Here is a 105,286-nt window from a genome sequence, read left to right on the forward strand (position 1 = left end):
TTTTACCTGACCATCTTTTGCACAGTTAGTAGAAAATTACCTGCAAGACTCTTGCCTTTGTCAGATTTGGACAAAATAAGCATGGAGCTCTGAAGCTGTCAGGGAAGTGTAGTGGTATGATGATGTTCCTCTTGTCTCCATGGGAAACCATGTCCATAAATTCCACATAAGAGCAGACTAAATGACACAACAATGTATGAACCAACCCACCAGCTGTTTTTGAATTTTTAGCAGCTACAGACATTAATTCTGAGTGAGTAACATTCTTGAATTACAGCTATGCTTTCACACAACAGTTATTTCTAGCTTGATTATAATTGCTTATGAGGACCATGAATGTCTCAAAAATGGTCTTTTAAATGATGTGAGAGGAACCATGGTAAAAGGGAAGCAGGAGGGGAAGGGAGGGGCAAGGCTACCATGTAGCCACAACCTCACTCCCTTAAATTCAAAGTTCAGTCTTAGGTAACACTGAAGATCCCCACTTTGTTCTCCCAGATGTACACACTCTGACCCAGTTTTGTCTATTTGTGGAAATACAGGCCACTCATTTTTAACCATTTATTGCTACTTGTCTTCATTGATTCACAGGCTTGCTGTTTTCAAATAGTTGTACTAGTTGCAAAAAACCGTTTGATACACAAAGAAATCACTATTTCACTAATTAATGATCGTCTATCTAATGCAGTCTCCCCCTTCCTCACTGAGTCAGAATTGCTGATAACTGTAAGGAAACAATTATCCTTTTATTTTAAGGCATTATACTGGCAGCTACATTCTTCTCCACAAACACGATGCCTGAAAAAGCAAACAATATTTGCTCCAAATACAGTTTAATGTTGCAAAGTATTACATGTTTTCCACAAACATTTAGTATACAGACTTAAATGGAGAAGGAAGAAACTCCCAATCCTACACCAGTCCTTACACAGTACTTCTTGAGTTGTTAATGACTGCAAATTGGGTGTTTGCTACCACTGAAAACTAACCATCCTTTTGTAAAAAAACCTAAGTTCAACATTCAAGGAATGATGGATATCACATGTCAATATTTACAATACTGTGTTGAGTGTATTACATCCCACAAAACAGACTAAAATACCACCTGAAGCTAAACACCAGGAACTACTCACCTCCTGCTGGCAGGGGAAGAAAACATTCTGGGCATTTAAAACCTGCAGGTGCATATAAATCACTTTATACTGCAATGTAATACAGCTCCTTGTGCACTCTCTATCAATCTGTACAATCCAGTGCACAAACCCTTCTGTATGTCAACCATATACTTGAGTACTAATATTATTGTGTAGGTGCAATCTGTAAAATTGTGAATCTTGTAAAAATTGTATGTTTTTTATTTTTTGAAATAAGTGTAGTTATGTAGTTTCAGTTATATACGCTAATACTAATTAAATGTAAAGTGTGATAGCTAAATAGATGATAGCTAAATCGGAAAGTGGTGAGCTGCTGCTACAGAAAAATACTCCAACCAATTCTACAGTTAAACTTTGAACAACACATAGTGGCCTTTGTTCACAAAATCTCCCATAAAGGATAAAAAGGCTAGATAATAAAAATACAGAAGGTTATTCTTGGCCTGTTATCTGATTTATTTACTTCTTCAATAGCTGAATGCCCTACAGAGATTTTTTTTAAATTACAAAATTACTTCTTTGTGAGTAGTCAGACCCTGCAGAGTAGAAGACAGCAACTGACAGCAGATTAACTAGAGCCCTTTGAGTCAGAGGTTGCTTTCAAGCAAAATATTAAGTAGAAAGGCTCAAATTTTTTGAATAGTACGCTATGTCTGCAGTTATTAGGTTCTCAAGCAATACTGAAAAAACAACTCACTTACCATAACATAATAATTTAGCAAACACTATCAAAAAGTCTTACTCAAAGTAGGACCATGTTAGGCATCAGAAAACTTAGCTGGGTTCCAGCCAGCACCCTACCTGTATAAGGATCTAATAATAGAACTTTTAATACCTGAGAAGTGTTTGAAGCTGAGCATTTTGTAATTGGGGGAGAGGAAGGAAAAGGAAAAAATAGCTGTGTTTGAAAGAGTAACAAACATCACTACATACATTTTTATAAATAGGTTTCATACAAAAATTGTATCACCTTGTGTCAAAAAAAAGATATTTCAAATCTACTACCAAGTGGTATAAATATGAACTGTTCCATTAGAAAAATTTTATGGTGCTTTTATGATTTTGCAGTCATCTACTGCAGTAGTCTACTCATCTATTTTGAAGGTCTCATGAAAAAAAACGTCTTATCTCCCACTAACAATTTGCTTCAAGAGTAAGCATACACCTTACTTCTTGCTTTCTAAGCATAAATTTTAATACAAAAGTTTTAAAGGTTTCAAAATGCTTGAAAATTAATTCAGCCCAAAGTTCTTGCTAAAAGTAACTTTCATAAAGATGACACAGCATAGAATACATTTTTGCATTGATAAAAAACAAAACATAAGACGTGTAAACAAAAGAGAAAACCATATTTCATGGTCTAATGCTAAAAAAGGAAATAACACATTAATAGAAGTGTACATTCAAAGCCTTAACCCACTTAGAGTTTTGATATCGGAGTTCTGAGGAATGTGAATAGACCCTTTTTTCTCCAAAACTGCAGGTATTAGCAGCTACAATTGCTCATACTTGAAAAACATGCCTAACTTTGCACCATTTTTTTAAATAGGCCTTGTATTAATTGCTTGCAAGAACTATAGCCATTCCTGAACCTCAACACTAATAATCTTAAAACTAAATGGACCTAGATACCCCTTATCTTTACAAAATGGACTGAAAAAACCTGGAAAATCCCAATCTTTTGCAAGAATGCAAGATTCAATATTACATCTCACAGCTCACTGAAATGTAGGTCTTCAGCTTGGTTTTTAAGCAGTTATCTACTTTTTTCCTAAGTATAACTAGCAGAGCTCTGGACTATTTTTGACATCACTTGGAATGCATTGGTGAGAAGTCAGCTCTTAAATTAGATGTGCAGCTAGGCATCTAGGAGTCTTTATAGTTTAATCACACTGTCAGTCAATGCTGACCTGAGATCATACTGAAGGTAATTTTCACACTTCAATGTGAGAACTTCAATGCCAAATTCAAGACCAAACATGTCTCAAGAGGTAGAGAGGGATTCTGTGACATTTCTGCAAGAAAATATGCAGCATACAAGTATTCACAGGACAGTGGAAATACAATAAAATCCTCAAACTACTACATAGTTTTAGGGACTTCTGTTAGCTCCCTCTGCATTTACACTGCCTAATTGCACTTACATAGAAATCCAGCTGCAAACACTCATCTCCTGCTGTACTTGAGGAAGCAACCATGCATTCTGTGATCCAAAGTGATGCACAGCCTGGCTTCCACACAGCCTGGGTACACCAGGCTGGGAATAGCATGGGCTTCGAGCACACTCTTGTGGCCATGTGTAAGTGCAGCAAAATCAGAGCTAAGAAGGACACAGGATGGCACGTAGGCATCTTGGACTGCCTTCTTTCGCAAAGGAAGTTACAAAAGAAGTGGATCAAGCACCAAAGGTGACCTACTACAAAAAGATCATTCTTTGACCCTGGTATTTGAAAAGAGCTTTTATCAAGAGAAATGCTACATCAAAAACACAGTGCAAAAAACAAAGAAGCCATTTTGTTACTTTAGTGTTCAAGTGCCCCCATGTTCCTGCTTCCTCTCTTTTCTTCAGAGAGGAATGAACACACTTCCCTCCTCTTCCTATGACACTTGAAGTACTGCCTATCTTAGGAAGAAAAGAAAATACAACACTAGTAATTTATCATTATATAAATATTCTCTGTGCTGGAATATAAGTTGAAAATCCATCCCCATTCCATGGCCTCCAACTTCATGCAATCTTCACAGATGTTCTTTTGTGTGCGCAGAGGAGCGTGACGTAGGGAACTCCAATGAACGCCCACCTTTCACTGGGCCAGAACTTTATGACAGGGCCCTGCTCAGGGATCTCGGAGGCAGCATCAAAGTAAGCAAAGCAGACACATCCTAGATATGCCGCAAGGCAAATCAAAATGTGCCTGAGAACAGCCACCCACACACCAAGATAGGACAAAAAAAAGGAAAGAAAAAAATAATCAGTAACATAAATTCAGTAAAGTAATCAACTGTATCACCATACTTTAAAATCAGTCAGTCCTTCAGCATCTTCTCACAAGCCCCACACAGGATTGCTGTCTGTCCTTTGCATGGAGGCAAATAATATTTGGAAAGGAAAACCACAAAACTGTAGTTTATCCCTGGTCTAAACGGGCTCACTTTTTTGGCTTCTCTTCACCTGTCATATTTGTGCAGAAATGCTGAGATATGGCACCTCAAGTAAGTAACCATGATTTGCTGGGTGGTAAAAGAGAAAGGGCATCAATGCCCTTTACTGCTTCTCCACTTCACCATCATTAATTAATCACTAATCCTCATTCATCATGAGGATTACCATCATCATCTATGGCAGTTTAAGTTTTCATAGTCACAGCTATGGTTTTTAGTAACCAGTATGGCATGGAATTCAGTTACAATTAATGAACGTAGTGGCTTAAGAATACAACCAGGCCTAAATCTGCCACTCTGAATAGCACAAGACTTGTTCTGGGCTTATAAAATCTTACTATATATTCTGTCTAGAGCTAACCAGAAATAGCCACAAGCAGCACAGAAGGGTAATGTGGTGAGAATGGATCATATTTGAATCAAATTCTGGACTTTATACACACCACTTACCATACACAGTGCAAATAGGGAAAGTTAAATGAGGACCAGATCTCACAAAACGCTTTGTCACTGATCCAGCAGAAAAGAGCTAGCATCCACCAAAGACCTGAAAAGAGACCCAGTTTGTATACACGCAGGTTTTCACACCTAAGGAGAAAAACATATATAAATATTTATAAAACAATGTCAGACATGCATCATTAAAATGATTCCACCATAAATGTACTTAAAATTTATCTCCATTTACAGTCTGGCTCTGATGCAAGGCAGAGATGAGGTAACAAAACAAGCCTTTTTATCAGTAGCTGTGTTTTAAGACACGTTATTGTCTTAAATACCAGTGTATCAATAGTCAGCAAACATCAAATTATTCCTATACCTAGGAAGGGGTGTAACTAGTGATTAGTTACATATGCTGTTCATTAACCACCAGCCATGCAGCAAATGCTCAGATTTGCTCGTATTTGTTAGTGTAAAAAGACTTCTGTTAATGCTAAGGCATTTATATTCTTCAGTGAGAGGTACTACTGTTCCTAACAGCATTAAACCATGAACCTAAGCAGATAGGCACATGAATCAATTTTGTTTTTCTGATGGATAAAACCAGACTACTGAGATGGAGTACTTGTGTGCTCTGACAAAGGAAAGGGTGTGTGTATTGAGAATGAGGGTTTCCTGGACATATCTGAAGGAGATAAACACATGCAACTGCATCCCTTTTAAGAGGGTTTGAGGGTTAAGAGGGATAAGAGGTTTGGCCTCACACTTAAGGTCTTTTAGTCAGGACCTGACTACCTGAATTCCAAGAGGAAAAGGCAATTAATCTGTGTGGTTCAAAGAATTCAAGGCTGCAAAGGAAAACTGGAGACTTACTTACCCAGTACGAGATCAGCCATAGCAAAGGTACAGACTGTAAAGACAGGTTTGCTCAGTGCCACTATCACATACTACTATAAAAATTACTTTTATAAACTTAAGACAATATTGTAGAGTGCTCTGCAAAGGACTACCTTAAGGTGGAAAGATCACAATGAGAAGAGCACAGCCTGCTGATCTCTGTAATACCCCTGGGTTTTCTGAGATCAGCCATCATGGAGTTTTCAGTTTCTGCAGTAACTGTGCTTCAGATGGGTGAGGACATGCTTGCTGACGAAGCAGGAGACTGCTTCTACTACAATGAAGAGACGTAATGCAAATACCACCTGGACATGTAGCCTTTCTTTTATTTCTCAACAGACATGGATACTGATAAGAACTAAAATAGGACTTGTTAGCTGAGGGTCTAAAAGACATATTCATGCTGCCCTTATCCTATCCTACTCTATTCTGAAAGATAATGGATCCCACAAATCTTCTGCTTCCATTTCCCTTTCATCTACACTGCACAATGTTCTCTGCTTAACAAAACAGTTATTCAAATTTCAGTATTTCTGCAAACATTTGTGAGATCCAGTAATTTGCTATTTATTTAAATACATACTTCCAGCAGCATTATCTTCTGATATCTTGAAACCCACAAAAAAGCATTACAGCTTTTCTTCAAACCAGTGCAATGTTGATTAATTGAATTTCACACAGATATCTCCCTTTCTATCCTAAGGAATATTTAAACTTTTAACTAGCTTAACCTTTTAGTCAAGGGAATAAAGAAACCAGTAGTAATGAAGCAAGGCTCCCCCCAGAGTCAGATTTCTAGTAGAAGAATCAAATAATAATGGTCAGACCAGAAGCTACGGTAAACTTCACTACTCAAGGCTCAGAAGTCAGCTGAGCAACAATATTCTAGCAACCATCTGCACATGGAGGACATTATCTCCCTAAACAGTTACTAATTTGATGACATTATAATCTCAATGGCTCGGACTAGGAAAATCAAAGGATATACATCCACCTTTCCACTGATTTCACCTTCTAGTGCAGCTTTTTCTTTTTAGATACACAGGAAAGAACTTGTTGTGACAGAAATGAGAATAAAGTTTAACAATTTCTTTGTCTTTCAAGGACACTTGACTACCTTTCACCCTTTTGATCACCTCCTACCCACAATACTTCCCAGCCATACACTCGACCTTACCAGGTCGACATCTAAGACCTTCATGCTCTTTTGCGACAATATTATCTTCTCACCAAAGACAAACATAAAGCAAAAAAAAATTCGTTTGGAAACTCAGTAGTTTTGATTCCCCAGAATTCTGTACAAAATTGACACAGCCTAGAATAGGAATAACAACAAGGAGTTGTGGCCTAAAATACCAAAAACTTCAGCATGGAACAGAAGCAATTTTTCTTCCCCAAATATCTATTTTACAGAAAAATTTCCACTGCAGCCTGCCAGACTTGGATGTGAAGTTCCCTCCTGGCTATGGTAGCACAGAATAGAAAAATAGCAAATCTTTTCAATAATGGTTAGATTAATTTTCCTCCTGCAGAAGGGGATGAGATGACTCCTGACCTCCCAGTTTACAAGAATGTAACCCTTTAAATTTCAAAAGGATCAGCACAGCTTAAAAGAAAAGTTTTATTTGTCTTTTGCACTTAAAAATTCATCCACAAATATCAGTAGTATTAAACCATTCCAATGCACAGCCAGAGAAGGTCCTATGTCACTTCTAGCCCCTTTTTATCCACCAATTGGAAAATAAGGTCAATCTCTGTCCTTAATTTTCTCCCTGAAAAAAGCATGACCAGGAAACTCCAGACATTTTAGTAATATATGACTGTCTTGGGGTGGCTTTGTGATGCTAGATTTCCTCCCAAACCCAAAGGATAATGACCCTGCAGAAAGAGTTTTAAAAAAACAAATACTTATAGGCATACCAATTCCTAGATGTGAAACAACAGTACTCAAACTTAGGAGACACTAACTTGTCCTTTCAAGTTTCTCAGGAGCTCATGCCTGGAAAACGGATACGGAACTGACAGAGAATTCACAGATTATCCCATGCCACAACCAGATGTCCCTCTGCCCTGTCAGTAGTTCTTTGTGCCATAATCAAAATGAGACACCACCAATATTGTTCCACTACTGACCTTGTCCACAACTAACTTGTGCGCTGTTTCCAAGTGTCTTTTACCAAAGAAATACACAGAAGGATGCCTCAAGAGAAACGACTCATGAACACCTTTACAAAACATTGTTTGGAGAGGCTTCCATTCTATAGCAGTGGCAGATCATTACAGGGTAATGTAGCAAACAGAAAAGTCTCTATTCTAACAGACACAATTAGAATGAAGACATCTTGTTCTAACTCATTTTGATGGACATATGCAACATATAAGAACAAGTGTAAGTTGTAAAATTTTTCTCAGACAATGGAGCAGAGGTGAAAAAAAAAGTTCAAATGCTAGTACTCCTCTGGTCCTTTTTGCAGTGGGTGAAGAGATGGAAAAAAGGTCTCTGGACAGCTGCTGGTATCACTATAACAGAACAACTCTCTAAAATGTGGAAATCAGTCTCAGGTTCTTCTCTATTTGCATTCTGGTTTTATGATTTCTACAGCCTTGACTGACACCTATCCTCCAAAATGTAGTGATTAACCTTCTCTTTGTAACTCTGACTCCATCACATTATTCATATCAGATGAGACTCACAGTACAACTTTGGGAGCTGGAAAAACTTCCACATGTGCTTGGGCCTTTCTCCCACTAGCATCCAAACTGCAACCATGCCACCACCTCACCCTTATGCACATTATATAGTAAAAATGCTGTTCATAAAACAAAACCCAGGCCCTAATTTCACAATGAATAAACAAATTTGAGTTAAATCAGGTTGCAGCAAGAGCTATGTTGCAAGAACACACAGAAAATATCTGACCGACTACGAAGTCCTAGGGAAAAGAAATCCTTGTCAAAAAATGTCTGAACTGCCAAGAAAATTTATACTAGATTTGCTCTTGCTTGTGGTAGAAGCATTTCTGATCTGCTGTGACATGCACTGAAGCCAGATATAGTGTATCACCTCACAGTGTCCTAAGGATCTGAGAAGGCAATGCTGCCTGCATTCTGGAGAACTGCACTTACCTCTTCAACTCAGCAATGAGCAAAGCTGTGCAGGGAACTCCCAGCGTCATTAGCGAGATGTTGTTAATGGCAGGCTTAATGAAAGCCAGGCAGGTGGTAACTCCAGACAGGACACCCACAGCAGCTTTAAATCGGCTCCTGAGTAGAATTTATATGAGCAGAAAAACTTCTTTTAATTCAAAACTTTAAATTACTAAACTCAGAAATTTCAACATTATTAAAATAAGGTAACAAAACTGAGGTCTACCCCTGTACAGAGCACTGTACTTCTTTGAAAATGTTCTGTCTCATCATTCCTCAGGCTCTTAACATGGATTTTTAGGGTATTTTCTTATTGTTAATGCCTCAACTTCTACAGCTATGTCACAGCACTCTGAACATTCCTTTATCTCTTTAGAGCCTTCAAAGATACTGAAACTTACATGCTAAATTGGAACACTTCCTTAATCAAATTCAACAGTAGGTGAGAAATTCCCAGAATTTTTTATAAAACCAAGATTTGGTATATTCTTAGCAAACATGAAATCACTATTGCACCCTATGTAGACAGCCCGACAACTTTGAAATTAAATATATGTTAACTGTTGTTTAAACTCCAGATCTGCATTTCAAACAACCCATTCCAGTCTATGGCTGAAAAAGAGGCCTTTTAACTATTGGCCCATAGCTTTTTAAAATTGCTGTCCAAGAATGGCCTTCTATGTTTGAAGTAGGGTCTCAATATACTGGTACGGTACCATTCCATGGCCACAAGTGCTAGGCTCATTTCATTTGCCTTTTGCTTTAAAGGTTTTCATTCTGCTGGACAGCAACAAGTTATTTAAGTAGGAAGTTCTGATATGACATGAATGTCTCAATGAATAAATACATCACAAATTGATCATGACAGATAATAACATTTTCAGCAGTGAAAATTCAAAGTGTGATGAGGATGATCAAAGTGAACAGTACAGCGGTGAGCACATGATACACATAATACTAGAGGATTAGTCAGGCAAAGCAAAAAATTCGAAAGTATTGACCAAACCTGTTCTAGGTTAGGGCTTTGTCTTGGGTTACAATGTAAGGTGGGCATTCTATCACCACCAATAGAACCTTCTGATGAGCTGTTAATGGTCAGTTGTTTCCAACAGCTGCTCAATGCACACTCAGCCGAAAGCAGAGTCATCTCCGCTCATGGGCCATCAAGGACTCCCCAGAATGTGCCACAGAATTACATCATCCCACTGTGAGATATCCACCCTGGGGGGAGGTACCTAACATTCTTACCTGTATGTAATCTGGGACCTGGGCACCATGATACCACCAGAGGATTCCCAGTGGACAAGAGCTCTCAATGACCACCACTGGACCTCCAAAGAAGAACAAGACCTTTCTACAGGATCACCGCTTCGACAAGATCACATCCCTCACTCCAATGGGACAGCTGTCACCACCCTGACCAACGGGGTCATATTCTGACTTTGTCCGTTTAAGCCAGTGCTTCTGTACTATTGCCTTTATCGCACATTTTTCCTATTAAATTGTAATTCTTACTTGGAATCCCTCACAACATGTTTGTGTAGAGTTAATTCCTTTGGCTGGTTTGCCTTCAAACTAGCACAGGTTTGTTGCCCAGAGTGTCTGCATACTTCAGAAAGGATTCAAGACCTTCCCTAAAAAGTAACTGTTTTGACACATTCTCTGAGAAGTGAAAGGATATGATAGGATCTTTCATATCAGTATTTACAGTTTTAACACAAAGTTAAACAGAAACAGTATTTAACCCCAGAAGTGTTGTAATTCCTTTACAAACCAATAGTTTACCATACTTGTCCATACTGTGAACCTACCCTGCAATATCAGAAGACACTAATTGGCAAAATGTAACCTCTAGGAATCTGAGAGCTCATTTACAGAGTTTACATAAATTACACATAAATTTAGGACTCTGAATTCTTCACTTGAACTGAACATCTAAGAGTCACACCATAAACAAAGACACCAGTAAAGCTTGTTAAGTTGATGATGTTCTCTAACAACATTATACTGTAATATGCAGAAGGACTAAATTTACACCAATGCAAAAAAGCCATACAGAATCATAGAAGATGCTGAGCTGGAAGGGACCCAGCAGGATAACACCCCCAGTTCCTAGCCCTGCACAGCACCATCCCCAAGAGTCCCCCATATGCCTGAGAGCACTGTCCAAACGCTTCTTGAACTGTCAGGCTGGTGCTGTGACCACTTCCCTGGGGAACTGTTCCAGTGCCCAACCACACTCTTGGGTGACAAACCTTTTCCTGATATTCCACCTAAACCTCCCCTGACTCAGCTTCAGGACATTCCCTCAGGTCCTGTCACTGGTCACCACAGAAGGGAGACTGGCTCTTGCCCTCACTAAGGTGTTGAAGACTACAGTGAAGTCTCCCCTCAATCTTGTCTTCATCAAACTGAGCAGACCAAGTGACCTCAGCCACTTCTCACACAGCTTCCCCTCAAGGCCCTCCACCATCCTTGTTACCTCCTTTGGATGCTCTCTAATATTTTAATGTTTTTCTTATATTGCAGGTGCCCAAACCAGCCCCCAGCACGGGAGGTGAGGCTGCCCCAGCTCAGAGCAGAGCAGGACAATCCCCTCCCTTGCCCAGCTGTGATGCTGTGCCTGATGCACCCCAGGACAGGGTTGGACCTCCTGGCTGCCAGGGCACTGCTGACCCATGTTCAACTTGCCAGGACCCCCAGGTCCCTTTCCATGGCACTGCTTACAGCGTCTCATTCTCATACATTCAGCATTGCTCCATCCCAGAATCCAGCAATTTCTCTTGCTGAACTTCACCTGGTTGGTGATTGCTGTCATTTGTTGAGGCCTCTCTGCCCTCAGGGAATTTAACAGCTCCTCCCAATTTGGTGTGGTCATGAAACTTACTTAGTATTCCTTCCAGTCTTGTGTCAAAGTCCAAGTCATTTATGATGATGCTGAAGAGAAGTGGGCCACGCACACAGGCTGTATACAGTAATTATAGGTACACTGTACCCAGTGCAAGCTATTTTGAGGTATGGTCAGTCTAGGCACCAAACTTCTCTCCATACATTAGCAACTTCTAATCTGGCATATTGTCAAGAATAAACCAACCAACCAAAACCCCCAACAATCAAACAAACAAATAAAAAATTCATGCAGAGAGTAACACTGTATGAATGCAAAAGGCAACAGTCTTAGCAATCTTCAGAGAGAACAACACTGATGCTGCAAATCAAGCCTCTCCATTACCTCAACTTCTTTACTGCATAAAAGAGCAACACAATGGTTTTATTGTGGAGGGGGGCAAACCACAATCAAATGGTTTAAACTGGCTATAAAGTATTTTTTTATACCTGCAAGAAAAAAAAAAAAAACAACCCTTTACAACAATAGATTTCTAAAGAAACACTTAGCCTTTGAATACCGAAACACCATTTTTAATCACCATTTTAAAAATTCACATGAACATTAAGCCGACTTCCATAGGTTCACTTGTATATATCCTTCAGGACATACAAAAGGAAGAGTAAAGGATGGCTTCTCCTACATTAGCTGTAAGTTATATAAACTACCCATCATAAAAGTCTCCCTAGAATCAACAAGAAGAGACATTTCCAGAGGCAAGTCATCTAATCTAACCTGAAGTTACAGGACACAAATCCCACTACCAGCAACTGCTGACTCAGGAATTTTGAACAAAATGGGCTGAATAAGATATAAGCAACTGCAAGACAATGGAGAGAGAAAAATAGCAGTGACAGTGGTAAGATTGATAACTTGGTGCAATTATGTGCAGATTTAAGTGTTAGCACAGGAAGTTTCAAAAAACATGAAAGTGCATATGTACCATTGTATGATTACCTGTCATTGCGAAAAACTCTGGGCAGGTATCTCCTAGGGAACCACATGGCAAGAGCACACATCAGAACCCAGAGAATAGCCAGCTCATCCAGCATCTGGCCCAAGAAACTGAGGGTAGCATGAAAATAAACAGATCCAATTCCTGGACGAATGAATCAAGAGACAGTATTATCAACAGCTGCAGTACTGGAATAGACTGAAACACCCTGCTCACGCTCAGAATGTCACAGGAAATGGTAGCTACAGGAAATGGTCTACAAAAGGTTACAAAAAACACCAACTTTACTAAGAGGCAATCCAAGCTATCATACTCTTGCTAATCATGAAGAAAAAGTACATTACAAAAGTAGATTACAAAAGTAGCAGCTAAAAATGTAAGCTCCTACTAGAAAAGATGTGCCTGAAGAAACACCATGTGGAAAAGTATAAAGCAAAACCAATTAAAAAATAAATGCCAAATGCTGCTTTGGAATTTTCTCAATAGCACAAGAATGGGTAAGAAAAGAGAAAAAGCAGTAGTATCATGGATACTCTCTACCCATGATACTGATTTACATACAGGTGGAAAGTGTCACACTACCCCAGAGGGCTCAGATTATCCCCTTGAAGTGCCTCCAGGAATGAACAAAATTCAGAATCTCACATCTACATCTCTGGGCCTTCTCAGTACAAACCCTATTCCTCTCCTAAGTTGCACTGGCACTTCAGCTTTTATTTAAGCAATGAAAACCCAAACACAAGAAAAAAAAAGTATTCAAGGAAGGACTGGAAGGGAACAAAACTATTGTCAAATTTCCCATCAACCTCAGTTTGCAGAAGGCATTTTCCCTCCAGAAATTATGGCTGCTTTGGTTTTAAACAAATACAAGCAAATTCTTCCATAGATATCAGGACTGCTTTGTTTTAAAAAACAGTCAAGTACAAGCAGGAAAAACTGATGTCCTCTCTCAGCTCACACAGGAGTTGGCAAATACAGAGTAATCAACTTACCAACCACAACTAGCAGAATCCATATTAAATATATTCCACTGTTGAAGCAGATTGCGTATTGACGGAACAAGCACATACAAATGGGTGGTAAAATGAAAAACAAGATGTTGCTTATCTAGGAAAAAAAAACAAACAGTCTCACAAAGACAGAAAATAAAGAAATCTTAAATATCTTTAGGCGTTCTATAATACCATTTTGTCATTCAGTGAAGCCCCAGTTCAACAAATTATGACCCACTCTTTCTGCCTAAGCTGAGCTGTTTTTGCAAAAGCATTGATTTGTTTTGTTTAACATCATTAAATTAGTAGCAGTATAAAAACTTTCAACAATGTAAGATGTGGCTCTTCAAGTCACAACTCAAGTCAATTCCCAAAGGAGTTTCACTGAGAATATACATTCAAGACTGTGTACAAGATCAAGCTATTGAGGACCAGTGACCTGTCCTCTCACTGGCTATCAAGCCTACCATGGAAAAAGCACTAGAAGTACTGACACAAGACAGAGCTAGACAAGCTTTGTGGAAGTCAAATTATTGAGCAATAGTTATTGTCTGGGAAGGTCTGAAATACAATGCTAGGCTAAGAGTTAGAACCCTTTTTGTACAGGGTAAAGAATGCCTGGACCTTTAAGTCCTTTTACACTTCAATTTTTTTCCCCTTGGTTCTACACTACAGAACATGACTGAAAACTAGTTATAGGAAGGTGGAAAGGCTATAATTAGGACGACTGCAAGGTGGTCTAATTTTTTAATTCAATATGCTTGATTTGAATAGAGACATGTTTTCTGTTTTTTCTTGCTTACAAACAATCTAAAGCATGATTCTGTAAATACTGGATACAGTTTACTATCAATTAGCAGGAACTGTCATTGTAGTAGTGATCACTTGGTTCTTCCCGGGAGCTGCCAGTGCCGAGAGCCAGCGACGGCACAGTAATTGAGCAGTTATGAAAAGACTCTATTGCTGCTTCACAATGGGCCAAAGGACAGGAGGAGTCTCCAGCCTCAGTTTTCTCATGTTTGCCTGCTGAGCCCAAGCACAACAGAATATCACCTGTGACAAAACTGCTCTGAAGCTGATGTAGAAAATAACTCTCGGTCAAAAAAATCCTTTGGGACAGATTGCCTCTTCACAGGTTACAAACTTGTACCAACAATAATGAAAATTTAGTGGAGAACTAGTTAAAGAATAACATCAGAATTTTTTCATTCACCTACTGTTGTCAACCTCTTAACACAGTCTGAGAAAAGATTTTAAGAGGCAGATCAAGTTGTTTAAACTCATGTAAAGCAACCTACACATTCAACAAAACATGTTCACGTGAGAAACTTTCATACACAAAACACCCCACTCGGTCTCCATGCAGCAGAGACTGCCAGCAAAGTTGAGAATACCATCATGGACCAGGATCCCAGTGCATGATGTCCTGGCACATACACAGAACAGGAAGACTTCCCTCACTCCAAAGCAGGTAGAAAGCATATACAGTGACAGCAGGGATGATGGAATATGAATGAGTCCTCTGGGCGCCTGGGAGTGCCCTATGCTTTTTAGGCTTTTACACACAGTTAGGCTGAAGGGAGGTGTCAAGGGGCAAAAATAGGTGGTTATAAACCAAGTGGTTTGGAAGAAAACTTTTCCATCTCTACAGTTGAAACTGACCACCGTCTATCAAAATTTGGCTAGAAAGTCCTTATTCCAACTAGGAACAAGATGATAAAGGACACACTAGATATACTCACCACAAGCGTAGCAATGTAGATTTATGCAAGTGATTAGCCAACAAGGGAGCAGTTATGTGTTATGGTAGTGCTCCTCTGGGAATGAACTCCCACTCATGCTAAGGTCCTGCCTGCAAATGCAAGAAATCCCTTGCAAACTGGAGCCTGAGCATGACTTGTACTCTTTGCAGTGGTCATCAGGAGGATTTCCTAACATCTCAGAAGCTGATATAATTGTAGTACTAAAAAATATTAAAGTATGGCTTCAGAAAGTATGAGCATTTTTTAATATTAATACATAATATTATTATTAATGGCCTTCATGATTTGGTAACGTACAATTCAAATACTTTGATAATTAAAATAAGTGCAAATATTTACATCAGTAGTCCAGAAGATTTCCTTTGGCATCTGCAAAAGGCAATGATTAGATGTTACAGTTATGAAAAACAGGCAAGCAGTCCTGCAGTAACAGTGCATTCTTTTGGCTTCATACAATTCTGGACCTTTAGTATTAACTTTCAGCTAATTAATTATATAATCGAAATTCAGGACATAAGCCTATAGGACAGAGAGAATAGGCTTGCTTAGATCATGATCATACATCTTCACTCACATCTGGCCACTGTCTTGGCACAGATGCTTCCTGCAGTCCTCATGTATTTGTCACTACTGATTACATCTCCCAGAGAGTAGCTGCAGAATTCAACTACCACAGAAAAACCTACTGCACCATGTCCTTCTGAGCAGAAAGTAAGACTGGACTAAAGTAGCTGCCAGTAACATCAGAGGGTGTGTATTCTCCACATTCTGGTACCTAAACATGACATTCACATACACTATAACTCTTCTGTGGTAAAAAAGGATGTGGTGGGGAGAGTACAAATACTCTCTCACACTCTTAAGACTACCTCATAACTTTTTATAACTTTTATTTCCATGCCACCGGGGAGCAAAAGAAGAAGAATAAAATCCTCGCAATTCCCTCAGTAAATGGAAATTACAAGTACAACTAAATGCAACATATTGAATTGCTAGATACGGACTCTCCCAGGAAAAAATACTGTTTTCAGGTATTTAAAACATAAATTTTATTTTGTAAATACCTCTTCACAGGAAAAATTGTTTTGATCATTTGGAGACTTTTGTTATGGTGTGGAGTAGGGTTACACTGCATCAGAACACATTACTTTATTAATTTCAGAAAGAAAAAAATAGAAAAAAATGTACTGTTTTTATAACTATTCTTTCAATTTGAGCTACAGAGTGTTTTGTGGCCTCACTTCAGCTAGACAAAAATCATGTTAAGTCTAGCTTGTGTATGTTTTAAAAAATTAGTTTGATCAACTTTTACAAAACTTCCAAACAGTTTTCTCCTACAGATTTAATTCTCTTGAACGCTTTTTGTTTTCTGTTTAAGCCCCACCAGAGCACATAATTAATTTTTTAAAAAATACATAAGCAGCAGATAAGCTGTTCCAGTTTGTGCTTACATGAATATTGCATGAGACCTCAACCACAACTCTGACCTCAGCCATGGCAATTTAAAATGCGGATTAGCAAGGTTTTAATCTAAAGCTTAATGACCCAGATGCCAGAGTCAGGTCTGCTGAAGAGAGCTTCCTGGAACTTCAAGGGAGTTTGAATCAGTCAGAACAAACCCACCCTAGAAGGAATATAACTTAGGTGCTACCTAAGGTACTTTTTAGAGTAGGGCCAAAACTTCGTAACTGTCCTGTAAGCATCTGGTTTTTTGAGGACACAGTTGCACAATCCCATCAATCCACTGCAACACACTGTTTTAATTAACAGAAGTTGCTAACAGAGAAATCAAGCCATAACAATAACTTGGTATTGCTGAAGAGAGCCTAAACATGACTAGGCTCAACACTGCCTCTTGTTCTCCTCCTCTTTCAGCAAACAGCTTACTGATTTGTATACAGCTGCCACAACACAGCAGGCTCCAGGGCAAACTTTCTTCTGTGTCTGTCCACCTGTCTGACACAAGTGCAGCTTCTAGCATTTTGGTAAGCTTCTATACTACTGCTAGTCAGCTCAGTACAGTGTTGTGATTTAATCCCCCAGCAACTACACACTGCCCAGCTGCTTGTTCACTCTCTTCAGAGCAGGATGGAGAAAATCAGAAGGGTAAATATGAAAAAACTTGTGGGGGTTGAGATAAGAACAGTCCAATAGGGAAAATATAAGCTCCTCACACAAACAAAGTGAAATAAGGAATTCATCCAGCACTCCCCATGTATAGGCAGGTGTTCTCCATCCCCAGCAAAGCAGGGCCCCTATCACACATAACAGTGATTTGGGAAGAGAAATGGCCTAAAGGCACAAACTGCTTCCTTCTCCTTCTTCCAGCTCTACACGCTGATCATGATGCCATATGGCCTGAAAAATCCACCGAGTCAGTTGGAATCAGCTGTCCCAGCTGTGTCCCCTCCAAATGCTTTCTGCACCCCCAGCCCACTCACTTGCTGGTTGGGTGAGATGAGGAGCAGAAAAGGCCTGAGTAAGCCCTGCTCAGAAGTAATGAAAACATGCCTGAGTTACCAACCCTGTTTCCAGCAGAAAACATACCCCCATACCAGGGCCTATAGCGAAAATTCACTCTACCCCAGACTGAAGCAGCGCATACAGTAGAAGGAAACCCATCCCCCTGCATAGCTGGCTACAAAACACATTTGCTGTCTTCAATATCTTGTTTATCCTGACCTTTTCCTCCCTTTGTTTTTGGTTCTTGCACAGTGACATCAGACACACAAAAAAAGCCGACAGTTTCCCTCACACACCCTCAAAATTCTTCAGTGGCATGGACCAGCCACCGTCTTTGGGACTTTGGCAGCTAAGAACAAGAAGAAAACAAGTTAGCAATGTACACAGTGCACCATGGAATTAATTACTTGCTCTGCATGTACAGTCTCCCGGGATACACACTCCATCCGGGGAAGTCAGACACCGATTTCTTCCACTATGTTCTGGCAGTCAAAGAGATGTGGCTTGAAAGGGGAACAGAGTTCAGACAAGGATGGAATTTGGGAAAAAAAAACCAAAAAAAAACCAAAAACCTGCTCACTTTAAAGTACAAGAGACAAAGGCAGTAGCTCCAGCTCCTCATTTGTGCACACACTGCCTCCTATAGAACAGAAAACAAACAGCATTTGCATGTTTGCCCCTGGACAGGTGATTCTCATGGAAGGGCAAACCACCCAAAAGCCCAATGGATTATCTTATTCTAGTGGATCTTTCACTGCCATTCTTTACATCAACAGGATGTCAGGAGCACTTCTCTCTTTCCAAGGTATGTGGTAAAAGGCAATCTGGCTCTGCTGCTCTGGCTGCTTTTATAAGTTCTCTCCAGCAGCTGAGAGGTATTGGGAATGTGTGAGAGGACTCAGGGGTAAACTATGACTAACTGGAAAGAAGCAACAATGACATTATTCCTCTTTCCTCTCTTCCATACTCCAGCTGCTCTCTGAAACAGGTATCTCTGTTGCTTCCAGAAATCCCCTCCTGACTTCATCCTGCAACCTAAAGGCAAACTCTCCATGAAACCTTTGCCTTCTTGGAGTCAAACAAGTCTAGGAGAAACCTAGTTTTGCCTCCAAACACCAAGGTACATTTTAATCTTGACCCATCACTGCTGTGCATGCCCATCAAGGTGCTGACACCTGTTTGCGTGAACGGGTGATAGACCAGGGCAATCTAGCACCAAAAACTTGGTGCTTGGCCACCACAAGTCTCAACAGAGACGAGGACAGGCCTGCTACACACTACTTACCGGCAGCAGCATGACTAGAAAATCTCCCTGTTTTATACCTGAGAAACTAGGAAAAATTTCCTTAATTTTAGGCGTGCCAGCGACCGGAGAAGAAAAAGAAGTCGAAAGGCATAGAAAGGCATGCTACAATCCCAGGAAAACTCCGCAGGAGACGAAGCTGGCAGGCAGCAGGAGCGCCCCGGGCTGCAGCGGGTCCTGCACGCCGCCGCACGCTCGCCCACCCGCAGCCGCCGCCGCCGAGGCGGCCGCCGCTCCCGCTCCGCCGGGCACCGCCGCCGCCACCCACCGTGTTGTAGAACTCGGCGATGGCAGGCACGATGGTGTAGTTGTCCTCACACCAGTCCACCTCCGAGCTGCCGGCCCGCAGCGGGTCCCACCACAGCAGCGCGCCCATCGCGCCCGCCCGACGGCCGCTCCGGCCCTGCCCTGCCGCGCCGTGCCCGGCAGCGCCGCGGGGCGGGGACCGCGCTGCCGCCCGCGCCTCTCTCCGCCGCCCGCGAAAAGGGCGGAGCGGGGCGGGGCGGGGCGGGCCCGGGCCGGCCCTCCGCGGGCAGAGGCGGCGGGGCCCCGTTCCGGTTGGGTTTCCCGAGCCTGTGCCGAAGGTGCCGGCCGGTGCGAGCGGTGGTTCCTCGCTCCCCGGCGGCTTTGAGCAGCCAGCTGCTCCACATGAGCATGCCCGCTGCCCTTGCACGCCTAGAGATATCTCACACAGAATCACAAAATTGTTACGTGTGGAATGGATCCCTGGAGAGGATCCAGTCCAACCTCTCTCCCAAGGGAGGGTCACCGAAAGTAGGTGACACAGGAAAACGTCCAGGTGGGTTTTGAGTGTCTCCAAACAGGGAGACTCCACAACCTCCCCAGGGAGCTGTTCCAGTGCTCTGCCAGCCTCAGTGTAAAGAAATTCTTCAGGTTAACGTGAAACTTCCCGTGTTTTAGTTTAGGGACATTATGCAGCGCCACGGGGCACTACTGCAATTTGTCTGGCGCCATCTTCTGGCACCCACATTTGAGATTTTCCTATGTATTGATGAGATCCTCTGTCTTCTCCACACCAACCAGTCCCAGCTCCCAGAGTCTCTCCAACTAAGAGAGATGCTCCAGACCCCTGATCATCCTTGTGGCCCTCCGCAGTAGCTCCTTGTCTCTTTGGTGCTGCGGAGGCCAGAACGGGACAAAGGGCACCGTGTCAGTTCCAGGCGTGTGATGGAGAGGAGCGGCCGCTCCCCGCACGCCCCTGCTCCCGTGCGCAGCAAGTGCGGGACACGGCCGGCAGGGAACCGGGAAGCCCATCTGGGCGGGAGGCGCTAATACCGCGCAAAAAACGCGCCTTCCTCGAAAGCCGGTGAGTCGCGTATCGATGGAGCTTCTTTTTACAGGTGCCAGTGCTCCCAGCCCCGGAGCGCCTGCCTGCTGTCCCCCTGGCCGCTCCTAGGGAACGCTTTCTCCCTGGCGAGCGGCGCCTCACGAAGCCGGTGCCAGGCCCGGGCCTGGCCCAGGCAGGAGCCAATTGCCCGAAGTCGGGCGCGCGGCAGCGCCGGGGCCTGGCCACGCACCGGGACCACGCCCCCGCCCGCTCCTCTTGGCCCCGCCCCTCGTCGTAAAAGCCTCGCTCGGCATTGGTCAGCTCCGGTCACGTGGGGCGCGGGCAGGACTGCTCTCGCGAGAGTTTCTGGGTGTATGTAAGAAGTGCGGGCGGAAGTGCGGCCTTTTCCCGCGGCGTCGAGACGTGAGCAGGATGAAGGTGAGGCCGCACCGGGCCGGGGCCTCGGTCGGGCAGGGGGGCTTGGGCTCCCCCGCCGTAAATGGTAGCGGCTCTGCCCGCAGAGCCGCTCTCGGTGGCCGATGGTCCCTGGCGGCGGGGCTGGAGTGCAGCTGCAGGGCGGATGGGAGTGGATTGCTTGCGGGCCCCGTTTCCTCGGCCGGGGCTCTGCTGCCGCGGGGTTGCGGAGCGCCGGGCTTCCGGAGCAGCCGCTTGGCTCGGAAGGGGTTTTGCGGGTGAAAGGCTTGTGCAGGCGACTGCAGGGCCCGGTAGGGAGGTGCCGTGCGCGCTGTGCCCGCGGCAGTGGCGGCTGGCGGCCGTGCAGCGCTGCGCTCTGCGGCGGCCCCCGGGAGGTACGAGGTACAAGGGACCAGGTGCTGCTGGTCCCTTGCAGTGACTTGCGGTTGTGTCTTAATGCGGCGTGTGCTGTGAGGGAATTGTAGGAAGAAGGGAACACAGGTTTCTGCTGCTCGCATTCTCTGATCCACCTCTAGCTGAAAGAAAATCAGTTGCGACTGAAGGGGTTGTATATAGCCCTGTGCGGCCGAACCTGGACCTCTTTGCCTTGGCTCTCCCAAGTGTGGTGGTGACAGGTTTTTCTGATGAGCATTTGTGTAAGCAGCTGGGGAATCTCAGCTTTTGAATGCCAAGCTCTAACCATCAGGTGAATTATAATTTTTGTTGAAAATTTTCTGAGAAGTTTCAACCAGATTTTTTTTGGTTTTTTTTTCATTTGTTAGCTCAACATCTCTTTTCCGGCTACTGGCTGCCAAAAGCTCATTGAAGTAGATGATGAGCGTAAGCTCAGGACATTTTATGAAAAACGAATGGCCACGGAGGTGCTGGCTGATTCCCTTGGTGAGGAGTGGAAGGTAAGTAGTGCAGAAGAATGTGTAAGAGTTGTATTTGAGGAGCTTGAAATACAAAATTTCTCGAGTATGCACTTGTCAGCTATAGTATGTGTATGGTGTGCATTTGGTGGTCAAGTTGACAGGTTCTCTTGCTGTGTGTGTACTGACCTTGCTGCTTAGGCTAGTCTCTTCCGGTATTTAACTTAATTGGGGGGGGGGGGGGTTTGTTTTTAAAACCTTGTGGTTAGTTTCTTCTCTCTCACAGCTCCCCTTCACAGTAGCTTATTGCTCTTCATTGGAGTGCTGTCTCTTGGTATTCAGGACAGGTTAAATCTGCAGTATAAAACTGCTGGTTGTTAAGAATTGATTTGGTTTAAACTGCTGCTGATGTGTGAGAAAAAACATGTTTGGCCTGGTGGACGGGCTTGGTCCATATTAGTGCTAATATGGACTGCGCAGCTGAACTTAAAGGATGTGATCTTTTCTGCTGCCATCTTCACAAGGAAAGTGGTCAGACTTTTTTCCTGTATATCACTACTCTAGACACTGCTGTGTTTTCAGTTTGTGACGATAACTGGCTTTATTTAAGCCTACAGTTGCAGAAAAGCTAAATAATGGTAAGAGGTTTTGTGCTACTACTTTCCAACAAAACTTCAAAGTGATATAAATCACACTAACTGTAAGTTCTGGTATGCAGAGGTACTTTTTTACATTTTTAGAGTGAAATTGCTGAGCTGTTCCAGAGGTGTTGGTTAAAGTTGCATGCACTACTGGTAGCAGTGACTCCAGCTGTATCATGGACATGCTGCTCCCTTGTTCCGTGCGGTGTCCTGTGGTATCTGCTGCTTGAGGGAATAAGGGCGTGAGTAACTCAGAAGCGTTCCTGTTGCAGGGGTACGTTGTCCGGATAAGCGGTGGCAATGACAAGCAAGGCTTCCCCATGAAGCAGGGTGTCCTGACCCACGGGCGTGTCCGCCTCCTGCTCAGCAAGGGCCACTCCTGCTACCGCCCCCGGAGAACCGGCGAGAGGAAGCGCAAGTCTGTCCGTGGCTGCATCGTTGATGCGAACCTGAGTGTCCTGAACTTGGTTATAGTGAAAAAGGGTAAGAGTCTGAGTGGAACAGCCAGTACGGAGGTAGACATAGACACCTGGAAGGAGCCTGCTTGATAGTGGTTGGTAAGCTGTGTGGAGTGGAAATGGCAGTCCCAGTTTCAGAGCACAAATGCATCTTAGCAGTCCCGAGAGCATTGCATTCTTGTAAGGCTAAAACTGGTTACTGAAGCACTTCTTGTTGCTGTAGAAAGCTGATCATGTCAAAGGAGCTAAGAGTGGCTGGGGTGGTGCTATTGACAGCTGAACCCCAAAGATTACCTTGCATTACCTTGAATTCTTGCGTATTTTAAACACAGGGTTTTGCTTCTGAACCTGGTGCTCAGTAGTGTAGTAATTGGCGTGTTTAAACTTACATTCCCGAAGGTGAAAAGGACATTCCTGGGCTGACTGACACAACTGTGCCCCGTCGTCTTGGTCCCAAGAGGGCCAGCAGGATCCGCAAGCTGTTCAACCTCTCTAAGGAAGATGATGTTCGCCAGTATGTTGTGAGGAAGCCTCTGAACAAAGAGGGTAAGAGCTCCCACTGGTACAGCTCCTCGGGTTTCTGTGATTCCTGCCGAGCCGGCCAGCCCACTGCACTGGACAAAGCTCAGACAGTAGTGCATCTGGGAAGTGACACTCACTATATTTTAACTTTGTCAGCCATAACTTGTGGAAAAAAACCAGTTTCTTGGTTGCCTCATTTCCTTCACCCTTCTGCTATGTTTTGTCATGCTTCTCTAAAGTTTGATAGACCTTTCGCTAGTGTTTCTAATTATAACCCAAAAGTAGTTGCTAATGAAAGTTTAATACAAGGTGGAATGTTATTAAAACTTCTATAGTGGGGGGGAAAGGCAGTGTAGTGCTAAGATTTTTTTTCCCCCTCTGCTCATTCCAGGCAGTCTGAAATGAGGTCTTATTGGCAGGGCCCTGCTTTCCTTACTGCCTCTGTATTGCAGTGTAAGATTTTTAATTTGGGGTTTTTGCTTTTGATTGGGGGGGAGGAAAGTGGATTTTTAGAAGAATATGATAAGACTTGTGTACTGTGAAAGTTTGGGGGGGAAAGGAAAACATCATAGGAAATGGTTTTATCCGTTAAAGAATACAGTCCTGGTGGGCATCACACTGTGGTGTATGACTTAGTCTGTCAGGATGGCTTAGTAAAATTTTATTTAAAGATATGTGTGGTAGTGTGTTTGCCCGTTGTGGGCAGGTAATGTAATCTGTTTTCTGGGGTAAACAATGTCAAACCCCTAAGTAAAATTGTAGATGTCTTTTTAGTGCTGGAAACAAGGCTTGTTCTGAAAGCTGTATAATGGACTCCTTTATTATTAACAAATCTAGGTCTAGGGGGGAGTTAAAGGACACAGGTCTGTTGAGAAGCTAGGAATTCTCACTTCATTTCTAATAACAAGTCCACGAGCATTAAGACAGTATATTGTTAATGCTGTGTCTGGTGATAATTGATAATTTTTCTTGTAAAATTTGTGAAGGTGCTGAACTCTGTATAGTTGCTGTCATGTGTAGTACTCTAAATCATGTTATTGTAATAGTAAATCAGAGTTACTCTGAAGTTGTCTGGATGAGGCCTGTGGCCCCTTTGGAAGGTTCTGTGCCGCTTTGGCTGATTCCCGGTGGTTTTTAGGCAAGAAGCCCCGAACGAAGGCTCCCAAGATCCAGCGGCTGGTGACTCCCCGGGTGCTGCAGCACAAGCGCCGGCGTATCGCCCTGAAGAAGCAGCGCACTCAGAAGAACAAGGAGGAAGCTGCTGAGTACGCGAAGCTGTTGGCCAAGAGGATGAAGGTAGGTTTGCCATTCTAGCTCAGCTGTGTGGAATATAGCTCCAGAATCAAGGGATTTACTAAATTGGACTGTATGGCAAAGTAGCCCTATGCCTATGGCTGCTCTGCACCTGCTCATTTTGAATATAAGTGCCCAAATATGAGTATAAACATAGCTGGTCAGTTGAGGTTTTGGAATATTTCTTCTGTTTCTGTCATAGAGAATAGAAATTACCAAGCTCACTAATTTGAGAGCCTTTTTTGAAGAAAATTAACAGTTAGGGCCTCTGAGGATATTTTTTCCATAGTTAATTTAGTTAAAATTAATTCAGGTCTAACCTCAAGATGCCCAAGCATTTGAGGGGTAGTGTGGAGAAATGAGACTCAGTGCTTGATCTTGATGGAGGATAAGTTGGCAAGAAAGTATTTGTTAGTGTGTTTGCCCTTGCTCCTAAAACTGCAGTGACTGCTGAAGCAATACTGAAAGCAGTACAGTTGAAATATTTGGCACAGTGCTTCCTGAATTTCATTACTTCCAGATAGAAACAGAGAGCTGCACCTTTGATGTGTTGGAAACTCTACATCAGTTTCTTAACTAAAATTTTGGGTGTCCACAGTGACATATTTTGGTGTGCAGTGTAACATAGTTTTGGGTGTTTGCATACAGTGCAAAGACACAGGTCTGTGCTGGTTTGGATACTTGGCAGAATTCTGAGCTGTAGAAGGGAAATTATTTAGCACTGTTCAGTTATAGAATTCATTCCTTCAAGCTGCATTTTCCCTGGTTTGTTCCTTGGTATATGTTTTGAAGTGCTTGATGTGTAACATCTCTGTACTTCATGCCTTTCAGGAAGCCAAGGAGAAACGCCAGGAGCAGATTGCCAAGAGGCGCCGGCTTTCTTCTTTGAGAGCTTCTACATCCAAGTCTGAATCAAGTCAGAAGTAAAGATGTTGTGCACAATACAAAAAAGACTTACATTTAATAACCAATAAACTCCTTTGGTGGTAAACTTTCTGTATGAGACTTTGTAGTACATGTTGTTACTGGCAGTTTCTTGAACAGTTCAGACTACTGCATCATGCGCAGCAAACTAGAACCACAAACCATGGTCTTGATGCAGTTCTCTTATGAAAAGATTGTGTCACTCACTTTGATACTGAGTATAACATTGGTAAAACTTTACACCTTCAGCTGATTCTTGGCAGAATTAAGTGCAGTTCAGATGCTCACTGGAACTGGTTCCCCAGGAAATGGCCATAAGCCTCTGCCAGAGTTCTGGGCATGTCTGGATGATGCTTAGTCAAAAGCTTTAGTGGTGGGTAGTCCTTTAAAGACCCCTGGTGTTCCTCTCTGATCCTTTTGGGTTACTGCAAACATGAGATGCTTGTGATTCTGTATGTATTGGAGCATTGTTCTTGAAATTGGTACTGAGCATGAGAAGGCACCTTTTAAAGGTTTGACTTGAAAATTTGACTTGGGGATTAGAAACTGCAGTGGCCTTTATTTACTGGGTGAGGATAGTGGGAATTTGACTCAAAAATTCATGTGTTGGATGCTAAAGTGGTCTGCAGCTAAATCAATTGTCTTTGTTCTTAAAATAGTAATTTGAGTCCACTTCTGGTTTTGTTGAGTGTTTCTGTTTCTAGTAAATCAGGCTTCATTGCATCCTAAGAAGTTGGGACGATTTTTATTCCTGTGTGGCAAGGCTTTTCTGAGTTAGGGCCTCGCCAGGCTAGAAGCAGATTTTAAAGCATCAGATGAAAAATCTGGACTAACAAATCAAAAGTTGCAGAAGACAAGATCTGCTGCTCATGCATGAGGGGCATGGAAGGATCAAACCTGCGGTCCTTGAAATTTAATGTAGGATACTGGGATACCCATCTCTGACAAGGGCAGAATTTGCCATGAAGCACTTAGGTACAGTGGAACCTTGGACCAAGAGACTTTGCCAAAGCAGTTACAAGCTTTATGCCATCTTTCACAGCTGAACTGAGACTGTTACTGAAGGACAACTAATCAGAAAAGTTAAAGAGGGATGGTAATTGTGGTTATGCATGAGTTAAATAATGCTGGCTAGGTCAATAAAATTTTAAAAGGGTACCATTTTACAATGTAATTTTTTTATGGAGACGATGTTCATTGCCCACAGTTTAATAGTGAAGATCCATAGACCCTGTTAAACCTGAGCTTCACTAAATGAAAAGGTCGCCTTTTGCTCCATGTCACTCAGCTGCAAAAATTAATACGGAGAAAATGCGGGGAAGAGAGTAACACTCAACAAATTCACAATGCTAAGAATTTTACAGTCTGCAGAAGGGAAATAACACTGCCTAGCTTCTTAATGCTAGTAAAATATACTTGCACACAGTTAAGAGGTGCTCTGGACAGGGTGTACAAGCACTGAGGCGTGTCCTGGACAAGAACAAGAACATTTTGAACAGGCTACTACTAAGTAGAGTAGTACAGGCTATTCTGTATGACCTGTCCTGCTATATAGGCTGTGATTGCATCTTCCTCTAAAGCACTGCAACTAATACCCAGTTGTATGATTGTGTGGAAAAGGTCAGTGGAGTCCTGGTTGTTTTTATCAAGCTTTGAGGATTAGTGGCCTTGTTACACAGGGAATACATGGCCTTATCACTAGTAGCAAAAAAATCCTTTCTGCACTCTTCTCCCTCACTTGTTTCCGGGAACTGCCTTAGTACATCATCTGTTGCTTTCTTCTGCAGTTTTAGGCTTTCAGGTCCAAATTAGGCATGACTTGTAGACTCAAAGAACAATCCTGGCTTGAAGGGACCTTGAAAGATCATCTCGTCTGGCCTGTTCAGGTCTGTGAAAGGTGGTTCTCCTTGCCCCCATGTCCTCAACTGACATCAGTTAGTGACACAGCAAACATGGCGAGGGTGCTTTTGCTCCCATCATCCAGATAATTCATGGAGATACAACTTGGAGCCCGGTACTGATCCTTAGGGGGCCCCACTTGGGACAGGCTGCCAGCCTCAGTACAACAAGCTGATCACCTATGAGATGATTCCTGCTTATCTCACGGATCAGCCCCATCCCGTGTATACTTGACATTTATATAGGAGGTGGCTATGGGAACCAGTGTCAAATGCTTTGCCAACATCCAGCTGAACAATACTGCTCTCTCTTGACATGCTATTTTTCTGTAGCACTTACCAATTGAGCCTGGCATGATTTGCCTTTGATAAACTCACATTGAGTTTTCCCAGTCACCTGCTTTGACCATGGCTTTAGGTCATGGATGACTCAAATGGCCAATCCGAAAGAGGCTAATGAAGAAGGAGCACGTTTTCTCTGCCCTCATGCAGTAGGAACTGCAGTAAAACCACAAGGCCAGCAGCTGCAATAGTCCCTTAACTGCTTAACAGCAGTTCAAAACCTGTGATACTAAACACAATGCCGAGTGCTATCTGGGAATTGCAGCTTTTCCTTGCACGTCTTAGCAGTTTCAACAGGATTTCTGTTCTTTAACGGCAGATTTTCTGCAAGTCTGAAGCTCGGCTGCAAACTCAGACACACCTTAAGTTTCAGGGCAAGTAATGCACCCTGGTCAGAACCTGACCGGTTGCCATTTCACCTCTTTGCAACCAAAGGAACAGAATACACACACCATTGAATTATTTTTAACCAGCAAGGTCTGAATTTCTGTGTCACAGCGTGACACAGAAAACAAATGAGGAAAAAATGGCAAAGGAAAGCATCTTGAAGAAACCTAAACAAAATGTTGGACCATCCTTCTGAGCTACTCTCGTAACTAGGTGAAGTGAGCCCCTGTTCTTCCCAGCAGTTTCTGTCTGCCACCCAACTCCATGGAACCACTGAGTCTCCTCCAGGCAACTCTGGAAAACAGTAATGTGCAAACACCTGCTGAAGCAGGACAGGGACTGGTCAAGTCAGCACTTTTTAGAGCTGTCTCAGGGTAAGATTGATGCCCACCAGGAACACAAGGCCTTTCCTGCTCAGCTGCTCTGGCATATGCTATTATTCCTACACAGAGGCAAAACCTTTCAGATTATTTCTGGACTCTATCAGTTTTCCAGCCTGGCAAGTTGGCTCTTCCTTTTCTTTGCAGACAATAGAAGTTTGTCTTTACAGAGATGGAAGTAACTATTATTATTAGCAGGGAACTTGCACTCAAGGTTGTTCTGAACACATGAAGCATCAGAGCTTCCTGAAGCAAGCACCTTCTGCTATTTTACCATCACATTCCCTCAAATTTCCCACCAGATTCTGACAGAGGAAGTAGCAGTTCCTTTCTCTCTACAGCTTCAAACTCTGTGTTCATGCTTCTTTGGGGATTCCTCAAATGGAAGCATTTGTTCCTGTACAGCATTCTTCCTCTTCTGTCTCCTCCCTCAACGGGCCACATGAAGGGTAGGAAATGCTAAGACAGGGTAACATTCTTAGCAAAGAGCAATATTGAACAGTCAGCAGTGACAAAAGCAGAGGAAAACAAGGAAAACCAGTGTGATGCTTGCAAGATACACAAATCCAAAAGACTAACTGTTCCTCAGCTCTCTGTCTAAAAATAGGACTAGAAATATGGGCTTATTATGAATCTGCTCCACGAGCTATCAATCTGTGCTATGCACAGCACTCTCATCAGCCAAGAAAGGCTTTTAGGGTCTTGTATTATTGTTTCTGTCAGATTAATGAACTCACTGCCGTACATGAGGGGATTTGAAAGTTGTGAAGGTGAAGGCCTGAGGCACTGGCAATTTCTACTACTTAAATTTCATCTCAGCCTCACTCCTATCCTTGCCCCATAAAAAACCAAACCAAAACAAACTCAAAAGAAAACCCCTGGAAACTACATGTAATCCTCAACTATGTTATGAGTCAAGAGGTCGACCAATGTTTTGAACAAGCTAGGATGCATCAGGTGAAAGCATCACTCTGTGATCCCATTACGGAGCCACTGAGAAACCAGAACTCCTGGGAAGTGTTCTCCCAAGTAAAGCCACAAATACGCTGCAGAGAGCGCCAGCTATTCTCAGGAAGCCAGAGGCCATGCTTTTCCTACAAACAAGAGTTCACAGATTGTCTGAGCCTGTTTTTCACCTGTTCTTACCTCTACTGCTGCCCAGTGCTTGCTGAAGGAGCCACAGAGCCATCCATACTCTCTAGAAGCCACATCTCCACAGGTGAGTCCCATTTTTTATTTCCCTCTCCCCTGCCTCTGCTCTTTCCCATCATTCAGAAGCCACTGATGTACTGTGAAATAATTACCCAAAAAGAGAGTCAAAAGTCTTTTGCTGAACGATAGGCTGAATTTACACTTAAAGATTAAATTCTGTCAGTCATTTGAACTCCAGAGGTGAAAAAAGCTGAACAATGGCACATTTTTTACACAGGATGCATATATACTTTATTTTGGGAACATCATTAAAAATTGTTTCTTAGTCTAGAATATCTATACAGAATTTAGGATATAGAGTGCCCTTTTAAACTCATTTTTTGTCAAATGTACAAAAATATTACAGAGAAACAACTGTTAATCAAAGCACAGTAAATGGATGCCATTTTTCAACAGTTCAAAACAGTCTCTAAAACCAGTGCAAATTTTATTGCATTAAGCTTCCCAGCTCACTTAAGAGATTCATAATTTATTCACGCTACATCATTTCATCCTTGTTACAATATAGTTTATTTTAAGCTCCTAATAGGAGTTTAATGTGCTTCTAAACAACAGCAAACTATCCCTTTTATTTGCACCATTGGTTGATGCAGACTGAAAGAACAAGTAAAAACGCCATCTGATCCTCTCATGTATGCATCACAATATACAGCACAGGAGACTACAGAACTGGAATCCAATTCGACCTTTCAGTTTCAACTCTTACAAGTTAAAAGGGTGTTTGTTTTTAAAATGATACATAGTGAAAAGTGGATATACAGAATGCATTTTAAGATTTTTATTAGTTGAAAGAAAAAAAGAACCCTTTTGTTGAAAATATACAATTATGTGAATAAGATTACCTGCTTACTGTAAATAAAATAGGAGTTATCTGCATTGAAATAATTGCTGAATTAAGAAGAAAAAACTACTGAGTGGATTCTTCAGTTCCTTACATTTTAACAATTTGTTTTAAAAATATAATTTCTATTATCTAATTTAATATACATTTTGAAAATATCCCCTATGTTGCAGTTATTCAAGGAAAGCAGTAAACTCAATGGAAGGTATATTCTTTTAGCTGCAGCAATACAAAAAGCCATTAATTCACAGTTAAAATAGAATATTACTCATTCACAAGTGCAATGTAGCTTGAGCTTAACCAATGTGAAATTCCACCAGGAACAAGACTAAGTTACTTGCAAAATTGATTTAGCTGGAAACCCATATAGTAAATAAAGTATTTCTATTACAACTGTATTGTCTAAACTTGTATTGTCTAAATTTAAGTTACATAAAATTTGAAGACAGGATATGATTATAAGTAACATACAGATGCTTCTAGTAACATCTAAAAGCTGTTACCAATTACTGCCCCAACACTGAAGCCACATCAGTCTCCTAGGCCTAAAAGGTTTTCAAAGTTGTCAGGTTTTGGTGATGTGCCAGAATGTAATTGATAAAGAAAATCTTTTTAACTTAAGAATCCTGATTTTAAACTTTTAAGACCTCATTTGTTGTTTTAATTCCACAAAAAACCCAGCTCTTCGCCTGTGAGTTCACAAGCTGTATATGTAACTGATTTAAAGCTGGGGGAAAGGTGCAAGATAGTATCTTAGCACAACTGGCTGCAGTTCAACATCCTTATGGAAACAATTCAAGGAAGCTTCTCTGATAATTGTTCTTCCAGTACAAACTTTCTAAGTTCTTGGGTATACCTGAAATTCATTGTTTGCACCCACTTCTGTTATCAGGTTGCTCTACACCCTCATTTTGTCCACACATTGCATGTTTTGAAGTTAGTGCTGACTGATCTGCAAATGTTTTCCTCAGGCTGTATGTGGCAATTACAAAATATATAGACAGAAGACTCATCTCCTGAACACTGGCTGTTGAGGTACTAGAAAGAGTATGTGGTGGCAAGCGTTTCACAAGTGAGAAAAATGCTACTTTTTCTGTTTATATTGACAGAAAAACAGAACCAAAATCTAGCTTATCCTCATCTGTCCTCCACAACACTTTGCTCAGATCAGTAATGTATAACGGATTCAGATAAATTTCGATTCCTAGGAGTTGGGTGTCAAACAAGTTAGAAGCATTTGTACGTTACTAAGTCATCCCCATGTAGTTCAAGAAGTTCATCCTGTCAACTAAATTGCAGAAGTGTGCCTTTAGTGCCTAATTTTCAGAAGAACAAAAGTTTGCAATACACTCACAAAAATCTTTTGAAATTTTTCCCTGGTTATTTTTGGCCAGATTTTGTGAAACTTACTTTTCCCCCCCCTTCCAATAAAAGCATCCTAGATGAAAACAAATTGTTTTCAGGTATCTCCCTTTTCATCTGAGCTATGGATTATATTAAAAAACAAACTGATTAACTAGCTACTCTAGAACCTAAGCATTAAGAACTCACTATAGAAAGGAGAAGGTTTTCCTTTTTTTTATTCTATATTAAAGAATCAATTCCAATAGGCAGATTCAAGATTTCAAGTAGCTACATGCAGGACTTCTACCACTCTGAAATCCAGGTGCCTACACCAGGAATAGCAGTTAATTTGTAGTGTACAAAAATGCCAATATGCAAGAAGCAAATCAAAGCGAGTCCAATTCTGCAGCTGATTTTTTCTCCTCTGGCTTTACTTTTGTCGGGTTTTTTTTGTTTGTTTAGTGTATATAGCTGGGAAAGGTTGGACAATTAACACTAGACGTTGTGACACAATCTGCTTTGCTGTCTTTACAACACTACTCCCTTATTAGTCTATATTTTCAGCAACAGATGAGAAAGTTGTTTGGAAATGAAGATTACGTGTTTCCAGAAACTAGTTCATAACAATATTATTTACTATGTTTTAAAACTGTTTGGATGTCACGTATCTAAAACAGCACTCACTACACAGATTTTCCTTGTCATTTAATGAGTTGTGAGAATTTTAAAATTACTAAAGTGACTAAAACTTGATTACTTGCAAGTTGCATCACATAATCACATGGTTTGTCAATTTAATACTCAAAAATAATGGTCTTTGTGTAGCTGTCTGTTGAAAAATAATGCATAGAGTTACACAGAAAAATTTGCTGGCTTTGATTTGTAGAAATATCAATTTTTTTGGATCAATGCTTTAGATAGACTTGTACTTTAGAAGGATGGAACCATGTCAATTATGTAACTGGAGAAGAGAGGAAAAGATGAAGAATCAAGGGCTGTTCTTTAATTGTGATGTAGGTCAGACATCAGCAAGCAACTGTGCATAAACCCAAAGAATAAAAAAAAAATAATTATTGCGTGCTTTCTTGCCTTTAGTTGTTGAGAAAGCACAACAGTTTTATCAGGAGAGAATCTGTCCAGGTAATATCCCCATATTAACTTAGGATCAGCACTTTAGACAAAATACCAGGCATCAGTCTATGATGTAAATATATTTTGTCATGTATAGTGCAACTCCCTTGTTTTCACCTCATGAAAAAAAAGTTGGTTTTATTGTTTCATATAAAAAATTGTTCCAGACAGATCTTCATCCCTCATCATTTTGAAGAATGAAAAGTTTTAAAAGTAGTATCAAGTAAATACATTCATACCTAGATGCAATTAGTATTTTAAGCTATGCTCCTTTTACATGCTACAAATATATTTTTTTCTCTATGAATTATTCCATTGTCACGGCCATACCACTACCTTTCAGCAAAAACCTGGAATAAATCTTATCATATTCTTCAAGTAACAGAAACACTTACACTGTTGACCAGTATCCAGGCTTCCCTTGCCAAGACTACTACTACTGTAGTCTATTAAATATGTGAGGTGAGGAAGTGTCTTATCTACTAGAAGCAATACAAAAGATGGATACATCTTTTCAGATCATACACATAAGCACTTCATTTCTGCTAATATACACCTTGAAGACCACATTTATAAATACATCTTAATTGAAATATTGAATCTGGACTATCAGTGCAAAATAATTAACCCACAGGCTAGTACAAAACCAAGGGAGAGGGTGATAAAGAATTCAAGGAGGACACCTCTTAAACACACATGCAAATAGTATAAAGCATAATTTTTTTTTTCAGGCAGTATCTGTTGACAACTCTTGTGTGTATTCTAATACCATTTGAGCTTCCTACATAATTCTTAGAATGCCATCCATTTCTTGAGCTGCTTTGTGTAGAAAAGCTTATCCTCCTTTGGAGAAAGCAGCCAGTACATTTACAGAACCTTATAGTTTATCAGACAGAGAATACAGGAAAGTTGAGTGTAAGTCTCTGTTTTCTCACAGCTGTAGTTACACACTTTGAATAGGTCAGCAAAGGTAATTCAGAATACTGACTGGGACAAGAGTCAGGAGAAGGGTAGCAATTTAATGTACTGTCTGATAAAATTTAATGTGCTATCTGATGAAAGCAACTGCATTGCAGCTTCCAATCCAAGTTTTCAAATATTTACATTCATATAACCATACTACACATTAATAAAAGGACTCTTCTCTAGGTAAAGGTCATTTTAAAGAAGCATTGAGGAATCTGAGCCCTGGAAAAGTACTTCATTAAAATACACCAATATTGGTGGCCCTTAAGAAAGTCACCAACTATAGATTGCTGTTTCATCATCAGCCTTTTGAACAACTTGATAATATGGAGGAAAACTTTGAGGAAATTAAAGAATATATATAGGAGAAAAGTATATCAACCACTGAAATAAACCCATAATTTTAAAACATTTTGACAAATTTTACAATGTGCCCATGAGATGAATGAGAAGAATAAATGTTGCAGTTCAATGAAACTAATTTGACAAATTGCTCAATTAATATCTTTTGAGACTCAAAAGTGTATATGAGAGAGACTCAAAAGTGTCTATGTCACCATGCTCTTCGGTTTGTTCAGCTCTGCTTTTGTCTCTCCAAAGTACGGTGTGCGTCTTCCTTGTTTTTATATTAAAGGTGCTCCAAACCACTTCCTGCAACACTCAACCCTGCTGCTTGGTGGAGCATCTATTCTCTGCATCTTTTCAAGAATTTCCTCTGGTAGTTTTTTAAGTGCAAGTCTGTATTCACTATCAAAGACCTCTGAAATAGCAAAAGCACAATTGAGATTATTTAAGAAACACTGTACAAGGCACACTACTATTCCTATAAAATGCTTTTGGTGATTTTTATATAGTAACAAAATTATCTTCATTAACTAGATGCTGATTTTCTTTTTTTTTTTTTTTTTCAAAATGCACCTTCTCAGAAGACCTGAAAAGCATCCCCATAAGATGGCGTGGCACCACAACACACCACAGTGGATGCCCATTGCTTCTTTCCTGAAGTTCCATTTGCCTGTTCCCAGTGTAGTTCCCCTATCACATTCCATAAGGGAGTCACTTTGATTGTGTAGTACCAAATAGAAGACAGGATAGAAGAGATGAGTAGAGGGTGGGAAATCAGGTGTTTAGATAACAGGTCTTAGGTCTGCTTTCAGGCGCTAGGTCTGATATCAGGTTGCTAGGTCTGATATCAGGTGCTAGGTCTGATATGTGGGTCAGAGAAAAATGGACAAGACTGGAAACAAGCTTTCAGATATGAAGAATTACAATTTCAAGCTCTTCAAATACTCTTTGTTTAAAATAACTCATTACTGGTTTCAAACAAAGTCAAAATTAATGGTTCCATCTGAATTATATTTACATAAGAGCAACACCTAAAGACTGACAGTGCAGTTTTTCACTAAAACACAATTGAATCTTATACACACAATTGAATTTTATACACTAGCTTTCACATAAAATATCCACAGGGACTATGCATTTCACAGTATTTTTTACTTACCAATGTCAATGTTTTCTCTTCCAAGAGACACCAGAGACAGGAAAAGAATTTCCCTGTAAAAACTCCTAGGGGAATATTTTGAAGGCTGAGTTAATGAAAGCTTCAACTATCCTGTTTCCAAAGTCAATATTGAAGACTTCCATTATGTAGCTTCTACAACTGTTCTGTTAACCTTGCTTGTGAAAAAAGTGACCAATCTACATGACTACTAGCTTAAGGTTTTTTAATGCTTGAATTCTTTTACTTGATGCAGAAAGCCACATTACTCCCAAATCCTAGTAGTTACATTTTCTACAAAAAATTCCTTTGCCATAGAAATGCCTAATAAACAAAAAATATTAAATTAACCACTTTTTTATTATTAATTAATTTCTGCCTGACCATGAAGCAATGTGTGGGTATGGATTTCTTTCAGATCATCCATACTTTTGTTTTTTGTTTCAGAATGTCATAGTCAATCTCAGACACAGGTATCATTAAAAAATCAGATATTATTTTTTCCCCTTGTCAAAGTTATAAAGATGCTTCTCTGAGCAGAGCATTTTCTGTTTCTTTTTAGTAACTACAAAACACAGAAACAAAGATGACTTAGTATGACAAACTTCAAACACATCTTGTATTGACTGTAATTTACTTCAGAGTCTCTTCTTTTGTACAAAGCCTTCCTTGAACTGCAGCGCAGGTTACAAAATACAAGAATTATTTACACATCTCCCTCTCTTTGAGACTCACACTGCATCCACTTTTCATAGCCAATACTCCAGATTGCTAGAATTTCAGAAGATATAACTAGGGAGAATGTTCCACACACTGCAACAGGACACTTGTATTTATCAATTTGCTAGATCTGGAGCAACATCAAAATCTGTGTAATTCATACCTGCATTTTTCTCACTCATTGCAAAATGTCCATTTTTATTAAAGTATCACATTCATCCATTTGATCTGGATGAACTATGCATCTGCATATAGAGTGCATCTGTTCATAAAACAAAGGTGTAAAAAAAAAATACACATAGTTTTTGGTGGGCACAAATGAAACGGAATCTTCCCCAGAGGTCTTTATAAAATTATCACTATGAAATGTACACAGTCTGATCTTATTTAATTTTTAGTGGGGAAAAACTAAGAAGAGATTATACCCTCACCTCTGTCGTTTCACATCTGGCTTAACTTTCTGTAGGAGGAGGTTGATTGGCTTCATAACATCATTGTGTTGAATACTTAGTTTGATGCTCTCTAACAATGTGTTTGTTGCCCGCTGATCTTCTGCCAGTGTGGAGGGTTTCTTTTCAGAAGAATCTGCGAAGTGGAAATGTACAGACTATTACAGTAGTAAAGATTTTTTTTTTCCCTTTAATAAGCAGAAGTATTTCCAAAGGTGAGATACACATGGGGAACCTCTACTCAATCTAGAGAAATTTGTTATAATGGAAGGACCTTGTCTGCCTATAGTCTTCACTCTGAAGTAACTTTATCCAGAAGTTACAGGATGCATCAAGTATCCATGTGCAAGAGGTCCAACATGACAGAGAAATACATGAGACTGAAGAGTACCCAGCATCAGATGTTGCCTTGATGGTTTATTAGCTCTTTTATTTCTGTACTTAAAAATCAGGTTCACTGCAAGAAGATTATTGTTACACAAGGAAAAGAAACAGAAGCATCACTTTTCTTAGCAAGGAAACTTTTCTTATCAAAGCCCTTCCTGAAAGCCACCTACAATTAACTGATAACTTTGGGATATATATTGAAATAGAAAATGCACAGTCGAATCAAACAGGAAAGAAAATGACCAAGACATTTACCATCATGATTTGTCACTTAAAATGCCACATTCAGAATAACACTGAACTATTATTTTCTAGAAGACAGTGACTCATGAAGGAATAGTAAGTCCATGTACTGGCAAAGAAGTAAATTTACAGATTAGGCAGTGAGTACATGGTGTGTAAATGAATTGCAGACCAAGTCTAGTAATTTTCACTACATTGACATGATGTTTGCATCAAATTGACATATATGATACTTTACAAATGTAATTTTGTGTTTTCAGAATATTTTCTGACACTGCTGTATGGCCTGTCTATTTTTCTTCCACATCTCAAACAGGCCCTTTGCTCCTTTGTTTACATATATATACACATACATATACATATAAGCAATATAATACATATTTATATATGTAAACAATATATACATATTTGAAAACAATATATATACATATTTATGCATCTTCATTCATGGCTAGATGATTTGGGGATGCTTTTCATCTACTGTGGTTACACCAATATGCTTTGTAGAATCTGAGGGAAATAACAAATGTTGTTCTGTGCTCTTAACTGTAATTTTCTGATCAGTCTCTTTATTTTAAGGACATTTTTCAATAAACACCTTTTAATTCCTTAGAACCAAAATTAGCACATGACATAGTTTTTAGCATAGTTTTTAAAAGTTAAAAGATGGAATTAGAAGGTTTTCTGATTATCAGAAGTAAGGAAGTCCTTAAGTTCTTATAAACAGTCTGCCTGGTTTTATGCTAGATGAGGCTTTCTTCTATTTTACTTTTTGACAGTCAGGAGGGCTGCCAAATGTACCTTTAAAGGGACTGGTAATGTTTCATTCATTTACAGCAGCAAAAGATACTTTTTTGTAACTCAGCCTTCTTGTACATGCCTGCATAGCTATTACCAGATAATGCAGTGAAACTGAAGTGGAACTTAAGGCATTCAAATCAAGTGAGAGTTATTTAGCACCACGTCTACAACAATCAGCAATTCCTCTCCTCTTGTAAGTGTATGACAGGTAATGAGCAGATCAAACTTATTTTCACAACTAATTTGATACCCAGGCTATGTGAAGTACCTAAGGGATTGCATATGCTTCACATACTAAAAAAGATACTGCAGATTGATGGGTTGTATATGCTTCAGCCACTATAAACCAATCGTTTCTTTCCATAGTCTCTTCTTCCTCTGTTTTCTGTAGCATTTGTTTTACTTACTGAGATTTCTCCAAGATATATATAGGGGCTCCCCCGGCTCTTGGTGGAGGTTGATATTGTCCCACAGAAGATGGATGTATACAAGCTTGCTATCTTGAGCAAGAGATGTCAAAGGAAGCTAAAAACACATGAGGAAAGGGAATACATTTTAAAAACACCAGTACAGTGTTACGTTATTTAAAACTCCTGCCCTTTTACTATTTTTGTGAACAAAGCAGGTTAACTTTATTTAACTTGAATCTAACAAACAGGAGCAGATGTTGTCCTCTACAGTAAACTGCACTCAACCAGAGTAGTTATAAGTACTTCAGTATTTAATTATCTTTTATAGTTTATCCTAATGTATGAAGAGCATTTAGTTTTCTACAGGCATCTGAAGAAAATATTTTTCAGAATGTATCTGGAAATATCTTTTGTGCATCAGACACAGTACTTGATCTGTACTACTAATCAAACCATATTGCAATATTTTCTGACCTGATGAACATTTTGGTATGCATGTCTACGTATTGGCCTTCCCAAAAAGCAGAAAGAATCTTCATATGAATACAAATATGAACTATTTATTTCCATTAAAAATATATGGTGCTCAAAACAACACACATAATTATTTTATAAAATTAAGTGCCTCTGGAATTACTAATACAATAAGAATTATGAGGCAAGAAAAACTTCTCACTTAGTGTGTCTATTTACATAATAATTACATGATATTATGTCCCATCTTGCTGTTTTCCCTGTTAATGCATTGCAGTTTTCCAGGATGCTTTAGATTTCCTTAGTATTGTCTTCGACTTCTTTTCTTGGAAAATTTTTCTCAGTTCTAGGTGGGCGTTTTTTTGAAAATCAAGGGAAAGAATTTAAAGTTGAAATGTGTACAAGTATATAGGAAAATACTAATTTTTGGCATGCACCAGATACAAACACATATTTAATTTCAATTTGTACCTACTCATAAAAATGATATAGGTTTCAATCTACTCCTTTAAATTAGAAAGGCAAAATACTCAAAAGATATATCTATTCTACATTCTTTTGTTCTAGTCATGTAATAACGAAACTCGGAGTTTGAATAGCAGAACCTATTCTTGGAAGAGAAAAAAAAATACTGTCCAGTAACTTTAAAGATTATAAACTCAAGTGTGTAACTCACTCTGTGTACTGCAATATATTACAGTTTTTGAGGTCTTTGCAGACACATCTTGTTTCCTATTCTTCAATGAATCTCACTCTCTGGCTTTTCAGTAAAGACCATCTTGACTAGAATTTGAAGACTGTTTCACACATCTCACTTCAAGAATCCTTGTGGGAAACAAACTTATCTATTTGTATGATAAAAACCCAAGAACTCATATTCAGCTGTTCAGGAATTATTTAGGCAATTGTTTGGAACCCAGCTCCCAGTGTTGCTCACGGTAATACCCGTTGATCTAACACGAGGATGCCATTTACCTGCACTCCCTCATTGCAGTGCTCAGATGTCAGAATGAGTCCAGGTAAGTTGCTGGGCAGATCCAACCGTTGGAAATACCAGACTAGGTTCCAGAAGATTATGGGGTGTTGATTGATGAATTTAGATGTATGAATTACTTGCTCTCCCTCATTCTCCAAGAGTGATTCAAGCTCCTTACGCAGTACCAAAGGGCTCAAGTAGGGTACAGATACAGGGGCAGGGTTCTGTTGTTTTATTAAAGGATCCTAAAAACAGATTATGCACAAAAAAAATTTGGTTTGTTTTTTTGGTTTCATTTGTTTTGGGGTGGATTTTTGTTTGGTTGTTTATTGGGGGGGGGGGGTTGTTTGTTTTTGCTTTTGACTTTGTTTTTTACGAAACCAAAGAAGATTTTTCTTCCAGAAATACTTTCCAGGATTACTTGCCCTGAAAACTTCCATTGCAGAGCTTCTTTTGACATTTGGAAGAAGCTCTGGAGCTACTGAATGCACAATAACTCTAACAGCATCACCAGTTTTTACCGTTGGAGAGTTCTTAATTTTAAAGAACAATCACCTATGCTTTTCCTATTATGTGAGCAAGAAAAAAAAATGCTAATTTGTTAGAACTTTTTCCCAATTGTGCAGTTTTAAGCTATCTAAGCTGGTAGCCAGTACCAAGCCTGCAGCAGTGGAAAGTGAAGAGAAATGTCAGTAATTACATGAGCTGTGGAACTGAATCGTGACTTCACATGTTAAGGCAGTCTCTGGAAAATAACAAGTATCAAGAGAGAGGAGAAACACTTTTTTTCACAAGAAAGGCAGGAGTCTCAATACTGCCTCTCACCTTCTCCCATCCACTCCACAGGTAAGCCTAACAGAATATACAGTAGTATAAGTAAATGCACAGAAACAGAACCAACGTTCCATCTTGTCATGTGTTGCACTATTGTGTTTAGTCAGCTGTTGGCATTGCTTTACTACTGAACTTCCAGTTTTAGAAAGACAAAGACTAGCTTCATTCTGTTAGAGAGACCATTTCAAATCAAGTAGAACTGTTTGTTTGACAAAGTATTGGAAAGCAATTTTAGATTAACTGAATTAAGACTTTTTTCAGTTGTTAGAAGGTGAAAATATGCTTGGTCATTCCCATTCTGCAAATGGACAAGAATGCTACTAGTAGAATATTATTAAATTCATTGTTTTCAATATTCTTCTCTCAACTGCATATGCAGCTTCTAGACTTACCACAGCTTCCTGCAAACTGTTGGGAAGACTAACTGTTGAAATGCCATGAGACGGTCTCTGGGAGAGATCAATGTTTTGCAGAGGACCTCCCACACTGTGGCTCCGCGTCAAGGACACACCCCTTTTTGGAGGATTACTGGCATGTGTGGTAATGGTGGTGGGATCTGTAGTCTGTTCTTCTGCCAAATCACTGTGTGAATTTTAGAAGAAAATATGCTAATAGTTCAGCATTTCTATGGCAACAGGAAGGAAGCAGAGGAAGGCTGCCAAGATCCCAAACCAATTTTCTCTATTAATATGAAACTGTATTTTCCCAGTTAGTTCCATTGTTTAGGGAACACAGAACAAAATGCACCTCAGACCAGTATAAACATCCCTCCTGAAAAGCAGCTAGGTATAACTTGAGATATGCATTTGAAAGTACTGCAGTTCTGTACAGAAACTGTTGCTCTTGTATAACTTTACCTTGCTTAAAAAAAAAAACAAAACAAAAAAAGCAGTCCACAGTTTTGCCAATCTGTGAAGATTACCTCCTTTTGACTACACTCACCTTTACTTCCTCTCCCCTTTATGTCCTAAGTGTCATAAACAGAACAACAGTATAGCAGAAAGTAATTTAAAAATTGCGTGCCAAAGTAATAATAAAAAAATTGTGTCAAACTCATTGAGCAAGCTAATTTAAGTAAAGTCAGACTTTTAATATTTAATGCCGGCAATCAAGACATTTGCAGATCTGGGAATATTCGTTCGGTGCTCCTTTTAATTATAATGGATAAAATTACAGCTTCAACTACACTGCAGAGGAACAAAGTGAAACAGAAAGTGTCTGCTTCCAGATAATCTGTAGAGAGCAAAGAGATTATTTAGCGGTGACTTTTGGTTCTAAATTTCACTGTAGTTAAAAATACATTGTCACAATATAAAGATGTTAACATAAGCAGTACCACCTCGAATGTTTAGTGTATTAAGATTAACTACTATTGCATTGATTAAAGTTTTAGTTGTCTGACACAGGCATTAGCTCATTACTCTGAGGCACTAATACTCCAGAATTTCAAATTTGATGATTTAAAAAACACCCAAACAATTACAACAAAAGGTAACCATCCCAGCAAAAAGGTCACAATTCATTGCAGAATTATTTTAGTTCTTCCCTCATCCAACATGACACCTTCCCCTTAATGCTTTTTTTCATCAAACTGTTTCAAAAATGATATTATTTTTCAGAGTTTCAGTTTTACACAGGTTTTGTTTGACATAGAACACTCAGCACAAGTCTTGAGTGCTCCCAGAAATTTCTCTCAAGCAAAGTATTCCAGCAAATGGACTTATTTTTTCCCATAGTGCCTTATTGTTAAATCATACATACAAGGAAAGGAGGAGCAATGCTTGAATTTCTGTGTGAGTTTACAGGGTGATTGGGTTTTAACCACACTGAGCAGAGGTTTTACCTATTGATCAATAGCCCGTGGACATGAAGATTGTATCTCTAGAAGCTACTCACTTGATGGAATGAGCTTACTTCAAACTGATAAAAGCATGCTTTAAACATGCAGAAAGTGAGAAAGGAAAGAGATGATCATCAAGTTACAACTGTACTTCACCACATTTGGTATAAAAGCCAACCTTACCCCTATAAGTGTGGAAGTACTGATGCATTTCTGACAGAACTAACAATCTTGTTTTACCTACCCCTGCTCAGCTGCAGAGCTGGTTTCTTCAGCTATGGTGTGGCTGGACTGCAGGTGATCTGAAAAACTGATCAAGTCAGCAACAGCTGGACTGCTCAACAGTTTCTGCTCCAGAGGATCTGTGGTTAATGGAAGGGTGCCACTCTGTAAACTATCTCCTGAGGTACTTTGCTTCAGGAAAAAGCTGAAGTTACAACATGAATGGGAGGGAGAAAAATACAAAGGTAAAGATATAAGCATAAAATCATAAACTTATTATTTTCTACATTCACTTTTCAGAAGCAGCAAAAGAAGGAAGCACAACATTAAAAAGCTTGACAACACACCATAAATTTCATCCTGTTCCCAGCCCTGCAACTTATACAGTCAGAGTAAATTAACATATACAGAGATTTGATTTGCAAAAGAAGACATCCTACACTGGACATAAACCATTACAAGTGAACTTAGTTTGTCATGGCTTCAAATCAGCAATAGTGTATTAATAGGTGACACATCACTGAAAATGGTTGCTTACTGTAACATTACAGACTACATGATCATACACCGTTCTAAGCACATGACAACACAAATGTGTCTTGCTTTGCTAAGTCTCTGAAGTACATACTCTACAGTTAATACATATGTTCAATTTCTGCATTAGAGAACTAGTGGAACTTCTGTTTCATAGCAGACCAACCACTACAGTGAGAACTGGAACTTAATTTTAAGTTCCATTTTTCATAGTGCAACTAAAAGAGGTTAAAAACAGCAAGCAGAGAAGCTTGAACTGCAGAAACAATAAGGTAGAGCATCGGGAACCAAGTGTTCGTAACAAATTTGGTCTGGGAAAAATTCTTTGCTGACAGATTTAAAAACCTCTTCCTATGCTTTTATAAAGTCCATAGGCTTTGTTTTAACATCAAAACAAAATGAAAACTGACTTAAAGCTTCCATACAGTTACGCTTAAAAAGAAAATATGAAACAAAAAAGTAATAAAAAGGCAACCAGTTCTTTGGGTTTTAGCTGTTTAACAATGCAGCTCAATAGTTTACACTATTTATAATTTCATTCAGTGCAATCATGACCATCGAATAGGCAGTAACATTCTTGCTAACATCTAGATGGGGAAAGATATCAAAGATCCTCTTGTGAAAAAAATACAACCATGCACAGGTACAAAGACAGAAATTGAGTATTAGTAAAATGCACTGACCTTGCAGAGCCACGAAGGTCTTTAAATTCAACATTAAGCAAAGGTAGGAAGGTACTTTTACAAAAAGGGCAGGTAGTGTTCAGGTTTGAGTCATCTGCTGTCCACCCAGCCATGATTTCTTCATCATAAACCAAAGCATCACAAGCTCTACATTGAGAGCAGCTTGACATCAGGACCTAGAACAGCAAAGAATTAATATTATCAGGGCTCTTTTACAATTTTTATAGGCTTAGTACCCATGGAAGTTTAACAGGTACCAGAAGGCCAGTGGGGAGAAATGAGTTCATCACTTCTTTCCCACCATACTCAGAATTATCTCATCCACATTAACTTTTACCTATGAAATAAAGATATAAGTAATTTATTTCTGACATGGAAAAAGCATCACCCCAAAAGGCCACTAATTTAGCATTTGCAATTGCTTGCTTCTATGAAGACTTCAGCATATACAAATTGTTTTGAATTGTATAAGTAAATGCATGTTTACTTATCCAAAACAGCAAAGAAATCCCACAAAACCAATCAAACACAGAAGAAACCTTTATAATAGTGTGGTGTGTCGACCCTGGCTGGATGCCAGGCACTCACCAAAGCCACTCTAGCAATCTACCTATTTAAGTGAACAGGAGAAGAAAAATATGACAAAAGGCTTGTGAGTCACAATAGGGACAAGGAGATCATTCATCAATTACTGTCACAATAAGGAAAACTAGGGGAAATGAATTTAATTTTCTACCAATTAAAAGTTCAAGTAGGTTAATGAGAAATTATCTCAAATTTTAAAACACGTTCCTGCTACCCCTCCCTTCTTCCCAGGCTTCACTTTAATTTCTGACTTCTCCACCTTCTTCTTTGAAATGGCACATGGAAATGGAGAAAGGGGATTGTAGTCAATTCATCCCCTGTTTTTCTGACACTCCTCACATTCTTTCCCTGCTCCAGCATGGGGTTCCTCCCACAGGACATAGTCCTAACACAAACTTCTCCAGGGTAAGCCCTTCCCATGGGCTTCAGCTCCTTACTAGTTGCTCCAGCATGGATCTCCTGCAGGGTCACAAGCCCTGCTCCAGCCTGGGCTCCTCTCCCCACGAGGTCAAGGTGCTGCCAGGAGCACTGGCTCCTGTCTATAGGGTTAGCTTCCTTTGGGCACCCACCTGCTCCAGCACGGCGCAGACGGCTGCAGGCGCACAGCTGTCTCGCTGTGGTCTGCACCACAGGCTGCAGGGAATCTCTGCCCTGGGCTTGGAGCACCTCCTATTCCTCCTTCTGCACTGACCTGGGTATCTGCAGAGGGATTTCCTGTCTCGTGTTTTCACTCCTCTCCTGCAGTTGCTGTTACACAGCATTCTTTTCCCCTTCTCAAACACAATATGCCAGCGTTGCTGCCACTGTCACTGCCTTGGCCAGTGGGGAGTCCAGTCTGGAGCTGGCTGGCATTGGCTCTGTCAGACACGGGGGAAAGTTCTGGCAGCTCTTCTGCTACCCAATCCTTGCCATGCAAACCCAGCACAAGTGGAAAATCAGAATGTTGTGTCCTTACCTAATAGAAGTCTCACCACTAAGGTAGACGGATAACTGGAGAAAAATGGTAAAATTAATCCTGGACTAACTGGAGAATGGACTATATACCTTACTCTATCCTTTTACTACATTGTTTCAGTCAGAGGGCCCCCAAAAACCAGCCTCAAACACAGCTTCCAATAAATTTTACAGCTAATAGATATTCATTTTAATGAATTTTTTTACTTTGCTATACCCTTTATATAACACAGTGCAGAAGCTTGACAAGCCTAGATGTCCAGAACACTGAACATAAATGAAAATGACACAGGATCTAGCAAAATAACTGCAGCTGAAAGAAAAGCAACCAAGGTAAATGCAGTGATCATTGCCTATGTATCTGAAATCTGAATGTATCTACAGGTAATAACTGAAATAGAGAACCATACTAAAACACAATTTAATTTGGCTGGGATAGAGTTAATTTTCTTGTGAGAATTCTCTGTAGTCCAGTGTTTCAGTCTTGTAACCAGCTCCATGTTAATTGACAACACTCCAATACTTTAGTTATTGCTGCATAGGGCTTTGTAGATCATCATGGACTTTTTTCATTATGTGCACAACTCAGCCAGCAGGCTGTGACAGGACACAGACAGGACACCTGGCCTCAGCTGACCAAATGACACTGTGTAACATCAAGTTCAGAGATAAAACCCTGTGTTTTCCAAGGTAGCTCTTCCTTGAGGTGTCAGGGTGCTGACTGATCTCTGCATTATTATTTTCTTTTGATTGTGTCTCCCTGTTTTTTATTTTTCCCCCATAATTCATGTATTACATTGTCTTTATCTCAACTCTCAAGCTTTTTTCTTTTGCCCTTTCAATTCTGTCCTCCATTTAAAGGGGATTAAGCAAATACGTGTGTGAGGGCTGCTGTCAACTCATCACAATTATTTAGTAACACAGTTTTCATAAGTAAAATAAAATCTAAAAGACCACAAAAACTCCTGTTTCACCTCTAACTTCTCATTCATTTCAAGTTTTGACCCTTCTCTCAACAACTTTTTCTCTATATATATGATGGACGCATAGAAGTATTTCAGACACTCTTCTTTTTTAAAGCTGCTGTCACACTGCAAGCTACAAGTATTAAGCATTTCTGCAGTAGAAACCAGGAAAAAAATGTTTTGAAAAAAACCAACCACAATGCAACTAAATAGGTAGTCAATGCATACAGTACCATTCTCTAATTATAGCTTTCATCTATGAGTTTATTAATCTTACCTCCATTGCATAGTTCTGGAAAATGCTGGATAAACTAGTATTATGTGAAGAGCTGTGCTCTGATTTCTCAGAATCTAGAAGTTTCATACTTTTTGGGAATGAAACTTCACCTGTACAAAAAGAGTAATTTGAGTTTTGTTTTCAAGCAAAGAAAAATTAATCCATTCCCAAAAAAAATAACTTCTGTTAAACCAAGGCAAGAAAATTGTTCCAAAAGATCTCCAAAGATATGAGTATCTCACTGACATTACAATTACAATATAGATAATGTTCACGATTAACATTTCTATGTTATTATTCTAATAATAGTATCACATTAATAATTAATATATCACAGATTAGTAAAAGAAAAACACAAAGAAAAAATAGACTGGTAAAGAGCAGTAAGATTGCTCAATGTATATTGACCAACTATAAAAAGTTGACTAGCCATGATTTCTTGAATAATACATCCATATGCAAACAGTAAATGTAAGGACAGCACCAGGTGAGGCGTATGATACCAAAAATGCCATTACTACACATAGATTTTCCACTTTTAACACTGCACTAAACCAAATATTTTTTTATTGGTAATGCTAGATTTTATGATTATGAACCTTGTCCAGGACAAGGGGAAAAGGAGTTGGAATACATTCACTAGAAGGAAATGGATGGGATCACTCCTAGAAGGCAAAATTATCAGAATTATTTTTTTACAAGCCCAAATTTTTCTCAAGAAAAGAAATCACCGCCAGTATCCTCTCATCATAAAGAAGTCTCCTGTGTTTTTACAGCTCAAGATTATGTTTGTGAACAAATTTTGCATATCCTGTTGACTGCCACTCTTTATAGTTAGCTCTAATAACCCTCCTAACTAACTGGAACTAGAAGACATCTTGTCAAGATTTTGTGATATGGGGGCACTTTATCTCCACTATGCAAGACAGTTCTTCCTCTCTTGATATTTCTCTCTCTCTGTAAAGCAGACAGCTTTACCATATTTGCATCACTGAAGTATTGTATTACAAAGAGACCTAAACCAACCCCACAGCAGGTTCAGAAACACATCTTTTTTCTCAAAATAAGAATCAAATCTACCTGTATTAAATCTGAACTGAAAATTACTAGATTTATTTTTCCAGTTTTACATCTGGCAGAGAGGAGGGAAGGGAGGTTTGCAACAGGCTCACAGTCATGAACTATTTACCTACATAAGTTCAAATCAAGTATGTATCCAACAGTTCCTATTCCATGGTAAAGATGGATAATTTTAGCATGTATTGCTTTAGGTTTTTTTGTGGGCCTGAACTACAGGGTTGTTTTGTTGATTTGGTTTTGGTGGGTTTGCTTCTTTCCTCCCTCAAATGATCTGTCTCTGGTTAGTTATGAAACTATTTGCAGTTGCCAAACTGCTCAGCTTTTCTGTACTAATATTTCACTATTAATACTTTCATGAGTTTACATGAATGAGCAGGTGTTTCTTGCTATAACTAGCTAGTAATCTTCCTATCACATACACAGGAAGTATTTTATGGTTAAACTCCTGCATATTGTATCAGCTTTTTATACATTCAACAAAGAGAGAAGCATTAGCTACTTGCTACTGCAAGAGAATAGTATAGAATGGAAGTAAAAACTTGCTTGTAATATTCTAAAGGGCTTGAAATATTTTCACATTAACATAGCTTCCATTGTTTTGAGTGATTTCATACACAACAGTTTTCCCTGATTGTTGTATTATAATCAAATTATCAGAGGAAAATACAACCAAATAATCTCACCTGCACTGTAATGCTGTCTTCCTACATCTCCACCACTGCTGCTACTACCAAGACTAGTAGTGCTTTGTGCAAGCTCATTTGTAAGTAGGCCTGAGACTCCAGTTCTTGATGACAGATTGTCTCCTAAAATACTATCTTCAAAGCCCACAGGGAAGTTATAGTCTGGTCGATGGCTTTCTTCCTTTAATGCAAGAAGAAAAAGTAGCATTTTTGAGTACCTCCACTTCCATTTTTATCCTAAAGAATAAATAATTAAACTAGCAGATTAAGATAAATCTCATTGTAACAAAAATTACCAGATGTAAGATTAAACTTTGTAGCCTCAAAAAGATACTGGACAAAGCAGGAGGATATTGAAAAACTGACAAACTGAGTGACAAAACAATAGTGATATAAATTTATTCATTACAGACAGGAAAAATGATGCAGACACATCATTTGAAGGCACAATAACAAGACATCACAAAAAAAAGAGGAAGTTACAATATTAATCTCTCTATATGTTCTTTCATTCTTGTCATTAGTATGTGAAATGTTTTACTCTGAAAAACACTCTGTTAGTCACAGAAGACCCATAACACTTAGTTTCCAAATTCCTGATAAGTAAATTTACTAGATCTCAGGCTGTACCTTATTACTTTCAACTTTGACCCTCACCAATCTGACTTCTTTGGTTTGTAATTTATTTTCACAACCTAGTTTTCTAAAGTAAGACAGGGCAATATGGCATCGTTTAAGGTGACATAAATTTGTACTTTCCAGGGTTTCTTGGTTTGGTTTCTTTACATATAAATAAAAAGATTAATAAAGAAATGGGAGATTTTTGTTGAGAACAAAAAGCTAAAACTTACTGCATTGAGACCATCTAATTTCCTTTTGTCTGAAAGGTGAGAGTTTTTTAATGGCAAGGAAAAACACCATAGATAAAGTGTAGTTTTATTAACTAATAAAAGTCAATACTTAATTAAAAAGTAAAAAACACCTAGAGAAGCAATCTTCTGGACATAGAAGTTAGCCCTCTAACTTTGCGTCCCCGAACTTTTCATACTGAAAAACACTTACCTCATCATCTGAGTAACTATACGCTGATGTTACCACTCCCCACATCTTACTGGCCACATTGGCAGCCTGCTTCATGCCTGATTTCAAAACATCAATTTTTGGTCCAGACAGTATATTGTCTAACTTCAGACTGGATAAAGTTGTTACGACAGTTCCCAGTGAGCCATGCGGGGAAGAACGAGCCAGTCCTGTCAAAGATGATGACCGCTCCTTTTGAACTTGTGGGTGAGTTTGTTGCTTTGATCGTACAGTGAATGTTTTGGATCTGCAGACAGAAGGACTTCTTCGACTTTCATAACACTTGGAGGACGGCAGGATGGGATCCAAGGGCAGGCTTGACCTTCGTTCTTGGGAGTGACCAAGTGTACCAGAAGCTTCTGCTTCCTTATCTGGCTTGTGCAGTTCCATGCTGGGAAACTTACTACCCAAGGGGTTCTTCAAATTCATATAGCTCTCTATTTCATCTGCCAAATTACGTGCTGCAACTGGTGACATCAACTTTTCCCCAGATTCTGGATAACCTGGTTGTATGCTGTCAGTAGCTAGCAAAGACAGAGGGTCCAAGCCTACTTCAACATCTTCCCTTTCAATAGGCTTAACCACTCCATAAAAGCTATTTCTTTTAGCAGTTGCATCTTTGGATTCAGGTTTCTGGTCTTTAAACTCAGCTGATTGCTCAAGATTTATGTCTTCCACTGTAGTCATGTTTCCATCTCGTCCATTCTCAAGATCCTCCTGTTCTTCCCCAGGTTCTTCCAGCACTGGTGAAGACTTATGTTCTAGGTCCCAATCACTCTGAGTCACATCACTCCAAGTGCCACTCATGTCAGAAACCTGCTGGTCAGTGATATTTTCAAAGCTGTGGAATTTAGGTGAAGTTTTGGTCCCAGATAAAGCTGCTGTTAAGATCTTGGCATCTGCTCCCATCATTATTGCTATTTCTTTAGAATGCAAGTCCAAGCTGCCTTTTTTCAGCAGCATTCCAGCTCTGCTTTCACTACTGAAACTGCAGCTTCTCTCTGAAAACAGCTTTTGTCTCTTCTGTCTTTTTTCACTTGTCTTCTTAGGAGAAACATCACCAAAGACTGAATCTTCAACTAAATCCTGAGTTATGAACAGTGGGCTAGAAACTGTTTCTGAAAGAGAAAATGCATTAATAATATGGTATCCATAGCCACCAAAAATGCTTATTTCCTGAAACCATGTGAAATCTCCTTAATCTCCTTACAAAGAGAAGACTGGGAGTACTACATTTCCAATATATCCATTCAGAAGTTACACTAGCATGAACACGTTATTTCACTGCAAAGACATCCTGCATATCAAAAGCCACCTACTCTTTGGAATCAAAGCTGCTTATGGCTTCTACGTTCTTTCCCTGTGCCAACACCCAGAGAGTAAGTACTACATCCATGAACTAAAGGAAACTACAATTTTAAATAAAAGTTACTCTGGTTGGTTTTGGTTCCCCCCCCACAAGAGCTACATTCAAGATTTAAACACCAAACACCATAGTTCATTCTGGTTCTGAAAAAAACTATAATGTGTGTCTGGTCAATACAGATGCATTATTTGATTTATGACACAGATGTATATTTAGAAAATACTAATTAAGTTTAGCATGTCGAAGCCATAAACAAATCTTATAAATGTTCCTATTTCCTATGGATAATTTGGAATATTTGCTACCTAGATAGTTGTGTTAGCAAAGTAAAAATCTTCATAAGTATGGAAATTCTACTATATTAGGACCTCAAGAGAAGACGTGTTGCACCACATCCACCTGCTGGAGAATGTTTGAGTCTCACATAAATGCTGCTTCTTAGCTAGACATGTGTTCTCATAATTGCCAAAATGTTCCAACAAACTTCTTACCTGCAACTCTATTCTGTGCTATCAAGCTACACTGAAGCTGGACTACCTTATCTTAGTAAAAAACGGACAGAAAGGCAGAAAAAAAAAATTGATCCCCAAGATTTGGCTTTTATATATCCATAAATCTTCTTCATCACAAATCTTGAGATAAGTAAATAAATTTTGTATTGCACAAAGACAACATACATTGTTCCTGCATTACAGAATGGCAATGTAAGCTGCAGGAATACAGACAGACTTGTCCAAGATCAGCAAGGTTTAGATGACAAAATCAAGACTGGACACACTATTTCTCTTTGTTTCCTACTGTATTACTGAAACACTCTCAGTGCAAGGCAGGTAAAATCTTGATTTCAGTCTACAGAACAGTGATTTTCAACCTTAGAATCTAGAGGTTCCTTCTATGTTACCTGCACAGGGTAATGGTGGAAAGCAAACATTGTGCAAGACATCTGCACCTTGAAAGAAGTTCTATTTATTTTCATAATATGAAACAGATTGCAAAACACTACAGCACAACAAGATCAGGACTTTAGCAAGCTCTGTTTCACCCAGTGACTTACCATCACTGCCCTTCCTTCCATTGCTATCAAAAATGCCTGATGGAACTTTCACAATACTGTTACCCCAAGCAGGTGGATCCGCTGGACTCGGAGTTTCTATATTCAGCTGTTGCTTTTCATAAGATTTTTCTGTACAAATCTCTGCAAGAAAGAGAATGTGAACATTAGGAGATAGATAGATAGATAGATAGATAGATAGATAGATAGATAGATAGATAGATAGATAGATATGGATATATAAAGTTAAGATTTAACTTAGTAATTATTTGCACTGGTACATAAAATATAAACTCCAACTGTCATCTTATGTAATAACAAACTAAAGGATCAGTCCTACTAGGTACTGAGCATTTCCTGGAAGCAATACTCAGAAAGGTTGCCAGCATTATGCAGAGAGTGCTTAGCTGTTCACAAGGTTATAGCATTTGCCAATTTCTCCCCATGGTATTTTTTCAACTAACCAAAGCATAATAAGAACAGCAGTTCACAGATTTTCATGCAGGGCAATTTGTTTAATGAGAGCTTTAAAAGCCCTAACTCACATAATGGATCTCAGAACTCAGATATGAAACAAATTCAGTAAGGAAAACAACAAAATACAGAAAAACTAAGGGCAAAATTTGAACAGAAGACAGGAGATGACCCTAAGGCTGTCTATAGCTGGGAAGAGTTTGTGAGAAAAAGTAGCACCTTTTATTAGGTCAACAGGTACAGCTAAAAAAATTATCAAGATTTCAAATAGATAAAAGAGGGAAATTGAATGTAAATTACTGCATACCCCAACATTTGTCCATTTTTTCCATCTATATTAAGTTGATCTAATAAAAGGCTATTTCTACCTATACACATTCCACTCCTATAATTTAGGACATAGAAGTAAAATAACTATATGAAATCTACCATATTCTGAGCACTGGAATACTATTAATTCAATACGCTGAGCATCTGTGGTATTCTAATGCATGAAACACATTTATTACCAAAAGCCTTCACCAACATAAACATGCATACTTAACCTCCTATTAAGTCTTCAAGGTTAGAAGAAATATCTTTCTCTACGTGTGTTTCAGTTGCAGGAAGACTATCCTCACCATCTCTCAAGAGTTCATCCTTGGATCTGTAACCCTGGTCTGAATGACCACCTGTTACAAGAAATACAAACACATGCTTCAAGCTCATTCTCCCTTCCTAAATTTGTTTTCAGTATGAAAATAAAAGATCTGAAATTTATTTGTTTCACATGTTATCTCTCCAGAAAAGTTCATGTTAAGGTCTCCAAAATGTCTAATTTGTGGAAAGACCTACTCAACTCAGTGATGATAACACCAGAGATAATTCAGCTATACTAATCCAAATTTACTTTTCTAATTATACTAAATATGAGTTATTTGCCTAGGAGCACTATGGTGACTAACTATTTTCAATGCACTGTATCTGCTCTCCTTCCTTTCCTATTACATTAGCATGAAATGTTTATCTGCTGGGTAGGCTAAATTCTCAAATGCATTAACAAAAGAAATTTAGACAAGCACAGCCATAATTGAGCAAGCTTCTAACAGTGAATTCAGCCCTGGAAAAAACCTGTACTATAAACTGTGCTATATCTTTGCACTGTATGCCAAAGTATAAATTGTAATAGAAAAAAAAGTAAAACTACAAAGATTTTTAAAAAAGTCTGTTCCTCTGCTATACTAGTTAAGCTTGCCAGCTGTAACTCACTAAAAACCCAAAAGTTTACAGTAATCAAAGAAATCTGTCACATGAAAAAATACAGAAAGTCTCTTTTCTCTGTTTTTTTTTTATCTGAAGTGCTGCTGCATGTGCAAAAAGACAAAAATTCTACATGGACACATTTCACAGCAACATGTTAAACTGGATTGTTCATATACTTCAGAGTACCTACTAGCACTCATTACTGCAACAAAAAAGATCAAAGTAAGTTATTGAGTGTGAAAGGTGTTAGGAAGCTCCATAAAATTTGGGTGACAAATACCATTCATCTACCATACATATCACTGCTATTTATTTTACCAACAAATAACAACTATGTTAAAAAGAATTAAAAATTTGAGCAGCCATCAATTAATACATTTGGCTACTATATTAGAAACTTTATATATAGAACATTGAGTTCTGACATTCACAGGTGATTATTTTTTCCTCTGTCAGATTTTCAGTAATGTTAGTATCCCTGCCTTGAGCAGAAGTATCAATACCCCATCAATAAATGGGTGAATTACCTGCAGGAGTAACATTCAAGGGTAGAAATAATGCACACGTGCATCCAAGGCTTCACACCATAAGTCTGCACCCCACACCGTGATAGCCAAGGACAAATGCGGCACCCAAGAGACAGCAAAGAGCAAAAAGCAGAGCAACAAAGAGCAGAGAGAAGGGAAGTTCAGTAATCTAGGCAGACATATCAGATGAAGCACAGAGATCAGACTCAAAGTTCTCTTTGCAGAAGAGCTCAAGATATTAAAAACATGAAGAGTGTGCAAGAATAATTTTGTGCATTAAGTTTTGAAGTACACACAGAAAGGAAGTTTAGTTGAAACTGCACGGGTAGGATGTGATCAGTACTAGAGCAGATAAGAAGAACCATGCATTTTGTCCTGTCATCCCAAATGATTAACTTCCTGTGCACTCTTTTTACTTCAGTTTGTCAGGAGGAGTGCACACTATGTTTAACGTGGAGTTTTCCTCCAGCTTATCACCTGCCTTTCCATTCCCATGGTGTCTCCTGAAAACTGTATGACAAGGTTCTGACAATTTCTGTATTTATTTCAAAGGTTAGCCACTACTATTAAGACACTTGAATACGGTGTTTAAAAGCATAGTTTTACCATAACCTAACATAACATACTAATTCCATGAATGCTAATTAGACCTTTCTGAGATGTTATCAAGGAAGAACATTTTCAAGTGTTACCTTCAAATCACCTCACCAAACATCATTCTTTTCACAGAAAGATTTTACTGACATGGACTACCACTTCTGTGAATAAATGACAGCATGCAAAAATTAAACAGCCTCATATGTCAGAGGCTTCATACCTTTTCTGAAAGTTAACACAAAAAGCAGGGTACGTGAGACCACAGCAAAATATTTCTTTTCATATAACAGTATTTCTGCTATGGTACATTCTGAATTAAAGCATGATGTGAAGTAAAGGAGAAATGTTCAACAATAGTGTGCAACAAAGTGTACTTTTTTATGCAAGTTAACTCCACACTTCTCTACAGCCTCAAGAAGGGAAAGCAGTAGTTGTAAAGGGGAAATCAACAGGAGACTACAAAATTTAGCCTTTTGGGGAACTGTTAGTAGTAAACCCAGCAGAATCTAGTACCTGTGCTAGAGTGATTATCAGCGGAATCAAGCCTGACTAAGTCACTGACGAAGAGGGTGTGCTCCCCACTGTTAGCATCATTAGAACTATCCACGCTACCATGGCTCACCATGTCCCCATCACTTCCACCCGTGGGACTCCGCAGAACTAAAGACATGAACAAGAGCTGGTTAGTAAGAGAGGACTTAATTATTCAGATTTTTAAATAAATCTAACCTCTTCAGACAACAGTAAACACTTCTGCTCACACATATCAAATAAGAGTATGAAATTCTGACAACAGAAATCAAGATAATTAATTCTTCAGTATGCAAAAGACATTCTAATCCTGTTATAAGCATCAAGTTGGCAAATATCAATTTTTATACATTTAAGGACAGATTTTCCACTTTCAAAAGCCACAATGTTAGCTGCAATCCCTCTGAAAGTATGTTATGCCCTTGTTCACCAGAAAAAAATCTATTTCAACTAACTCATTACCTGGTATCACAGGCACTTGTGGGATCTGCATTGATTTCTTCAGGCACTGCCTAAACTGCACTGTGCCATGAACTACATTTCGTACCTTTGTCCACAGGAATATGCCACTGCGGTTACCACTAGGCCAAGAAGACTCTAAAACTGCCTGCAGAAAGAGACATTTTGCAATAACAGAAAACAGTATGGAAGTTACATTAAAAAATCACAGTACGGTGAGAAGCTTCACCCCTGCCACCAATAAAAAAAGCATTTAATGCCAACCATGTGAAGTAGGACAAAAACCTAAATTTTTATGAGCTCTTCCCTTTTATTCCACAGGTCAGTACAAAATAGTTGAGTATAACCAGACAATGGATCAAAATTACTTTAATTAAACAAGGTGGGTTTTGTTCTTATATTTTGATAGTAACAGAAGACCATAGTAACATCTCCTTTCTTTTTCCTTTAAATAGTTTACCATGAAGTGTCATCAGGAACTTGGAAGCAAGGAAAGAGAGGGAGGCTACTTCAAGTTGCCTAATTCCAGCCTTCATCCATTCTGGATCTTGCTATCTTAAAGAATACACCTTAGAATAGATTTATTGGATGTGGAAGCACTAGATGGTTCCAAAATTTGCAAATGGAAACAGTGTAAATCTGTATTTCAATAGAATTTTTGGTTAGCCAAACAGCATGGGAATGTAAATTTAACATTGTAGAACCATTTAGTGTAGATTCAGTCATTCTCTAAGCATATCCAAAAGGATGGCTTGACTAACAGAATCAGCAAGTCCAAGTGAAGAGCCGCAAGAAACAACCTTAAAAACATGCTACCGGACATTGGGAGTGACAACTGCAAAAGGCACTGGACCCTTACCTTATTGTAATAACCATAGGTGATGGCATTTGGCTGTATTCCAGCATTTTTCATTTCAAAAAGAACTCTCACAGCCTGAACAGGCTGACCCCACAGTCCACAGAGCTGCATTACTACTCTGTAACAGACCTGACAAGATACAGAAATGTGTAAATGGACTAAAGACAAGAATTTTGAAGTGTCTTAAGCTCTTTCCTGATTTCCAACTTTTACGCATATAAAAAGAAAAACTAAGAACAACTAGTTAGTCCATAACATGCTACAGCCAGAAGAGGGAGCAAAAATTAAAGAGCAAGTCACAGAAACTGAAATGACATCAACAGTCACACTGTTGACCATGTCAATTTTTTTTTTCCACTCAGCTCTGTTGTTTGAGAAATAAAGGAGATAAGGTGCCTGTTGGAGAATTTTGTTCAGACATGGCTTATAGAGTTTTGTTCAGACATGCCATAATCACATACAGCTGGTTAAAAAGTAAAAGGCAGCTGTAAGCAGCAAGTTCTCAAGCTCGTTCCTGTAAACAGCAAAGTTCTCAGGCTTGTTTTTTAATAACAAGTAAATACCTTGTCCTTGGACAGTGATGGGAAAGCAGAGTGACAAACATGGAGGCCTTGAGAACAGTCAATAACAGGATGAGAAAAACAAGTTTTGGTCTCAATAAGAAACCACAGGTATTGAAAACAAAAGGAGGGGTTGGTGTGTAATCTGTAGCCAATATGTATGAACTTAATTAACACGATTATGAAAATGTGCATGCTGGATAAATAAATTGGAGTTCGATGCTGATTAATTAAGATGGGTCGGCTCCCTTCGCTTCCTCAGGTGCCCACATGAAAAGCATGACAACTTGCTGCTGTGTGCCAGGGGATACTACTGAATGAATTGTATGCTGCACACAAACCCATCATCCCTTCAGTGCAGTAAGGCTGCAAAGCACTAATTAAAGTGCAATAAAAACCAGGGATATTCAATAACTTCCTTCTGGAAGTCATCTGTGAGAAGACTAGCAACACTGAGTTGGTGTAGACCCAGCATACACTATACTGAGGATAAAAAAGGGACTTAATTTCCAGTTGCTGTAGTTAATTTCCAGTTGATGACTTGAGATGATTTTAAGGTGGCTTTAAACACAGGTCTAACCATAAGTATGCTTAACCTGGTGGTGTCAGCAAAACACACTGTGGTTGCACCTGTCTTCTATTTCACAGTCATGGTAACTTTTTGATTTGCACTTGCCTCATCTAGTGGTTCTACTTCGGTTTTCCTCATTTTAATCAGAACATCATATGCCTGTTGCAGTGCTTTGACCTTGGCATGTGCAACTCTGACATAGGCTGGCAGGCAAATAAACCATAGGCTGTAACTATGACTGAAGAGACACTTAGCCCACTGAGAGGGGCTTACATAATATTTCTTGGCTAATTTATGGGCTGTTTTTATCTCCTGTAAGGGTGAAACAAAACACAAAATCAGATAAAAGACATAAGATCTTGAATCTAAAAATCTAACTTAGATGCTGGCTTCTGAGCATTTAATAAAAATAGACAGACATTCAGCTGAAGATCCCTTTTTACCATTCTCTTATTAAGATGCTCTGCAAACAAACTCTAGCATCAGGATCAATCTTTTTTTCCCACACTAAGCATTAATTTCAATTTAATTTTATATTACTGTCTAAATCTTAAAAATGCATTTGACAATAAACTGTAATCTGAGATGGTAATTTTTTAATCTCTTCTGTTTCTTTTATTTGTAAGTTACAGAGACCAAGTCTCTAACTTATAGTATAAACAGGCGGTGGCAGTTTTACCAAGAAAATTTGTATCTTTCAGTGATCACACAGTGATTACAGTGAGACTCATCTGACCTGTTTTGTCCTCTTTGCCATGAGTGCTGGACTATTTGAAATGCTGTTTCCAGCTGGGTGTCTGCTGAAGGAGAGCTTGAGCTCCTGTGGCCTGTCAAAGAGCTTGAAATCTAGCCGTGGGAAGTTTTTATAGCTATATGGATGATTTAAAAAAAAAAAAAGAAAATAAAAGTTCTTCACATACCTGCTCATAGCAGGAAAGCCATACAAAGACAACTGATATGTGGAAAAATAACAAACATGAGAATAAAGAACCAGGAGAAAAATAAACCAGCAAGATACTTTTAGCCTTATTCACAAATATACTACAAGAAGATGCCTTGGACATTAAGCCGCCAAAGACAATGGAAATAAGAACCAGACTGCTAACCATGTCATGAAGGTCAGGAGAGCACAGATGGTGATTAACAAGGACAACAGCAAAAACCAGAACACTCATGATCCCATGATCAAGAGAGACAGGAAGAAACTAATTGCACCCAGTGTGTCTGAAACTCCACACTTCTTGCACAGGGCTGAAAAAGACTGAATGCAAGAAATCTGAAAAGCGGAGCACATGTTTTGCTTTTTTGGTTCACCATCTGCAGATCAATAGTACTCGGTAGAGTCATAACCCACCCTTCATCATTCCCAACATGGAACAAAGAGCACTGCACTTGCTACAAAATACACACAAATGGTTCAAACAAGAAGAAGGACACTGAATACATGCAGAAAAGTATTACTATAAAGGTGGCAAGAAGTTATTGAAAAATTAATACCATATTCCACATGCCCTCACATATACACACCCAGAACACTGACTTCTAGAGGTTCAGAAATGTACCAGATTCTGGGCAGTTCATATCTTTCAAAGAGTTCTTCTGAATGCTGTCTTAAGGCAAGTCTTGCACCAGAACAGAACATCGGTCCTGCTAACCATCATAGACACCCTAGTTTCACTCTATGTGACTGTCTAACTTGTACCTGTATTTTGGTACTCGGTCCTGTCCATCATCAGCTGGTGGTTCTGGTGGCATTATGAACACTGTGTGTTCACTTTTTTGTGACTCATCAAGCTCAATCAAGCGTGTATCTTCAACAGAATCTACATCAACCTGAAAACAGAGTTTGGACATTAAAGTACAGAGTTTATCTTTGTAACAAAATGTCCTTTACAATGTCAATTATGTTGGAATATGTAAAAATATATATTTAATATACACTGTATTTGTATATAAATTATACTTGTTCTAATTACTCAAATATCAAGTCTACAGCCTTGTATTTGCATTTTTATTTCATGATCAGATATTCCTAAACATTTTCAAGGGCAAAAGTACCTTCTCTCCTTTTTCCGTTCCTTTATCTGGAAAGAGCTGGGAAAAGAAAAAAAAGATTAAGAGTTTCTTCTCAATTCAAAATCAAAATCCTAAATAATTATATTAAACTTGTGCTACTTGCTGAAATATTAAAGAAGAAATGGCAATTTTCCATATAACTATAGAAGCAATTCACCTCTTTTTCAAATACTTCAGTGAAGAACCAGCAGTAATCAGTAATTCAGTAATCAGCATACTTTCAATCTGCTGACATTACCTACTGAATACAAAACCCTTAATCTATCAAAGGAAAACGCTTTCATTTTATTTAGTTGAGAGAAATTCCTGTTTTGCAGCTTTTTCCAATATGACAACCTGCAGTAATAAATTATTAACAAAGTATTCTCTAGATGCATACCCCACATTTAGCAGAGAAAAGGAAAGGCAAATAAACTTTTGTCCATTCACAAATATTAATCTAATTAGAATCAATACTAAATCAAAGACTCACAGTCTATAACAACTTGTTAATTTGAAGGCTCAAAAACTTATTAATATGAAGGCTCTCCCAAAAAGAATCATGTACATATGCCTTAAAAAAATACAATTCTATAACTTGTAACTTTAATATTGTAAACTTGGAATTGCAGAGATGAGGCTATAAACTCCATTACCTACCTAGACCAAAACTATACTGATGTGACTACAATAAAAAAAATAAAAAGAAGAAAAAGGAGCAATCTTTCTCCTAAAACATGCATGTAATGAAAAAACTACATAAACAAGTCCTGACCACATCTGAAACACTAGGCATGTTTAAAGTTGAAATTGTGGGAAAAACTACAATGATGTTTTTGGTCATGGCAGATGACCACTGGTAGCAATTCTACATTAGAGAGAGGAAATGGATGGTATTTTCCTGAAGTGTCAGCTACTGGCAATTCTCACATTATCTTATATACTGAAATCCTACAGGCCTTTAATTAAAATTTTCTCCAACAACACAGGAATTATGATCACACAAGAAGATGAAGAAAGGAAAAAGCAATAACCACCAAGAATTCCAATCCTTTTGAATACTCCCTGCAGAAGTTATGTACCTTCCCAACTAACAGACAGGACAGTAACACAAAGTGAACAGAAGAATATTATGTAGTAGTATATTTTTCACCTTTTCTATGCAGTCATCAAAAAATGCCAAGCCAGTATCCTTGTCACTCACAAAACTGCACTCTTCAATAAAGCGGCTGAATATCTGTGTCTTGGTGAGATGCGTGTAAAACTTTGTATAGGCCCGGTCTCTGCTTTTTAAAAATCCTGGTAATAAAAGGGAACACACAACTAAATACCAGTTAAGGTTCCATAAGAAATTAATACATGAAATGAGTTAATAAACATAAATCACATAAATCAATAATCAATATAAATTACTGAAGAGGCTAATACATAAGTGTTTGCTTTATCAATAACAACTACTTATATCTATTTGCATTTGGAAGATTAAAATTAACAGCATTTTTAATAGCTATTTTTTTTACGTCCTTGGCCACCAGTCACACCCATGTAATCCTTTCTCACTCTGTTTGTTGATTCATTGCACAAAATAAAGATTACCGTGTATAAAAGCATCCAACAGCTAAAACAATACTAAAATAAAAATTATGTTATTCTAAAAAGTGATAGGCTTGATAAAATTGAAAACTCTACAAATGATTACCTAAAAATCTCTTCTCAAATATCTTACCCAGTAATTTTTAAAAAATCAACAACCCCAAAAGAAGAAACAAGACCCAAAACACCACCACAGACAAAACCCCTGTGATATTTTATGTAGCATCTGACTCATGAACAGATCTGAATAGTTAACAGCGATAAGGGAAGTGACATTTGCCAAGTATCATTTATTGCTTGCCATATTTCGGATTTCTGCCCCATTTTCTATTATTTTTCCATTTCTAATGAAAGATCATTACTGATCATTACTGAGTTTTTAGCATTTTTGCATCATAGAGGCTGAGAAATATTTTTTAATTCCCAAGAAATGCCCTTGCAGAATATGCCATGATGAGAGGGAACCATGCTACTAAAAAAAAGCTTTTTCTAATACTGGAGCTAGGGCAAACCTGCAGTCCTATATGTATGTATCTGTGTTCCAATCAACTCTGAATAGCTTAACTTTAGACAACTGCAATTTTAAATATTGCCAAGAACTGTACAACCAAAGGGAACTTTGACCTTTTACAGTTATGCAGCTCTTCAGCTCTGAAGTTGTAACACTGCCAATGCTATCAGCAGCTTGTTTGCCTCACCCTCACCTTGATGATCAAACAATGAATCAGCAGCAGTTGCTTTATTTGAAGGTGCCTGTGTGATTGGCTTGAGGAATGTTCTGTAACCCTTCAAAATAGATGCCATGAAACGGAGAAATGCTTCCTGGATCAACATCTCAAGTTCTATCATCTTCTTATGCCAGGAGAAATCTGCCTCTATAGGAGTCATTTCCACTGCAGAGCCTTCTTGAGTCTTCCTGTGAACTAGCAATGAGCAACACATACAAGCCTTTAATAAAGATTCAGTGCATTAAAAATTTGTTTCTATTTGCCCATGTTCATAAGTGATAAGCACTAGAAATCCCATGATTATTTTCCAGTTGAATGGGTTGACATTAAAGGTTACCTCAAAAGTGTATTTTCCTAACACATGTAGCAGTCTGTGACACAAAACAAGGATGTCAGCTCAATTAATGTTACTTCATACTCAACTGAATATAGTCTTTAAATATAAACACAAAGCACCATGTGTGGTAGTTTTTTACACTCCCTGCCCCAGCCAAGCTCCTTTTGGGCTGCTTTACAACCTCCAGTTTCCTCAGGCATTCTCTCTAGGCCTTGGCAGTTCAGGTCCCCTTCAGCTCACCAGAAACATTGGCTGTTCTTAGGAACTGCTGCTGCTTAAAAAACAGTTCTTACCTAATGGATAGTCTTGGAACACTATTTGACTGAATCATAGCTTAAACAGATAATTATTATAATAATTATTTTTATTATTACTACTACTACTGGACTTTTTAGGAAAATTCCAGTAGTTTTCAGTCCACAGGATGAAGACTGACAGATGACTGAAGATATTAATTTTGTGACACTATGAAGATTAGTCCTAAGCCAGGTCCTCTTAGCTCTCCTGGGCAGCCGTGACTGCACCAGCACCTAATTCTCAGTGGGACCTCTCTGAGCCCACCAGCTCTCTAGTTTGCCACGCCATACTCTAAGGACCATGGCTTAAACCTGCTGACAGGGTCTAGGCTATCCCCTCCAGTACTGGGTACCCAATCCTCAAAGCTCAACCTGTCACCCCTCGAGTGTTGTCAAGGGATGGGATTACCTCACTGAACTCAAAGTGAATTTTCAACAAGTACATATACATTTGCATGCAATTCTTTGGGTCTGTGTGCATGTGCGTGTCAATGGATTTAAACACACAATGGCAAGTATAGTGTCAATATTTCCATCTCAGATCTGTAATGAAGTTACTGTGGTGCTTACAGTAAATCTTAAATCACTTTGTAAATGTTATATCAGTCAAGGACTAAGTGGTGCTAAATCCTTTAGACAAACCTGGGGCTTAGTTTGGATTTGGCCCCTTGGTCTAAGGCTGACTTTGGATTCAGTTGCACCTAGGCTCCATCAGGAATTCAGAAAGCAAGTGGGTCCTCTCTGACTCTTGAGGACCTCTTTACTCTACAGAAGTGCCTCCCCTAGCTGTTTATACCCTTGCACTTTTGCATTTCCAGACTTTGTTAAAATCATTCCACCTTGATTCTAATCTGATTTTTCTTTCGTTTGTCGTCAGTGATAGAGTGAATCTTGCTACTGAACTTTGTTGTGCTCTTGCAAATTCATATTAAGCCTGCTTTTGCCAATAGCTTTGTCGCTGATTCTTTAAGTGACCTAAACCGCTCATTTATTACACCATGTTTTTCCTGTTCTGAAGAATACACATCTAAAGCTACTTTTCTAACATCAATCCTAACATTTTAGTGCACCAAATGGTGAAAATAAGTAAGTGACATCTAGAGTTTACTCTTGCATTCTTAAAAAACCAGCAGCAGGTATTGCTGAACATAACAGTTCCACACTTATAACAAAAATATCAGTTATAATAATAAAATATCTCTACATAAATATAAATAAATATTACAACACAGCTATTATAATATTGCCAAAATAGAAAAAAATATTTAACAGAGATCACTGGTTGTGCTCAAGACAGAATTAGGAAGTAATTCCTAATGAATGATATGCACTGCTGATAAACGTAAAAGTTAAGATTTTCTAACAGATGAAGTAAAGGCTATTTGAAAAAAAATCATAGAAAACTAAGGCAGGAACCCCTATTTCTTAATTAATATCATTTTTTGCTTCTGTCATTTATGAATTTTCTGTATCTTAGGTACACCTATGAGGTCATTATAGTTTTCTTCCCCACAACAATATAACTTTACATACCCTGAACCATCTTACCTGAAAGAATCTATTTTCAGTTAGAAAGAAACAATACCTGAAAACTGTTACCAGTTAGAACTTTGCTCTTCTCTGTCAAAGACATCAGACTGAATACAGCCAGTCGTTATTTTTCTTTTGACAAAACCATTTGCCAAAAATTAGCTACTCTATTATTGTGGTAGAAAAGTCATTATCTAAGCTATTCACAAGCACTGGACCCAGGCAACTACCATCCCATCAGCCTCCCTTCTGTGCCTGGGAAGCTCATGGAATAGATCATCCTAGAAGCTATGCTAAGGCACAGGGAGAACAGGGAGGTGACTTGAGACAATAGCACAGCTTCACCAAGAGCAAGTCCTGCCTGCCCAACCCAGTGACCCTCTGTGATGGAGTGGCTACATCAGTGGGCAACGGAAGGGCTAGAGATCTCTAGAACTGTGTAAAGCCTTTGACATAGACCCCCACAACATCTTCTCTCTAAACTGGAGACAGATGGATTTGACAGGTGGACTGCTAGATAGATAAGAAATTGGTTAGTCCCACCCTGAGGTTAGTGGTGAATGGTTTAGATCCCTGATGGACATCAGTGGCGTCCCTCAGGCGTCCACATCAGGGTCTGTGTTGTTTATTATCAATAACACAGACAAAGGGATCGAGTGCACCCGCAGCAAGTCTGAAGACGACATCAAGCTGAGTGATGCTGTTGACATGCCTGAGGAATGGGATGCCATCCAGAGGGACTTGAACAAACTCAGGAACTGAGCCCATGGAAATCTCGTAAGTTTTAACAAGACCAAGTGCAAGATGATGCACCCTGAGGTAGGGAAACCCACAGTACCAGCACAGGCTGGGGGATGAACAGATCTCTGCCAAGGACCTGCGGGTGCTGCTGGATGAGAGGCTGGACATGACCATGACTAAAGAACAAAAAAAGAGATTCAATTCTAAGAATTCATATTTAAAGAGTCTAACAAAAAAATCACACTGCATGTGATAGGAGGAAATCATTACATTTATATACTACTCAGAAGTTCTTATTGCATCTATTTCACCTGCTGCAAGCTGTTGGTGCAGTTTCTTTAAGGTGCTGAGAAGACTTTTACATGGCTTTTTAGGGAACTGCTTCCAGTTGGTGTTCTTCTTATCATCTGATCTAAAGCACAGGAGAGATAAAAAAGGACATATAAAATAGAGAGAAAATAGAAAAGAATAATGTGAACAGCTTTAAGTTGCTTCATTTACAGAAGATGGTACCTTAAAATTATTTTGAAATCTTGTCACTGTACCTATTTGTTAAAAATAAAAATTGGGACTTACATAACACAGAATTTTATTTATTCAGATACACAACAGTATAAAGTGAGTAATGAGTAGAGTTTCCTCCAGTCTGCAAGGAGATCTGCCTTCAGATTAATTTAGACTCTGTAGACCATTTCTCTTTCAGATTTTTTATCAGCCTTGCCAATATTATTGAAGCACATTCTTCTGTATGTGATTATTATACAAAGTCTATTTCTAGACTATGCCAGTCCATAAATCGGCCACACTACTGCTCCTTCAAATAAAGGCAGTTCTGAGTACAACATGTTACTGAAAGAAGCCAGATCAGTCTGACAACTTGATGATCATACGGAACTTTGCTATATGTCTATGGCAACCCAGTTCCATCTTCACAGTCTAACAGGTACTAGAAAGACTGGGAATTCAGTTCACAGCTGGAAAATTATGTGCTTGATTAAGCATTGGGGTAAATTGCTTAAAGGGTTGCTCATCTACTTTATGGACAACAACAGATAAAATATAAATAAAATTAAGGGAATAAATCCCAAGAACTCCTATGCCTCTTTCTGGAAGGTAGAAGATGGGAGAGAATTGCTGTTACAGAGAATATAACAAACGTCTTTGCCCTGAAACCTAACCACTTATTACTACCCAAGCTGATACTGGGACTAGTTGTTTTTGCACTTTGCGTCTGTGAAATACTTGTTCCATTATTATTTGCTTTAGTGGCATGAACAGAAATATCTTAGAAAGGAAGCCAAAGTTCATGTAGTTGAAGAAAAAATTTCATCCTTTTGGATGCCTTTGCCCATTCTTCCCCCACAATAATGGCATGCCTATAAACAATACAAGTAGTACCATTCCAAAAGTGACAGGAAAAAAGTCTTGCCTAGAAAATAAAACAAACTTTCAAATCTTTGCCCTAAAAAGGCTAGCTAACATTGAAGGCTCATTAAGTATCACAGAGAGAGTTAAAAAAATTAAAAATAATAAGGAAGATGCTGAATGAATAAAAGATATTTTTACTTATTTTTAAATTACTTTATTTTATTTTAGATATTTAGGTATTTTATTTATTATTTATTTTGACTAAAAGGTATTTAGTATTTTTTGGTACAGCTTAAGAAAGCAGCATACTTGCTCTGGAAATTGATTTTTCTATTAAGCAGTCTTTCCAAGTCAGCAACAGTGCTATTAAATGCTTTTACACCTAAACAAGCAAACAAATAAATCAAGCACTACTGCATTGCCATAGAACTAAAAAGGGCAGAAACTGATGTGGATAAAATCAAACGAAAAAAAATCTTTATTCAGTAACAACACATTATTTTCATAATTCTATACTATTTTCAACAAAAAGTGCTTTATGGAGATTTGGGCTTACTTACACACCTCAAAAACTGAAAGATACATTCATTGCCAGGTTAAAAATGCCTTATAATGCAGCTACCAATACCTCACATTTACCAAAGTCAAAAGTTACAGATGCCAAACTCCTCTAGAAGTCAAATATCTATAGATGGGCAGCAAAACCAGAAGAGATAAATTCACTACTGAAAGAGAAATGGGCTTATAAGACAGTAAAAGAAAGGGTGGGAAAGCCTTTCCAGCTGACTGCCTCATAAGAGGTCAGCCATTAGTAGATTTTTAGTTCAACAACCAATCCAAGTAATGTTGGTACTTGGTCTTTCTAACAGTCCTAAAGTATCTTGATATCCCTAACTCCCTGCAAATTTTCCTGGTTTCATCTCTATTTTTCTGCCACACAACCCTCAAATTCCATTCTACTTATGAACAAAAATACTGAGGTATTTTTCCCTGCAAGTATCTTCCAATGATTAAGTTATCTGTCATGACTTTATTCAATACATTCTTCTTTCACACTACCTACAATTATTCTCTTGGTGGCATAATACTTTGTTATAAACTGATGAAAAATTATTTTTGAAGTGTTTTTCATGGAGAGTTAGGGGAAGGAGAAAAAAACACCAGACAGAAAAAACAAACACAATTTGTTTCATTGTTTACCATTTCCTGTGGTGCTACTAACAAAAAAATGAATGTCAGTAATGTAAAGGAAACATTGGCATCAGTAGAGGAAGGGTCCTTCTGAGACAGTAAAAATCCAGTAAGCATTTCACTGTTCCACTGGTCAAATTACTAACTCTAACTCAAGTGAGTAAAAAAAAGGTCAAGAGTTAAAAAATTACATGGTAAGTAAAACGAAATTTGCACAAAGATGTGCACTTGAATTAGTGATGATCACCCTAATCTTGAAGTAGCTTATATCCATCTTTCTATTTATGTTCTAGCTAAAAATGGAAAAGTAGTTACTAATATTGAAAAAAACAATTTTTCCTTTCTGTTATTTGTACTCACATTATAGAAACCCAGAAGAATTATTCTGGATTAGCTTCTCCTCAAGAAGGTGCAAAGAAACTGTTCAAAGAACACTTCAATTTAAGAAAAGTACTATATTACAATACAATAATTAAGTTAAAATACTTTTGAATTAATGTAGTGAGACACCAAATTTTGCTTGATTGGTCTCACAAAAAACATGGTCCTTGTAACTTCAGAAAAATTTCCTTATGAACACTAATATAAAGTAGCCCAAGTTCAAGATAGTGTCAAGAATTATTATGAAAGATTTGGAAGCATTCATATTCATCTAGGTTGCTTTAAGATGATCAGGTCTGACCACCTAAATAACACTGTCATGACTACCACAAAACCATGTCCATCACTAAAACAAGCAATGCATCTATATGTCTTTTAAATACCCTCTAGGGCTAGTGATTCAGCCATTTCTCTGAGCAGTCAATTCCAATGCCTGACCACAAGTGAACAAAGTTTTCCTACTATCTAATCTAAAGCTCCTGTGGTGCAACTTGAGGCCATTTCCTTTAGTCTTGCTGCTTGTTACCTGGCACAAGAGACTGACCTCCACCTGGCTACAGCCTCCCTTCAGGCAGTTGTAGGGAGTGATAAGGTCTTCCTCAGGATCCTTTTCTACACACCACACAACCCCAGATCCCTCATCTGCTCCTCACACTGCTTGTGTTTCAGACCCTTCACCACCTTCTCTGGATATGCTCCAACACCTCAGTGTCCTTCTTGTGAAGTGCTCAGAACAGAACACAGCATTTGAGATATGGCCTCAGCAGCACCCAGTACAGGGGGAAAGTCCTTTCCCTAGTTACTTACCATTGTTACTGCATTTATAGCAAGATCACACTTCCTATAAATATGTGATGCAGAAGTGTTGATCCTTGACTTACTAAGTTGTAATTTACTTATAGCTTTAGAAATGAGAGAAAAAACAGGGACAGTAAGAAACAAACCATGTTGGATCAAACAGCGTTTAACAATTTTTTCTCCTGAGCACTTCAGCAATCTCTTCATCTACAGAAAAATGTAAAATCTCCATAGAACTTACATGTAGACCATGTTTGTGTCTAAGTCAACGCACACAATATCCTGTGGTGGATCGTACAGATCAAAGTATCGTGAATCAACTCCAACAATAAATGGAAGAGGTGCACTGAGTACGGTGGCCAGAGACAAAGGACAGAGGGGGATATACGGACATTGCCACTGAAATGGAAATATCATCTGAAGGAAAAATTAAATTAAATAAATGCATTAAAAAAAGACAACAGATACTGCACAAGAAAAAACAAGAAGTTACTTGCAGCACATTGAAATGGAATTACTAAAAGCTTTATAACACTATCAGAAAAAGGTCCCCAAGTTTGTTACTTTAATACATTATAACTCTCAGTTAGCTATGCAAAAATCATGATCTCTAAGAGTTACTAGATAGAGCAATAGAACTAAATGCTGTTGTTATGACCATTTAGTACATCAGTAATTTTAATTTAAAGCTTTGTTACAACTGTGATATTTAAATCAATTTCTCTTACTGCAGTACAGAACACTTTGTACTTACAGCTACTACAGCTTCAGCCACTCCTGTCAACACAGCCGGTCTAAGGGAATGGAGGAGGATCTTGCCTTCTAGTAATACAAAGAGTAACAGAGTGGCACAGTTTTCTGGTCCAAGATTCATGAGTAGAGTGCTAAAGTTTGCTCCACTAAGGAGTGGATGGGAAAGGAGAAGAAAAGAAAAATATTACAGAGTTTAAAAAAAATTCACTGCTATCAAATTTTCTGACAACTGCCAATGTTTGGGATCAACTAGTTGAATGGTGCTAATACACACCAAACACCTACCTATCTAACTAATAGCTATGACATAATTTTAAGGCTTGTACCACCTGAAAGAAACGTAAATTTAAATTCTATTGCTAAAGAAACATACACTAAACCATGATAGTGCTAAATTTGAGTTGTTTACAGCACTCTCTCTCAGACATGCACTTACATCTTGTCGTCACACCAACAAAGCAAAGATAATTGCTAATTCAAACAAATATAACACCAGGAGTTTCATATGATCAGTTATCTCACACAAGAATCACGAACTAGAGTATCCATTTGATCTTAGAATCACAGCATCAAATTCCTGTGTGAGTCAAAATTAATCCATCATTCTCTTGGAGACATACTTTTATTTTCTGTGGTTTAGCCTCTAATCCATTTGTTGAGACTGTATGCATTAAGGAATGGCACTGATATCTATGAGTACATGGGTGTAAAATCTGTCCTTAAAAAGGTTCTTACATGTTGTTCAGCGATTTAGTGCCTGGATGCAATTTTTTATCCAAATGCTTGTGTAACAAATATGATTAAAGATGGGATTCTGCATAAAGAATATTATATGATAATGTTATCACCATATGAGGTTATCATCATATAATCACATGATTGTATGATAATGTCAGAATATTATATGATAATGGGTGGAGAGAATAAAAAGGGAGAAGATTTTGGTTTTTAACATGAAGACAAAGATGAACAGAAGTGTTAAAATAAAACCACGTGTCACAATCATAGGGAGGTCTAACCCTGAAGATGCAGGAAGCATCCACAGACACTGCATCAACCTTCAAGCACAAATACTAATTTGGAGGCATACCCTTGAATTCCCAAAATGTTTGCACACTTGTGCAAACATGGATTTCACCTAACGGCTTGATGTTATTGTCTCTCTTGGATCCAAAAAGGAGAAAAAAGCAAGATAGCAGTCTCTATGCTATTAAATTTTGCTTACTACACTGGTTCTGAAAATACAAGATCTTTAAATATGGGTACTTTTCTCTCCTCACAAATGTCTTATTATTGCTTTAGAGTTCCTGCAATAATCTGGCAATTCATCTTTATTTCAGGGTAATTAGTGATCTTATACTTCCACAAGGGGCACGTGTATGTCAAGACAAGACTGCGTAACATTATAAACACATATTGAGCTTCCTGTTTATAATACCTCATGATATTGCACTAATATTTGACTTTCTTCTATGATTGACTCCTGCTTGCCTCTGATTTTTTCAAGTAGCATACATTTAAAGCATTAATAATGATACCTTAATGGCAATGGTGTAGAAACTGGCTGTGACAATATTAATGCATCATGGGCAGAAAGCTGAAACACATAAAGTAATATGTGATTGACAAGAACAACCCCAAAGTTAATACAGTATAACATTCCAATATAAATATATATCAATAGTCTCATAAACTGCCTGGCATACAGACACAGTGACTTTGGGACTCGGGTTCACTAAGTGAACAGAGCTCGTATTAGTCACCGAAAGAATTCTGAGAATTACAGGAAATCGTCTGTGACTCAGTGTTGAGCATGTAACTGCTGCTGGGTGACTAAACAGAGAAGCACAAGAGACAGCACCCCAGGGGACTAACCTCTGCCCCACAGCAGTGGGTGGACAAATGAGGGGAAGTCAGAAAACAACTGAGGTAACGCAAATGGTGCCTATAAAATGAAAGCATAATACTTGGCCGATATTTCAAAAGTGCAAGTAGAACACTTTTGCCATCCACACCACCTTAAGTATGAAAGAGTTTGTTTCCTTTGCTAAGTTGTCCTAGGATTTTATCAATGTGAGAGAAGGGCAGCCCATCCACCCCCTCCCCTCTCTCTTCCAGGAGGTATGTATTCAAACCCAAGTAAAAAAAATAAAGAAAGAAACCAAAGGAAAGAGGAGGTTTGCTGTTGCTGCAGCTTAAAATGAATGAAAATTGTTGCTTACCTGCACAAGAATCCTTGGCCTTTGTGGTGAAGGGAAAGGTATATTGTGCATAAAATGGGATATATGCCTGCAAAGAAGACAAAATACTAGAAAAACAGCACCAGGGTGTAATGAAGGGCTGTAAACAATGTTAACTAAATTTTAGAATTAATATGGTAGCATTTTTTAGAAAGACTTTTAAGATTTATTTACTCTTTTCAGAAGTCCAAGAGTCTGTTTATGCAAGCCAAAATGAAGAAGCTTCATTCACTCAATTTCATGTCTGAAAATTAATACTAGCAGCTTCAGATATGTAAGCAAAAGATAAGAACATACTGGCATTTAGGCAAGCCACTTCAAATCCCAGGCAGCCTAACCCTGTTCTCCAGTTTCTAAAGAGATTCTGCTAAGAGAAAGTATTTTGTTGGATTTCTTAACATCTATCTTACTTGAATGTAACATAATTTTCCAGCAAACTTTCAGGACCATGACAAGCATCCTATGCAGAGTTTGCACACATAATCATAGACATGAATTAGCAGTAATGCTTGGAAACAAACATAGATATTCACCACTGATGTACAGCATTACTGAGCTTACATTTACTAAACTAAAACACAGGACTGGAAATATAGCATGTATCACAGCACAGCCTGTTCTAGGCTTGATGTAGCTAAAAGAAAGGTAAACAGGCTTAACATACTCTAGAAAAGACCCAGACTAAAATCCAGTTAGCTTTGCTGGCACTGCAAGAGCCAATACTATTAAACAGAAGCAGCAATAATTTGTACCAGTACAACATAAGCTAAACAGTGCAAACATGATGATGGGTCAACTATAGCAACTATAGCAACTGTGACATGCACAAATCACATGATTTCTTGAGCTAATGACTACATTCCCACAGCAACTTCAAAAATGTTTTACATACTTTTCAATGGGAAGAGGATGAGGCCCAGAGACAGAGAGTTTGTAGATGAACATAAGAAATTTTCGAAATGCTTCAAAGAAAGGCCAGTGTGAGAGAAGACAGATGCATTTGTTTGAATTGATGGACTTGGAAGTAATCACTTTTCTCTCTACAGTTGTCAGAAGACCCAGCTGTGATTGCTGTTTCTCTGTTAGCAGCTCCCGGGGATAAGGCTCATAAAACTGGATAGCAGCACCGTAAACCTACAAGATGAAGTGAAACAGCTAAGCAGGCCCAGTATTTAACAGGAATACGGGCTAGAACTTTTGATGCACCTTTAAGTCTTTGGAGTTTGCACACACTACAGTGCTTTTGCTGGTACCTTATGAAATTACTTCATTTGTGTAATATGCACAAAGCAACCCTATAAACAAAATGCCTTGAACTTTCCTCTTCATTTTCATTGCACCTTCCTCAACCAGTGAGAACTCATACTCACTTGAAAGGGAAGGAACCAAACCTTCATTTTGTGACAAAACCTTATCCATGAATCATACGGGTCAAGAACATCCCCACAATCTCAAACCCAAACCCTCATGAAATGTTTCTGTTCAGTAAATTCCCCTCTCTTTACCAAACTAAACAATAAAACTATTTTAGCTTTGACTTCTCTCATTTTATTTAAAAATATATTTTCTAATACTCCTTATCTATTTGTCTGTGCTTCATAACTGAGTTATTCTGGCAAGCTTAGCAAAAATGAATAAGGAAAGAAACCAGTAGCAGCTACTGCATTCCTCCTAGCAAAAGAAGTATTAATATTTTGAAGCAATGTGGTTTTGTTCTGTTTGGAAATGGAGAAGTGTGTAAATATTTTTATTAGGGGAGTGAGACAGAGTGGAAGTTGAGCTGTTATCACAACAAGACAAACTGCTGTTTATTAGAGAACTATTCAATCACACACTGATACATAGAGCCAATAACACATTACAGTCACTTACTCCCTCATACAGTTCACAGACATTCACAATTGGCAAGCTGAAACAACGGCTGGGAGACCAACCCTAAGCAAAGGCTCCCTTGCTTCATCAAGAGTACCTCTACTACCTTCCTGCCTGTAATCTAAGTCACACAATACATTTTTGGTGCCTTTGTATGCTGATGGCCCTATACAGATTCAGGAGACAAATCTGAATGTTAGAAGACAGAATTCAGATGTTCTGAATCTTTTCCTTCATGCAAATTAGAGTCTTTCACATACTACCTCTCAAAGCACACTTCTCTTGTCCCTGCCTTCCTGCTTTCTGGTAACTAGTTTTCAATTCACATGCAGAGATATGTACAGGGCCCTATTACAGAAAGTCACAAACCCTGTTATATAAAGTCACATCGAAGTGTCTTTTAAGGTAACCAAGTAAAAATTGTAGCAATTGGCTACATCGCTAATACCTGTGTTAAATTCTCTTTAATATATAGACTACACTTCCATTCCCATCACATGAAAGAATAGGGAAAGCAATGTGCTGTGAGCTTTGGTTTTGTTAAGCGTACAGTTCAACCTACATAGGAGTAAACAGCACGTACTCTTCAGCTGCTTCCTGATTTGGTCCAGTTTCATCTTACATGAAGGCTTAAGAAATATAACTTTATAAGGGAAGTATCAGACAATGTATTTCTCAAACACAGAAGAAATAATCCCTATCTAGCTCCATAACAGCCATCTGAAATAAAAGCAAAAACACGTTGTGGAGCCATACCTTTTCTGCTGAAGAGCAAGTCAGTACAAATGTTGAGAACACTGGTAGTGGATATTTGGTTTGAGGGTCCCAGCATTCAATAGTAGCTCCCATAGGAAGGCAGAAGAGAGGTACAGAGTCTGACAGTGGAAATGACTCATAGTTCTCTTGAGGATATCTGAAAAGTAAGCCTCAAAGAAAAAAGAAAAATAAGCACATTTGCTCTGTAGGCCATAAATATTACAAACAATATATTTTCCACAAAATATGGCCACATCTACACAACGCTGGGTTTATTATTGCTGCTGATCTTGCTTGTTCTGTGAACAGCAACTTCATTATCTATTCTTTCAACTTCTATTTGATAATTTACTCTTTTTAAAGGAATTTAGTGTACTTACTAAATTCTACTCAGCAGAAATGCTTCTGTGAGTTTTTCTGGGCTTCTTCATAAACAAAAAATAATCTGTAGCAATGCGTTAAATTTTTTTTAAAAGCCAGACTTGTCATTTATTCAGAATATTTTTCACTCTCTTCAAACAAAGAACAAGAAAATAGTTGCAGAATTGAAGGAAAGGAACACATTAAATTTTCAAATTAAACAGAAGATGTTTAAGCATAGAATGAAATACAAGTAAACCTGAACAGGATTTTAATTATTCCTTCTCCATTATTACCAACAAAAAAATATGAAGTCATTTCTTACATGTGTAATGTTTGCAAAGACAAAAGTTTGCTAAAGCTCCTCAGTTAGCAAGCCTGTCATGATAAGAACTAAAATAATAAAGAGAAATGTTATTCCTTTTTTTTCCAGGGAAAAAATAAGGTGAGCAAAGAAGGCATATTTCAACCAACATCCTCCAGGACCGGTATTCTGACAGACAGCACTTAAATTTTTCAAATTATCATTTTATTTTAACAAGGCATTTGAATCCTTTTGTTAACATGTTTAGACAGTTTCTAAAATTACTTACCAGCTTTATATGCTAAAGAGTTAGAAGCTGGCACAGACTTCTTGTAACAAAGGTATACACTGGAACCCCACTGAAAAACACAAGTTTCATCTCAGAATCAGCAAAGATGACAACAGAAATCACGCATTTGAATAAACTCCCTTTACAAACAAATCAGGTATTTTAACAAAAAACACTACAGAATAAAATGACCAGCTGGCTGCTGAGTGCATGTAAATGACAAAAATGAGAACTCACTCTTCTCTCATTTTTAGACATTACAGGATTTACATAAAATAACAACACCACACACAACCACACTACTCTCTGACCTATTTCAACAAAAGAACAGGCAAAAGTGAAGCAGATAATTTCCACCTTGATGTTTCCTTGATTATTTAAAAGTAGAGTCTTATGGGGACCCATTACAGGAAGTCAAGTTCTAATCATCCTAAGTCATAATTTGAAGCTTTTATTGTACTTCTATAAACTGGTTATTGACACAGTGTTTTTTGCAGTTTGGCTACCTATACTCTATTAAAAACCTATTACTATTAAAAAAACCTCACTTATTCCACTACAAGTAAACTAAATGCAAAACAAACTAAAAAAAAAGAGAGAACCAATTAAAGCAAAGCACACTGAGAAACTCTAAGTAGCAATTATCATCCTTACAATGCATTAGTAACACAGGCATTAATGAATCACTAAGAAAAAAGCGTTTCTGCTTCATCCCAAGTGTCAGCCTCTCCTAAGGGTGTGGGAGAGATAATTTTAAAAAAATAAATTAAAACTTCATTGCACTACTCCTAAATAGCCCCTAAACATGAATATGCAAACTGAAGTAGCAAGTAATCAGTACGAAACAGTAATTTTCAACATGAAAGGAAATCAAAGCAACAAAACCTACAAAACATCTCACACATGGTATAAAGAATGAAGGAATTCTGATGTAGTGATAGAACACAATTACAATAGTACTAAGAAGAGTTTAAGGAGCTCCTCCTTTAAATATATGTGTTGGGCTAAAAAAGAAAAATGAAAGAAAAAGAAACTCAGTCTTACAGATACTCACCATACCACAATTTAAATTCTTATCCACTTTACAGAATGTGTGAGGAGGGGTTTCCCCTTTGCTGGTAACAATAACACAGATATCTGTCACTGCCAGGGAGTTCTGGGGTCGCACTGGAGGGGCCCTTCGATAGGTGATGAAGATGCGCTGCGAAGAAGCTGAGCTGTTGTTAACGTTGGCGCAACGACCATAGGGAGTAGCTTGGATCACCTCACAGCCCGAAATTATGCGGTCCTTCCCCTCGTAGAGAACTCTGCACAGGAAGGAAACACTATCATGAGCATTTGGAGAAACCGTCCATCCATTAGCAACCGAGGCCATCCTTGCAACATTTTATCATGAATCTTATATATTCTCTTTCATCATGCAGTACCTGAGGTTGAAGAAACTGCTCAGAAATATTTAAAACTATACTGAACTCTCTGTGGGAACAAACCAGAGTCTCAGAAAAATAAAATCAAGCTACATTGAAAAGGATTTAGTTATAGAACTAGTTGGAATGCTGCACTATCAATGAAAAATAAATACATTTCACTTTAAATTGCTTGCACACATCACAGTGGATAACTTAATCACTGAAATCACTGCTAAGTCTTTTAAAACTTGGGTTTTTTCTGGGTTTTTTGTTAAGTATTTTTTGGGTTTGGGTGAGTTTTTTTGTTTGTTTGCTTTTTTAAAATAAATATTTTTGGAAAATCACAACAGAGGACAGAAGTCTGCTTCCTGTCGTGGAAGGAGACCCGGACACCAGCTGGTTCATCACAGGTCCAGTTTATTGATAAAAAACATCAAACTCTTATACAGCAAATAATAAGCTTATGAATATTCTTTAAGCCAGGCAATCTATTGGTTAAACTATACCATGAACTCTTCCTCTTTCCTTAGGGGTTACATCCCTCTTTTCTCATGTCTCTTTCACTATTTGTTATTATACTACAGCTAGGCCCAAGGACACGCTATCTAGCAGGTGCAGAACTTGGAATTAGCCACGGTTTTGTATTTTTCCAGTCTCTAGCAGCTAAATTCCCAACAGCTTCCCAGATGAATTTTTACAGAAAAAAACAATCCAAGCCCAGTAATAATTGACATTCACACTTTGAGTAACAGTGCTTAAGAAAATGAGGCAGGAAGACAAACTAATACTTTGTTCCACAATAAAGGAAGAAACAGTAAGTACAATTGACTGTACACCTAGAAAGCAGAATATATATTACATATCTCATATATCTTATACATGGCTGTACAGCAATATTCATGTGGTGCACGACTTTTTTCTTTTTGCAAGATCACTAACTTAGATCATCATATTTTTAGAAAAACCGAAAGATCCTTAACAGCTTCACAGCAGCTAAATAAGCTACAATGTTTCTAAAGCTATTAGAAAGTCATTGTGAGAAAGAATGTGGAAGTTAAAGCATACACCTAAACATTTCTAATGCACAGATGCTATTACAGGGCAAGCTTTATCTCCCATTCCACACCCAAATATGCAATGGCTCCATTTGCTTGGTTCTCTGCAGTATGTACAGAGTACCTGTCACCTTCAAATCAGTTTTTATCATAACAAGACATAGGATAAAGGTAACACATTAAACCTCTGTACTTTGTGATCTCCAGCTTCTCACTTATAGTCGCTCACAACGTTAAAATAAGAAATAACCAGGCAATATGTATTTACTGTCCCCAAATACCTTTGGTTAAATGTTTGACAGACTAGTACTAAGTACATATTTGAAAACTTCACTAAGTCATGTCTCTAAGCTAAAGTAAGTTTTCATATCCAACTATTCCCAGAACTTAAAAAAAAATTACTAAACTTCCAAAATTACTTAAAGACTACTTCCACAATTACATCGGAATATGTAAAAATTACTGTTTATTATGATTTAACACAAAATACATCTTGTCATAGTATTGATGAGAGACATAAATTACAGTCATAGAATACTTTAAAAAAGCAAAGAAATCACATGAGTTGGGACTATATTGATGTAGCTATCAGGCTGCCAATTTATTCACCTAGTTCATGGAGGACAGCAATATTCAACAATGGTTTCAGTGGTAAAGACTCTGACCATCAGACTTCATACATTTTAAACAATGTGTACTTTCAGAACCAGCCCAGCACTAGCATTTCCAAGTCTCAACATTAGTGTTAATATGCTATGTACTGGTTCAAGATATTTATAGAAAAAGTAGGTGTGCCTGAATTACTCCTAAGCTAAGTAAAATTCTGGAAGAATACTTATTTTGCTCCTCCATAAAGTTAAAGAGCCTCAAACAAAACAGAACCCAAACAACTACAATGGCGGCTGCTTTCAGGCCACATCCATTGTGCATAAGGGAGTTTACATGAATCCTTCACATCACTGTCTACATCAATCAGAAGAAAATACTAACAGAGCAATCTCCAATAAAACTTTCAGTTCGATTTTATTTCAGTTTCATGTATTTTAAATAAAACAAAAATGATAAATTTATTCCAGAAACATTTATCAGCTGTCAGCTTATGAGAAGGAGCACAACATTAATCAGACTGTTTCAGCAGTCCAATTTAATAAGTTGACAAGTATTGTAAGAAAATTACTTTAAGTGTTCAAGACTTTATCAGTGGGGTGACCTCTCACCAAATGAAAAAAGAAAATGAAAGCAATGTGCACCTCTGCATGTACACTGGAGAAGTATTATTAAACCCAGACCATTTCCTAACCTCAAGCATAGTTCGCAAGTTACAGTATGATGCTGTATCTGGAAGCAAACTGAAGAAAGCCACCACCCATGAACCACTCAAATTAAACAATGGTTTTAATCATTCAGAGAAAACATTCAGAAGTGATGCATGAAATAGTGCACGACACCCTGTGTATACAATGTCCTCCCTGACAGGGTAAGTTTACTTACATTTGTTTCAACTTCCAAGTGTCTGCCTTTGATTAATAATTACTGATCACAGTTAGACTTCTTTCCTGCCTTTTTACATTTATAGTTTGGTGTCAATCCTAAGTACATATTATTTGCTACATTATTCTATCAATGTCAATACAGTTTCACTTCAAGCAAAATGTAAACCAGTTTCCTCTAGACGTGAGGTCCTTTGCAAGCAAAACCAAAAGAATCTTATCATCTCATTGTAAGACTGTTTGATATTGTACGTGGAAGTTCTCTCACACCCAGTTTTACTGATTTCAAAGCGTACTTCAATGCATCAGGTAATAGAATTTACAAAGAGGAAATACAACCTTGTGGCTGTTGAGCTAAAAATCATAAACCATAAAAAACTTTGCTCTGGAAAACCATTTCAAAACAATCGGACTTCTGTAAATTGCATTTGTCTAAGACTGCTGTTGAGTTTGACTCCTTCTCTAGGTCCAAACACAATCCTGTCTCTCACAGTTCCTAGGCAAAATACACCTTTATAACTCCTCTTCCTCTCTCATTTTTCAAGTATTGAAAAATAAAGGAATTTATATAAATATTGTAAGGTCAGAAAAGTGGTGGATTAAGAAAAGGGAAAAGACTGAAAGACTTTTTTAAAAGACTTTTACTTCTACTGCCATCTCTAGTATTATTTGTCTGAACAAAAAATTTACTAGTTTCATCATTATTACCCTACACTGTTCTAAACAACCAGCTGCTGTTGTCACAGTAGTGGGATTAAGGAACAATTGAAGATGCTGACTGCTAAGAATATCCTCCAGTTTCTATTACTCTTCTTGAAATTTGGGTTCATTTTCTTTCTTGAAATACCTCTCTAATAAAGAGCATCATCATCATCAATTTGTTTAGTTGATATGCCTGCAGACATTTTCAGAAATCAGGCATATAGAATCACAAGGGTCCTTAGCACAGAAACCCTAAGCAAATGAAAGCCTCCAATGCCACTTAAATTTTTTTTTAAAGTTTAAAAATCAGAATTTCTTTACTTACACAATGCAAGTCAGCTAACTTTTGCATCACTTGGTATTACAAGAACCTCTGCTTCAGGCAAGAAGTCTGGTATTCTTTCGTTTCTATACTAAGTGTTATGAATTGCAAAACAACGTCTACTTTAAAACAAACATTTTTCTGTCCAGTTTTTCTTCCATGTAAGAAACATATACTGGAGGGCTAACAGATCCCTAACTGAAGTGTAAAACATAGAAGTGAGATTTTGTTTGAAAGTCTCACTCCACCTAAACCGAAACAGATCTCAAATCTCAGTTCTTGTCTTTTTTTGGAACACCAGTAAAAAAACTGGTGAAGAAAAGAACAGAATGACAGTAACTCATTTATTTAATAGACACACAAGCCTAAGATACTAAATTTTACAGCTACATTTATGAAGAGGATCTTAAGAGATCATTTTTCCTAGCAATAAACCTTTATTTTTCCAACTAATATTTTTTCCAACTAATTAATCTGATTAATTCTGGAAAATATAACATTCAAAGGCATGACACGTGGCCTAACTGTGTGCAAGTGAGTAATTGCAGCAGGAATTCACTCTTAGCAACTTACAGACACTTTGATTCAACAAGCAGTGGACAAATGGAAAGGAATGGAGATGGAGGGAACAGAAATACCAAACACAAGGACAGGGGCAGACAAACAGTAGAGCATATCCCTATCCCTCTCTTCACCAAATGGCATTTGTTTAACTACTTTCCCTGAAAATAACACTGAAGGAAATACAAAGACAGATAAAAACATTCATCAAGAATCACTTGAATGCTCCGACTATGACATAACTCAATTTTATACATACACTAACGTAAGAGCACACATTTCACCCTTTCAAGGGATGTACTCTTCCTGTACATATTGAGTTCACTCACCATGTCAGACTGGCTCAAAGGTAAAACATTATTTCACACTGGTTCTTTAATAAAGTAATAGGAAACAGCATAAATTAGCCTTCAGACTGTACATGCATCGCTTGCCTGAACTCTGCTTTTATCTGAACACAATGGAATTCGAAGATAAAAAAAACAAATAAAAAAAGATTGGTCTACCCATCTCTTGAACATAGTTGCAAAGCAGGAGGAACAGCAGGGGGAGAATATGCATCGTTGCTCAGAGAGAAAAGACTGCCATGATGTATTAGGTGCGACACCCTAACTTGATCTGTCTACAACAAAATACAGAATAAATACTATTTGCCAAATGCCATCATCTTAGCCAACTACTTGCCTACTTTGTTTACAAAATCACCCCAAGCATTCAAGCTGCCAAGGTCATAGGAGACACCAAATACACATATGCTAGCCAAGTTGTTTCCTTAAAGGCACATGCTGAAGACTGATTTTTCATTACTTCCTTTGAGGAAACACTCCCAGTAGAAATGTTTCCTTCTATAGGAACTTAATGAAGCTTAAAAAAATCAGCCAAAATATAACTTCACAGTGTAATGTCTCTTCTTACAGTGCCAGTCACACACATGGGAAAAGATTAGGTTAAAAATCACCTACTGGAATGCAGGTTAGATGATCAAGATGAACACAAGTTAGAATGTACGAGCTTAATTTTACAACTCGAACTATAATCCTAAAGAGCGAACTATCTTGCCATGAAGCTGCTTTCATTATTCAGATTTCACTATCAGTCTCCTCCCTGACTGAACACTGTCAGTAAGCACATAAATTGTAGGTCAAAAACAGAATATGTAGGCTTCAAGCCAAAGCATTTAAGCTTATAAATGAAAATAACTAAATGGATTATAGCATATATATAGATGCATGATTTTTACTCCCTACTATTTATTTAATAACTAAGTAGGGAGAAAAATAAAATTCTTTATTTTGCCCTAATTGTAAAACCACCCCACAACCAGGCTCTACTTTCTCATTATACTCCCAGTAGCTCTACAATGTCCTTATACATTTTTAAGTTGTATCTTTCACCATAAGCATTAAAGTGAATTCCAAAGTGATAATTTTTGACTTCTGAAGTCATAATTTTCAGATAAAGCATGTTAATGTTTCTGGATTTACACTACATATTTTCTATAAATTAGTTCTGTGTTATTCAATTATCTTCCATAAAACTGCAGCAGAGAACTTAATTGCTCATTTTTATCAGCTTCATCTCTCCCATCCTTTCAACTAAAACATCATCGTTAATTTTAAAAAGAGAAATTCACTAGATGACTGACACTTTGTTCAATGTATTCGATACAGAAACACACAGTAAGCAATACAGATTCAAACAGGACTTTTAAAGATGTTTTCTCACATCTGTTTTCACCATCATCTACGAAGAATAAGATTTTATCATTATTTAAGGAGGAACTGAACTGCCATAGAAATCTCACCCGATGTCAGTAAGAGGTGGCTTGTCCCGGCCTCTCTTGTAGCACAGAAAAAGTTCAGGACTCTTTAGACTTCCATAGTTTAAGTTGGCTTGAAGGGCTGTAGGGGTGGCCTCAACACAGGTATATCCCTCTGGGACAGTTTCGCCAGCTGATTTAATTATCACAGCAATGTCAGTAATTGGAGCCTTGGGACCAGTTGACTTTGTTTCATGTCGGCTGATTTCTTGGTCCAGGAGGGTTGCCGTGTCTGTATCAGTGAGCCCTGCCACTACGAAATAGTCAGCCACCCGTGGACCTTTGTCTTCTATCATGGTTATGTCAATACTTCCTGGGTAAAAGAAAGAGAGAAATCAAACACTCCGCTTTCAAACTCAAACCCTTCTCTCAGCAACTATAAGGATTTAGAACTTTTGAAAAAAATTTTTGCAACTAGAAAAGTACAGAGTTATATACAGAGTTCATGAAAATTCCATGAAAACTGCAAAACAAACTTTGACTTTTGCTGCACAAAAAAGATACTGAAGGATATTGCAGGTAATCAGATTTCAGTTCTAGCACCACAATAGTAATGTTTTAGCACAAGGAAGTTTAAGTGAGATATAGGATAACTCAAAGCTCAACACCGCAGCTACACAGAAAAGTAATTTGTGTTATCTATTAGACCAAGCTCTTCATGGGCTATACGTTGATGTATGTATCCTGGTCTGAAAGCATTCATATTTTTCTGCCATTGCTTGTGAGCAATATGACCACAGAACCAGGTTGCCTTTTTTTTTTTTTTTTTTTTGACACAGAGAGAACAATTCCAAGTACAGGCTCATCACTTTATCTTCTGCATAATTCATCCATTTTGTTTTATAACATACTCCTAATAGTGAAGTCTTGAGACACTCAGCTGGCAACTGTAACATCTGGAAGTCATTTACAAAAATCACACATCCAAACCCGCATTTCATCAGCTGATCAGAAAGTACACATCACTGCTCAGCTGCACATTCCAGATCTGGAAAGAGCTGTTCTCTCAACACCACTGATGTTCACTAAGCATATGAAATTAAAGCAGTGAAACATAAGTTTCTTTTAGGACCATAAGTTTCTTTTAGGAACCTAGCTGACAGCCTATGCTCAGCTACCTCAAGTACTACTTCAAGTTCCCAAATCCAGTTACATCTTTGATTTTCATAAAATAAGTAAGACATATTTAAACAGTAGCAGTCAAGCAATGAGCCTGAATACTGTTATACCTCTTAAGAAAGCTAAGTATGAAATTTTTCTAGATCTTATTTCCATCACCAATTTTTGGGAATCCCATATAAAAAGCAAATGAGTAATGGAAGTCTGGTTCCCATCTCTGAAAACAAGACAGCCATAGCTGCCAAGGTCCTACCTACCAAGGAGTGGTGGTTCATGGATACTACCACCAAAATAATTAGTGCACAAATATTGTGAAATTTCTTGTATACCGAAGGCCCAAGGTTGGTAACTGCAGAAACATTGGCCTCTGCTGAAAGAAAGGTAGTTTGGTGAAGGTAATATAATATTGTTCCCTGCAACCTGATTTATGCTCCTGTTCTTACCCTGCTCTTTCTTACTTACATTATATTCAAAACGTATTTTCAATCTTCACAGCACACAAGACTTCTAAGACTTCTGATAATAAGGGTAGTAAATACTCACCTGAGGTAAAAATCAGTTATCCATCCTGCATATTTACTAAGAAATTTTAGCATAAGATTATGCAACTTGTGCCCAGTGCTATATTGCAAGCAAGAGACAAAAGTAGGGAGAGGAAGGGAAATAACTTCATGTAAATTTGTTGCACCTCTATATTACAAGTACAGTTTTTATTTTCTTACACTGAAATATCAACTTTTCAAATCCCTTCAAACCTGAAAGGAGATGTACCTGGACCCTTTAAAATATTTCTCAATACTACTTTTCACAATATCACTACAATGTTCTCTAAGCACTTTGGCTAACAGCTTTGTAGGGTAATCCATATAGAGACAGAGAACAGGTTGGCTCCTTTCAAAGGAGAATGCCAAGGGACAGTTATTTACATGACTGGATTTAGGCCTAAAACATGTAGATGCCATATCAACAGAACAATGAAAAGTTTATCAAATTTGTCAGGTCGTCATTTCCTTGCTCTTCAAGGGCCTACATCTCCTGAAGAACAAGGAAATTATTACAGAGCCACAGCTACCTGTGAAACTCCTATCACCTTTATGTACAAAACTTGCCTCAGTTTACTTTTACTTTCATAAAAAGCATGAAATCAGCAACAAAGTGCCTTACAGCTAAGCAAGTCAGCAAGAAATGCAGGGGGAGTGGCCTCAACTTCATCTCTATAAACTGGTCTTCAGTTAAAAGGTCCCTTCTCACACTGCCACGGCTCGTTTCCACCTTCGCTTCTATCTGGAACTATAGTTTGTGCAACCACATAAAGAACTGGAACAAGAAATTGCTCTGACTGAATGCTAACCTGGCAGAGACTTAGCGTTCAACCAGAGCAGCTCTCCAGCAATTGCCTGTGTCAGCACAAAAGCAGTAGCAGTATGACCCTTTCGGCAGCAGCACTGACTTACACTGGATTAATCATAAAACTGTGAAGTCTAAAATGTTTCAGTTTGCCTCTCAGATGCTTGGAATTGTTTGAAGAGTCATAAAAACAAAGAAAGAAAAAAGAAATAAAGAAATAAACTATCCAGTCTCTGCTCCTCTTAAAAGAAAGTCCTAAGCTAGAATATCTTGCAATCTGTAAAATACCAAATTACTGGGAAAAGCTGATAAAAACAGCAGAAGAGTTGGCATCCTATCATTTGTCTGGTTTTTTTTACCAAAAACCTTTTTTAAATATTCCAGCCTTTTATTAACTGGGTCACATTCACACAGCTCAGTATCATGTTCTCTCAATGCAACACTAAAATCGTGGCCTACATTTACTTTTAGCACGCAGAGCAGCAAAAAAAAAAAAAAAAACAAAAAAAACAAACTAACAATAACAGCATACATCAAAAACATCATAAGAGTTTATATCTTTAATCACAGCTCAAGTTTCTGGAATTGCACTGTTATCCTCAAATATGCTTTAAAAGGAGAACTTTGTTTTCCTGGGAAAATGGAGGAAAATTCAAAAGCACCTGAAAAAGTAAATACTAAGATTTGGAAAGTTAGAATGCAAATTAAGAGAATGCATTTGTAAATTTTCATCGGTGGGGATCAATAAAACTGTAGAAATTAGTTGCTAAGGAGCATACGCTTGTATCTCCTTGTGTACATTATACTTTTCTATTAGCCCTGGCTATGTTTTACTTCATTGAAACTTTGTGTAATATGTGGCAGGCAAAAGTCAGTCACCAGATAATTCAGCTGAGATATTTGGCACAAAAGCTTTGTATGTCAGCACAACATTTAGTGAGTTTTTCAAAATGTTACAAGTCTCTCAAAACAGTTCCTTTTCCACAAGGATAAATAAGGTTTCAAATAAGCACTACAAGTCAGCTCTTCAGGAATCTGCTCTCCAGTTTCAAAAAGACTTAAAGAAACAGGATCACTCAAAAGAGACCTGAAAGTAATAGCTCTTAATTAAGCCACAGTGATCTTCACTAATGCAACAGCTTTAGAAACATAAAGAGACAAAGAATTAGCAGACAACCACCAATACAAATAGAAACAGCAGAATTCACCAAGTCCAAGAATACTCTGCCTTATGAACTGCAGGGAAAAAACCCCACAGGATTTGTAGGGAACAAAATGAATCCACTATTATTTTCCATTATTTTTGTGATGACTCACACAAGAACAAGTATGAACACTGCTCCTCTTAACAGACAGGGGAACAAACATTCTTCTAAGAGCCCATCAAGTAAGTTTTATCAAACCAACATTTCCCAAGAAGAACATTAAAAGCTACTGTCCTCCATCCATTTTCTATGAGCACAGCTCTGTACATCACAAGACTAAGAGAAAACCTCAACATTTAGAAAATATTGGGATTTCTACTGTAACACACAATAGTGTGTTTCCTTGCAGGAAAAAACCTAAATACAAAAACAATTCTCAAATTAAAAACTGCTTATCTTCAGGCTGGACAATGACAATGCAGGATGCATTGGAAAAAAAAGTCTGCATGCAAGTCCCATGAAATATCTTTTTTTTAAAGTCTACAAAGATACCTAATTTTAAGCTAAATAAACTGAAAACAAAAATTGGGAATTCCATTTCAAGAACACGAGCAATAGTGCTCGAGGAATTGCTAACTCCATGGTCCATAGGTTATGAAAAAAATTATTTAAGTGAAGTTTGTTTTCCAATTTATTCATAGTCCACAATAGGAAAGTTTGCTGAGAGCAATTTAGGAACAAATTATTTTTTTTTTAAATAAAGGAAGGGGAAAAAAAAGAAAAATGTATTCTGAATAAAAGATGCACTTTTAACACACAACTCCCCCCACCCCCTGCCATGTTCTTCTAAAGCGAATTCCCATGGGCAGTAATTAGTTTCATAAATGGAAAACAAAACCAGTCAGCACACACCACACTTTAAGGCACTTAGCACATCTAGCCTAAGACAAGATTTGTTTAGCAAAAATATGCAGCACTGAAGAAAACAACATATTTTCAGTGTTAAATGCCAGAAACATGACAAAGTGTTCTCTCCCACAGTTCACTTAAGGTTAGCTGCTTTAAGAACATAATAATCTTTCTCACAATCAAAATGCAATTTTATAATTCTTCATAAGGTTCTACCAAAAATAAAGTTAAGTAGCTATTTTCTTCACAAAGGTGACTGATCTTTCTTATGGAGAGGTTTCATAGGGAAACTGCCTTGGTGAAAAGGATTCCATTTTTATACAAATAGTTTTTATAATTTTTGAAAAAAATTACTACATTAGAATTTGCTTCAGTTCTTTACTAGTCTCTAAAGCTTTGGTTAAATTCTAAAAAGGTATTAAGTGTCAAATTATCCTCTAAAATTAGGCTAGAAATGTGAGCATAAGTCAACAAAAAAAAAAAAGGTACTGTTAAATGTAGTTTTTGACAAGTGTCCTAAAGAAAAGGAAGCATAAGCTTTGCTAGACTGTGTACAGAAGCAACCAAGGGAAAGGGTTTGTTACAAACCCAATCTGATAATTCGCACATAAATAATAACACCTTCAACTAACAAGAAGGCAGCATTCTTGGAAAACTATGTATATACTCACTCCAGAGTAAGAATGAGAGCTGGATTCAGAAATAACTGGTTTTAAGGCTTATGTGCAGGCAAGTCCTTGAGTACTGCTTATTTCTTTCAGCTCTTGGAAAGTGCTGCAAATGCTGTTATCTCAATGCACAAAGCCAACAAAATAAACTTGCATCTAGAGTGTGTGTGAATATCAAGGGGTATTTTTTTCAGCTCATTTCTAACTGGAGTGCTAACCTTATGTGCTCTCAAGAAAACCAGCACAGGGCTTAGAAGGCTAACCAGCATAGCTTTGCTCAAAATCAAGTTGGTCTTTAAAATCTTGTATTTCCACTTCAGTAAGTACTCTACTACCTGAAAAGGTAGTAATGTCTGTAAGTGATTAATGGCTAACACATGGCATTGCAATTTATTAAACTTGCATCTTCTTTCACATACTGACATCACCCACAAACAACTGTGTGTGTGGAAACTACTACTCACAAAGTACTTGCTGTGTGGAAGCTTCTAACATGCATACAGAGATGATGGAAGAACTTAGATGAGTTCTTTCCTTCATAACTAGAAATATTTTTGTAACCCAACTGCACAGGAAATGGGTTTTATTCCAGACCGAAGAATAACTTTGGCACTTTTTATTCACTGGAGTTAAAACATCTATTTTGTCAACAGCCTTCACAGTTAAAATTTTAAGCAAGGTAGATGTGAAAATTAACTCAGGACTTCTGTACAATTCTTTAACTTAGCAAGTGAATTATACTTGGCTATTGACAGTTAAGAAGTTAAAAAACGCACATGCACTCTGCTCTGACATTTACTTTTAAAATTAACTGACCTAAATTCACTGAATTTACCACACTAATTTGAGAGAGAAAGACATTACTGGATAGATAGAAGACAGTGCATTACGAGGTCATCTGCAAGACTTGGAAAACTTATTGGCTACCATCTGAGTAAGAGAGAAGCATTACTATATTTCACAACCCCTGCCCTAGGCAAAACTTTGTAGACAACACAATGATTACCACAGGCATCTCACTCCTCAATACAGAAATACAGCTATGTGACCAAGTCTTCTCTATTATTTCCAATGAATTAATCAGAAGAGAAAAAGGGTATACAGATTCTGAAAATACAGAAACTTTCCCTGGAGTGCTAAAGAAGGGAGATATCTCATTATTTATTCACACAGACCACTGTTTATCTGGTACTGAGATTAAATAGCACTATTTATGAAGGAATGGGAAGAACAATGTGTTTTCCCATTGTATAAAAGAAGCTTTATCTATGCCAGCTAAACATTTATTTTATAACAAAACAACCAGTGCAGAATTTATTTTAATCAGTGAATTTGGAAGTGTGCCTTAAAACACACAAAAAGTATTACGTAGTATGCACATACACCTCAGACAGGCGCATCAAGAAACAAGAAATGATTGAGATAATCAGTATCAGCTTTCTGTTCAAGCTGAAAGGAGAAAAAAATTTAAACAAGATTTGTAATTGCCTTTAAATACATGCTTGAAGAAGTTAAATCACTATCATACCCAGCAAAGAGATACTGCAGCTGAGCTGCATTAAGCCTTAATGCATACATTTGAAATACCAGAATCACAAAATTATTTGGGTTGGGAGCACAGTAACCTGAAATATCATCTAGTTCCAATCTCCCTTGCCAGGAGCAGGAGCACCTTCCATTACACCAGGTTGCTCACAGCCCCATCCAAAGTGCCCTTGAACACCTCCAGGGATGTGGCATCCACAGCTCTGGATACCCTGATTCTCTGGGCAAGCTGCACCTCACCAGCCCCACTGAGTCCTACGTACAATCTAAACTCCTCTTCTTTGAATTTAAAATTGTTGCCCCTTATTCTGTGACCTACAGGCCTTCTTAAAAAAATCTCCATGTAGCATTTCATAACAGTGGTAAAGATAACAGCATGACAAAACTGATGGCAGGAAACAGATGATCAAAAAAGACCAATTTTTGTAGAAGCAGATCCTAAATCAGAACAATTAAGTTTAATCACCTAGGGCAAGAGAAAGTAAAACCTGAAGGACTGAACATAGCTAGTTTGATCAGCATTGAGGATTTAGACACTAAAAAGTTTTGTCTCAAAGACTGCTCATAAAAATCAAATCTAAATACAAATGCTAAAGGGCTGTATTACTGGATATAGTGGTTAGCATTAATACTATGAATTTGGTTTTTTAAAACTTCACATTAGTGAAATACATCAACAATAGTGCTTCCTTTGGCATTTTTTTTTTTTTACTCTTTCCTAGCTGTATTCCACAGCAACACACAGAACACAGTGAAGGTGGTTCTCAATGTTAACTGTATTCAATAAATCTGCATGGTTGCTCTTATTCTAGTTGCCTCAATTTTTGTCTTTGTTTGACTAGATTTCAAGACCAGGAAGTTGATAGTTGAGTTCACTCTGAAAAGCAGTAAGGAATGCAACTATACACTATACCTGCCAATCAAAACTTTTTATACTGTTTTGTTTGGTGGGGTTTTTTTCTAGACACAAAATCCAGTTATGATTTGAACACACTCATGTAGCCATACAGGCTTAAATGTGCACAGCAAGTGCAAACAGTCACCAGAACATACTGCAGCTGGCACTCCAGTTGCTTGTCTGCTCCAGCATACTTTTCATTGCTACTGCTTACATCACTGTGCTTGTCCATATCACACTCACTTCTAAGCAAACCCAATTTCTACTCCAATAAGTGTGCAATTCCAGCTTATGCATCTCATTTTCACAGCAGGCCTTGCACGCGCATTACAGACAACTTAATATTATGACAGAATGGAATATTATAAACTAGACTATCCCACAAAGTTAAGTGAGTTCAGGAGTAATTATTGAGCAAGGAAGTGATCAAACACTTAAAACGGCACTTGCAGCACACAGGGAAGTCACAGAGACATATCCACAGGTAAGTTCTCTGAAGCATATTTTACAAGGTGTAAGAACAAAAAGTGCATCCATATATACACACACACATATACACACCTTAACAAAAGACAAGGTAAAGCAACATTACTTCCAGCATACCATTAGGACTGAACAGGATTAAAATAGAAAAAAAGAAGTCCACAAATTATTAGCCAGTCAGTCAGTAGCAAGAGGAAAAATGATTAGAAATGTTTATAAAGACCACCTTTTTTAGCTTGCATTATCAGATTGTTATAAAAATTAATAAAGTAACCGTTACAGTCACTTGAGTAAATTACATGAGGATTAGAAAAATCAGAATTGCAAAAATAACTTCAGAGATGAACTGCCATCTGTTATTATAGGACACGAAACAACACGAGTGCACACACTGGTTTTTTAGGGTGAAGAAAGGGAAGTTTATTTTTTGACTTTAACATTTATAGATTTTTAAAAGTGATAGCGGATTGGAGGGTGAAAGTGCTACTTTTCTAATGACACTAGACAAACTGTTTATCAAATTACTTTATTTAAAAAAAAATGCAAAAAATAAGTTATTTACAGAAAGTGTGTAAGAAAGTTTGGAATGTGAACATCAGAAAGCTTGCAAAATTTTTTAAAAATCAGAGCAACAGGTCTCCTTCTGCCTGTCTTAACACATCCAGCTGTGGAACAGGAATGGCTGGATGTCACCTGCATTTTGGTCTGAACATGCAAATATGCAAATACAGGACCATTCCTTCCTAGCAGTTCTCAAGTAAACATTGCAGAATATTGTAATTGCACAGCTGAAATATATTACAACCTACATGGTGATTACCTTATGGAGGCCTCTAACGCTGGAAAAATAAACTAAAGGACAAGGTGAATGATAAAAAAACTTGCCAATTACATTTTAATGAAGCATTCCCACAGGATGATTTAGGATTGAGTTAATTGAACTTCATCCAGAAAATAACCTGTATCAAGGTCTGGTACTGAAAATAATCTAGACTAGCTTTTTGCATCAGATATCTAAATTGTTACAAATTTGAACATATGAAAAGAAAAAATAGTTGACTCTGCAGTTGCTTTTTGTGTACCAGATTGTTTTCTGACTGCATATGAACACAAAAACCAGGCATAAAAAGCAGGTAACCAGGCTTGATGGTAAAGTTTTCAAAAGCAGACCAAACGGATCAGGCCACTACAGTAGGAAGTATCATAGCAAATCACCTCAGGTAAGCAACTCCCAGGAAAGGAAAGCAACCAAGCCTGGAAAAAATCTGATGACACAGCAGAGGTTTTTTCCCTCCACCAGTACAGAAAACAGTTCTCAGAGCAGCAGAGTTCTGCAGACTGTGAATGTTTGAGAGCCAAATCACTTCTGCATTAAGCTTTTGGTATGTCAAACATATTTAATACAGTTAATACTGAAAAAACCTGTATGATATAAATTGATTAAATAAATAAATCTTACCATCAAGTTACCATGGTTAGAACTCAAACACCAAAGCCTAGAACACCACAGGTGAGAAATGCAAAGATATTTTTCACGCTTTAACTGTTACTCCTGCAATGACCAGAGAAAACAATTGTTTTTAAAAACCTGGACAGGTATTCGGTGTCTCTTTTTGGCAATCTGTTACTAACATTTCCATGAGAGCCAAAAAAACACACCATTCGTATAATGGGAAACAGGCGTCTGTGTTCTTCCAATGTAGACTTCCTTTCCAATTTGCTTGGAGATGATGCAAAAGTGTACATCACAGGAAGAAGAGGTGGAGACAAAATAAACTGACACTGCAAATTCAGTATTGTAAGAAGCACTAATGACCTAGCAATAAATATCTAGTTTTCTCAATCATATGCAGCTTGCCATTTATGCATCAGTTTTGTTACTGAGAAGTCTTACAGTTTTCCAGACATGTTTTACAAAAAGTGGAGAGCCCTTTGGCCTTAAACAAAACATATTATTGTTCCCTATTACCTAGAAATTTCTTTTCATTTGTTTCTTGTCCTGTATGCCAAGATTATCAAAGGAAGTAAGGAAACTAGCCACAATTTTTCAGGTTTATATTTAAAAAATTAAAACTAGATAGAAAAGCAATCCAGTAACAATTTAAAGTTCTGTCTTAAGAAGTAGAACTGTGCTTTTAGTCTGATTTTTTTAGTGATTGCCAGAAAAACCAGTTCCCACTCTCACAAAATAGTGGGGCAATGATGTGATGATATAAATGCCTGTATCAAACATAACAAAGCTTTCAGAAGCAAAGTTTTGTGAAAGCAAGCTGAATAACTACTCATGAATTAAAAATGGCTGAAAATACAATGAAATATCATGAATTTAATGGAGACTGTAATCCAGGACACTCAGAGGTCTGAAAATTTGCACCTCAGAAAAATTTTAAGTTTTTTAAAGAAAAAAAACAAAACCAAACTAAACAAAAAAAAACCCACAAACTCTCCCACTACCACAAAAACAAACCAAACCAACCAAACAAACAAACAAAAAAGGCCACCAAGAAAACAAAACCAAATTAAAAAAATCCCCTAAATCTAAGAAATACCCAACCTACTCCAGACCATCCAGACCATTCTACTATATTAATATTCAACAATATATTTTTTCCTATTGAACAGTAATTTAAAGTTGTCCAATGGTACAAAAATTGGAGCACTTATAGATATGTAAAGTGAAAACTTAAATGCTGAACTAACCTACACAGTCTTGAGAAGCAGCTGGAACCAATGAAGGCAAGTTTGGTACCAGCAAACTAAGTTCTATTGCCAAGGACAGAAAAAAGAAATGGAATATATGTGAGACAGAAAGAATGATAATCAGCAAGCAGTCCAGCTACACTCATTACACAAACCACTTTAGTCTTGTTTCATGAGTGTTGTACCACAAGTGCTCTTTCACATTACAGAAGATGGCAACTACTCCAAAGACTGCAAAGAAAATACCTCAAAAGAGAAAATTTACCAACAAAAATAATAACAACAACATAGTTCTCAGAGCAAGAAGATTACTTCATAAAATGCACTTACTGCCCCAGTGGAAAGCTTTAAAGGTTAGCCATGCTCAGTATTATGTAATGAGTGAAACATCTGCTGCCCTGGAAACATTCTTTGTTAGAGAACTCTTTCTGTAATTGGAAACTCCTTTGGAAAAAAGCCAAATATAGTAGCCTGAAACACAAACAAAACAGCAAAGAAAAAGTCAAGAAACAAAAAGTCCAGTGGTTAAATTTCTTCTGGGAGCCCAAATCTCCAAGACTGCTTGTTGTAGTTATTTTGGTGCCTTTTTTGGGTTGGCGTGACTGGGGACCAGGATTTGGTTTTCAGAGGACAAAGGAGAGAAGAAAGAATGCTGCTTCAAATTCACCTGAGAGGTTACTGCAAGTAAGTGGTAAGAATCAGAGATATTCTCTCTCTTAGTGCTCTCTTTACTAAGCATTGAAATAGTTAAGCACTAATATTGAAATTACTTTGCCAGAACGTCAACAAACAGAGATTTGCCAGATTAAAGAATCATGGTTTGACTAGATTTCTGCTAGCCATCTACAATACAATCATTCATATGTCACTTGAAATCATCATCTAAGGGCTCTACAAAACCACAGTGAAAACTCACTCACTGGTTTTGAAGAACACAATTTTCCTCATTTTTATCTTTTGGTAAAAAAGACCACATCACTGCAGGAAAGCATCTTTCTTCTCTGTAGGTCTCTTCCTTGACAGCTTCACCACACCAAACCCAGGCCGTGCCATCAATACAGTCAGAGCCCCACAGCTTATCCCCACCCCACTGAACTCTTCCTGTGCCTATCAAGAGCTATGATTCCCATTTCTGGTTGGCCTATGATAACCAGCCTCAAACCACTTGGCTTCAGCATTTTCTTGCTGAAAAATTTTCTTCCTCAGCTGCTTTTCAAGCTTGGTGGGAGCTTATTAACACTTCAGAAGTCTGTCTTTTAATCCTCTTGCCAACTCCTCATTAAGAAACTCTCGTTTGCCAAGATGTCTTAAAATTAAGTCCAAACCACACACTTGACAGCAGTTAGAATATTCTTTTGAATATGCTTTTGGTCTTAAGCTGCAGCAGTGCACTACTTACAGACATATGTGCAATAAATATTTTCCTCAAACATGAAGAAAAGCTATCAAGGGTAGCAAGCTTGAGATTCTCTGTCATGAATTCTCTGTCATGAAGTCCCAACACACACCAGACATGATAAATGTGAAGTCTGACATTACACCTATTTTGAGCCTTCTTTTAATATCATCATATGATACTCAAAATACCAGTGCTGTATCACTCAACACACTGCAGAATTCTCAGACAAAATAGTTACAGGAAACTTGATTTTCTAGGATAAACTATACAGATATTAGGCAGTAGAAGAAGTCAAATAATTGTCAAGAGCATGACATTAATTTCTGTCATAATTTAACACATGCCCTTATCTTTATATTTAAAATATTCTTCCCAATTGTTTTTATGTTTTTGTGGTTTTTTTACTGTTTTGGCACACAATATATTTCTGGATTTAGTAACTGACTTAGTTATATGTTTAAAATAAAAATCCTGTTTTCCTAAAGTGGGCTATTACTCTCATGAATACAATTTGCAATTGTTAACATTTCTATTTCCAATTTCACCATTTAGGAATTAATAAATTTGATTTACTTAGAGAACTGATCTCAGACTTTTCCAAATTTTTTTGAAATCCCATTATTTGATCCCACACAACTTACAGAACAATACAGTCCCAATGTTCATTTGCTGTAGCATGCACAAAAAGTTTGAGACACTGTACATTCATTTCTCTGCACAGGGTGCAGTGGGATTCACAATTTCGTCCTTTGCAAAAAAACCAAAACAAAAAACCCAAACCAGCCAAAAAAACGCCAAGCCCCAAAACAACAAAACCATCAAAACAAACTCCTCAAACCCTGCCCCACCAAACCAAAATCCAAACAAAAACCAACCAACCAAAACCACCAAAAAACCAGACACCTATCCCAGCCTTCACAATGCGCTCCCAAGTATTCAGCAGTGGAATGTCCTCATTTTCCTGCAGTGAAACTGCTCCACTGTACACTTTACCAGACTGCTGGTTCTCGGAAGGGACAGGTGGGATGACAGCTGTGGAGTCAGAAGATTTACCTTAGAGATGGGCTACCATCATTTTAGTCCCTGCTCAAAAGAGAGAGCATAAGCCTGTCCTCTGTGATAGCTTTAAATTTTTACACTCTTTTTTTTAAACCTCTGCCACGTCTAGGGCAGTATCAATGCTCCACATAGACAGATGGAGTAGGAATATAAATGGAGTGACATTACTTTTACACTTAACAACCTGAAGACCTGAAATGCAAGGTAGTTCAACTCAGACATTCAAACCAGAAACCATGCTAGTTAATGCTGAGAATTTTAAAAAGGAACAACAGACAATTAGACACTGGAGGATCAAAGCAGTTTCCCTCCTCAGATCTGTGAATCATCTGGCTACTAATATAAGTAGAAAAATAGTTTAAGATTAGAGGAGTGACTGAGTAAATAAGATCTTTTATTCCTAGCAGAATCAGCTGGATCAAAAAGCCTAAGAAGAGGAGGTTTTGAGATGTATAGTGCATACACTGTACCTCTGAGTCTCACAGAAGAAAAAAGAAAATCTGTAAATGTCTTTGAATAGAAATTGTTCTGCTTTCTTTAAAATAAACTGAAATGTCACATTAGCCACTACATTCACAGTGAATGAGTCATCATAGTCCAAAAGAATTTCAGGCATTTACATATAATTATCTTACGCGTAGAAGTTCAAAGCAAAAATGCAGCAAAGTATATGTATTAGAGTTTGAAACGCCCTTCAAGAAAGCATGGGTTTCTTTTAAGAAAGTTTGTGCACCATGCCTTTTTGCAAAGGTGAACTTGCTATTTTGTCCACTCAATCCTGAATGACATACTTCTCCCTTTATTGTGTGTTAGGTAGGTACCTCTGGTTTATTTTTAGAATTGTACTGGCATAGCCAGAAGTCCACCAAAGAACTCTGTTCTTCAGAGTCACACAAGTATTCCAATATAAGTCCCTGTGAAAGTACACCACCAGTAGCGAAACAAATTTTTGGTTTGCAAAGTCTGTTTTACTTATGCCTTGAGATCTTCTTATATCAGTGCAGCTCCACGTTTGCATACATTGTTGATTAGTACTGGAAAACTTTAGTAGTATGTCTATACTTTATTCACAAACAAAATGAATGGTCCTGTATAGGGAGATTACTACTTACTTATTTACTACTAAAACATAACAAAAAAGAAAAGAAAGCTAAGGAAGCATGTATCCCCAAGGTTAAGCAAGAATTTAAGGCCAGAAAAAATTTAAGTCTTTCACTGATGATTCTAACTGCAAGAATTCCCTTTGAACCAAATAAACATTATACGGGAGACATATACACTTGCTTTTTCTGGTTTCAGCAAAACCTTGAGAAAATAGTAACACATTTACGTGGTTACAAATTTTTATCTTTTATGTCCTGCTTACCTTTGAATATTCAGAACTGAAAACAAACCTGGATGTGACCTGTAAGCAGCAGACTGCTCCCAGGCACTAGCAAGCCACATCACAGTGGTTTCATTACTTTGAAACCTTATAATAAAAGCACTTGTACTCTTCCTCCTCCTGCCAAATCCAAATTTTACTCTTAAATGGATATGGTACCTGTTCAGAAAACTGAACTTCATAGGGTTAGCCTTCCTATATTCCTTCTGCAGGAAGCTTCAGCTAGTAATTGAGGGCACCTAAAGTTAGGCTTTCATTGTGAATTACCCCCTAAAAAGAAGGTGGTGGATAACAGGGGAAGAAGAAAGCCTAGAAATTTGAGCCTCCCTGGGCTAAAATTAACTTCTGTCAATATTCTGTCAGTCTTGCTCTTCAATTGCATCTTTGGCAGCTTTAGCAACTTAAAAGGTAAAAGATACATATGTTTTACATACATGAAATATTTCTCAAGTTATCCATCTCCTTGAAAGCATTTCCTCTGGTAAAGACACAGCTTATTTTTTAGGATTTATTTCAAGGAACCCAGCAAAATGTATTATCTATGGTGTGAAAAAATACACCTCAGCATACTTAAGCTCATATTACTTGCAAATAGACAATTTTCTGCCACTTCCAGCTAGATACCCAGAATTTTACATTCTCATTAGAATCATTAATTAGTTAAAATGTTAATATGAAATTTCATGCTCAGCTGTGAAAGCACAGGTACAAATGACTCTGTAGTGTAGGCAAGCTGCTACTGCTATTTCTAAGGACGGCTGACTGATCAGCTGTTGAGAACTGGCAACACCAGTTTCCATATTTTGAAATAGCCCCTTTTGATGATTAGAGTAACTAAATGAATTGCTGTGACTCAGCATTTTACTTTTTATTTCCTTTCTCTAACCTTCTCTTAGACCCAGATGGATATCCTGCAGAAGCTTCAGGACTCAACTATACAACTACAGGTGCCTTGAATTCTTGAATTTCCTGAAACATTACTTAAGTTCTTGAACTTCTTTTTCTTCATATGCTGCCCATAGGTAGCTGCTTTCTAGCTATGTTCTCTTTCTCTCAACTTCAACCATGCTTTAATCCCTTCTTGAAGTAGAAAAATATACACATTATGCAGACAAAGCATGGTGATATTTTAATCACAAGGCTTCTATCTATGTCAGATTTCTTACCTGGTTGAGAGTATAGCCTCTTCCGCAGGGAACAGACAGAGGGCTGGAGCCATGTTATGTGACACCAGGAACAGCAGGACTGGGTTGCTCAACAGGGAAGAAAAAAAAATGTCTTGCTTTCAGCAGTCAAGTCCTCTACATTACAAAGATGTGCAAAGGAGAAGAGCAGCACTGAAGAATGCATCAGGAGAGAGACTTCAGCTTATGCATTACTGATCAAAGGCTGAAATTAATTATAAAGACAAAAACTATCACCGAAATTAGCTGGTTCAGAGAAAAATCAAGAATCAGAGGTTTTGCCTCTTTGGTAAAAAATGGTTAGGTTTTGTGGTATACCTTCCCTTTGTTCCCAGCTGGAAATCACTTCCATTTCAAGATGATGAAAGCTTCTATGCCTTTGGACACTCATAATTGTAAACTCAGCTTTTGCTGCTAGAAGTGAATAACTTAATTTGCACATCAATCCTTGATTTACACTATTTTTAATATCTTTTAGGCAGAGGAACACAGGCTCTTGGTTTTTGCTTGAAAAGCATCGAGTCTCTTTAGAGACTTTTTGAGAATAAAGGAAAGGAACTGAAGTGTCACTAAATGCAAAGATGAAAGCAAAGTAAGGCAAAACTGGCCCACTACATTTAACTGAAACAAAGCAAATGGAATGTTTAATGACACGCAAGCCAACATTCAAAAAGAAACTGTGGGTACATTTTTACTGTTCTTTTGATCAACAACTCTGAGATGCTGTTAAAAAAGAAGAAAACATAGAAAATAGTTGCATGATTAAACAGAGACCATAATCACAATCTTAGTCATTCTGAAAACTTCCCAATTTTCCTGCCTGCCAAAGCAAACAGTAAACATCGGGACTACATTCATACCCTCAAAAAGCCTGTAAGCAGAAAGAAAGGGCTAAAGTGAGATACTAACCAAGACAAAGCTTTCTGCTCAAACAGAGCTTGGAATGCAGAGCACAGCGAACTTGTACTCCTGGAACTTTAGAATAAAGTTTCTACACGCTCACATTCTGTGACAGATGCACAAGAATTAACTTAACATGAAACAGTAACACTGTACCAGAAACTATGTTTCACTCCAGAAACTGTCTTGAACTAAGTCACTTTGCTTCTAAGAACAGAGAACTGTGAAGCTTTATCTACACAAATTTGCAGAATGAAGCACTCTCATTATCATTACAGGGGTGTAGCATTTCCAACAACACTACCTTTTTATCAGATGGGAAAGAAGCAGCCTCACGTTTCTGTACAACCATGGGCAACAACTTTAACAGAGGGATTATTTTTGTAGCAAACCAGAAATTCCAAAGCAGATAAAAAACCTAAAACATTCAGTTTACTGTTTGAAGCACTACAGGAGGAAAACCGGTCTCCTGATGCAAGTGCAGCAAACTGATTTTCATTTTACAGATCTGAATAAGCAGTATGGACAGCTATCAGGCAAGTCACACGGGAAACAACTTAGTAGCTATGACTACGACCCCCAAGAACTATTTTACAGGTCACCTATGCCAAGATCTCCAGTACTGTGAATATCATCCACAAAAGCAGCATGCTGAAGGTGGGCAATCCTTGCCTTGGGATGACTAGCATGCAGAGGAAGAAAAAGATAGCCTTCGACAGTGCAAGCAACCCTTAGACAAACAGACCTGATTTAGAGGTTACAGGCACTTTTTGTTGTTATTTCAGACAGAAGGCCATGAAACAAGTAAGAAGGCCACCAAACTAGCCTTTATGCACACTGCTCTATACCTACAGGGGCCATTTACCTATAGGGGAAATTTATCTGAAAGCTTAACAGTAAGACATAACAGTTAAGAGACTATCTTCCCTTCTTCTTACAACTTTTTCAACATATCTTTTCCACCAAATTCTACTGAGACTTTTCTCCTACTGTATTTTTAAGCAAACCCAGATGGCGTGTCAAGATGAACACTTGAACACACTTTTCCTTAAAGCATATCAAGGCTGAATTCCAAAATCAATTCTCCACTGCTCAAATGCAGGCCTAAAGAAGAACTAAGCTTAAAAAGATACCACTTCTAGAACTGTATTTCAACAATATGTGGCACTAACACTCCAAATGAGAATTAAAAATATGTTGAGCCAGAAGGATGCTATACATACCAACATTTAATATTCCAATTTTGCTCCAGTTGTTTGTTTTTTTTTAATGAAAGCCATGTAACGGTTGATCAGAAAGAAATCACACACACAGTCATCAAATAAGAAAACAAATATGTATGACATGGTCCAAAAAGATGTCACTACTTTACTTTGGGCTATGGAGGGACCAATCTTAACCAAAGAATAAACAGTCAGATGTAACATTACACTTATCCATAAGTATTTATGAAAATGCCCATCTTAACTTGTAAGATTTCTTTTTTTTTTTTTTTAAGATTCAAACATTGAAATTTTAGCAGCAATTTTTGTTGAGTTGCACTAGTAACTGTTTTAACACAGAAGTCAGAACTCATGTAGGCAAGCTAATATTTATATTTCTGGTTTCTACTGAACTTCATTGCACTGCTCAAGACAGACACGCACTATTAGCATTTCATATCCACTGGAATGGTAAAAAGCAGAGTATCAGCTAATTCTTAAAAAAAATTTGAAAAATATTAGAAACCACTTACAGTCACATTTATAATACAAACATTCACAAACTACCTATCAGCTATGGTTTGCTAGTTGGTGTCCTTTTTGCAAAGGATTTGAAATATATATGCTAGTATGGCTGGTTAGTAGTCTGGTTAATCGCTTAAGTCTGGTCATGACTGCTTTTCAAAAAAAACCACAAATAAAAAACCTTTCATTTACCAAACAGACATGAAGTAGTTTGCATTCCACCATTATTTTTTCCCACAGGAACAAAACATTTACTCCCTAACTCCTAATATGCCAGCTTAAAAAGAGTGATGTAAAAACTTTTACTAACTTCGTGTTTGGTCCACATGAAGAAACAGCCAACAAAACTAACAGCATATCTCTTTTTATTAACATGTCCATGTGAAGGCTCAAATTTACCTAAACTTTAAACTCCTATGAAGTTGAAAGACTTCATAGGAAGCCAAGAAAATACTATAGAAGTCACACTAACACAACTTAGAGGGAAAAAAAAAAAACTCAAATGAAATGTCCTGTTTGTTATTTGTCCTTCCCTCATGCAGGTATAAAAGGTTAGGCAGAGGCATTGCTTGACAGCAACACAACAGTCCATGTCTGCAACGAGTTTGATCTTAAGAAGAGAAGAGGACTTAACAGCGTTAATAAGATTGGTACAGAATTGACATTAAGCTTAGAATTAATATAGTGTTGTTCAGTTTTTGCATCCCTTCTGAGACTGCGGTACCAACAATTTCTAGGACTGTGTTTGGCATTATCAGGACAGTTAATCAACTTACATCATATTTAAACAGTCAGTGAATATTTTTTCACTGTTTATCACACGAAAGCCCTAGCATATCACCAGATCTTTCCGCTCCATAGGCTTCTGGCTGTGCAGCAATGACACACGAGATATCCTCAGATGACAATACAGATTGATTAAAAGTAATGCATTTAGCTTTTCCTTGTTCTCACGTCTTCAGTACTTTACGTTTCTCACTCATACGACCAACTTCCAAAATACCAGTGTGACTCAGTCAGGACGATCCCTGTTATCCTAACAGCCTTCCAACAGCCGGTGACGATCTCCGGCAAGGGTTAAACTCGCTGACGCCGGGGCTTAGGGGAGGAGCCGGGGCATGGAAAGGGAGAGGAAAATGGAGAAATATAGGAGGGAGCTGCCCCGGGACTCACCTGCAGCGCCTACCACCTGCGCCGCTGGAGAGCCCCGCGCTCCCGTGGGGCGGCCGCGCCCGACGGGAGCAGGGAAAGTAACAATTATCATGGTAATAATTACAGCGAAAAAGTCCAGAAAGCGCCTCCGCCTCCCCGGCCGCGCAGAGCGGGTTAAGGACGAGCCCCGGCGCAGAAGCTCTGCCGGGGCAGGTCAGGGCAGGAGCCCTTCCCATGGACCGAGTAGGCGCGGGGGAACAGCCCTAGCGTCCCTGCCTGTCCGGCGAGGAGGGGAGTTTCCTCCGGACAGATGAGAGGGGAAGGAAGGGGCCGTGTAGCCGGGGGCAGGAGAGGGGTTCCCCCGCCGAGCGCTGCGCCCCGAGGCGGGAGCGGGCGCCAGACCCGGCGGCTCGCCCGCCTGCCCCGCTCCCGCCTGTCAGGCCGCCTCCTCTCCTCTCCTCTCCTCCCTCCCTCCCTCCCTCCCTGCCTGCCGCGGCCGCTCACCTGCCGCCGGCCCCTGCCCCTCGAGCGCGCCGCCGGCCGCGCCGCCCCCGCCCCGCCGCTTCGCGCCGTGCCCGCCGCCGCCTCAGGAGCCGCCGCACCCGTCACCGCTCCTGTTTGGGGAGGAAGCGGCCACCATGTTACTTTCTCCCCCTACAACGCCTACAGGCGGGTCCAGGGCCCGCCCCGAAAGGAGGCGGTGGCGGCGGGGCCGGGGAGCGGCGCTGCGGCGGCCAGGGGGCGCCGGCGGGCGGGCCGGCGGCCGGGGCTCGTCCCGCGGCGCGGGCACCTGCCGCGGGCACCCCGAGGAGCCGGCCCCGTGTGCCCGGGCACCCCGTTCAGTCGGCCCGCCCCGTGTGCCCGGGCACCCCGTTCAGTCGGCCCGCCCCGTGTGCCCGAGCACCCCGAGGAGCCGGCCCCGTGTGCCCGGGCACCCCGTTCAGCCGGCCCGCCCCGTGTGCCCGGGCACCCCGAGGAGCCGGCCCTGTGTGCCCGAGCACCCCGAGGAGCCGGCCCCGTGTGCCCGGGCACCCCGTTCAGCCGGCCCGCCCCGTGTGCCCGGGCACCCCGTTCAGCCGGCCCTGTGTGCCCGGGCGCCCCGAGGAGCCGGCCCCGTGTCCCCTCAGGCGGGCAGCCGGGCGGGGGTACGGGGGTGCTACTGTCCCCGCTGCGGCTTCGGTGAGGTGTTGGGTTGTAGCAGGAAAAAAAGTAGTAAGAAAGGAAACTTGACGAATCACAGAATATTCTGTGTCGGAAGGGGCTCATCGAGGTTCAGTTCTTAGTCCTATACATGATAGCCCCAAGAATCAAGCTGAGAGCATTGTCCAAATGCTTCTTAAACTCTGTCAGGCTTGGAGAGCCTGTTCCTGTGCTCAACTACAGTCGGGGTGAGGAACCTTTTCCTAATATCCAACCGAAACATCCTTTAATGCAGTATCACATCATTCCCACACTGATCTCCTCTCTGGCGAACAGTCCTGTCACTGTTCGCCAGAGAGGAGATCAGTGCCTGCCTCAACACTCCCTTTCATGAGGAACCTGTAGACTCTGATGAGGACTGTTCTCAGCCTCCTCCAGGCTGAACAGACCAAATGACCTCATCTTATCCTTGTATGGTTGTGATCATTTCAGCTACCTACCCTGATGAGGCTATGCACTTCATAGGTAGCTCTCATTTAACCAAATAGTGTTTGTAACTTTTTCTGAAAGATACAGAAGTGTAGTGCTACAGAACAAGGTCAGAGGAGCTTACCTTGGGTGAAGGGAAGATGGTAGACACAGGTTTTTTGTATTTTAATGAGGTATTTTGTTTTTGAAGCATCCTTCTGGACAAATCGTCCAGCAGTGAGAGGAGCGGTTTCACAGTGCAGTGGGTGAAGAATTGACTGACGGGCAGAGCTCAAAGGGTAGCAGCCAATGTGGGTACATCTGGCTGACAGCAACTCATCAGTGGTGTTCCTCAGGGTTCTGTTCTACCTTCTGATCACAGATGTTTTTATCTGTGATCAGAAGGTAGGAGTTGAAGGCACGTTTAGTATATTTGCTGATGATATTAAATTGGGGGCTGCTATTGACTCTCTTGGGAGACTGGATGCAGAGCAATCTGGATATATCAGAGCATTGGAAAATAATAGTGTCATGATGTCTAACAAGAATAAATACCAGATTCAGCACCTGTGCTGGAGGAACACTAGACACAAGTACAGACTGGGAGAGGAGTGTGTGTGGAGCAGCCCTGCCAAAGGAATCTGGGGGTGCTGGTGGGCAGCAGCTCAGGGTGAGCCAGCAGTGTGTGCCCGGGCAGCCAGGAGGGCAAACCCCATCCCGGGGGGCAGCAGACACAGCATCACCAGCTGGGATTGGGATCATCCTGCTGGATTCAGCCCTGCTGCCCTCACCCTGAGTCCTGTGTGCAGGGCTGGGCCCCACGCTCTGAGAAGGGTGGGAAGGTCCCTGAATGTGTCCAGAGGAGGGGAAAGAAAGCTGGTGAAAGGGCTGGAAGGAATATCCTGTGAGGAGCATCTGAGCACTCTGGGTTTGTCTGGCTTGGAGAAGAGGAGGCTGAGGGGTGACCTTACTGCCCTGAACAGCTGCCTGAGGAGAGGATGTGGAGAGGGAGGTGCTGATCTCTTCTACCTGGGACCTAGCAACAGGATGTATGGGAATGACTCAAAGCAGCACTATTGAAGGTTTAGACTGAACTC

General features: G+C 38.7%; 3 protein-coding genes across 7 annotated transcripts; 1 reads left to right on the forward strand and 2 right to left on the reverse strand.

The window, feature by feature from the left end:
* Window positions 1-814: 814 nt before the first annotated feature.
* ACER2 (alkaline ceramidase 2) lies at window positions 815-19,540 on the reverse strand. Of its 2 annotated transcripts, XM_058043392.1 has the most exons (7): window positions 19,433-19,497; window positions 18,081-18,210; window positions 13,636-13,750; window positions 12,646-12,787; window positions 8,781-8,918; window positions 4,767-4,904; window positions 815-4,069 (listed from the first exon to the last, which is right to left on the reverse strand). In XM_058043392.1, the coding sequence occupies exons 2-7, from the start codon at window positions 18,117-18,119 to the stop codon at window positions 3,883-3,885; spliced, it is 759 nt and encodes a 252-aa protein (XP_057899375.1). In that variant the 5' UTR covers window positions 18,120-18,210; window positions 19,433-19,497; the 3' UTR covers window positions 815-3,882. The 2 variants fall into 2 exon arrangements, with proteins under 2 accessions (XP_057899375.1, XP_057899374.1); XM_058043391.1 differs by lacking the exon at window positions 18,081-18,210 and having other exon boundaries at window positions 19,433-19,540.
* A 1,261-nt stretch (window positions 19,541-20,801) lies between these two features.
* On the forward strand, window positions 20,802-25,643 carry RPS6 (ribosomal protein S6). The gene is made up of 6 exons (XM_058043393.1): window positions 20,802-20,890; window positions 21,649-21,780; window positions 22,652-22,862; window positions 23,237-23,383; window positions 24,498-24,655; window positions 25,484-25,643. The coding sequence occupies exons 1-6, from the start codon at window positions 20,885-20,887 to the stop codon at window positions 25,577-25,579; spliced, it is 750 nt and encodes a 249-aa protein (XP_057899376.1). The 5' UTR covers window positions 20,802-20,884; the 3' UTR covers window positions 25,580-25,643.
* A 6,779-nt stretch (window positions 25,644-32,422) lies between these two features.
* Window positions 32,423-103,124, reverse strand: DENND4C (DENN domain containing 4C). 4 transcript variants are annotated; one of them, XM_058043382.1, is made up of 34 exons: window positions 94,697-94,766; window positions 94,107-94,247; window positions 82,948-83,275; window positions 76,659-76,911; window positions 75,605-75,674; window positions 74,652-74,821; window positions 72,916-73,157; window positions 72,006-72,072; window positions 71,322-71,380; window positions 69,785-69,929; window positions 69,272-69,447; window positions 65,604-65,704; window positions 62,365-62,583; window positions 61,221-61,366; window positions 60,071-60,106; window positions 59,715-59,845; window positions 58,749-58,881; window positions 58,118-58,324; window positions 56,882-57,010; window positions 56,026-56,170; window positions 55,546-55,692; window positions 53,212-53,337; window positions 52,196-52,336; window positions 49,758-50,893; window positions 48,696-48,876; window positions 46,933-47,042; window positions 44,152-44,327; window positions 42,957-43,139; window positions 41,265-41,454; window positions 40,038-40,283; window positions 38,586-38,703; window positions 36,730-36,883; window positions 35,582-35,646; window positions 32,423-34,837 (listed from the first exon to the last, which is right to left on the reverse strand). In XM_058043382.1, the coding sequence occupies exons 3-34, from the start codon at window positions 83,256-83,258 to the stop codon at window positions 34,701-34,703; spliced, it is 5,850 nt and encodes a 1,949-aa protein (XP_057899365.1). In that variant the 5' UTR covers window positions 83,259-83,275; window positions 94,107-94,247; window positions 94,697-94,766; the 3' UTR covers window positions 32,423-34,700. The 4 variants fall into 4 exon arrangements, with proteins under 4 accessions (XP_057899365.1, XP_057899366.1, XP_057899367.1 ...); XM_058043383.1 differs by lacking the exons at window positions 94,107-94,247; window positions 94,697-94,766 and adding an exon at window positions 103,086-103,124; XM_058043384.1 differs by lacking the exons at window positions 94,107-94,247; window positions 94,697-94,766 and adding an exon at window positions 92,536-92,624.
* Between the last annotated feature and the right edge of the window lie 2,162 nt (window positions 103,125-105,286).

Source organism: Melospiza georgiana, chromosome Z (assembly GCF_028018845.1).
Source record: "Melospiza georgiana isolate bMelGeo1 chromosome Z, bMelGeo1.pri, whole genome shotgun sequence".
Taxonomy (NCBI): Eukaryota; Metazoa; Chordata; class Aves; order Passeriformes; family Passerellidae; genus Melospiza; species Melospiza georgiana.

Excerpts from the sequence above, each read along its gene's own strand:
- ACER2 (XM_058043391.1), bottom strand. The coding sequence starts at position 19,540 with ATGGGCGCGCTGCTGTGGTGGGACCCGCTGCGGGCCGGCAGCTCGGAG. Across the intron at positions 13,751-19,432 it reads TCGCCGAGTTCTACAACACG|ATAAGCAACATCTTGTTTTT; the intron begins GTGGGTGGCGGC and ends TTTTTTTCCTAG. Across the intron at positions 4,070-4,766 it reads CCCTATTTGCACTGTGTATG|GCACATTTTGATTTGCCTTG; the intron begins GTAAGTGGTGTG and ends GGCTGTTCTCAG.
- DENND4C (XM_058043383.1), bottom strand. The coding sequence starts at position 83,258 with ATGATAGAAGACAAAGGTCCACGGGTGGCTGACTATTTCGTAGTGGCA. Across the intron at positions 69,448-69,784 it reads TGGCTGAAGCTGTAGTAGCT|ATGATATTTCCATTTCAGTG; the intron begins GTAAGTACAAAG and ends TTTTTCCTTCAG. Across the intron at positions 58,882-59,714 it reads GACCGAGTACCAAAATACAG|CTATAAAAACTTCCCACGGC; the intron begins GTACAAGTTAGA and ends TCATCCATATAG.
- RPS6 (XM_058043393.1), top strand. Across the intron at positions 21,781-22,651 it reads CCCTTGGTGAGGAGTGGAAG|GGGTACGTTGTCCGGATAAG; the intron begins GTAAGTAGTGCA and ends TTCCTGTTGCAG. Across the intron at positions 23,384-24,497 it reads GAAGCCTCTGAACAAAGAGG|GCAAGAAGCCCCGAACGAAG; the intron begins GTAAGAGCTCCC and ends GGTGGTTTTTAG.